Source organism: Podarcis melisellensis (assembly GCF_964234715.1).
Source record: "Podarcis melisellensis genome assembly, chromosome: 8".
NCBI lineage: Eukaryota > Metazoa > Chordata > Lepidosauria > Squamata > Lacertidae > Podarcis > Podarcis melisellensis.
This window is the reverse complement of record NC_138540.1, coordinates 59,178,672-59,321,172: the sequence shown is the minus strand read 5'-3', so window position 1 is coordinate 59,321,172 and position 142,501 is coordinate 59,178,672. Positions and strand designations below refer to the sequence as shown.

The window sequence follows — 142,501 nt, the reverse complement described above, 5'->3', positions numbered from 1 at the left end:
AGCAGCGATGTCACGCTGGCCACGTGACCCGGAAGTGTCTCCGGACAGCGCTGGCCCCTGGCCTCTTAAGTGAGATGGGCGCACAACCCCAGAGTCTGTCAAGACTGGCCCGTACGGGCAGGGGTACCTTTACCTTTACCTTTACCTAGGAAATATATATAATATTTCCAGAGCAGCTGCCCAGTTAAAAATCATAAAACAAGACACACCCGCACAGTTAAGAAGAAAAGAATACTTAAAACAATGCAAAAGTTTTAAAGCCTGAAAAAAAAAATTCCAAAGGTCTTGTGCAAGTGCCCAAAAGACATCAATGCACTTCCATGAGGAAAACATCCCCCAAGTGGCTGTCAGCATGCAGAGGGCCGGGAGGCCAGCTAGCTAGCTCCGGCTGGGACGTCTCCTTCCTGCCATCCCGCTGCGAAGAACATCACCTCTGCCCGACATAAATCAGCGACCCGGGCTTAGTTAGCCAGGGCACACTGTCAGCAGATCGAACTGCGCACACAGAATAGGTGTGAGGCTTGTGGAAGCATACTACAACTACAGATTCATTAAGCCTAAATCAGGACAAAGAAACATGTCATCTCTCTCTCATGTTGTCTCAGAGCGAACAGCAAAAGCAAAAGCTATGCACACAACGGAAGTTCCCAGCATACTGTGCTGGAACGTAAACAGACATGTGACATGCAACAATTCCACACGCCTGTTCCTTAAGGTGAAATGGAAATGTCAACAGTGGCATGCCACTCACTGCTGTGAAAGGCGTCTTCCCCCTCCACCCACCAGAGCCGGTCCAAGACATTTTACTACTTAAAGGGCAGGGTGCACTTAAGAAGCACATCTTTACCAGGCCTTTGACACCTGAGATATTTATTTTAGAACCCACACAATTCTTTTGATCATAAAGAATGATTTTAACTGAGTTCAGTATTGTAGTTTTACACCATTGTAGCCTGTCCTGGGACCATGGGCAGGTAGTAAGAATAATAACGGCAGGCCCCTTGCTGTTCCACCTACAGAATCCAACCGGACTGGTAGGTGGGTCTTAGTTCAGTGCTGGTGATGATGGGATGACAGTGTTGTCCACTGCCTCCAATGGCAGGATAGCTTAGGGGGCCCAGGGCTGGCCATCTAGCACAAACAGTGGTGTCCCCCAACCCTATGCCATTGCTCCCCCACCTCCCTGAGGCATGGACGTAGCCAAGATTTTTGTTGGGGGGCAGGACCAATGTGATTGATCAGTTAGTTAAGCATTTTTATTGTTTTACTTGATCTAGGGGGGGGCAGCTGCGCCCATGCCCTAAGGTGAATGCTTCTCTCTACCTAATGGAAGGGCTGACCCAACCACCTCCCAAGTTTCAGGCAGCCAGAAGTGGATCTGAGGCTAAACGTGTGGGCAGAGTCATGCTGTAGAAGGGTCACCTTCCCACAGTTCTCCCTGAAGGCGACGCCAGCATGTGAATTGTGCCCAGAAACAGAGCAGCAGCTGGCAATGGTGTTCTTCAAGCACTGCCAAGGTATCAGCTAGTCCCAGTTAGCCGCATGGCAGCTATGCGTTCTGAACTAACTGTACAAGGAATGGATCCTGCCATTTCGTGCGTTCTCATGCAGCTCTTAACAAGTAAGCCAAGCTGTGTGTTCCACAGGAAGGCAGACGTTGCAGGGGGTTGGGTCAGATGACCCTTGGGATCCCTTCCAACTCTTCATTCCTATGACTCTATATAATGTTTACTTGTAAGGATCTCACTGTTGGCGCAGCCTTTTACATTCCTCGGTTTCCTGTTGCTCCCATCCCTCCGTTAGCCTTTCAGCAGGATATGCCATTTCCCCTACAATTCGCTGCCCCCCTCCCACTGCCATCCACCTCCCTTCCAAGCAGTTGACGGCTGTGCTCTGCTGCAGATAATGATTTTGACATTTAAATTGTAAAGGGAGGAAGAGAAGCCGGGGTGCGCCTTCTGCTCAGGCAGCATTTGCTTCACATCTCCCTGATGAGACGTGACTGCCATTTGCTGCCTTCGGAAGAGCAAGGAGGTGGAGGGGATAACAAGGAGGCCCGACTCTTGTGGCCTGCCCTTAGGCCGCTTCCTCAGGCATGGTGGGGCTCAGGGCCAGAGTCCTGAGCCCTTGAGAGGCTGGAGGAGGGACAATAAGCTGGAGTTCAGTGCCAAGAAGACAGTAAGGAGGGAGTCGATGCTTCCATGGATCCAGCTTTGCCGCTCAGGGAGCCTTGTTGACAAGCTGGGGCTGCTCCGCCAGCTGCAGACACCTTGGGGCAGAGGTTGCTGCAACGTGGCAGGACTTTGGGCTGTAACACTTTTGGCTTCTCTCAATGTCTCATTTTCCCAGTCCTAAATTCAGTTCACTTCATTCCTGAATCAGTTTGCAATACATACATACATACATACATACATACATACATACATACATAGGTAAAAGGTAAAGGTAAAGGACCCTGGTTAAGTCCAGTCAAAGGTGACTCTGGGGTTGCAGCGCTCATCTCGCTTTCAGGCCAAGGGAGCTGGCGTTTGTCCACTGACAGCTTTCCAGGACATGTGGTCAGCATGACTAAACTGCTTCTGGTGCAATGGGACACCGTGATGAGTGCCAGAGCTCACAGAAACACTGTTTACCTTCCAGCCACAGTGGTACCTATTTATCTACTTGTACTGGCATGCTTTTGAACTGCTAAGTAGGCAGGAGCTGGGACAGAGCAATGGGAGCTCACCCGGTTGAGTGGATTCGAACCGCCAACCTTCTGATTGGCTAGCCCAAGAGGCTCAGTGGTTTAGACCACAACGCCACCAGAATTCCTTATACAGTGGTACCTCGGGTTAAGTACTTAATTCGTTCCGGAGGTCCGTTCTTAATCTGAAACTGTTCTTAACCTGAAGCACCACTTTAGCTAATGGGGCCTCCTGCTGCTGCCGCCGCGCCGCCGCAGCATGATTTCTGTTCTCATCCTGAAGCAAAGTTCTTAACCCAAGTTACTATTTCTGGGTTAGCGTAGTCTGTAACCTGAAGCGTATGTAACCTGAAGCGTCTGTAACCCGAGGTACCACTGTACATACATACATACATACATACATACATACATACATACATATATACATGTGTATGTGTATTTTGAAAACACTTCAGTGCTTATTTCTCCAATTATGCACATTTTGGGCATGCCATTTTGCCTAAGATGCATGCTAAGGTTGCCATATGTCCCCTTTTTCCAGGACACAATCCTCTTTTTCATGGGTAGAGTCGTCATAGTGATCCATAGTTAAAAGTAGAAGTTGGCAGGTGTGTCCTCTTTTCTGCTCTTCAAAATATGGCAACCCTAAATAATGCATTGCTGTATGTTGTTTTCACAAATATATGCATTTACATGCACACACTCCCCCCCCCCAGTGTACACATTTTGGCATGGGTTTTGGCTGAAGAACACCTGTTGCAAAATTCAAAGAAGTGTGAACGGCAAAGGGGTGACACGATGTGCTTTGTGTGTTCCTTCAGGAAGTGCAAACGAGGCCAGTTCACACACTGAAATGTGAACTGAGCGGCATCCCCCCCCCCCGCGCCCCCCAGCTCTGGCTGCTAGTGCCCTCGATCAGGGGAAACCAGGCCTTAGCAACTGTCAGAGCTGGGCGATTTAGAAGGGGTCTCCAACAGGCCTCGCTGTCAACCATGTGCTATTGATTTAATGGCAACTAAATTGATCTGATGTTTTCATTAGGCTAAACAAATTCTCGCCACACAGGTTCATTCAAGATGCGCTCACTGGAGAAAGCAGGGCAGTCAGATAGCCTTCCCTTTTCGCCGTCGAAAGATGATTTATCAGGAACAGCGCAAATGCTGACCGGAGGCTTAATAAGACCAGGTCTTTGAATCCATCCGGCAGCCTTCATGGGTGAGACAAGGGAGAAGTCCCTTCAAGAGAATACAGCAGTCTCACAGACGGATGAGTAAAGGAGCTTATATGGCAGGCAGGGCCAGCCCACTTGAGACAAAACACAAAATACCCCCTGCCTCTGATACCTCCTCTGTCCCCACACCCTCGCTGCCATCGCCTCCTCCTCCACTGCTACTGGAGGCAGCTTGGGGCACCGAAGAGAGTGGCGTAGGGGGAGAAGGAGGAGCAGGCATCGGGGGTGCAGAGGAGGAGTGTCAGGCGCAAGCCAGCAGTAAATCACACCGTGTGAGTGAAGATAACTCTTTATTAGAGAAAGCAGGATCTGCACAGGAGTGCACGGCCTGATGAGCACAGCATCTCATTTCCAGTAGGTCTTGCCCCTACGTTGCAGTTTTGGAGATTTCCACCTTCCCACTGTTCCCTAAGTCCCCTCCTCTTCAGAGTTTTCCCAAGCAATCTGAGACTGTGCCTACCTGCCTTTCCCCCTCCCACTTCATGCCTTTATGGGTACTGGGAGATCAGGCAGGAGGGGAGCTTGTCACAGTATGGTAGATTGCCACAAACCTGGTGAGTACAGGTATCTTTTTTTTTCTAGAAAAAAAGCACTGGAGCACACAATAGTCATCATGTTCCTTCCACCGGTCCGGTCCACAAATGAGGTGGAGTGAAGCAGCCACCTTGAGCAGGAGAATCCCATGATGTGGTGTACCCATGGATATTCCACACACCCCTGCTGTCATTGCTAGGATTGCATGGCTGTGGCTTCTGGAGAGATCTTGCAAGAATCCTGCAAGACCTCACACAATCTTGCTGGAAGCCGCAGCAACAGCAGCAGCAACAGCAGAACCCCAGTAAGTGAGGCTCTGGTGGAAGGCAGTAGCTGTGTCACATTCCCATTTTGCCTCCGGCACTGAAACAGGGCAGGCCACCCCTGGCCACAGAGCTCGTTCCCCAGCAAGGCTCTTCATATGTCCTTTTGCGGTTGCCTGTAATCAAACAGGCCCTTTCCAAAGAAAAAAAGCCTCCCAGGAAGGAAGGGAAAGCACTATCATCTATTCCCAGTAGAAGTGACTGACACTGCCCTTTTAATCAGTGCTCATTGCATCATGAAAAAACATCACCGTTCATCTGCCTTTAATAGGCTTATTCATTTGCCCACTTAGACCCATGTCCCCTGCTCATTAAAACGCCATTCATAGCAGGGTGCTATTTCATGAAGTTCATTTCCCTAAGAGCTTCCCCCACCACCACCACCAATCTGGCTCGATAAGGCTGTGTGGTGTGCCCAGCCAGATCGACATTCACTCATTCCTTCTCTCTCTCTCTTTCCCTCTCTCTCTCTCTCATTGCATAGACCTGCTTTTGCCATTTCCCTTCCTTGACATCACTCGCCCCACCTCTGTGCACTTGCAGCATGTGGATCAGCAGGGGTGCACACACACACACACACACCACTGGACCCCTTCCACAAGTGATCACAACAATCTGGGCTTGCAGCAAAACTAGCCCACGGGCCCAACTAGTGGGGGAGGGGGCATCAGCCAGCCATGAGAGACAGAGGGAGGGGAGTCAGCTCTCTGGAATCACAGAGTTTGTTTGAAACCAATATGGGGCTAGCATGCAGCAGCATTTGCCATCTCGGCCCCCTTCCACCAGGTGCACTATTTTAGATTTCAGGGAAGGGATGGTCAGACCAAGGTGCTCAGGGAAAACCTTCATGCAGCCAAGATAAAAATACCCCAGACCAAAAGTTGTCTATATTAAGGGCGGGATTCACAATAAAATGCTTCTGAAATTTCATGAAGACTTTAAAAAAAAGTTTGTGGAGATGCAAAGCACTGAGAGATGAGAAACAGAGAGAAACCAAAATGGAGAGATTCCCTCACCTCTGTTGCTCATACTGGGACTATTAATGACACATTATATACTATGGTGCTGGAGGAGACTTTTGAGAGTCCCATGGACTGCAAGAAGATCAAACCTATCCATTCTGAAGGAAATCAGCCCTGAGTGCTCACTGGAAGGACAGAACCTGAAGCTGAGGCTCCAATACTTTGGCCACCTCATGAGAAGAGAAGGCTCCCTGGAAAAGACCCTGATGCTGGGAAAGATGGAGGGCACAAGGAGAAGGGGACGACAGAGGATGAGATGGTTGGACAGTGTTCTCAAAGCTACCAGCATGAGTTTGACCAAACTGCAGGAGGCAGTGGAAGACAGGAGTGCCTGGCGTGCCCTGGTCCATGAAGAGTCGGACACGACTAAACAACAATATACTAGATGTTGAAGAAGCACCAGTTGAAGAAGCCCCTTCTCAAGGGATCCAGAGCCAGGATTATGCCCTGTGCATACACTTCGGCTTGCAGGGGTGGAGGGTGCGGGGGCAAATGTTTAACTGCTCTGCCATATCTAAAGCAACAGCAGCAGCAACAACCATCAGCCGATTCTCCCTGCCCATTCAGAACTACCCTATGAGGGAGAGTCTGATTCTCAGCAAGCCTCCTCTCCAACATGCTAGCTTTGCAAGTGTGAATACCCAATCCCCCCCCCACCTGAATCTGAAGCGATCCTGTCCAGAAATAGATACCTAAGCAAGAAGGGAACAAGAAGCAGCAGATGGAGATTAGCAAATGCAGGTGGGACAGTGGCTGGTTGGCCCAGGAGGAAATCTGGTTTGAGGTGGGGGGGTCCCCTGCCAGGGAAGCAGACCACAGAGAGCGGCTGCCTCTGCCTTGCCAACCCAAGCCTTTGGAGACCAGAGCCCCCTCCTTCTGCCTGAATGGTAAGGAGAGAAAATAAGTCATCCCCCTATTGACATCCAGCTAACCTGTTCTATTCTCCCCTAATTATCCCACTGGTCCCTCAGCCAGCCATTGATTGGAGTTCAATGACAATAACCGTCTACCACTGAGAAGCCGCCCAGGGTGCTAATTAAAGGTTGCTCTTGATCTTGTGCGTTCCTCTCATCAATGAGGACCAGGCTCTTGGGAGTTTGCCGCTCCTTAGCTCAAGGGGGGGGGGTTGACATCTTTGGCAAAGGCCTCAGGGGGTTCTGGAGGTCATGCTCTGATGTAGGGGAGTGTGTGGTGACCTGAGAAGAGGCAGTGGGGGGCAGGGAGTGGCTTGGCCTACCATCCAACTTTTTCAAGCCCCAAACCTGGACAAAAGTGAGTCACGTGACCCATGCCTCACGTATGCAATGAAAAAGTGTTGGTTTTTTTCAGCATGAGAGGACACAATTCAGAACCCAAAATGGCCATCACAATCTCATGCGGGGAAAACAGGAGGTCTGGGGGATTTCAGGGCATTTGGCAGGTATGGCTTTGGCTAAATGGCATAGGGCCTGTGTAGAGATGGGAAGGCCTTGGGGGAGAACAGAAAAATTGGGGGGGGCTTTTCCCTGTTTTTTTCCTGTCTCCCCCCCCCATTTTTTCCATTTTCTTCCAAAGCCATTTTCCCCCCAGAAAAATTGGAGAAAAAACAGTTTGATATAGTTTGAATATACCACACACTTTTTCTTTCGATTTTTCTGGGAAAAAGCAGCTTTGGGGAAAATCGGGGGGGGGGGGGGCGACTGGGTTGTTGTTTTTCAAATTTTCCGGGGGTTTTCCAGGCCTTCCCATCTCTAGGCCTGTGAAAGGCTTGCTAGGAGCCATTGCTGCCTTTGAGGCAAACAAAGGTTAGCCACACACACACACCCTAAAAAGTTCCTACTCTAGACTTGCATTTACTTTGCATGGGCCTGCCACAGCTCTGGGGCTCCACCCATGGGTGTGTAGCCACTGAACTTTGCTGCCCAACTAGAAGCCTGCTTATGGAAGCCACCTTTGCCTTTTTAATTTCCTGCCCTCCCCAGTCCCCAGCTGGGCTTCAAGTTCCTGCAAACATATCTGAGGTAAGGAAATGTGTTAAATAGCAAACGATGCAAAGCACAAAGCCAACTTATTTCCAGCAGTCACCTCCCCTGCTCACTTCTTGGGTGTCATGAACTGGCAGGGCCACAGGGAGGAGGAAGGGGGTCCTGGTGAGGGGTGTAGCAGGACTGGGACACACTGGGGCAAACTGGGGAAGGGGAAGGAGTGGGTGCTGTAGGAAATACTCACAGGGTGATGGAAGCTGGTGAGGGGATGGGGGTCCATGGGCGTAGTCAGGATTTATTCTATGGGGGCAGGTTTTACGTTGTGGGAGCAGAACCAAGTTATTTGTGATCAGTTAGTTAAGTGTTTTTCTTTATTTACTTGATTTGGGGGCACAGCTGCCCCCGTTGGCTATGCCCGTGTGGCGGTCAGTGCACAGGAACCAGAGCAGCAGGACCCATCACCAGAGCCAGAGGGGCCCCTGTCTCCATGAACACGGTGGGCTCTGAGCTGTAGGGAGGAGGAGGAGGAGGGGCGCTCTAGGAGGCTGAGGCAGGCAAGGACCCACAGCCCAGCTCCCTAGCTCCTGCTGGACTGTGTGGGACTTGCTGCCGGATACCTTGTGGTTAAGGACACGGGGTATGATGGCTTCCAGCATAGGGTGGTTTTTGTTGGTGTAATTTGGGAAAATGAGTGAAACTGCACTAAGTGCTTGGGCCATGTCTTGAACTGCCCACCCCCTCTGTCTGGATTCTGCTTAGCGCTAGCACCCCAGCTGCACTGGGTGGCTTAGAAACAGTCCAAGGCTAAATGCCTGGAACATGACTCATCCACCCTCCCTTCCTCTAAGGAATGTGTGTACAGGCAGAGGTGGCTATAAAGTCAAGGCTGCATTCAGAGTGTGAGGTATTCATTGAGAAAAGGTTTTTGTTCAGTGCAAGAGATCTATGGAGAAGCCCTCCAGGCCTCTCCACCTCACCCTCAGACCCCTCCCAGCCACGCCCCTTCTCCCTAGGCCACACCCCTCACCAGCCCTGCTTTGCGCCCTCCCTGAGTGTTCTTGCTTGGCTGGGAAGTGCCCTTGAACTTGATCATGCCCTTTGCTTTTATAGCATTTCACTTCCTGTTTATATTGTTCTCTGAAGTCCCTGTGCCCTCTTTAATTCCATTTTCCATTTCATCCTTCTCTGGTCTGCTTTCATTCACCATTACATCAATCTCTGCTCTAATAACTTTTATTTGCTCATCAAACAATTGCTAAAGCATGCCAACAGTGAATGGAATGTCCAGCAATGTATATTTGCCATACTAAACATTCTTCACCTTATTCACAAGTCCGTCTCCACCTTAAGATCTTCAATCTCCCATCTCCACCTTAGGATTTTTACAGTGTTCTCTCTTATCAAAACACATTCCTTTCCCACAGAGGAAATATGAAGTAGCAACATTTCAATTTGAAGGCAACGCTTTCGTCGGGAAAACAGAGAATTAAAAAAATTAAAATTCTTAGCACTCAGAACTCCCTTGATGATTTAAAACTTTCTTGGTTCAAACAATTAGAACATGCTTTTTGTTCTGCCTTCAACCCTTTAATGTTTATTCTTCTTAAAGTCCCTTGCTTTTATCAATGGAAGATGGAGAGTGGGGTGTGAGTGTATGGAGAAAGTAGCCTACTGCACAAAGGGAACATTTACATGTTGTTGCTCTGGTCCTGGCCACTGACAGAATAGAATGGGACCCTCAGGCAGCTCTAACAGCTGCAGAAATCATGATTCTCACTTTAAAGAGGAAAGATGGCTAGTCCTTTCTCCTCCCTTACTGGCCCTCCCCCTGTGCCTTTAACAGACCAACCCAGAGGAATTAAAGAAGAGGTTTTCCATGCCACTCTTCTCCAAGGAAAACCACCAGTGAAATAATACCTGTCAGGCTGCTATTGAAGGCACAACAAGGTGGCAACCAAACTGACAATTGTCCAGATAAAACCAGACACAGCTGTAAGGCCCAAACTCGCCTCTTGGCCAAGTCCAGTGATGCACTGCCTTGCCATCCAGAGTCCGGGAGAGATTTCAGGCTGAAAGGAATGAGTTTCTCTCTGGTGCAGTGAGTTGGTCCAAAGTGTTAGGATGGGGAGTGCCTGGAGCTGCCTTCATCAACCTGGTGCCTTTCTGATACATTGGAACTACAACTCCCATGAACCACAGCTGGCTGGGACTCCTGGAAGTTGTAGTCCAAAATTTATGGAGGGCACCAGGTTGGCAAAGGCTAGCCTTGAGGGAGGCAGGGAGATTCCATGGGAATCAGTCTCCAGCGGGGGGCAGGGGGGAATCCATCTCACCCAGGAGAAAGGGTGATTCCCTGGGAACTGGGCCAGCGAACAGCATTCCTGTTGAGTTTGGGGGCGCTCAGCATACACTTCTTGCCTGAGCAACGGGATTATTCTGATCACGTCTGCGCAGGCCGGGAGATTTATTGACTAGTCTCTTCTCCATCACAATCCCAGGAAGAATTTCCTCCAAGCTTTGCAGAGCAAAAGTGGCAGGGAAGGAGAGAAAGGAGGGTGGAAAAAGAGAAAGAGAGAAGGGGAGAGAGAGAGAGACGACTTCAATTGTCTGTTAATTAAGTGTTTCGAATTGGCCGTGGCTCTGCGTGGCCTAATAGGGCATTAGAGGGCAGGAATGGATTTTGTGCAGGCTTTTTCAGCAGCTGCAGGATGGATCAGGAGGAGAGTGCACAGCTCAGAGTTCCAGCAGCACTGTCCATGCATAGCCCTGCTTGGCAAGTAGCATTGCCATTTGGCAACTTGGAAGGCGGGTTGGAGGAATGGGATGTGGCAAAGGCAAAATCATCCCTCTGCTGACAAGACCCATTGCCACTGCACCAGCAACTTTTGCTGCCCCCCTCCTTGAGTTTTCCACCCCACTTGTAACTAAGAACTTGTACCTACCTGGGTTTGCTTGTTTCCTCCTCCCTCCTAATTTATTTTCCTTTAGTATCATGCCTTTTCAGTAAGTCTGGGGTACGATACTGCATTTTTATTTTTATTTTGTGAGAGATTTATAAGCTGCTCTAGCAGCCTTATATTTTAGTGTAAGAGCAGGGTTGGTTTTTTAATATACAAATCTTTAGACAAATAACAACAAGCACATGTTATTATAAGGTCACAAACCCAGAAAAACAAATTAAAACTCCAAAACCATGCCATTAGTAACATACGCTGAGTTAAAATATATGGTACTTATATAAATAAAGCACAGAAGCTAACCAAGATATAATTATATTAACAAAATCCTTTTACCAGTCCTTGCAGCAGAAAAAAAAAAGAAATCTAGCAACTGATTATGTTATTATTCTGTTCATGCCAGCCAGTAAATAGGCCAAATACCATTCAGAGGTCCTTCCCTGGGAATTTAAGTAGGCGGAGAGTAAATGATCTACTCTGTAATAGCTGCATACATAGAGAGCATGCAGTCATGTCTCCATTGCTCCATATAAATGACTGTCGCCGGCAGTTGTGGCTGGTGCCCATTGGGACTGGTGGGGGAAGTAGCAAGGAGCCCAACACTAGGTGGCGCCAGAGCAAACAGCAGGCAGATCCAGCTCATTCTAGTTTTGCTCCCCATCTGCACTATACATTTAAAGCAGTATCATGCCACTTTAAACAGTCATGGCTTCCCGCAAAGAATTCTGAAAACTGTAGGGTGATGAGAGTCGTTGTGAGATCTTTATTCCCCCCACAGAGCTACAGTTAGCAGAGTGGTTTAACAGCCAGTTCCTTTTCCCAGAAAACTCTGGAAATTGTATCTCCATGAGGGGAATAGGTAAAGGTAAAGGGACCCCTGACCATTAGGTCCAGTCACAAACGATTCTGGGGTTGTGGCGCTCATCTCGCTTTATTGGCCGAGGGAGCCAGCATACAGCTTCCGGGTCATGTGGCCAGCATGACTAAGCCGCTTCTGGCGAACCAGAGCAGCGCACGGAAACACCGTTTACCTTCCCACCGGAGCGGTACCTATCTATCTACTTGCACTTTGATGTGCTTTTGAACTGCTAGGTTGGCAGGAGCAGGGACCGAGCAATGGGAGCTCACCCCGTCGCAGGGATTCGAACCGCCGACCTTCTGATCGGCAAGCCCTAGGCTCTGTGATTTAACCCACAGCGCCACCGACATCCCTTATGAGGGCAATAGGGGTCTCCTAACAACTCTTATGCTCTGGAACACTTAACACTTATGCTCTGGAACACTAGAGTTAAGCTCTGGGAGAGCTGAAGTTGTCTCCCCCACCCCACAACTTGGAGGGGGGGCATGAGCTTCTAGGCAGACTTGCTTCTCCATCACTTCTCACTGTAATGATCTAAGCCAGCCATCCCAGCCTGGTCCCCTCCAGATGTTTGGGGCTGCACCTCCCATGTGCTGGCTGGGACTGGTGCGAGTTAATAGTAAGAAACATCTGGAGAGCACCCAGGTCAGAAAAGACTGGGCAAGGCTCTTTGATCGTTCTTTCAGCTCAAGTCACCAGGAATCGAGCAATTCCTTATGTCACACATCTCCAGCCTGGTACTGTTTGGGGTAGCGACCAATCCCACCAGCCCCAGCCAGTACATGGCTTATGTCCTCTTTGCAATCACATCTAAAGATGGAGGAAGCTTGTTCTGTGCTGCTCCAGAGGGTGTGACCCAAACCAATGGATGCAAATAAGAAAGGAGATTCTGACAAAACATTAGGAGGAACTTTCTGGTGGTAAAAGACCCCTATCAAAGGTGACTATGGCAGGGGTCAGCAGACTTTTTCAGCAGGGCCCGGTCCACTGTCCCTCATACCTTGTTTGGGGCCGGACTATATTTTGGGTGGGGGGGGGAGATAAAGAATGAATTCCTATGCCCCACAAATAACCCAGAGATGCATTTTAAATAAAAGGACACATTCTAGTCATGTAAAAACACGCTGATTCCCGGACCGTCCACGGGCTGGATTTAGAAGGCGATTGGGCCGCATCTGGCCCCCGGGCCTTAGTTTGCCTACCCATGGACTACGGGGTTGCGGCACTCATCTTGCTTTCAGGCCGATGGAGCTGGCGTTTGCCCATAGACAGCTTTCCAGACAGCGTTTGCCCATAGACAGTTTAGTCATGTGGCTAGCATGACTAAACCACTTCTGGTGCAGTGGGACACCGTGACAGAAACCAGAGCGCATGGAAACGCCTGTTACCTTCCCACCACAGCAGTACCTATCTATCTACTTGAACTGGTGTGCTTTCAAACTGCTAGGTTGGCAGGAGCTGGGACAGAGCAATGTGAGCTCTCCCCATTGCGTGGATTTGAACTGCTGACCTTCCGATCAGAAAGCCCAAGAGACTCAGTGGTTTAGACCACAGTACTACCTGCGTCCCTTTTCTGATAGTAAGTGCTGTTCAACAGTTGAATGGACTTCCTCAGAAGGTGGTGGACTCTCATTTCTTGAAGGTTTTTAAACAGAGGCTGGATGGCCATCTGTCAGGGATTCTTTAGCTGTGATTCCTGCATCGCAGGGAGTTGGACTAGATAGCCCTTGCGGTCCCTTCCATAGAACTCTACGGTTCTATTATTCTATGGCTGCCAGGCTGCAAATGTTTCACTCTTCTAAAAGACGGCCCCTCTGCGTTACATTCTGAGCTTTGGAGCAGGGAGAGTGGGGGGGGTGTTTGGGGGTGGTATCTTGGCTGATACACCTTAAAAGGTTTGTTTTCATGTTGTACTCTCACTACTTACACAATCAGCCTGCCCTCTCTGTGTGGCTGCCATGACATGATGCTGCTGCCAGAGGCTTCGCTGGAGCTTTGCTGCCCCCTGCTGCTCTGCACTAGGAATGTGAAGTAGTTTTCGAGAGTGGGGCTTCATTTCAGCCTAGCCAGAATGCTCCAGCAAGTTTCTACCCTTCCACATGCCAGTGTGGTGTAGTGTAGAGGTTAAGAGCGATAGACTCGTAATCTGGTGAACCGGGGTTCGCGTCTCTGCTCCTCTACATGCAGCTGCTGGGTGACCTTGGGCTAGTCACACGTCTGAAGTCTCTCAGCCCCTCTCACCTCACAGAGTGTTTGTTGTGGGGGAGGAAGGGAAAGGAGAATGTTAGCCACTTGGAGACTCCTTCGGGTAGTGATAAAGCGGGATATCAAATCCAAACTCTTGCTCTTCTTCTCTCATGCCACGTGCATGGCCATCTCCACTTGGTTGCTGATTATTTCTCCAGGATTTGGGAGTCTGGGTGGCGGAACGTCCAAACGGTCCCCTGTCCCCATTCCCATTATGAATCCACTTGCAGAGTGTTTCTGCACATGCAGCCCAGGAGTGGGATCTGGGCCTGCATTTGCTCCTAATGACACACACTAAATCCTGAGGATCCACGAAAGCTTAGGCTACAAGATAGCCTTCCCCAGGCTGCTGATGCCCTCCAGAACATAGAACAATAGAATTGTAGAGTTGGAAGGGATCACCAAGGGTTATCTAGTCTAGCCCCCTGCAATGCAGAGACTGATGGGAGCTGTCATCCAAAACATCCAGAGAGCACCACCAGCCTGGGGAAGAGTGCTGCTCTATGGAAATCTATTAGTCTTTAAGGTGCAACTAGACTCTTAAGGGGAAGGGCTACAGGTCAGCAGTAGGGCATCTGCTTTGCATGCAAATCCCAAGCTCAGTTCCTGGCACCTCCAGGCAGGGTGGGAAAAGCCCGAGGAGCTACTGCCAGTCAGTGCAGACAGTACTGAGCTAGATGGACCAGTGCAGCCAGACTCAGCATCAGGCAGCTTCCTACGTTCTTCCGGTTTTTGTTGTTTTCACCTGCCTCAAGGGAAGGTGTCCTCTGTTTCCCTGTCTGAGCAAAGGAGAAAAGACTCCTGGGAATGTCTCCTGCTCAAGCTCTGTTGATGGAGCAGGAGCTGCACCAGAGACAGGCCCTTCCAGTTAGCCCCCTACCCAGGAGCGATGGCTCCCTTCTGACACCCCATGCTCTGCTGGCAGCATTCGTCAGCAGCATATTTCCTTCCATGGCAGCTGCCACCTGCATTAACATAATTAATTATATTAGGGGCTGGTGGATTAGCCAATTATGAATGTGCCGATGTTCTAATTTTCCTTTAATTAATTTGTTTTGTTTACAATGCAGCAACATCTGTAGTGTCCCCACTGGACTGTACCAGGAATGAGGCAGGACGTTTCTCCTGGGAACTCTTCCGCATGACAGAACTGTCTTTGAAAATCCATCATTTATTTCTAGGTTGATGTTTAAATACAGTACACATTTGAAGGGGCCAAGCAACTCTTGGCTGGATCTGCCAGCAGCCATCCTCTCTTCTGCTCATCAACATCTATGAAATTTTCCTGCTTAATAAAACTTACCAAGCATCCTATAGCAAGAGTTGCTTTGAACTGCCATCCGCAAAATCCATTAACACAGCTGAGAGATTTAAGTGCTGTGTGGGTCATTTTCTCCCTATTATCATTTTCTCAGTATTTGCCCAGCCATGCCTACACTAAGCTTGAAGATATATATTAACATTTGTAGAGCTGGAGGCAGCTTAAAAGAGGAATCAAATTTCACTTTCATTGCTGGTCAAAAAGGTTTTTCAGGTTTTGTTATTGCATAAGAAACCTGCTGCACCTGTTTGGCCAAATAAGACCATAGGGTAAAATAAATGTTTGTGTATACTCCTGGGACAGGACTGATGCCTAAGAGAACATTTAGTTCTCTGGAAAACTATTATCTGACTCTAGCTTGGACACAGAGCTTTTAAGTGCAATCCATGTCATGGGACGCGGGTGGCGCTGTGGCCTAAACCACTGAGCCTAGGGCTCACTGATCAGAAGGTCAGCGGTTTGAATCCCCGCGACGGGGTGAGCTCCTGTTGCTCGGTCCCTGCTCCTGATGCCCACTTAGCAGTTCAAAAGCATGTCAAAGTGCAAGTAGGTACCACTCCGGCAGGAAGGTCTGCCCTGAAGTCTGCCCTATTGCTGCACCTTGGGCGAGACCAACTCATTCTTGCTGCACCCTATTGCCCCACTTGGGCGAGACCAACTCATTCTTGCTCACCCACCCATTCTTGCTCAGTGATACAGACCAGAGCAACCTCCTCATCCACAATCAGATCATAGATGAGGGAGGTCTTCAGAGCCAACCTAGCATTCAGCAACAGCAGCCACAGACCCAAGGGCCAGCGGTGGAGCTACCTGTTCCGGCACTGGGAGCAGTGTACATCCGGGGGCATGGCTGGCGCGCGTCCCAGGGGGCGTGACGTGCACCGCAATTCCCCAGGTGTGGGGCTGGAGCTGGCATGTGGCAGAGTCACTAACTGCCTCTGCTGTGTGCCCCTTACCTGGCCTGCCCCACTGCCCACACCATAGCTCCCCTTACGCTCAGTTGGTTTGAGCACGGTGCTGATAATGCCAAGACTACAGGCTTGACCCCCATAAGAGACAGCTGCATAGTCCCCTCTGTTGCACTGGATGAATCACAGGGTCTCTTCCAACTCTATGATTCTGTACAGAACCATTGTGATTGCGGTCACCCCACTCTCCCAGCTTCCCTCTGTTATAAGAATTTTAAGGTCTCGGATATAGAATAAATATTCATAAATGCACACATATCTAAATTCATGAACCATGTGTCTGAAATAGTACAGGAGAGCAATCCTGAAGCCATTTTGATTCTCCCAACGACTTCAAATATTCCTCAGCAGTAAGGGAGGCAAATGGGGAAAGGCTTCCCATTGTCTTTTCGCTTACAAATCCTGACAAGGGCATATTTGTGTATGAACAGGGTGAGCCTGTGACCTGGATTCGGGAACTAAAGTATTAACCATCACAAAAGAATGGCCAGTCTGCCCAGGTAATGCAATCAACAACCATTATCAGGTATCCTGGCAGACAGGATTTTTGCTGTAGACCACCTCCTATGATGTATGCATGATGACTGGGGGGGGGGGTGGTATTTGGCTAAGGGGGCTGGGCAATGTCAAAAGTCTTTAAAGGTTCCTGCACCCTTTTGTTCAGCGTCTTTCCCTCCTTGGGAGAGGAGAACTCTGTTGCAACAGAAAAATAAAGATCTGCCTTGCTTTCCACTGGATCCTGCCTCCATCCATTCTTCTCATGGACGTAGGGGACTCAGATTCCCATGGGGAGTTGTGCAGCAATAGCCAAACCCCAGTTTTTACATCACCTCCCTCCCACACAACAGCAACAATACAAATCAAAAATCAACCACAAAAATTAAACCCAAAATAGGTAAAAACACTTTAAAACAGGGCAAGGCCGTCACCCAAAAGGTGATGTTAAAAGGGTGGCTTGCTCTGGTGGTGAGCCTGATCCCACAGCAGCCCACTTGTATTCCACCAGTGCATTACTAGAGGAGGTCAAATATAGAATACATATTTATAACAGTATAATTAGCAAGAGAAGATATTGTCTTAAACGTAGAATATATTTTTGCTGTTGCTGCCAATGGTGGCTCATGAGCAGCCTTAGTTTGCTGGCCTGTGACTGGATCCCATCCGAAAACAGCAACTGTCTGAAAGTGCATCATAAAACATCTTACAGAGCAGAAGGGGACACTGAGGTGTCAATGGTGCGCTCTGCCCAACAGGGGGCAGCAGAGAGACCTCTTTCCAAAGCCCTGCGGGAACTGAAGGTGGAATAATAAAACGATGCACTTTAGCACCATTTCCCAGCCAGATCAGGCTTGAACCTCTCCACCACTTTCTTGCACAGAGCAGATAGAAGCTGTTCACAGGGAACCTCATTAGGAGGAATTAACTTTGACAGCCTGGCACCCTTGAGGTGTTGGCAAAGGCTGAACTAACTGAAGGAACATCGCCCCTGCACCCACCCCCTCCATTTTATCCTCACAACATCAACAGCCCTGTGAGGTAGATTAGTCCGAGAGACAGTGACAGACCCAAAGACACCCAGGGAGCTTCATGGCTGAGTGGGGATTTGAACCCTGGTGTCTTCCTGGCCTTAGTCCGGCATTCTAACCACTGCACCAAACTCTCTGGTTTTCACACGTCCTTCTGCAAAGCTAAAGTAGCTTTTCAACCAGCTGCAAACAGACCCAGTCCCACGGTTGTTTCCCTCTACTGGTTCATCTTTACAACAGGGATGAGGAGCCTGTGCCATAAGAACATAAGCAAAGACCTGCAGGATCAGGCCAATGTCCTATCAAGTCCAGCATGCCTGTGGGAAACCAGCAAGCAAGATTCTCCTTTGTGAATTGGGTGGCCATCACTGTGTCCTGAGGGAGTGAGTTCCATAGTTTAACGATGCATTGTGAAGTACGTTCCTTTAACCCCTCCTGAACCTTCCAGTATTCAGACCCCTGAGCCGCCTGAAAGAAAGCCTATATAGGGAAGTTTTTAAAAATGTTTTATTATGTTTTTATATATGTTGGAAGCTGCCCAGAGCAGCTGGGCAACCCAGTCAGATGTGTGGGGGTATAAATAGTAAAATTATCATTATGAAATGGGACGTCCCTATTTTCACTGCAGAAATGTTGGAGGGTATGGTATCTGTCCCTCCTTGGCACAATCCCTGCTGTGTCTGTGTCTTCCTCCTGGCCCTCCAGAAGCTTTTGCCCTACTAAGCAGACAGGAGCAACACCATCAGTTAAGGCTGCACTTAGCGCTGAAACAGAAAGTTTCCTGGTTATCAGCAGGACCCACCACAACTACCCCTTGCTTTGTTTGCTGTCCCAGAGCAGGAGACAGAAGCTAGCACATGCTGGGGCAAAGGAGACCCCTCCTCAGGTACTTGGAAGTTCTGCGGATGAGCCCCAGCCCTTTCTGACCATCACATATGCCACCCTGAAGCCAAAAAACACTTCTTGGGTTGCCTGTTTGAAAAGCAGCCAAGATCAGCGGCTGGTAATAAGACGGCAAGGGGGAAACAAACTCAGTTTGTGTTCAAACTGGGTAATAGGTCAGGGGGTGGGGGTCGAGAGAAAGAAGCAGGAAAAAGCAGCTCCTGTTCCAGAGAAGCTGCAAACAATGACATAGTTAGGGTAGGTTTAGACTCTGGACTTAATATCTTACCAGGGCTGGGAGGGGCAGTCTTTTCAGGCATCGGTTGTGTGTTATTTACCTTCGTTCCAAATGTAGTAAGTGAGCCCTGTTCATGCTCATTTTGCTGCTTGGGACCCTGAACTTCTGCCCCGATGATGGCATAACTGGCCTTAAAACAAGGCTGCAGGGCCAGCGCAATACCTGTTCTGTCTTCATAGAGCTGTCCTCTGGGCACAAAGTGTTGCATGGTCAAGGGATAGGCAACTGAGGTTGGATTGAACATTTGGGCTGGAGGGTGGTGAAGGGAGAGAGTCCCATATTCTTTAGAAGTAGTGTTCCTTTTCTGATTCCTCTCATGTGCCTTGAAGGGGTGTCCCAGGGAAGCATAATGGGGATGTCCCAGGGAACGTTGGCCAGAATGATAGAAGGCTTATTCCTTACAAAGGCTGCAGTGAACAAGTGTCTTGTGGTGAAGAGACCGTTTTAGTTGCCCAGAAATTTTAGATTCTAGATAATTGTTGGGAATGTGCTGTTTTGCATTTGTGTGTTGGTGTTGTTTAATTGTCTTGTGCTTTATTATGTTTATTTGTTGATTTCAAATCACACTTGTATGTTCTGCAAATTAATTTTGTTCACCCTTTTGTAGGCTGCCATGGAATCCTGTGAAGAGAAAGTTAGAGATATTTAAAATAAAGGCCGCATGCTCAGAGACATTAGTGAGCAGCATTGTGAGGGAGAAGGGGCAGCAGGGGCGGCAAAGAGAGTCCTGCTTATCCGTAGATGGGGACTCTGCTGAGACATGAAGGCTGCCAGCAACACCAACCCCTGAAGGCAGTCCAAAGGAGAGCCAACACAAGGCCACACTAAAGTGGGTCTGGAAGCAGTGGAGTTCACCTGACTTACCTGGGGTGCCAACAGGGTACCTGCAACATTTCAAAGAGCTGGCACTGCCTGTTCTGGGCCCTTTCATTGGAGCAACAGAGGTGAAGTGTGAGAAAGGACTTTTGCAGGTCGTATAGAAATCGCAGAATGCCCTCCTTGGAGAGACCAATTAGATTTTATTTTCATATCTGGAAGCACTTTTTAAATTGCTCATTTAAGCAGACCTTTAATATTTATAATGACAATTTTATTATTAGGCTTTAAAATAAAAATAAATAAAAATATGCTTTTTAATGTTTTCATCACCTTTTTATTATTCATGTTCTATAATGTGTTTTTAATGTTGCACACCGCCCTGGGATTTTTTTTGATAAAGGGCAGATTGTTTTTTTGTTTGTTTATCAAATGAATGAATGAATGTTAGTGCAGCTTTCACCAAGCTGAGGATTACACAGCCTGGATCTCACAAAGTGATCTCTAGTCTGTGAAAGTTTATGATGTAAGGCAGCCTTTGCAGAAGTGGTGTCCTCCAAAGGCTTCCAACTACAGCTTCCATCAGCCCGAGCCAGACAACCTTCCTTCCTCCCATTCATTCATTCATTCATTCATTTTGAATAGCGTTTGTGCCCTGCTCCTCAGGGTCAGAAATGCTTCCAGTGTGGATGATTTAAGGTAAAGGTAAAGGGACCCCTGACCATTAGGTCCAGTCATGACCGACTCTGGGGTTGCGGCGCTCATCTCACTTTATTGGCCGAGGGAGCTGGCGTACAGCTTCCGAGTCATGTGGCCAGCATGACTAAGCCGCTTCTGGCGAACCAGAGCAGCGCATAGAAACGCCGTTTACCTTCCCGCCGGAGCGGTACCTATTTATCTACTTGCACTTTTGAACTGCTAGGTTGGCAGGAGCTGGGACAGAGCAACGGGAGCTCACCCCGTTGCGGGGATTCGAACTGCCAACCTTCTGATCAGCAAGTCCTAGGTTTGGGGTTTAATCCACAGCGCCACCCGTGTCCCTGTGGATGATTTACAATAGATTAAAACAAACTGAAAGACTTGCAACTAAAAGCTGCAAGGAAAAGGGGGTGAAGGGTGAAGCAGGGGGAGAGAAAACCCAGGCACCAATTCTTAAAGTTAAATAGTTTTCATAATGACCAGCTGGAATTGAAAGATTGCATTCTCTTAGAATGGAGGATTCTCTCAGGCTACAATCCTTCCTTCCTAGGTACTATATGCAAAGTGGAATTGGTAGCATATGTTGGCTATGTTAATAAAGTTTTAATTTAGGCACACCTGTGCCTCACCATATAATGTGGAACTGATCATTACTCCCGCGAACAACAAATGCAGCCTATGGAAAGTAGAACGGTGGGTTTCAAGGCTAGTAACAAACAAGCATCATTTTTAAAGAGCAATTATCTCCCTCCATCAAATGGGGTAATAGAGGTACTCTAATTACCAGACGCGACTATTGGGCAACTGGGGATTGTAAAGTTCGCTTTTAGCAGCAGCCGTTAAAAGACACTCTCTCTCCCTCCCCCTCCCTTTATTAATTTATTTAAAGCACCTACCCCATGCATTTGCCCAAAAGGTTCTCGGGATGGCTTACAAATCAACAAGAAAAACTGCCATTAGACTATCTCTAGAATAATTACCATTTATACTAGTTAAACACCAGCAATCCATAAGCAGTAAAATGATATATAGTTCAGCTAAAAGCAGGCCCCTTCTTGCATTAAGAAGACGAGAATGAAAATGCATCCTCTGCTGCTTTTTGAAAGGCGAGGGTGGGCTTAGTCTGCCAGAGCTTCTTGGGAATTGATTACAAAGCGATGACCCTACCACTAAGAGAGAGACTTGTTTAATTCTGGGTGAGGAAGAAACCTCAAAAATCGCTGTATGCAGGCAAACACATCCCACATAAGTAACTAATCCTCACCCCTTAGGTGATCCAGACACTAACTAAAGGCCTTTGAGTTTAAAACACCACTTTGTAATGGTATTCAGAAACTAATCACAGGGTACTGGTCTACCAGATCAGAAAGTTGGTGGTTCGAATCCCTGTGACGGGGTGAGCTCCCATTGTTCGGTCCCAGCTTCTGCCCACCTAGCAGTTCGAAAGCACGTCAAAGTGCAAGTAGATAAATAGGTACCGCTCTGGTGGGAAGGTAAACAGTGTTTCCGTGTGTTGCTCTGGTTCGCCAGTAGCAGCTTAGTCATGCTGGCCACATGACCCAGAAGCTCTCTGTGGACAAACTTTGGCTCCCTCAGCCTATAGAGTGAGATGAGTGCCACAACCCGAGTCATCTGCAACTGGACCCAAAGGTCAGGGGTACCTTTACCTTTACTTTTACTGGTCTACACAGGGCACAGGCACTAAATCCAGGATGACTTGAAAAGAGCTTTGTTTGCCCTAATGCAGCCTTCTCTGTTATGGTATAGGGTGAGACTGATGGGAGTCCAAAATATCTAAAAGGGCATCAGGCTGAGGAAGGCTGCCCTAGTAGATGACCTGCCCGAGGAGGAGGAGGAGGAGGAGGAGGAGGATGGCTATGGAAGTGCAACTCTGTTGGTTCTCCTGAATCTGTCAGCAGCTTTTCATTACATTGGCCATGGTATCCTTCTGCACCAACTAGCAAAGATGGTTCTGGGAGGCAGTTTCATGGAGACTGCAGTCCTTTCTGCAGGGAAGGTCCCAGAAGGTACTACAGGGAAAGTGCATCAACCCAACAGAACAATGAAAGGCAGACCGCAAAGTTGCTCACGACCATCTCTAAAGAGGAGTTTTGAAGGATCTACAGGCAAAGGCTTAAATTCCACAGTGGAAGAAAACTCTTAGGTCACCTGCATGCATCACATCATGGACAAGATCCTCGGGGCATACCTCACACATGGATGCTACACTCGAACGCTGCTGTCCCAAGGGACCCTCTTCTTTACTTGCTTGTGCAGTTGTCCTGTTGCTGGTGGATGGATTTGTTACATATGATCAGGGATGCTGCAGACTGTTCCTGACATGTCTTAGAAGCACATCTAAATCTTGGATTCCTACAGCTTCTGCCTGCCATGTGAAGCTAGCTAGAGCAGCTACTCAACCAAACAATCTGTTCTAAGAAACTGAAACTCACAAAGTAATCCTTTAGCAGCTACTCTATTCTGCAACATCAAAGGTCCTTGATAGCTCACTTTTATCTATGTGTGGCTGATCTGTATGCCTCCAGAAAATGGCACCTTCACCTTAACCCACCAGGAAAAATGTGGGGGAGTGGGAGGCCCTGCACAATTTTGAAATAGATACCACATGCATTAAAAGTCAAATTACAGATTGCCATAATAATAAGCTATTATGGCGGTGGGGGGAGTGTTTAAAAATATAGTCATTGTTCCACGTGCCTTAAGTTAAAAATAACTCCATTAAATGACTTGCTTTTGCAATTAAGGCTACCCATCAAGCTTGAGGATTATAAGTCTGTTTTTTATTGCCATAAGAATAAATCCATGTTGTACAATACAGGGCCACTTAAAGGAAAGTTATGCAGCTATATTTAAAGATTGTTTCCAGCAAATCAAATAAATGCATTATGAAACAATGTTTGCAACTGGAAGATCTATTATTTTTGCTCACTTTTGCAATTTTGCCTCCCTACTTTCCTATTTGCACCAACAGCATCAGGAGGGTCTTGCTTTATTTCTTTATATACCATGTGTCAAGGGAAGCTCCACAGGTCCTGGAGCAATGACTGAATGCAGTGGTGGGTTGCATGAGGGCCAATAAGCTGAAGGTGAATCTCAGTAAAATGGACTAAGTGTGTGGCTTGGATAGCTTACCTGAAAAGGATGAGGATGAACTCCATCTGCAACAGGGGAACGGAACCGCCAGCCAACGGGTCAAACTTGAACCAGGACAGGTCCCAATATGGCATACTCTCACCAGCCTCGCACCTGATGTCCCATGTAGAACTCAAACATGCAGCTGATCCCTGCAGAAAACTGCTTTCTCTGCTCTATGCTTGGGACTTGGAAAGCACCGAGCAGGTCTAGCAAAGCCCCCTGAGCTGCAACTTCCAAACACCCAACAACCAGCTGGCTTTTGGGTGCTTGGGAAGTGCTGTGTAAGAATCTTTACAGGTGAGTTGCCCCACCCACCTGTCAAGGATCTGGGCTGTTAGACCCAAAAGGTTCCCCACCTGTGCTCTGAAGAGTGGTTTACCAGGGAAAGCGGAAGGGCAAACAGAAAGCTCAGACCCATGCTTTCTAGAAGTGGGACAAAAAACTGGACAAACCCATAGTCTGTAAGTTCTGCTCGATTTGCTGCTGCTGCTGGAGGCTGAGCTGGCTTCCACATCAAGGAGCATCATTTTCCAGATATGGCTCGTTTGCCAGCTACAGTGGTACCTCGGGTTAAGAACTTAATTCGTTCCAGAGGTCCGTTCTTAAGCTGAAACTGTTCTTAACCTGAAGCACCACTTTAGCTAATGGGGCCTCCTGCTGCTGCCGCCACGCCGCTGCTGCGCAATTTCTGTTCTCATCCTGAAGCAAAGTTCTTAACCCGAGGTACTATTTCTGGGTTAGCAGAGTCTGTAACCTAAAGCGTCTGTAACCCAAGGTACCACTGTATAGCCATCCCTTCACAGGGAGAACCTGGTGAAGTGACCCATGCACTGTTAACTTCAAGGTTGGGCTGGCGCAATCCACTCTGTATGGGGCTGCCCCTGAACTTGGTTGGGAAGCTGCAGCTAGGTTGTTAGCTGGAATGCCTTACACCACCAGCATGCAACAACTATTCTGAAAGAAATGCATTTGAGCTGAAGCATTTGGGACTATTGGTTTTGCAGGCGCCTTTCTGTAGTTAATGAAGAAACTTTTGCTTTCTGCTTTTGCATGCTACAAGCTGTTTTTGGAGGGGATGGAGAGACCTGATACTAGAAAGAAGACTCCGGATCAGATCTTCCTTCCCAATCTTGTGGTCCTATTGCATTTTACTAGCATAATGCTATCAACCAACTCTGCAGGATACAGCTTGTTGGAAAACTAAGTTTAGTAACTTTTTGCAACCTCAGTGAAGCTTTGGGTCTACCTTGAACCTCTTCATACACAATACGTCTAGACAATTCCTCTTATAACAATTAACAAAGCTTTTATTGCTATGAACAGCTTAACAGAAAAACAGAAAAATCTGTCATGCTAGCATTCTGTGTGCAGATAACACCAGTACCAACCCAACTTTCATCTTATAACATCAGTTTTTTTACCACTAGGGTCACTCTCTCTTACCCCACACAACCACATTTCAAAAAAACCCAGAAATAGTGGAACTTTATTCACTTGTATCTCTCACCATCAAACCCTTTTGTTCAGGAAGTTATTAAGCATGAATCTGCATGGTCATACTGGAGAATGCTTGTTTTCAGGCTATACTGAAAATGTGCTTGTGGTGTACCAATCAGCTTTGCCACAGACAGTTTGAGATTTTGCATGCCAAGGCTCACACCATTTACAGAACCAATCAAGATGAACCACAGTGGCAAATGCATTATTTTAAAACCCAGATCTGCTCTGATCATTTAGAAAAGAGGGAGTCCAATTTGAAGGGTAACGGAGGGTGATAAACCTTCCACCACTTGCAGCTTACACCATCTGTTCCCCAATGTGATTTCCCCCTACCTGAATGCTGTTGTTGTTGCCATTAGAATTCGCACCTGCTGTTTACAATATGGTTGGCAGAGATACAAGTCTCAATACATTGACCTGCGACTGTTGCATCAAATTTGGTAGCAAGAAAGCTTTCCAGGAAAATAGAGGTGGCCCTTTGACAAGTGGTGTGCAAACATTACTTGGCAAACCAGTCCATGTGGTATCTTCCTAACAAGAGGTGAAGATCCCATTATCTCTCCCACTGGTTCTCCAGTTTTCTGGCCAGGTACAGAAGCATGACAAGATTCTCCGTGGCAGGACAATACAGCTGGCTGACTGACCAAAATTGTTACGTGAATGCTTAGTAAAGTTGGTCATCAGTATTCACCTCTTAGTGGCTTGCAAAATCATCACCAATGGTCATAATGTTTTTTTCACCATGAGCACATTCTGAATATTGATCAAATCTTGCCAGAGGGCAAGGATTATGAGAGTCATGAACAACAACAACAAAAGCAAATATATATTTAAAAAGTTGGAAAAGCACAAATCAAATATTAGGTTTCCTCCCCCCTCCACTTTTCCCCGAGATAAATTCTTAATTGCATTAGAAGATGGCTGCTATGCCTCACCACAATCTTTAAAGCCACCTTTCCCTTTCTTTGCATTTTGTTTTTAAACAACTACAGTTTAGTCCTTGAGGGCCACAAGGCTCTTAGGGCATCTGTGCATTAGGCACCTGAGTCTGGAGATGGGACTCAACCTGCTGGATGAGGGATAAAGTTTCCTGCAACAATGAGTTGGGTTCTCCAGCAACATATGCAATGCAAGGAATCTGGGGCGAAGATAGAACCTGTGACACTTCGCAAGGTGGCAAAGCATCAGCACAAAGGATGCTCTGTAAGAATGAGGAATCTATTATGTTTGCTCCATCTGCTTCATGTTGATCTGGGCACACAGGCTCAGAAGACAAAAGAAGCTCAATAGTCTTCCAGATATGTGATTGATCAGAATCACCACAGAGCTGCAAATGATCCCTGTCCTGATGTGGCTGTGCTCCCAAGATTCCCAGACTCAAGTTGCTCCACTGTTCCACTGCCCAAGAAGAACTACTTAGTGACTGGAGAGTATCACCTACAGGAAAGTGGTTGGCTTCATTTCCTGCCTCTTCATGCCGCAAAGAGGAAGGATCTCTATGAAATGTCTCTCCACCAAGCTCTTCAGGGTGAACAAAGACAGCATCAGCTGATAAAGGCTCTTGTCTTGGAAGGACTAGCAAGGGCCCCTCATTTCCACAGAGAAGGCTATCTATGGACAATTGTGGTGGTGGCCATGTCTGGCAAGTGTCCAATTGTGGAAGAGAAAAGCTATCTGCTCCAGTGCTGTCCTTTAAAGTGATATTCTTTCTCCTGGCTTTTGGTAAAGGATTAGACATTGTTTCCAAACTGCCTGTACATGTTCTCTTGGGCAGAATTAGTCCCAGCAACAAAGAAGGGTGGCATGGCTCAAGCCCTATAAAAAGAAAGAAAGCAAATAAACGAAATGACATGTTTCTGTAACTCTAATGACAACCCAGGGACAAAAGCATGAGAATCTCAGCTGTTCTTAAAACAAGGTGCCTTAGCTCCTAGAAAACTACAATAATTTGACTGCAGCATGCACCCTGACCTTTTAAAAGCAAGCTGGGGGGAGGGGCAAATCATTCAATAATTTAAAAAAATCAAGTCCCACTAGCAATCATCTAACCTGTTTAGAAAAAAGCAGACGTGTACTGCTTTAGAAAATGTAAATTTTATGGTTTGTGTCTAAGGGTTTAACACCAGACACAGACCGAAGTGATGTAGTAGAATAATCCTTATTATGAAACTTCATTTACATGATGGAATCACTTCAATCAATTTGGTGCTTCCCACTGCCCTGCCTGCCTCTCTTCATCCCCTCACATCAGTCCTAGGAAATAGCATTCTTGATAAACGGACACATGATTCCCTAGCGCTTTGCAATGAGAAATAAAAGGATACCACCACTTCAAATGTCAACAAATACATTTTAATATCCTGCTCCAGCCAGATGATCAAATTCTGTGCTGTCTCAGAATAGACATGCAAAGGTCATATCAGATAACATGGTGAAAAAGGCCAACGGCAGAGGGATTCAGAAAAGTGGACTTTTTAAGATGACCAGCAATTGAAGGATTCTGCTCAGGGGGGCATACACATATCTGCCTCATACGCCAAACATTCAAGATTCGTTTTCAAACTCTGGGAAGCTCCATCACTCCAGAAGCTCCAATGTGCATGCAGCGGTTCCAATGAGTACAGGCAGCTCCAAAAAATCAGTAATGATCCAATTTGCCCCAGAATCCTTCAGTGTATTTCTTATTTTCTTTCCATGGCCTGTATTCTCTGGCAGATATTTTGCAATAATATATGCTAAACATCTGTTTCCTAGTTCCAAAATTTGGATTTGTTTTGGTAGCAAATATACAGAGCCTTGGCACTCTTGCCATTAGCACATATACAGAGCCTTGGCACTCTTGCCATTAGCACATGGCCTGGGTATTTTTCACTGAGTTACTCCAAGGGATATGTCATTCTTCACACCATCCAGTAAGTTATCTCTGGTGAATCAATGAAAATAATAAGTGAATGGAAAGAAAACCTACCCACGTGACTGAAAACATGAAAGTTTACTAGCCCCTTCTCTCTCCCCACCCCACTTTCTCCCCAACTCTCTTCTCCCCCAACTGATGTACTGTATACATCAAAGTTTCACATCGAATATAACTGATCTGTAGAAAGAACTTTATGATCTGAAAATAGAGATGATGTATGTACTTTTGTAACCCCAGAAAATCTTTAATAGAAAACATTTTTTTAAAAAGTCTTCTTGTTCGCTTTTACACCTTCTGCCTATCAGTGTCATTAGATTTCTACAAGCTTCTGTATGCTGAGAAGTAAAATTTCTCTTTTGTTTACCCTCTCTGTGCCACGGTACAAATAATCTTATAAACCTCTGTCATGTCCTTCCCTCCTCGGTCTTCCCCACCCCCAATCTAACAAAACTGCTTATACAAACAAAATTCATGCAGAAAAGAAATTGTAGTAGAATAGCCATATTAGTTTAGAGTGGAAAGGAAAATCTGAGTATTGACTTAATGTGGCACAAAGTGTGTTCTCCAGAAAGATATCTATGATAATTGTTCAACTCCACTTCCATGAACTTCAAGAAAAAGGAGAAAGATTTGTTCCCAGTTCCTACCTGGACCACCAAATGCATGCAGTTTAGAAGGCACAGGCTGGTAAGCTGCTAATGGCACCATGAATATCTCCATCTGGTTGCTGTCCACAATGCCATATCTCTGTTTATTGTTCAAGTAGGAATACAGAGTGTTATAAGGGTCGAAGCCTTTGGGTAAGCTGGGGTGGAATCTTATCACTCCCATCTCCTGCGCAAACATGGGAAGAAAAAGAAAGGAAGCTGTTATCAGGGAGTACTGAGCTCCTATGAAAAGGAACATTTTGCCTATTGAGCACCTGCTCTTCTTGTAAGTGTCAGGGCATTCAGGCCCACACAACACAGCTGCCAGATCAGGAGGGGCTCTGTGGCTGAAGAGCTTTTCACACTTCCTTTGGAAGAAAGCCTAACACCTCCCTTCTGCCATCTGACTTACTGCTGCTGGTACACCACTGTGGCCTCAAGCCACCCTGCAGATCAGGTCAGGTCGGGATGAAAATTTCTTCAGTCAAGAATAAGGGTGGCAGCAGGGAATGGCTCATCAAGTCCGGGGCCTGGAAATCACATCCACTCCTGTAATGTTAGGTCATGCTGGACTGTTTCTAGCTACAGTTTGACTCAAAGCCAGAAGGTAGGGCCTGAAGATAAGTGTTTTATCTGCCTCCCTGCTACCACTTTATAGTTGTTGGTAACTTCTAGGTTGCCACATCTGGCAGCAACTGGGGGTGGGTCATCAGATGCTGCATGAGATATCTGGGAGTTCCCAAGTGGTGTCCACTCCAGTTGCAGCCTCTCTGACAGAGAGGGAAGAAGAATGCATTTAGTTTCCAGTGGATGTGAGGCTTTCAGCCCTTCTATTCCCACATTAAGCTTCTGGTTTTTGCATTCTTTATCTCTTTCGTTCTATTTGTACTTTTGTTTGTTTTTTTGTATACATTGCTCACTTCTAGTCATTAAGAGGCTCCGAGAAAGAACCTTCCCTAATCAAGGCAGGAAGATGACAGGAGTTCAAGAAAGATCCTGCCTCCTCAGAAAGTGTTTGTTAGCCCTACCTATTCCGGCCCACAGTCTGGTCCTTTACTATCTGCAACTGCAACACTTCTGGAAACAGGAAAGCCTAACAGAAGAGAGTTCTGGATGGTGCTGACATAATTTTTTTTACTAGGAACTACCAACATAGTAAGATAAAATCCTTGTACTTTAATGATGATGATGATGATGATGATGATGATAATAATAATAATAATAATAATAATAATAATAATAATAATTTGTTTATACCCCACCCATCTGGCTGGGTTTCCCCAGCCACTCTGGGCAGCTTCCAACAGAACACTAAAATACAATAACTTATTAAACATTAAAAGCTTCCCTAAACAGGGCTGCCTTCAGATGTCTTCTATGGGTTTCTTTCCTTATAAATGCCCCACCACCATCTGTTTGATGAAACAGATTTGCATGTATAGGAAAGGCAAGAAGTAATTACTAAATTTGTTCTTTAGCTCAGAAATTACAGATGTAACTATCAGGAGGCCCTAGATTGCTAAGAGCAATGTTATTCACCTTCCAATCTAGCTACAAGGGCTCATACTGTTCTTTGATTTATGCTGCACATCTGGTGTTGCAGTATACTGGGTGTTACTTACTTACCTACTTATATTTATACACACACACACACACACACACACACACAAGGGCTGGGCAATATGATGATATTTCATCCAAAACCAGTTTGAAGTCTATAGCGTGATAGTTTCATAGTTTTTGACCAGACAATATGTCATGAATATGTCATGTGTGTTAGGGCTATGCAATATATCATTCAAAACCAGTTTCAATACCATATCATGATACTGGTTTTATCATTTTTGACCTGACAATATATTGTGAATCACAATGTGTGTGTGTCTGTGTGCTATGCAAAAATCACAATGTGGCGAAAACCGTAAAGCCAGCCAATGCCTCTACATAGCTCCATCGTTATTTCAGACATTATGATTTATCAGTACCCGTATTTTTCGCTCTATAACACGCACCCGACCATAACACGCACATAGTTTTTAGAGGAGGAAAACAAGGGGGAAAAATATTCTAAACGAAACAGCAGGTGTATGATTTTTGTGGTTCATGCTGTGGCCACAGACATGTGATCTGACGGTGAGTTTGGGGTAGCCCAATGCAAAAATCCTGAGGATCCATGTGGATCCGTGCTTTGCAACCACGTTTTAAGTGGGGAGGGAAGGAAAAGCACTCAAGGGACAAGGAGCACGCGTGGGGTGGGTGGGGAAGGATGCTGTTAATAATGCAGAAGAGGGGTATAAGAGGAGAAGGTTCCTCTCCTCTCCCGCTTTGCTCCTTTAAAGCAAGCAGGCTCTCTGTCCCTCTCTCCTCCCCACTCAGCAGCTCTTCCCCTGCTTTCCTCTTTCAAAGCAAGCCACGGAGTAGGGAAGGAAGGGGAACCATGGATCCTCTGATCACGACTGCAGCAGATCCCCCCACCATCTGTAGGCATTCACTCCATAACACGCACAGACATTTCCCCTTACTTTCTAGGAGGAAAAAAGTGAGTGTTATGGTGCAAAAAATACGGTATATTGCAATGTTTAGCTGGTGATATATCACAAAGTTGAAAAGCAGATACAGTGGTGCCCCGCAAGACGAATGCCTCGCAAGACGAAAAACCCGCAAGACGAAAGGGTTTTTCGGTTTTTGCGACGCTTCGCTAGACGATTTTCCCTATGGGCTTGCATCGCAAGACAAAAGCCCATAGGGAAATCTCGGGGACCTTTCTTTAAATGCTGGCGGTGGGGAGCAAAGCCTTTTCCCCCCCTCCGGACTTCAGAAGAGGTCCAGGAAGGCCGGCGGGGGCGAAAGGCTTTGCTCCCCACCGCCAGCATTTTAAAAGGGGTCCGGGATAGCAGGGAATCGCTTCCTGCTATCCCGGACGGCTTTTGAAGGCAGGCGGGGGGAGCAAAGACTTTTGCCCCCGCCCACCTTCGGAAGAGGTCCAGGACCTCTTCCCAAGGCGGGAGGGGGGCAAAAGTCTTTGTCCCCCCTGCCTGCCTTCCCGGGGGCTTTTAAATCGCCCCGGGACAGCTGAGAATTCCTCCGCTGTTCCGGGGCAATTTTAAAATGCTGGCGGGCAGCAGCGAAGGCTTCGCTGCCGCCCGCCAGCATTTTAAAAGCCCCCAGGACTGTCCCGGGAAGGCAGGCGGGGGGGAAGCAAAGACTTTCGCCCCCGCCAGCCTTCAGAAGAGGTCGGGGGACAGACTGTCCCCAGACCTGGTCTGAAGGCGGTTCGGTTTCCATAGGAACGCATTAATTGATTTTTAATGCATTCCTATGGGAAACCGTGCTTCGCAAGACGAAAAACTCGCAAGACGAAAAGACTTGCGGAACGAATTAATTTCGTCTTGCGAGGCACCACTGTATCACCCAGCCTTACTGTTCACCTCTACATAGTTTCAGTCTTATTTCAGACACCGTGATGTTGGTATATCACAACACTTAGGTGGTGATATCTCGCGGTGTTGAAAACCAGATATCTCCCAGCCCTAACACAAAAACCTTAAAACAATGTCATTAAGCTACAACCCTGAAACAGTTCAGAGCAAAACTATAATCCTTGAATGATATATCCCTGGACCCAAGGACTCAGTGGAAATATCAACCAGCAGAAAAGCAAAGTCTGGATGAGAGAACTTTTTTTCAGAGCTGCATCTGTGCTACCTTCCCTATACAGATGACACACACATGCACCTGCAGAATTACCTATGGTAATTACAGAAGCAAAAAATCTGCTACATAGCTGATGCTATGTAACATGTAATTTGGCTCCAAATCACACTCTTTACAAAGGAGGATCCTGAGGAGGCACAAATCTGCATTGGATGCTCCTGATGGGGCTGTGGGAACCTTCAAGGTCAACTGTGGTATCAAATAAGCAACAGAGCCTGATTAAAATAAGAACCTTTCAGCGAGATACCTTGCTGTTTGCTGGCCATATGCTGTCTAGATAGGACCAGACATCCTCTGGGAGAATACAGCCCCTTCCCTGTAGAAGATGTGGTAAGGCCTGGATGAATCACAAGAGCATAAAGGAAGATCACTATCATAAGAGAAATCCACATGTCTGTGATTGAATTTGGTTTTCCAACAATACACTGATCTAGTGGAAACAGATCTAGAATGAACATTGTCTTAGCAGCCGTTCTAGGGCTGTTTTAAGGGCAGCAGTTCTCTCCTTACTGAAGATGGGGAGTGAGGGGAGGCTTCCTAAAACTTTCATGGAAGGAATATGATTTGAAGCATGGATTTTTCATCTCATAATTTACTGTCTTAGTACACTACACCGGCTTTATGACTTATTGTCGCAATATCAGAATCCCTGGAACATCAGTTTCAACTTAACCAGGGAAGAGTAGAAAGATACCTTATTTTGTCCTCTCTTTTTACCCTGCTGCTCTAACAGAGACAGTAAGGCCTATTTAGCTGTTGCTTATCCCTCCTCCAGAGCTATTAGGACTTGGTCAGCAACATAAAAGGGATGCTCCGATAAGAGTAGTGGCAAACTTGCTGAAAGTTCTTAAATGGGTGGAGGGAATGTGGAGGTATTGCGCTGTACCTAATCTAGCCCTACTCATACCCAGTAGAGGCTCTTACACTTGGACTACTGGGGCACAACCCTCCCAAGGAGAATGGCAAACACATTTTTAAAGGACCCCCCCTCCCCAATTTCAAAGCCACCCATTCTTTCCTGTCCCTCTGGAGATATTTCCATCCATCTCCTTTTCTCTGGCCAATCTACTCTCTGTATCACTTAGCCACACTTAATCCAAAAGTATTGGATAGTAAAGAGGTCCCTCCCATGTTCCTCAAGGAGAACTGCCAGTTTTTGAGCCCTGCTAGAAAAATGCAACCTGTGCCGTTAATAAAGATAGTGCAACTCGTACAGCACGTAGGCGAAAAATATTCAGTTGTTCAAAAATAATTTTACACCATTTATCAAATATGTGAGAAAGAGACAATTACTTACAAAGTGCCATGAAAACTTACAAACTACCTAAAATAAAATGAACTTGCAATATCATATTTATGGGCTCTGGCTGAACAGTTTCCTCTCCTTCCTGTTTTGAAGGCAATCTACATTGACTAGAGAGGACCTAGTCTGTTCCAGCCTTATCAAATCATACAACTGTTCTGAGCAAACTCAGAGCCATTTCCCTGAAGGCCAGATCTCCTCATAGGTTTTAGCAGTACTTTTTTCTGGAAAAAATGTGGAGGAACTCAACACAAAGCTTGTCTGTCTGTCTGTCTGTCTGTTTAATGCGGGATCCAGTCACAGTGCCACACATATACAGGCAGTGGTTAAATGTAAGATGTGATTAATAAACTCAAGCAAACAATGATCTGGATTAGAAATGGCCACAATTAAAAAATTTTAATTAATTTTAAAAAGGGAAGGGAACCAAGTCCCTGCTCAAAAAAAACCCTTGGATTTTAGTAACCAGAGAATTAACATGTTTCCTTCCCCAAAAGAGCCTTTTTATTTTAGTATTTTGTTTTGTGACTTTGCTAGAGAGCAACCAAGCAAGCAATAGCGGGCACATTGTGAGTCGTTTTCCTTTAAAAATATCCATTTTTTTATTTGGTCACTTTGCATTTATTTTTGTGAATTTTCTGGGAGAATGGTGGATAGCTTGTGTATGTATTGCAACGAACTGTGCATTAACCATTTCCCTGTACACACTCATTAAAAGCTGCAGCAGGTGTTGGTAAGGATTCTTTTAATTTAGAAAAAAAATGTGTTTTGGATAATGAAAAGTTAAAATTGATTTGGGGTGAGGATAACTACATGCAACTGGAAGCAAGTGTTCCTCACATTTTAAAACTTTTTGCATGTTTCTTTAGTTCTTTGGAAATGGATATGTAGCTGTAATCAATACACAAATTCACAAACTTATGCTGTGAGGTCTGCCTTAATTTCTAAATAAGAGATATGCAGTCAATATTGTCTGAAAATGATACTTGAACCCTCTTGCTTTGGAGCTCTTCCCCTGTCCATAGATGTGCAAGGAGATGGTGGCAATCTGCACGTCTGTAATGGCACACTTTCTTAAATAAGTGTTGTATGGGTCCTATTGTGATGAAGCAAGGTTAAAAACTGCAACCTGTCATGGGCCAGGAGTCAGCTTCTCCTGCTGAACAGCAGCCTGAAGGGGGAGAAGGCAGAGTGACTCCACCTGCAGCTGATCAGCCTTCAAGGACACAAAGAAGGCACTGATGAGAACCAGCTGACTCCAGCTTTCTTAAACAGAGCTCTCAGCAGCAGCCAGAGTCTGGAAACAAACCCTGTGGTTCCTGGCCCTACGTTGCTGCTTCCTGCTCTCTGTTTGGACCCTTGGCTTCGTGATCATCTGATTCCCCAACCTATGGATTGTCTATGTGGATTGCTGTTTGCCCAACCCTTGGAACGGACTTGACTTTGTATGCTGACTCTGCCAGGTGCATCTCAAATACTCTTATTTCCTGTTTGTTTGGGCTCGCACTCCACCGAGCTCTGCACGCTGTTGCTTGGCAACGGGACTATGACACAGCACTACCAAGTCAAAGTGTTACCAGCCACCACTGCTCATACCTGTGACAGATTACAGCTGGATCCAGAAACAGGGTATGCTTTTGCCACAAATTGCTTCACACTGAACATGTGAATGACTCCTTCCCAGATGGCGGAGTTCCTGGGCTGCTTCTCCACTCGTCGATGTTTCTTTGGAATGTGAGGTGAGATGGGGCTAAAAGAGATGAGGAAATATGCAAATCCAGTTCCGTTCAGAATTGTAGAACTGGAAGAGACCTCGAAGACCATCTAGTCCAACCCCCGGGGCTCAATGTAGGATCTGCAATACAGGATCTTGCAGCTACAACATCCCGAACAGATGGCTATCCACTCTGCTTAAATACCTTCAGAAAAGAACTTGCCACTTCCGGATGCACGTTCCACCATCAAATAGCTCTTAGGAAATGTCTTCTAATGTTGGCATTCTGCCAGCTCTTGAAGACACACCTGTTTACGCAAGCATTCCCCTGAACTGAACTTCTGGTTTTATTGTTTTAAAAACTGTTTTTAAATGCCATTCTTTTCAACTGCTTGTTTTATTGGGTCCAATCCAAACAGACACAAAGGAATGTGGTAAATGGAGCCTGCTATTCCCCCTGCTAGCTATCCCAAAGAGTGCAGCTATTGGCTATTCAAAGCGGGATCGGCAAGGCTGGGGAAGAACATTTCAAGCTATTGGGACACTCTGTTGTGGACCTTAAGGCAGCTATCCCTGAACAAAGGAACTTCAAAGGGAAATCCCAACATGAAACGGCCGAGTTACAATTTATCAAGAAATTTGATTCTAGTTCATTTGGGCCTGAATAGAGACAATTGTTTCCTGTCCAACTACAGGTGTTATTTTACTCAGCAATGATAAGCAGATTCTGTTATCACCAATTGTTGTAATGTTTCATAGTGTTTGCATACAGTTAAGCTCTAATTAAATTGGCACAGGCTGTACTTTTGTACTTCCTTACCAATGAACTCCAGTTTTTATACTCCCTCACTGCCCGGCCCCCTTACACACATACAAACTGAGAGGTATTGCAATTCAACTGATGAAGTGGACTCTAATCCATGAAAACTAACACCATAATAAATTTATTAGTCCTTAAAGTGCTTTTTTTCTTTTCTTTTCAAGAGACTAAGAAAAGTACCCCTCTGGAAGTTGTTGCAATGGAAGCCATCTGTTTCTGTGGATCATTGTTTTTTAAACTTTTGTTAAGTCGGAACGTTCAGAACTATTCCTCAACAACTCAGCCAATAACAGAGGACATACTGATACCAAATATGACAGCCAACAACTAGAAAGGTTCCAAAAACACCAGACTAAGTCTCAGAATTTTTCTTCTATCTGTTGGATGGGTGGGAGAAGAGTAAGAATCACATTTCCCCTATAAATCTAGATGTGCTGTGCTTTATTATCTCATTTCTCTCTTGGACCTAAAAGGCTATCCAATGGAAATTTTCCTCTTACCCTTGTATGAAGGGGAAATGGCAATGCATGCCTGAGTTACTGCTACAGCTTAAAAGTAACTGTGTTGATATCCACCAAATGAACAAAGCTTCACACATCTCAGACTGACCTATTTCTTTTAAGGTTTAATGTATCGCTTTTTAAAAAGTGTTGCGTTATTTATAGGGTTTCTATCTTCAATATTAAAGTTCTGGGGGTTGAGAAGTATGAATTATACAGACCTGTCTACATGCAGAGGCCTTTCTCCTTCCTCTGAGAACATGGTGCTTGGGTGCCAAAGTTTGGTGGTATTTGCTTTCTGTTTTAAAGCGTGCTTGTACGTAGGTGGCTTAAATCCCTGCTCACCGCCGGCAGTAATTTGTCCTAGAAAGCAAGAAGGAACAGTGCTATTTTCCCCCCACATTAAAAGATTCTGAATCAATTTTCAAGAATCCTTTTACTCCCTTGTCAAATTTAATTGGCAGGCCCAAGATTTTTCTACTGCCGCTTGGATTTGAAGATTGACTTTGGAGTTTTGTATTTGAAGAAATAATAAATAAAAACTCACAAACTCAGAAGGTCAGTCTTATAAAGAATGGCTGGAATCTTTAATTTGGTGGTCCAAAAAAAGCAATCCCTCTTTTTGCTGCAGAATGTTAACAAGTTTGGTAACTTACCAAAACAACTAAGATAGTTAGGATCCTCAGAACGATTCAGCTGAACATCATCTGGGTCTCTCACAGATACTCTAGGAATCTCAGAACTATGGTTCACCTCTTTGGGTGACTGTGATCCCTAAAAATAATGCAAGGTGGCAAGTTACTGTGCCCTTAACTTTTGGTTTCACTGACTACAATTAGTCTCATTAGTTAAACAACTCAATAGTCAATTAATCTTGGGGGGGGCAATTAAAAGTTTGCAGCACTTGTAAGAGCTAATGTTGACTCCTTTACAGCATCTGGCAAATTATGCGGCTCTCTGATCCTATCCCGAACAGGCTCTGACCAAAGCACTACTGAAAGCATAATCAAACTCACTAACAAAAAGTCAAAGGGACTGTAGTGTGAGGTGCACCATTACTTTTCAGACCTGTACTCCCAGGGTCCCTACGCAGGTTCCGTAGTACAAGCAAGTGCAACCCATTGCTCTTCTTTTATAGTGATTACAGGAAATTTTAATGACGAGCAGGGAAAAGTCTAGGGCCACATTTAGGCTCTGTTTTTGCTGCACCTGCTTGGACTCAAGGCACTGGTACTGTTAAGTAGTTCTCTACTACCCAACAATCTGCACAGAAACCTGTGTCAGAAATTCATCACATGCAGCTCAAATGTCTGCTTCATGCAATCTGGTTGATCTCAGGCACCTATATATTTTTCCTTGAGCATGAAATGATTTGCACAATATATGCTCAGTTGGTTGTGCTTGTCTGAACATCGCTATCTACTCACAAATATTTCTTGGAACATCAAGTCCTCTTCTGCTTCTCTCTCTATCTCTACAATTCCTTTGTGGTTGAATTTTGCAGAGCAACACCTTGGTGCTTCTTGTTCCTCTCTCTCTATTATTTCCAGCGCCTGCAAACAGCACAGTGATGTAGGCATGGCTCTAAATATGTATTTTGGGGGTCCACTTCACATATAATGCTTTTGGGCTTACACTTGATATATAATGCACAAATGCAATAAACATGTGTTTACCAAGATAGTATCATACACATACACTTGTTATAGAACCAGGGTTGGCTATGACCTGAAGCATACACTCAGTGGCACAGGTTTGCCACCACGTATGTGTGAAAGAGTCCTAAGGCTAGGATACACATGGAAAAATAAAGCCAAACATGTCCCACCACTGGGCTTCTATTAGGACATATTTTTCTCTAGTAAGTAAATTGCCGTCAGATAAGCATAGAGCAAGCTGCTGACTCAGAAACAACTTTGGGGTCCAAGCTGGAAACTGATTCGCTCTGCTTTGCCTTTTCCTGGGCATAAAATGATTACTTACACGTTTGTTCTCTTTGGCTCTCCACTCTGCTAGCTCCGGGGGTGCCATCTCAAAGGAGCTCATCTGAACTAGTCTCTTGGGGGTAATCTCCCCAAATATTAATTTGCGGAAGAGGTACTGAAATAAAGTGAAACAAGCAATCCTCATGAGAAAGATTATTTATTAGAATAACAATAAATCAATCCATAGCAGCAACCTGAGAGAGTGAGCCATTTTGCATAGTCAATGATATCTTACTACCACAGCCAATTTAAAAAAGAACAGTGATGCCCAGACACATTTTTCAGCCCTAGAGAGGGAATAAAGATTACTGGATGACAAGTGTAAGACGAAGGGTACAAGTCAACAAAACATAGGGGGGGAAATGTCTATCTTTCACCGCGATTCACAATCTTTGCTTAATAAGGAGAATCACACTGCCCATTAAAAATATCATGAGGCAAATAAAGAGTTTTGTGTGCTTTTTCATTTTGTTTTTCTGACCTGGTTTTCTGCAGATTTTAAGTTGAAGAGCAGACTGCGGTACTTGTTCTTGTAGTTTTGTTCAACACAGCAAAACCGTTTGAAAATCTCCTGCTCCACTTTCTTTGCTATCTTCAAGATTGTTTTTTTCTGTACACACAGGTCAGGCAAATCATCCAACCTGAAACACAGAAGGCAAGGAATGTGTTGATTTACCTAGACAGGGCATCCACACAAGGGCTGATCTGCAAACATGTCTGCACTTTCACAAATAAACTGGTCAGTGGGCCAAGCCCAGAGTCCACAACATCTCAATGCAACAGATAAATGTGTAATGCCAGTGTGGTATAACTGCTAGTTATTGACTTGGGCCATTGTGAGAATATCATGGGATATCATGATATGTATCATGTCTTGTACTTTTTGAAGGAATGGTGGGATAAAATGAATAATGCTACAAATGTTTCAGATTAACTTTACCACCTTACAATCAAGACTCATACAGTGGTGCCTCGCAAGACGAAAAGAATCCGTTCCGCGATTCTCTTCGTCTACCGGTTTTTTCGTCTTGCGAAGCAAGCCCATTGACAGCTTAGCGGATTAGCACTACAGCGGTCTAGCGGCTTCTAGCGATCAGCTGTTAAGCGGCTTATCAGCGGATCAGCTGTTAAGCGGCTTAGCGGCTTAGGAAAAGGGGGGGAAAGCGGGGGGAAACCGCGGGGACTCGCAAGATTTTTTTGTCTTGCGAAGCAACCCCATAGGGAAATTTGTTTTGCGAAGTGCCTCCAAAACGGAAAACCCTTTCGTCTAGCGGGTTTTCCGTCTTGCAAGGCGTTCGTCTTGCGGGGCACCACTGTACGTAAGTTCCTTTCCTGTGTAGACTAAGATGTCTAGGCATTTTTACCTTTTCAAAAGAGCTTCCCTCAAGGCATCCACAACCTTACGACGACTTTGTTCCTGAGTCAGCTGAGAACTGTGAACTGGAGCTGGTGCCTTATTAGGTCCCTGGCGTCTCTTATTCTTCCTTGTCCTATTATCATCTTAGAACAAAAGAAAGAACTTTCAGATCTTCCAACATTCTCCCAAAGGAACTTACAGAACAGAAGACCCAGTACTGCCTGCTTTTAAGGCAGGGGTATGGAACCTCAGGCCTGGGGGTCAAATGTAGCCTTTCAGACCTCTCTGTACGACCCTTGGAACTCTCCAGACCACACCCATCACTGGCCTTACTTTAAAGCAAGGGAATTTTTGCCGCTTGAAATATGCAGCCCTTGTTTTTCTTGATGGAGGGCTGTGTGTGTGGAGAAAGTAGCCTACAGTACAAAGGTAAAATTTCTATTTGTTGCTCTACCCAGTTTTGCCTCCGGCTCCACCTACCACTGGCATGCGGCCTTCAGAACATTGCCTAGAATGGAACAAACATTGTTCCCCATCTGTTTAAGGAGTTAAGCTTTTCTGAAAAATCAATGGCTACATTCTCAGTTATAGAAGTGAGAAACACACATGCACTCAAAACAGCCAACCCTCATTTACTTCTCCCAGCTGAAGACTGCTCTCTAGTAATCAGCAGCCAAAAGCAAAATATATCATAGAACTATATAATTAGAACTTGTATAAACAATCCTTTTTGGGGAGTAATGGCCCCACAATTTTGTTTCAAGGTGCAAATATTATTTCCCCCCACTGCTGCCCCAGGCTGTGCTTGTTTTATACAACACCTTCGTATTGCTGGTTAAATGCAATTCACCCTCAAGCTAACACCTGTTGCCACTGAGACACTTCAAGATGACTGCATGATGGTCAGCTACATGAGCACTTCCCCATTTTTAACATCTGAACATTCATTGATATAACCTATAAAAAGGAGGGGGAAGTAGACAGCATGAGCAGACCCTGGAGTCTAGAGCTGTGAAGATGTTGTGAAATGCTGTTGCTTTCATTCCACAGTACTTGGAACCACCGAGGAATAAAAAGGAACATTTTGCTACCACAGCAAAAATGCAAATTCAGTGCACACTGTCTAATTTGCCTAATGTACTCCAGCTGCTGAACTGCGGCATTTTAAAATCAAAATTTGAGTTTATTTCCCCTCCTAAGTACTAGCCTCAGCCTAGAGTAAATTTTAAAATATCCACAGAATGAAAAAAAAGTGTGAGCCACAATGTGTCATAGCAGTTGTTGTTCTGGGCGTAGCAGGACTCTCAACAGTTTGGTACCCATGATGGGCTTGCTTTGGTTACTGCCAGTGCTGTGATAAACCGTTCAAGAAATAAAGAACTTGCCCTCTTCACAGTTCCTTCCCCAGGGAAGCCACACTGCCAACAGCTTTCTCTACACTTGGAAAAGCATCAGAGCTGAAACTATTTGAGCACACAATCCTTAACTGCTTCAGACAAGGTGTACTATAAGCATTTTTCAGTTGCTGCTTTTTAGAAAAAAGAAAAGAACATTCTGCCCTGAGAAAATCTTCTGACTCTAGGCCACCAACAGGTAGTTTTGTAACACCTCATGGACTCAACTAGCCCTTCATCAGTGTGAAAATATCCTGGGATTTATCAAATACCACTTCAATATTGAACTGGTTACTGAAATGTTTGAGCTATATAGAAGTAGAACACACAAATCTGTAGTTAGTGAGCTGTAAGTGAGCAGGGATAGGGACCCTTCTAGAAGTTATGATTGCAGGGCCCTATCCTCTTGGGCTGTCTATAAAGCATCTATTTAATGCACATTTAAAGGACATGAATTTCCCACCCCACCCCCCAAAAAATCTGGAGAACTGTAGTTTAAGGGTGCTGGGAACTGCAGCTCTCTGCTACAACTGCAGTACCCAGGATTCTTTGGGGAAGTTTTTTTTTTTTTTAATACATGTCGTGTACACAGCTTTACAGCACATAAGGCACTGTGAACAGTGATACCATGAGCCCCCTCCTGCCAACCAGGCAGTTTGAAAGCACACTAGTGCAAGTAGAAAAATAGGTACCGCTGCGGCAGGAAGGTAAACGGCATTTCCGAGCGCTCTGGTTTCCGTCACGGTGCTCCGTTGTGCCAGAAGTGGTTTAGTCATGCTGGCCAAATGACACGGAAAGCTGTCTGTAGACAAACGCCGGCTCCCTCAGCCTGAAAGCGAGATGGGCGCTGCACCCCATAGTCGCCTTTGACTGGATTTAACCGGCCAGGGGTCCTTTACCTTGCCTTTATTATCTATGAGCCCCAATGGATCAGACCAAAGTTTCTATGGGAAGTTACAGACCTGAGTGCAACTGCATTCACCTCATGCAATTTCCAACCAGTAGCATTCAGAGGCATACTGCCTCTGACAGGGGAGGGCAAACATAAGACATCCTGGCTACATAACTTTTATTCTCCATAGATTTGTGTCTTCCTCATTCATTCATTCATTCATTCATTATTTGTAACACTGGTGAGAGGGAAGACTTCAGCCTTGTGAGCTCTATTCTGCTATTCTGTATTTTTGCTATATCTCCATTGGATAACTCCAATATCCACCAACCAGAGTCAGGCGTAAAATTGTGGCTGAGTGTATGGAGTCAATTATCTATTGTGTCTCAAAAGCCATACACTAGAATAATCTGCGTATAGGAATATAGATCTGTATCTGTGCCGTGGCAAATCAGGTATATAAACAAGATCTCTTATATATATTGTTAACAAATCAATATTCAAATTTTACAAGAGGAACACAGAAACCGATATGCAACTAGCAAAAGCCCAGCCACGATACAGAATAATTTTTAATTAGAATTTACGGATCAACTGTAAAGATGTCTACCTGTCGATTTTACCTTTTGCCCATCCATGGAGACTGATGGCTAAAAGCCATACATGCTTAGTAAATAAGCAGCAACTTACCTAAATTCAAAGGCTTGTGTTGAATGACAGTTTCTGAATACAGCTTCCCTTCATTTTTACTATTTGGTAGCAGAAGAGCACAGTTGCCTCGGCTTTCCTTGTGCTGTGGGAATTGCAGTGAGGATGGTTGGAAGAAAAATGGAACTAAGTTACTGGTTTCTTTGAACCTTTAATCAGGAAAAATTGATAAAGTAAGAGACCTTTTGCTGAATAGCCATAAACGGATTCCTTCTATGAGCCCTTACCATGGCCAAGACTGGTATTGATGAACTGGAAAGAATAAAGATATGGTCCCCTTTAATTGATGGATTGAAGACATGACAGCGCTCACAACATATGAACGGATTGCTTATTGACACAGACTTCATTTGGAGAAATATATTGGCATTTGGATATAATTTATACAGGATATAGTAGGCTATCAACAATCATATATATATTATGACAATAACAGTACTTACATATCTATAGAAAAATGCAAGTGTAACTGATTATATTGTGGGGGCTCAATTAGTGCCAGCGCCTTCTGTAAAGAGCTTGGGTATAACCTTTGACGCCTCCCTTTCCATGAAGGTGCAGGTTGCAGCCACAGCAAAGGTGGCATTTTTCCATTTCCGCCATATTAAGCAGTTGGTCCCTTACCTTTCTCGCCCTGATCTGGCCACAGTGATCCATACAACGGTCACCTCCAGGCTTGATTATTGTAACTCGCTCTACACAGGGCTACCTAGAAACTCCAGCGGGTGCAGAATGCCGCGGCGAGGCTCCCTACAGGGTCCTTGCTGTGGGATCACATTCATCCAGTGCTTTACCCAGTGGAGTACAGGGTCAGGTTTAAGGTGGTTTTGACCTTTAAAGCCCTATGCAACCTAGGACCCACGTACCTACAGGACTGCCTCTCCTGGTATGCCCCGTGGACCTTAAGGTCCACAAATGACAACATTTTGGAGGTCCCAGGTCGCAAGGTGGTTAGATTGGTCACAACTAGTGCCAGGGCCTTTTCAGTACTGGCCCCGACTTGGTGGAACGCTCTGTCACAAGAGACTAGGGCCCTGCAGGATCTGACATCTTTCCGCAGGGCCTGTAAGACAGAGCTGTTCCGCCTGGCCTTTGGTTTGGTCTCAGTCTGACCCTTGTTTCCCTCCCTTTATGGTTTTTGATCTATGGGCTATGTTTAAAATGAGGCTGCATTTTAAATTGCATTTTAACCTGGATTTTAAATTAGTTTTTTCCTATTATGTTTTTACTGTAATTTTATTGGTGTTAGCCGGCTCTGGCCGAGGAGGGCGGGATATAAATAAACTATTATTATTTATTATTATTATTATTATTATTATTATTATTATTATTATTATCATCATCATCTAGTCTGCTATACCCTACTCTATATATCTACAGTGGGTGGGTGTGGGTGTAAATTTTTTATTCTTTTTATTTTTCTTTGCACTTTTTTCACTTTCTTCTGTGAAACTGAAATTCTCTTAATTAAAAATTAATTGAAAATAAATGGATTCTTGATCTGCTCATTATGTTAAATTTCTCTTTTCAGATAAAGCAGTGTGAGTGCTGCACAAATAAGTAATCAAACTGACAAAATATAAATGGTACAATACTTCATATTCTCTTTACCCATCTCACCAACAGGATACCTTCTGTCTATGATAGGAATTGACAACTTGGTGCTTTCTTGGCATTCCTAAGTCAATCTGTCAGTAATATTGCTGGTCTATAGCTTTCCACTCTGAGTGGTTTGTAAGTTTCTAAGGGGGAGAAGTGCAGAGATGGGTCTCTCTCCTTGTGATCCTTCCCATCCACTTAGCCTAAGTTTTGTTGTCTATGCTCTGATAACCTCTAGCCTGTATTACTGCAATGTGTGTGATACATGGGGCTGCTTCTGAAGACGATTCAGAATCTTCAGCTGGTGCAGAATCTGGCAACCAGGTTGCTCACTTGGGCAAGATGGTTTCAGCACTGGCTGCCAATTAGCTTCTGGGTCCAATTCAAAGTGCTGGTTTTGACCTATAAAGCCTTAAATGGCTCAGAACCGCAATATCCCAAGAACTACCTTTCTCCAGATGAACCTACCCAAACCGAGATCATCATCTGAGGACCTTCTTCCTGTGCCTCCTTCATGAGATCCAGAGGGTAGCAACATGAGAACAGGCCTTTTCTGTTGTGGCTCTCCATTTTGTGGAATGCTCTCCCCTGGGAGATATGGCTGGCCCCTTCATTATACACCTTTAGACGCCAGACAAAAACATTCCTCTTCGATCAAACCTTTGGTTGATTAACATCTGATACCCTTTTAAATCTGCTGGGAAGATACTTGGTTTGTTTTTGTTCTTATTTATATTACATCTTTTGTGGGTTTTATATTGTGTTTTTGTGTTGTGAACTTCCCCGAGATCTATGACTGAATGGCTGCATGCAGATTTCAATGAATAATAATAATATTTCAGCAGCAAGGATAGCAAGAAAGGAAGTTTAAAAAGGGGATATTTTTGTTACATGACATTTGCTTTGCTGGATTTTTCAACAAGGCAATCCACTTGACACCAGAGGCAAGATTTAAAAAACGCAACAATGAACAAAGGGATGGATGAACAAATACTCCCTTTAGCCAGCTCAGTGCTGAGAGGTATCAGTCACATTCTCCTTTCACACAGCCTCTGCAGCATGACTGGCACCAGAGACAAGTTCGGCTTCCAACAAATTAATAAGCTTTTGACATCACTACGAAGCAGAAAGAGGCCTCAAACTTATTGCAAACTCCTATCCAATCATCTTCATTAAAAAGGAGCTTCCTCAACTATCTTAACCTTTATTGCTGTCAGCTGCTAATCATTCTACTCAGTTATTTCATCATGCTGCAATGTAAGAGGGAAATGTATACTGAATGGGATCTAGTAATGTGCACCTCGTCATCTGATGAATCCTCCAGTTCTATGAGCTTCCCCAAAGTGAACATTTCATCACCGTGAGTCTGAGTTCCAAGGAGTTTGACTGTTGACCCAGACAATTCCTAAAAGAAGTAAATTATAGAACAAATAGAATCAAACAGAAAATGGTTTTAAATATAAGACTAGGAGAGTATGGGGGAGGAGTGGGAACTGTCGTAAATCCCACCATGGATCTATATTTGGCAGCTAAGCTTTCTGCTTTATTGGATCCAGGAACAGGAATTCATACATGAGGCTAAAAGGCATTAACTGACACATTTGGGTTTGTAATGTAGGTATAATAAACTGATCAAAGCGCTCGTTTCCATTACAAATGCCTTTTCTCTAATTTCTTTTTGGACATTAATAAAGCAGCAGGACAAGAGAGAGGCTCTTATAGTGTTTTTTGCCCTTTTCTGTATCTGTAATACAGATGCAAAATCTAAAGTGGACAGACTGTACACTCAATTTAACGTGACTCTACTTGCTACCTCACATTAATATTTACATGGTCACACAATTTTATTTTATTTTTAAAAAATTGTGGACAGCTCCTTATTTAAGTCACTTTGTCATTATAGTAAAAAGAAAGGTTGAGGAAAGTTTTAGTGTTATGTAGAAAAAAAAAACTTAGCAACAAAAGGCAGCTGTCAATCAATATGCAGCAGAATCCTATTCAGAAGCAAAACCTATTGTATTCAGTGGAGCTTACTCCCCCAGTGACTGCAACCTGAAAAAAATGTTGATCATATACATTTTTCTAGTTAATAAGCACATGTGCCCTTCACTAGCAGTCTCACAAATTATAAACTGAAACTCATTGATTAATCAACTAACACTGTAATCACAACCCCCTCTTGCATTGGGCTGGGGAGGAGCCGGTTTAAGAGGTGTCACTCCACAGGTAACAGAGCTCCCAATTTGCCTGTTGGGTGGAAGTGATGCAAGTGGGATCCCCTCCACCCCAAGTGGCAGCTTGCATAAAACCCTAAAACAGGGCATTATGGGAATGGGGAAGTGCTGACCTGACCTGACATGACCTGCTAGATCTCAAGTCAGCCTCACTATCATCATGTGATGACATCAGGCCCAACGGCTGCACAAGCAAATGGTGGCAAAGTTCCATTAAGACTTTTCAGAACTTTACACCTTAAATTTAAAAAATCTTCCTTGCATCTTCTGTTACCTCAGAGGAACAATATTAGAGTCGAGGGTCTAAGTGTCTAATTAATGTTGATGTGTACCTTTGCTAAACAGTACTCAACATTATAGGAAGATCTTGGTGTTAGGAATAGACATTGCTTGAGTTACATGAAGTACTGTGTAGAACTACCATTCTAATTCCACTTCCAGCCAATCATGGAAAAGCAAGGCTTCAACCAAAAAGCACTAGGATATGAGTGTTCAATTCATCCAGTCAGTGCCTGGCCATCCCACACTCAACCACTTCTGATTTCAGAAGTGCCAACTATCTAAAGCAGAGGTTTTCAACCTTTTGGGGACCGCAGCTCCCTTGACCAACTACATTCTTTCTGCGGCTTCCCTGTGGGGAAATGCGCTCCAAACCTCAGAAGCCCAATTATGTCACCCCTAGCCTGCAGAGTCCACAGCCCTTTACCCTTTGCCTCAAAGAGAGGTGCCTCTTCACTCCCCACTTGTCTATCCATTCCCCACAGCAAGGGCTAGTGGACTGGCTGGCTGGGCTCCCTCACCCATTTGCTAGCTTACTCCAAGGCCGTCTCAGTTCCTGCAACCAGCACCCCCTGGCCAGCCCCAGAGGCACCATTGGCTAGGGGAAGCTTATAGCCAGGCCTGCTGCAACCAACAGCCACGCAAGCCCTAGGGGGGCAGAGACGCAAGAGGGCAAAAATCCACATACAAAAAGATAAAATTAGAGAAAGAAGAGAGATGAAAAAGTGTGGTATCTCAACATCCCAGAGACAAATCTCAAGGGAAGAAGAGTCCACTAGAAGAATCTGATTCCTCTGTTCTGCAATACTGGTATTTGTCAACTCAATGTGATGATTAGGATCATTTTCACCCCTCATTTCACTTCATAATTACAAAACTGATCCTCTTGGAAAGTCTGTAGCTTCTTGCTTTCCTCTCCCTTCCATTTGGCTGTTGGTAGGACAAATCAAATAGGCCTACATATGAGCTGGCTCTAGCACAGACACATCTACAAGATAGTCACAAATATAGCTGCAGAGAGAGGCTGGGTTGCAAGTAATTACTCTGAGCTGGCGCAGATTAACCTGCGTGTGCGACAGCTGATTTACACCTGTCTATTCAGTACATCCACAAGATGAAGCAGCAGCAGACTGCTCCGCAGGCCATCACAAACACACACTGGGGTTCAAAAGTAGTGCTGTGCAAACTGCCCCATTATCAGATTTTAAGTGGCCATCGCAAGCTCAAAGTTAATCTGCATCAGTTTACAAATTCGTAGAGTTGTGTACATAACCAAATGCCTATGTAGTTCAGAACACTGAGACAGAACTACTTATTAACTTTCAGAGAACAGGCCCAGCTTTAGGCGTTGGTGTGATTCAGGGGAATATGACTCTTCACGTCAAGCCTGATAACCTCACAATCTTTTATCTGCTGTATTTCCAGAGAACACTGGAAGAAATGTCAATCTAGCTTAGTGCTGCCTATATGGTTGGCATAGGCTCTCATAGGGACATTCTCAGCCCTACTTGGCGATGCCACACATGAAACCACTTTGACCTTTTTTATAATCAAGTGGTAGATTTTATGAAATGAAATTAAACAAACATTGGACCTGCATGCTGAGCTACATCTCTTCTGATATTAACATGCCCAAAGGGCTAATAATTGAAGCTGCAGTCCTAGCCCTACTTACTCCCAATTTAATGGGACTTCTGAGAAGACTGCAACCTTAAATTACAATTAGCACCCTAAAGCTGACCAGTTTTAACCTGGAACAAGGCATCTACGGTAGGTAATTAATGGTTATTCAAGGGGATAATTAATCAGAGTCAGCTTATTTCCATCCCAGTGCTGAAGTTGTATATCCTACCTCTTTATTATTAAATTTAAAGGAGCTATGTTGCATAATCATACTGCAACTTGAGAAATAAGATGGTAAAGCCTAGAATTCAAATACTGCATTAAAATTAGATGTATTACTTAATCCTCACCAAACCATAAAGCAATGAGCACAGTAATAAGATGACATACGTAAAAGACCATTTTTACACCGTGAGATTGATGTGGTCGCAGGCTTTCTTCCTCCTTGGACAGAAAGAGAACACACCAATTATAAACCAACTTTTAAAAGCAATCTGTTTTTTAGTTGGCTGATTAAGAGAAATATCTAACAGATCACCCATCCCCCACATTCACTGTTCCCAAAGAACACCTTTCCAACCATCAGTGTTCAAAATCCAGATAATTTTTAAAGAGTATACAAGTGTTCTCTGAAGCTTGCCAAGTATGGCAGGATGAATTACATTTCTTACTCTGGCGGGATTGGCTGAGGCTTTTATCATGAAATTCTGTAGAGGTCTCATTTTAGGGCCAGTTTTCATAGATGATATTTTTATGTTATAAATAGTCCTGAAACTGTGATAGGATAAAATAACAAATCCCATTTTAAAAAAAATACAAATATTCAGGTTTTCTACTTCACCAAGATTCTCAACCCAGGTTTGAAACTAATTAGAATTTTTAAAATTCTTTTTTTATTTTTCCATTTTACAAATATTTTGACTAAGTTTACAGTCAATGTGCCAAATCTTTATGACCCCCTCCCCGCTTTCTGCAATTACTTATGGTGTATCATTTACCCCTGCATATCCAATTCAAACCTGTTTACTAAATTTTCCTTTTGTATCCCCTTTAAATTGTAACTGCACATTTTTATGTCAATCCTGCTAATGACTTAAGTTGTTTACAATAATTTTTAAAACAGTCCACAGATTTTCCCTATTCTATATTAGGTTTGAAGCTAATTGGAAATCATTGGTGAAGTGGGAAGGCAGGTTATTTGGGACCTACATTTTTAGACTATTTTAATTGATACATTTTACCAAGACTGCCAGCCTCTTTGAGGTTCCTGTCTGGGATGTAAAGGTAAGATACATATGACAAACATAGGTATTACTTAACGGCTGCTAAGGCCAGGTAGGAAGAATTTACAATAAAAAGCATATGGAATAGGGGAAGGGAATATGCTATCCTAATTGGCTTGCTCTTGGTCACTTAACTACAGTAGTGTTTGCACCAGCCTACAGTGAACATGCTACTACAACCACACCTGCACAGGACTGCTTTCTTCGGCTGGTTGAGTATTCACACTTTCTTCTACATTGTTGATCTCGCCATCCAAGTCCTCTTCGTGATCACTTGACATTCTTTTTTTCTCAATGAGCTTGGTAACTGCAGTGCCTTCTGTGAATGACTGATACCCTGACTTGCTCTCCAACTGTGGAAAGTCAAGACCATGATCTAAAATAACATCTCCACACTCCAGGTCTCTGAATTTGTTTTCTTCATCTGTGGCACACACAGAATCTTCCTGATCTATAACTTCATCAATTTTCAGAAGAAACCAGCAACTATCCATATTCATGTTCCCAGACAAGGTATTGTTTGGGTTTAGAGTCTCATGTTCTTCCACACCCACTTGTTCTCTGAGAAATTCTTCAGCCGATGCATCCATAGACTCTGAAACAATTCTTTCTCCTATGGACATCTCACTTTTCATTATGTCAGAAACTGTGTCCTTCAAGTCTAATTTAAGATTGGCCCCTGAAACAAAGTTAAGTTCGAATTCAGAGTTTGCTTGACATATGTCTGCTTTCTTAACAGTTGTATCAGGCAACAGAGAAGAAGCACCCATTCTTCGGGATATTTTGGAGACCTTAGTTTCACTAAATGAATTTTCAGATGAAAAAGAGGAATAAATTTTGTGAGTCTGTAAAGCTTCTGTATGAAAAGTAGCTATCAGATTTTGACTAGTATCACTGACTGATGTTTCTCCTAAAAAGCTAGGTGATGTGTCCAGATCTTGATATTCTTGATACTGCGTCTCATGAATTGGAGAAGTATCTAAACACTCTTTCTCTTTTTCAATTTCTTCTTCAAGACAATGATGGATAATGGAATTATCATGGCATGATTCCTTAGAAGAAAATCTTGCAAAAATACCTTCATCACATAGGGCAGATATATCTGTAGATTTTGCTCTTTCAGCTTTAATGCCAAAATCATTATTTGTTTCCCCAGGGTCTGATTCTCCAGAACTTAGCACTTGAACAGAAGTGTCAAGTTCCAAGCCACTTTCCACTTTGTTCACTTTTTCATATTCCAGTTGTCCCCCAGCATTCTTAATCTTGGGGGATGTCTTTAGCTTTTTAGTACAATTTTTATCCAACAAGTCGAACAGGGCAACCCTTAGTTTTTCATAAATACCGTCCTTCCTTTTGTTTTGCATTTTCTGTGGCAATTTCTTTGGATTCAGATGCATTAAACAATGTTTTTGTTTTTGTTTTCTTTGCTGGTTGGTATCTTTCAAAAGCACATAGCAAGGCTTTGTTAATTTTGTTGCTATACTTTTCATTCTGCTTGGCCAAGGTTCTGACAAAGTTTCAGAGGCCAACAGTCTGTGTGAGATTTTTTCAGATGGTACAGATTCCTTTCTGAGACCTTATCTGCAATGTCTTTCAGAGTAAGAGCCAACTGTTGCTTGTACTGTTCTTTTCCTGCAAGGTGCTCATTGACTCATGTTGTTTTCTCCACCTTGACTGCAACCTGCCTATTTCGGGAAATGCTGCCAACTGTGGTAGGAAAGAAAAGGTTTTAATTATGGTAGTGGTGTGGTGTAAGGCACAGCATCAGCTCTGCCTCCTAATCCCCCCCTCAATGTCTCTAAAGACTAATGTACCCTATGCACGCTCAAAATATATAGGCTGAACCAAAAGTAACATTTTTAAAAATCAGCTTTGCACATGCTCTGCAGAAGCCACACATGTGCAGAATGTACATGTTCACATTAACAGATAAGCCCAGCATATCTAGAGGTGTTCCCTCTTGCCAGGTGTTGTGATGCTATTATCCACATAGAATACATGTTCATATCAGCCTAACAACTAATATCACCATCGTACCCTCTTTGAAACTCCCTCCACAGGAATATAGGTACAGCCTCATCACTTAAAAAAACCACACTAATGAAAGCATTCTTACTCAAGCCTGTTTGGCAGAATTGTGTTGCATATATATATATATATATCATATATACATACATATATATATTACACATACACACACACACACACACACGCGCACAGTATGCGTGCATACAATATACACATACACACCTACGTTTTCCCCTATTTAAATAATTTCCATGTGTTGTGAGCTACTTTGAAAGGCCAGCATGCCCAGAAAGGCAGGTTTAAACTACTTTTGCTTTTAAAAGCTGCCCAGACTTCCACCGTCAGTAAAATAATATATATTGTTCTGGGAAGAGGATAAGCTGGCTTGGAACCTAAAGAGCTCTTCATAACTCCAATTTCCCTCCAGAGCTGACCACCGTCTCTCCTATCGATTCTAGAACACCCCTCTCCCTTCCTCACAAACGATTCAAAAAAACGAGACGGGTGTGCCAAACAGGCGCAGGATGGGGAAGAACAATTGGGGGGAGGGAAAATGCAGAGAGTCAACAAGCACGCGCTTCTCCCTTAACGATTGCCACACGAGCCTCTTTCCCGGGCGCTGGCTCCCTCCTACGCCTCCTCGCGCTCCACCTGCAGCGCCGCCCACGCCAGCACGACGCCAAGACGGGGCGGGGATAAATAGGAATCTGCGCCACGTGACCTTGGATCAAGCGGGAAACTTGCAGATTCTTTGCCTAGACGCACGTCACAAAGAGGAGGAGGCGGGGCTTGGGGTTTGAAAACGAAAGGTCGTTGGCCGTCTGTTAAGAGTTCTGTGGGCGGGGCCTGCCTGGGCAAAATTGACGGAAAAGCTGCAGGAGCGTTTAAAAATGGGGTCCCCCCCCCTTCGGAGCGGATTCATCCCTGCCTCCGAAAGTGGTTTACAAAAACGAGTAACACAAAATTATCAACGTGCGTGTTGCCACCCGCCCGTCTCCGCGACATAAGCGCAAATTATCAGTAAAAACAGTTTAAAACTATTAATAAATAATTCAGCATTTTAAAAAATCAACGCTTAAATGCTGCATTTTCACAGGTCACATCAGAGAAGGGGTGAAATTCACCTGACACGAGAACTTTTTCATTTACCACTTTCCCTAACAAGGGGGCTGCAGAGGGTGTTGACACAATGAGCTTTCTTGGGGGTGGCTTCCAACCTATGCAACATTCTCCCCTGGGAGACACGCCTGGCACCATTTCTGTCTTTTTGGCCCCAAGCAAAAATGTTCCTCGTCCACCAAGCCATTTGCTTTTAATTATCTGCAGCATCCTTCCGTGGGTGGGATGCCCTAGGTCTGTCTTTATAGATATGAACATGTTTTAGCTTTGACTCTGTTTTAGTTTTCAGTTGGTGTTAATGTATGTTGTTTTTATTTTGTAAGTTGCTTTAAGTTACTTTTCATTTAAAAAAACAACCCCTAGAACAACTACTAGAAAGTGCAGTTAAAAGGTATGTGCAGAATGCCTCCACCCCACAAGAACCAACATGTAAAAAAAGAGAGAACAGTACAAATAACAACAACAACAATAATAATAATAATAAATACGAAGACAAATTGGCTCTGGGGAAGAAACTTTCCTTGTCACCTTCCTTCAGATGCTGATCCCAAAAGTCCAAGGTTCATATGGGGGAAAGGCAGTTCTCTTCAGTAGTATAGGGGTTCTGAACTGTGTAGGGCTCTAAAGCACTTTAAATTACTCTAAAAACAAATTGGCAGCCAGACCAGAACCAGTTTTATGTTCATTTCTTCTTGTTCTAGCCATATTCTGCACTAGCTGTTGTTTCCAAACCATCTTCAAAGACAGTCCCAACATCCAGCACATTGCAATAGTCTAACCTGCAAGTTATCCAAGCATAGACAATTGAAGCCATTCCTTTCAATGAAAACTTGCATGCCAGGTACTATAAGCCAGTGCTGAAGCAATGACCCACCTTAAAAAAAATCAAACAATTTAAACTGCTGGGTGGAGAAGGCAGTTACTGTATTTTTCGCCCTATAGGACGCACTTTTCCCCCTCCAAAAATGAAGGGGAAATGTGTGTGCATCCTATGGGGCGAATGCAGGCTTCAGGAAGCTATCTGCAAGTCTTGCAAGCCTGGCTGGAGGTCCCGCGGGCTCGCAAGGCTTGCGGGCAGCAGCCTGCAGCCCAAAAGCCTGGGGGACAGCAGGGAGGCGCAGCGCCGCCTCCCCGCTATACCCCGACCTGATCTGGAGGCTGGCGGGGGGGGAGAAGCAAGCTTGCTTCTCCCCCCCCCCGCCAGCCCCACAAACTCGGGGGACAGCGGGGCAAGCCGCTGCCCCACGGAGGCTAGAGAGGCTGTCCCTGAAGGCAGAAGAGGGAGACGGAGCGCTCCGTCTCCCTCTTCTAGCTTGGGGATAGCTGCGCAAACCTGGGGGGGAAATAAAAAAATTTTTGATTCCCCCCCCAAAAAAAAACCTAGGTGCGTCCTATGGGCCGGTGCGTCCTATAGGGCGAAAAATACGGTAAGTACCACTATAAACCCTGATAGACCAGGGTCAGAAAAGATTTCTTGCAGGACACACCTGAGGAGGGTGAACTGCCACTATCCAGCTGGAACCTGTTCGGGATAGTCTGCTTCTTTTCATGTATTTTACAAATGTATTTAAATCCAGTTCATTATGATCTGCAGTCTCAGTCTCCAGAGTTAATCCACAATTATATTGGTAAGCAATAGGGTATCATGTGGAAAGAAATGATGGAATGTATAGCTACTATAACTTTCTTATGAAAGTTGGGTTATTGACATGTGTCAATATACCCTCATAAATGTATGAATTTAAAAAAATGATTATCTGGTAGACTGGGGGTATGATTGGAAACAACAGATTGCTGATACTTTGGAAAAGGAACTTCCACATCTCCCTTTAAGTTTTTTCTATTTAGATGAACACTACTAGTCTTGTAAGCTGATGAGGAATACACACATGCAAACTCCAGTACTGAATAAGCTTGCAAATACCTCCCCCTCCCAATTCCTGCAGGAGATCCGATCTCAAACTTCTTCAGTACTTCCTGCTTATTGATCGTATTCTAAGCAAAGATAAAGAGCAACTTCAGAGTTTCATTTACCTAAAAATAAGTTTCTATGAATCAGCCTTTACAGAGTCAGAATATGGAAGGCGCCACCTTCTCAAAACTCAGTTGTTTTCTGAAAGCAGCAGATATTGAGGTAATGATCTGTAACATCACAGTTAATGTTCACCTAGTGTAAAACCATGGTTTCCTGGACAAGTTGCAGAGACTTGGAGCTATGTATTCCCTTCATGATTTGTACGTGATGGGTTTAGAAGCATCTGCTTACATTTTTAAACAAGCTATAGTTCCGCATGACAGTTATACTGCAAAATTGCAGCAGGCTTAAACTCAAATCAGTGAGAACAAGCCAGGATCAAATCACAGAATCACAGTTGAAAGGGACCATGAGGGTCATCTTCTAGTCCAACCCCTTGCAATGCAGGAATCTTACACCCATTGTGGTACACAACCCTAACAGTCTCATGCTCTACGAACTGAGCTATGGTGACTTCAAATCCTGTTTTCTCTTTTAAAGCATATGCTTCAGATTTCCTCCTTTGGTGCACAAAACGGTTTTGGAGTGTACAAAATTCATCATAACTCATTCACATTGAAGGAAATCATGGTTTCCCATAATAACAGAGCTGGGCCCAAGTGTAATTAGTGCATTGCCAGGTTTTATATCGCATATGCAGTGAGATCCAGCCAAGGACTTTTGACAACTGTGTTCTACTGAGCACTATCTTACTAGCTGGTAACAGCCGTATTTTTAGCACAGTGATTGTCTTGTGGATGTCGATGCATGTGATGGCCACAGCTCACCACATCCAGGAAAAAGATGCTTCCACAGCCCAATATCACATTTGCACACTGCTCTTCATGCAAGGTGCCAAGGGCACTATTCATGTGACTGTCCTTTATCGCAACCATCATCTTAACATCGTATTACCAGAATCACTTAGCGATATGAATCAATCCTGGCCTCCCCAAACTCAGTCTACCACTACATCACACTGGCTCTGTCAGTTGGCTCTGTCAGTACAGGGGATCATTGGGCTCTTGCTCTTGACAAGCCAGCAGGAGGCCAAAGCTTGGACCTGAGAAAAATCTGATGTTGATCATGGTGCATTTCATTCCTAGCTTCCCAGATACCAAGAGGCACAGCAAAACATAAGTGCTCATTCCTGGATCAATTTTTGTTGGACTGCATATCTGACACACACAGCTATTTGTCTGAAGAAAGTATATTGTACCAGTTTGGCATGGTTATTCTACTAAAGTGATGCATACAAACCCCCTCTATCCAATTCACAGGACCACCACCCTCAGGTACTTGCCCTGACATATCACCAGAGCTAGTAGTTGTAAACAAAATTCACTGAGAACCAGGGAGGAGACTTTATACAGTAAGAACTTTATTGCACTGTGTTCCAAGTGCTGAACCAGAAATGTTTGTGCCTGTTGAGCCCGACTCACAATGAAGCTCTAGCATTTCTACTCTATGACAGAACGTGCATCCCTGTGCGCTTAACCGCCCCACCTTCTCAGTTCTGTTAAGGTTGCAATACAAGCTAATATACTGTAATACATCGATGTGAAATTAAAAGGGGAAGAAACAAAACTATACATAGGAAAAACAAAAGTAATCCACTTGTTCTACAAGTCTGGGGCTGTTTTATATTTGGCTACAACATCTTAAGTTGTAGCTTTTTTTAAAGCAAAAAACTCTTACACGTGTTGTAGAAGTGAGACTAGTTACAAGGACAATTTGTGCCTTTATGTGCACGAGGGCAAAATGGGACAGAAGATGAGGAGGAAAATTCAACAACCTGTTCTTTTCCACATTTCTCAACCTATAATCATTGTTCCAGATAAGCACTCTTTTTTTAACGCACAGCCCATGGTACTATGATCATTTGCATGGTTTAAATATAATGCCAACACCCACTCCAAATATATGCCATATTTTAGAGGAAAGATGGCATTTGTAGTCAACATTTTCAGACTTAAGTCTATTAAGCCACCCACAAATTAAACTGATTGGCATAGTACCATCACAATTAGATTGATTTAAGTCTGTATGGAGCTTTAAAGACTGTGATCCACTTTCTGCACTAAAAATGTTTAAAGGGAATGTTAAGTGATCAGATGCAATGCAGAAATAGTGCCCTGTTTATAAGGTCTGTAAGGCCTTGTCTATACCCACTGAAAGAGCTGCTAAGAGTGACTTACCAAAGCCTTTGACACTGTGCAAGAGACTAAATTGAAAGCTAATTCATAATTTTGAGTAGCCAAACAAATTTTAAAATAGAAGAAAGGGACATGGGTTCTGTTGGCACTGCAACTGTGGACCCAGCTTAGCCAAAGCAATTTCCTACAGAGGTCACCTAAAACTGGCTAAGCACAAGCAATGCTCTTCTGCCCTTCTGACCAAAATTCAGGACACATTCTCCGTATTTATTACACTCTGAATACAGCATATGCCAATGAGGCATTGATTGTGTGCAACCAGCAAGGCTCCCTTAAGAACCTGATTAAAAGTCAGAAACAAGGCAATCAGTGGTTACAGTAAACTATACATGAGCCCAGTCTGGAAAAATACAGGCATTGAGAACTCAAGATCAAGAGATGCCAATGGGCACCAAAGCCCTATTAGAACTAGACTTCATTCAAGTTTATTCCCTTCAGAGAGGCGAGGATCATTCAGACAAGCAGCACACAGCCTTCCCATCGAGATTTTAACCTTAATCAAACACACATGCCTATTCTCTTCCTATGCTGTGTCAGTTTTTCTGCCTAAATGGCAGGAAGCTAACTTCCAAATTATTTAGAGAAATCTATTTGCAGCCAAATGGTGGGCAACATTTCAGCACAGAGGATCCCATCTGAAACACCTGCCTTAATGTGTGTGATTTGGACATCCGCACATCACTCTTTTAGAGGGATCAGATCCTCAGCTACAGAGTCCCAAGCGTTACAAAGTAGGCCATCTTTCATTTCAAATGACTGTTTACATGTTAACTGAATGATAACTGAAAATGTTCAGTTAAGAAAGGACTTTCACCCATTGTGATAGGTTTACCAAAAGCAACTCTCCCCAAATGCCTGTCAGCTGCAAACACAATGTACAGAACTTCTTGGAACACCCACTTGGGATTAAGGCTGCCAACCACATACTAGCTATACAGGCGCTCCTTAAATTCTGTCTGCCATCTTTCACCAGTAAGAGGAATAACTAGTACAAAACTAAAAAATAAATTTGGGCTAGGACCTAAGTGAGGGATGCTGTCCTGCTCCAATGGTTTCTGCACAGTCTGATACTCTGGTTTTCCTTGAGACATAGAATTCATTTTATTAATTTATCTCTCTCCAAAAAGTTAAAAATACAGAAGGTTCAAATAATGCTCGTCTCTTGGCAGATGTTCAGACTGCAACATGAGAAGACAATCCTTCACTGAAATGTTTACTTTTAATTTTATTTTTTATCACAATCATCATCATTGGGACAAAGGCAGAGGAGCACCCACTCCACTACGGTAAATATATCGTTCAGCTCCAGAATTACATTTCCAGGTTCCACGAGTCCAAAAAGACAGCCATGATAGCGTCAAGACTTCATGGAGGGCCTCCCCCTTACTGCATAATGCAGTGGCCGTTGGCATCTCTGAAGCGTAATCGCATCTTCGGTCGGTATTTCTCAAGGTAGAGCAGTTGTTTAGAATTGAAAGCTCCCCTCCTCTTCCTGAAACAGAAGCACATCCAAGACATTAGATCTCAAGCACAAACACTAAATGCATTTCTCCAGTTGGAGGTAGCAATACCAGTTGCTCTGGTGCTTAAATTCTGCTTGCTGGTTTCCGACAGGCAACTGTTGAGCCACTGTGAGAGTAGGATCCTGGCATCATCCAGCACGTTTGTCTGACATTCTTAATAGACCTGCACAGTTCACACCTAACTTCCTATATGGTACCTCTGCTTCGTTTCAAGCTTGGCAGAAGCCAAGAGAAAGAAAACATGAGGTGCATATGCAGATGAAACTGGATCTATAAATTATCAGTAGGACTGCAAGCTTTGATCAGTTTAATAGGTTGATCAACAAAAGCTTTAGTTAATTAAGACAGAGTTATTACATTACTGTCACTCTTTCTTTTCTGCAATGTTAGCCTCAAACCACAAAGGAAAAGCTCACTGCAGCTCCTCCCCATGCTAGTGTCAGTCTTTGGAAAATGTGTTAAACACTGGCATGAAGGTCCACAGACTCGCTTGCCAAACACAGGTGTATTTTTCATTCTGATGAGATCCCCCCAGACCCTATATTGAGCCTTAAGGAACTCATATGGCCCCAGACTTATTGTGTTACCCAGTGGTGTTGGAAAGATATGGCTCCTACACCATCAAGGTAACCCAAGAACCCAGCCTAAATAGTGACGGCCAAATTCTAATCTGTGAGGAAAAATAATAATATATTATTCAGGTTCAAAATCCTACTCAGTTTATGGAACTCATTATGTGACTTTGGGTCATTCACCAGTGTCAGACATGATAAATCTATGGTTTGTTGAGATGAAAACACACTCCAGTGTACCTTAGGCTCATGCACTCCCCTTCTTCCTCCTTTCAGCACAAACAAATATTATTAAAATGTCCATTACAGTGGTACCTCTGCATGCGAACGGGAACCGTTCCAGAGCCCCGTTTGCATCCTGAGCAGAATGCAACCCGCGTCTGCAGGTCGCGATTCGCCGTTTCTGCGCATGACATCATTTTGCGCATCTGCGAGCGGCAAAACCCGGAAGTAACCCGTTCCGTTACTTCCGGGTCGCCACGGAGCGCAACCTGAAAACGCTCAACCTGAAGCGACTTTAACCCGAGGTATGATGGTATAAATATCCTGGTTTAATTTATTATGGTTTGCACAACTCAATTTGCCTTAACTGGACAAACCAGGGAACTGCAGTTTAAATACACCAGCTGAAGCTTTAACTTTAGCATGACTCCCGATATGACCTTTCAGCCCAGCCTGCCTCATACAGGATAAAATGGGGTTGGGAGATCATGTGCGCTGCTCTGATCTTGTTGGAGGAAAGGTAGGATACAATAATCAGTAAACACAGGCTGTATTGACATGCCTATCTCTGCTCTGAGGTGAACTCATTAGGCTACAGTTCATGTGGAACGAAGTGTCTCATTAAAATAAATAAAGAAAAGCATGATGTGCCTAAGAGCCATCTACCTTGTATTTTAAAAGCAGACGGAGGGGGCTCTATTACCAGCTAGCCCTCCCCCCACAACTCTGGATTCCTTTGGAATGACTGACTTCTACTAGCTGGGTTGTAGCAAAGCAATGCCTAAGATCAGCAGTGCCAGCCAAGACAGGCTACATTTATTCTGTATTCCAAGAGACTTGGTCAGTTTCCCAATAAAGAAAATGGGGGGGGCAGTTCTGTAGCTTGCTTGTTCTTAAGTGAATGTTATATCCAAGTGGCCCAAGTCACAAGCCTAGCTAATTCTGTCTAATCACCACCCAGGAGGAAGGACTGTGCCTAGGCCTCAAACATTTTTGTAGGTCACAAGCTCAGCAATGCTATGAGGAAGCAGCAGCTGCTAACCAACCTTGTGACAGAAGATTGCTCAATGCAAAGAATGCTATAGAAAGCGAGAAGAGGGGCAACACTTACTGTCTTATAAACTGCACAGCGTCCTCATACTTCATTCCACATTCAATGAGTGCTAGGGCAACCAGAACTGGGGCTCTGGAAGGAGAAGAGAAATCAATACAAATTTAAACTAGGTCCAGTAAACCTCTCAAAAATAGATCCAATTAGTGCAGCCATGGGCCCAAGACTGCTTCTCTCTCTCTCTCTCTCAGCTATAGAACAATATTGGCCTGCTTTGTTTAATGCTGCATGCAGTATGAAATCAATAGCTTTATGGGTGCCCAATATAGGACAGCAACACTGTTTGCACATTTCAGTTAAAAAATTTATCAACTATAATTGAGACTAGGTGGGCGATGCATCTTAAAGAAAAGTACCTGCCACCTGCAGTTTTTAAAAATAAATATTTTAAAGATTTTCCAATTAATCAAGGGAATATTTAAGGTCAAAATGTTTTGATAAACTGATCCATTGACCAAATGTTAACAGTCCTGCTGGCATGTGGCACAAAGTAGCTCAGGGCAGCAGTTCCTGGCACTCCAATTTTAGCAAGTGCATTGTTTCACAATATTGATCATGTTGAGGAATGCAATTGCAATTAAGAAGGGAGTGCCAGCAGCTATCATAAGCAACTAAAAAATGACTGGTCACTGGAGAGGTCAAATCATCAAGAGCCACAGCACGCACCAGCAGATTACAATTCTTACCCCGTGCATAAGCATGATTGCAAGGGAAGGAACTATCTACCCATTTATTACTTTGCAGCTGTCCTAGTTGTGGGCAGCTTGCTTCAAGAGTGCCTAAACCAAACTTAGTGATTTAAAAGGTCTCCTCTTAAAAACCCAAGGGCCTATTCTTCTTCATGGTGTAAAAAACTTAAAAGTTAATTGCAGTGCTTTACAATGGAGCATGGGGTTGGTGTTAGATGAGAACTATCCCTGTTGATTTAGGAGTCTTGAAAAAATGGCTGGGGAGGAAGACAGCAGTGTTTGAAACCAATGAGTCAGCATCCTAGCAGACAACCAAATGTTTCTCAATATACTGGTGGGTTTGTTGTGCTACAGACCTCAAATCACAGGTTCAGCTGCAAGAAACAGGAAATCCTGAAATCAACGTCTCCAATCAGAGAACAGGAAGTTTACCTTCCAAGCCCTGCAACACAGTGTACAGCAACGCAGCAGCCAGGTTCCTCACGAAATTTTGTTTTCAAAAGGTTAAGCCAGTCATCCACGATTTCACTTGGAGGTGGTGCTCCATCATCAAATGGCCAGTCCTTTGGAAGAAGGAGACAGAACATGTTACTTCCTCTCAGTATTCAAAGCATGGTGGAATGCCACCCCACGTCTTTTCAGAAGACCCGTGACCATCCCATTTCTCAGGCAGATGCAACTTAAGTCTGCCTGAATCATTGCACCTTCCTTTTCTCCCCTCCCACTCTGGGCACTGCTACCACTAAATTGTTGTACCTGCAACCTGTATTTATTGGATCTTAATTGACTATCCGTGTGTTGTGTCTGAATTTTTAAACGAAGGGTGATATAAATCTGTTTTACAATAAACAAAACAAATTTGGCAACTAATTATACCACTTTGGCAATAACAAGAGAAAAAAGCATACTCTCATTTTCATGTGTGTGACAGCAATACCTTGAATACTGAATATGATATCTGGGAGGGATATCAGCTGTAAGCTTTTATGGTCTGCATTTTATTGTGGGATCAATACACTGTTTTGATGCTAATTTGGTTCATATATTATATTTTTAAAATTATTTATAGCACCTTTAGTGTGTACAGCACTTTACAAAATACAGTGGACACTCGGGTTGCGAACGTGATCTGTGTGGGAGGCACGTTTGCAATCTGCGCACGCGCAGGTCGTGATTCAGTGCTTCTGCGCATGCGCGAGTGCTAAAACCCGGAAGTAACCCATTTCGGCACAACCCGAAAACATGCAACCTAAAGCGTCTGTAACACAAGGTATGACTGTACATGAAGAAAGATTCCTGCCTCAAGAAGCTTATAATCTTAAATTCAACACGGGGAAATCAAACACATGGAAGGGGAGGCAGGGATAAACAGGGAAGCAATATGCAGTTGTTTCAGTTGCACATGTTAAGGCTGGGTTACAGTACAATGTTGAAATTAAGGGCTGTGCCAAAAGCTTCAAGGAAAAGGTGAGCTTTTAGGAGTGATTTGATGATCATAAGGTAGTTCCAAACAGTACAGGGCAGTAAGGAGACAAGGCTGGTATCTTTTGAGGGACAGGAGACAATGTTCACATGGCTCAGGGTGAGGGAGTTTTATTGTTTTAGCCATAACAAAATATTTAATATGTTATCTGTTTAAGTGCAGTGTTAAGTTAAGGAAAATGATTGGCAGCCCCCCTCTTCTCATGGATTCCTATGAAAAAACATTATTGAATATTATGTTTATGAAGGACAATTGCCTGGAATTATAATGCTATTATTATTATAATTATTATATATTATTACTGCTCCTTCCTCTCTCTTCGTATCCCACTTTTCTTGCTTTGATTTCTTCTCTTATTTTTTTATAGTTGCCATTATTGCTTTTGCTTTATTAGAAAATAGAAACCAAAACTTCAAAAGCGTCTTTTCACGGTTTGGAGGGAAGGGGAAGACCACCACCCTACAAAGGTGTTCTGAGCAGAAGGGGCAGAGACAGAATGAGTAGAATCCTCTTAGAAATCAGGAAACTTAGAGGTGGCAGGCTTGGAGGAGCCAAGGCCATAGACAAAAGATATGACCCCAAATAGGGCAGAAAGATAAAACATGTCTTCCTTTGAGCACCCTGAGGAAAGATCCATTGAGAGCTGAAAGGAAAGAGCAAATCTTCATTGTATCTCTTCTGCTGAGATGCCTGCTCAACAGAACACCACGTTATCAGCATGAAACTGTCAGCCGCTGATCACAGTTCCCAGAATAGACCTCAAGCACCACAATAAGACTACCAATGCTGACTGCAAAGCCTGGGGTTTTTCACAGGTTAACAGCTAAACAAGGCTTCCACTGCAGCAGCTTATCAGGCCAGATGCCAGCACCAGGGGGACTTCCAATGGGCAGATGAAAGGAAGTACAAGAACTGACATTCAGTGGTGGAATCACTCAAATGAAAAGTTCCCCCTAGCAGACATTCAGTTAAATTTGATTAAGCATGGCCTGATCCAGGAAAGCACTGAGTGCTTTTTTTAACAAGCCAAGTGGCGCTGAGGAAATTCCACAGCTCAAAAGATCAACCCTTTAGATTAACAAGCCCTAAAAGAGTCTAGAAGCATAGACACTGCATTCATTGCTACTGGGAGTAATATTTATATTGTGCCACATTTGCTTCATGTTTATTTGCCTTCACAACAAGCCTGTGAAGCTGGCCCCAATTATCCTAATTTTACATATGAGGGAACTGATGGTGAGCCAGAAGGATTTGCCAAAGGCCACACAACGAATCTCCTAGATCGAACTTCAGCTTGTTCAACCAAATCATTCAGCTTATACTCTGCTCTCAGCTTGTTATCGCTCAGCACCTAATGACAGCAGACATGCATTTTGGGCCAATCCTGATCTCACAGCTGCCTCAGGAAAGTCTACTGTTTTTTCAAAAGTACACCTGCTTTTCTGCAGGCACTATATTGCAGAAACATTTTCAGAAGATAATTCAACCTTGTCTTTCCTAAGCCATGTCTGCTGTTTAGACAAGCTATTTTTAAAATCAGACACATGAACCTGTGAAGTGTCAGCAGCTGGCATGGAACAAAGCCAGCATTATCCACCCCACCTCCCTTGCCTTTTCCTGCATTAAATGTATTGAACACTACCAGTTCAATCAGCTTATGTCTAATTCTGATGACCTATTACCATGTGTTAGGGTAGAATAAGCAATTGCTTTGTGTGTCCCATCTCCTAAACATCTCTACAAGTAAAGTCTGGACAAACATTTTATCTTTACAACCATACTTTGAGGTAGTGTAGCTAGCCCTCAGCCAAACCTATCTCACAGGATGGTTCTGACACAATTGTTGGGAGACTAGAACATCTTGGTGGACAGCTTGATTTTTTATTTCCATTTTCTTCTAACAGTTTTTTCAGGTTTTGCTGGCAAATTAAGAGCCCAGAGGTAAGTCAAAACATTGGAAAGATAGGGGCAGAGTTCCTTATCCTGTGGAACTGGTTTAGAGATAGTCCGCTCAGAATGGACTGAACTACTGCTGCAGGCAGTGGAGACAAAGGTGGGGAATGAGGTATTCATAACAAGCTGCTTGTTGCAATTGCTCAGATCAAGGACACCATAAGTGGCCATTCTTCTGTCACGCTAGAGCAGGGGTCTGCAACCTTTAAGACAAAAAGAGCCACTTGGACCCGTTTCCAAAAAAACAACAACAACTGGGAGCCGCAAAAACATTGCAACATTTAAAACAAATATAACACTGCATATATTGTTTCTTGCCTTAATGCTATATATACAGGATCGTGCAGTCAGCTGTGAATCTCAAGAAAAAAGGACAAATTAATAGCTAATTAAAATATTTAATTTACAACCAGGTAAACAAGTTAATGGGACTTTTGCTCCTGAACCTCAGTGCTCAGTGTCTGCACATCAGGGCTGTAAGACGTCACCTTCATTTTCACACAGGCTTGCAAGCTGTCATCTGTGAGGCGTGATCGGTGTTTGTTTTTAATATAGTTCATGTTGGAGAAGACCTGCTCACATACATATGTGGAACCGAAGATTGACAGGACTCCAAATGCATACTTTTTCATGTTTATATAAGTGTTGGGGATGGCATTCCATGTTTCGAATACAAGTTTGTCCTGTTTGGGAAGGTTTTCAATATCACTCCATTTATGATTCTGAGCCAGAATGGCCTTCTGACGGGCAACATCCTCAAGAGTAGCGGTCAAGCATTTGAACTTGGACACCCATATATCTTTGTCGGCTATATCGGCCAGTTCCAGCTCAAGATCAGGTTGACTTACACCTGGAAATGCAATCATATTCAATAGGGATGGATCGATCGCCAGGGGAGTGACAGAGAAGGATAATGTGTTTTTTTCCTCTCTGAAACCACAGAATCGTTTCCCAAACGAGCTTTGCATTGCGGTGATTGCAGACTTGAAATATTCCAAATTTATCGTATCATGACTTTGTTTGAACTCTCTCAAAGAGGGAAAGTGAGACAGTGTACCTCTCTGGAAATCTTTGACAAACACTGTCAACTTGCGCTCGAATGCCAAAACCTCCTCCAGCATGTGCAGGGCTGTGCCTCCTTTCCCCTGAAGGGTTGTATTTAGCGTGTTTAGATGGGCTGTCATGTCTACCATAAAATGTAATTTTTCCAGCCACTCTGGCTGTTCCAGCTCAGCAAAGGTAAGCTCTTTGCTGGCCAGGAAGGTTTTTACTTCTTCCAAACATGTGACAAAGCGTTTTAGCACCTCGCCTCTGGACAACCACCGGACCTTGTTGTGGAGCAGCAGGTCCGAATATGTGCTTTCCACCTCATCCAATAGCAAACGAAACTGGCGGTGGTTTAAACCCTTTGCCATTATCTTATTAAGAATCTGAATGACCACATCCATCACTTTTGTGCATTCGGGGGGGAAATGTTTGAGCACACAATGCCTCTTGGTGCAGGATGCAATGAAATGACAGCAGCGTTCTACCCAGTGCCTTCTGCAGTAGAGCCACAAAGCCCTTCTGTGCTCCTTTCATGCTCGGTGCCCCATCAGTAGCCACTGAGACCAGGTGGTTGGTGTTTCTTTTTTTAGCACTTAAAAAGTCCAGGACAGCCTTACAGATATCCTCACCCCTTGTTTGGTCTTTTAGTGGTATCAGCTCAATCAGTTCTTCCTGTGACCCAAAAGAGTTCACATATCGACAGAACAGCGCTATTTGTTCAATATCACCTTTATCTTTGGACTCATCACAGGCGATGGAGTACGCCACAGCTGAATTAATGTCTTGAATTTGCTGTTTGCTAATGTTTTCTGCCATTTTTAGGGTTCTGTCTTTAATAGTCTTCGCAGACAGAGGCATGTCTTTGATTTTCTGCACAAGACCAGCAATAAGCTGTTGCATAGCGTTCCCCAAGGAAAGCGTTAGCTATTCATAGAACCATAGAATCATAGAGTTGGAAGAGACCACCAGGGCCATCGAGTCCAACCCCCTGCCAAGCAGGAAACACCATCAGAGCACTCCTGAGATATGGTTGTCAAGCCTCTGCTTAAAGACCTCCAAAGAAGGAGACTCCACCACACTCCTTGGCAGCAATTCACCAAACTTTCACCAAACTTTCCCCTGCTTAAGTTTAAAAAGGGGCTTCAGGCAACTAAAAAGGGGCTTCAGGCAACTAACTCCCACGTGGAATTGCCTATAGTAAGATGGCGGCCGCCTCAGAAGACCACATGGGCAGATAAGATGGCTGCTGGGGCGATCCGGTTGCCCAGCAACAGCACAGCTGCTTCCAACGCTTTTGAAAGCAGCCGGCAAAGCAAGCGTTGGAGCGCCGAAGCCACCTCACCCCCACAAGGAGAATGCTGCGCATGTGACCAAATAGCGAGGACTTACTTTGCTAGAGACAAGCCCCGACGCTACCACAAGCCTCCCTCTCTTCGCGCCACCCAGCCTCCCAAGAAAAAACCCCCACCTCAAACAGTCACAAAGCACAAATTCCACGCGACCGCGACTTGATCCGCCCACAACCTGATCCGCCAGGCGCGCAGAGTCCTCCCCAGGAAAGGTAAAATGTGGCGATGAGCTTGCGTAGCGCGCTGGGCTCCCAGCAGCGAATCGACTTGGATAGGCAGCAAGCAATCCAAACGGAGAGGTTTTCGGCGCGATCAAGGCGCCCCCAGTAGATAAGGGAGTGATCCAATCATAAGCGGCTTTTTGCGTGTTTCCGCCCAGAAAATGCGCCTCCTCCCCTCGCCTCCTCCCCTCGCCTCCGCCCCGGAGCCGCAGCAAAGGCTTTAAAGAGCCGCATGCGGCTCTGGAGCCGCAGGTTGCCGACCCCCGTGCTAGAGAAAACAAGGGCAAGAGGAAAGGCTGGCCTACAGTCACAAGATGATGCTGTTGACCTCTAGGAGAGAGTAGTCTGAGTATCACGCAACATAGATCTCTCTCATCACTACCTTTTCATGCTGCAGCAGAAATTATTTTCCAGGCATTGCTTGACACAAGAGATTATCTTGGCTGTGACTTCTGGAGAACCTGCTCTTTGCCACCTGGCCTGGGAGGGTAGGGCCCTGACCGACTCCAGCTACAAAAGCTGAGGCAGAGGAACAGAATCTTGGGTTTAGGGGGGTGGTTGTTGGTGGATTCTGCTGCTGTTATTATTGTCCTAATTGTTTTTAAAAAAATTAAAATGTTTTCAACCGCTTTTTAACATGTGTTTTTAAATTTGAGTTTGTTGATGACACAATTGTTCCTGAATGCCCCCTCCTGCTTTGTGGAGCCCACTTGGCTCCCTGTTATACTCCATAGCTTAAGTCAAGGAAACAAGCTGGGAGGCAGCTCAAATGTGAGTGGAAGAAAACTCTGGTCAAATGCAATCAAATACTGGTGAGGGCTCATCATCAAGCCTACCTAGTGACAGTGAAGGCAGCAAAGAAGGCTTACTTTGCTGCCTCTGTAGTTCCCCCGGCCCTGAACTACTGCAATTTACACACACACAAACACACACACACCTTCTCCCAGGACAAAATCATTTTCCAGCCAAGAAAACATAGTACTGTGCCGTGTCACTCACTTTCTCATGCACACACACACACTTGTTCCTAGCTTTAAAGCTGAAGGCGGATGGGTATCCCCACTGGCAAGGTTTATCTAGTTAATACTCACAAAAGTCTATCTTTAGAGAAACACAGAGACATTGGAACTCAATCCCCCAAACTGATTAGCCAAATACTTGAATGCACCTGATATGGCAGGACTGTAGATTGCTCAGTGACCCAGAATCCATGCCCAAGTGTTGCACAGTTCCACAGCTGCAGGCTAGCCCAGACAGTGCCATCTCACTAAGAAGCAAGACCACTAGGCAGTTCAAAAAACCCCACCATTTTCTGCTGAATCATAATTCCCTTTCAGAACTTTATACTCACCAGAACTTGAATTCCTTCTTTTTCAACTGGTGCTTTATCATAGGTAGCATCACAGACACGCACCAAGGTTGTCACTCCATACTTCTTCAGCTCCTTTTAGAAAAAAAACAAAGTCAAATCAACTTTTCATACCAAGTGAAAAAATACCTTTGCTTCCAGAGGCATGCAAAGCTGTATGAATAACTGATGACAGGTGACAGCCTGGGGCAGCCTTCCAAGGAAAACTATCTCTTCCTTGAATTACTGCTGCACATACTTCAACTGTCCAGAAACAGCAGGGTGTAAAGGAGGATAAGCAGAAAGGATGACCTGCCAATGGAAGGATCCACAAAGAAGCAATGGGTGTGACAGACAGAGAAGTCAACGAGCGTCTTCTCTTAAAACAGCTGGAACTACAGAGCTCTTAAAAGCTTTGTTAGCTGCATAAAGCCTGTTCCTTTCTCCTTCATTATTTAATTTGCAACTGGTTAAATTTAAGTGTGCAAATTTTGGATAGACTCTTTAGGTTAATGTAATTGACTTTACATTGCACACTATTGCAACAGTGTTTATTGTTAATATTTGTTACCATGGTTGTTATCTGTATATTTTGAAAATCTTTGAATAATAGTATTTATTTCAAAAAGTTTAAATCTGCAGCACAAAATCATCTAAAACATAATCTAAAGCCTAGTAGGTGATATCCAACATTAATCATACTAGGTTGTATCCACTAAAGTTCTGCTCAGAGTAATTCCACAGAAATTAATGGACCCAAGTTAGTCATGACCATTGGTTTAAGTGTGCTCACCCCAAGTAAGACTTAGCTGGATACCATCCCATTTGTTTAAGAAGCACCCTTGTCCTTAAATTGGAAGCGAGTTATTCAAAACAAGAGAGAGAACATATGGTAGCATAAAAGAAAACACATTTAACATTTTACAAGCTAGAAGAGAGGTAAGTACTGAGAAGTATTACTTGTAAAGTGGCCTAAACAAGAAAAAGGAACACAAAGGCAAAGTGGAACAGCAAAGTTAGCACCCCAATCTTCTTTAAATGGAAGCATGTGGTTGTCTGGGTTATGTAGCCTCAGACATTTCTGGTCTAAAGGACAGCCTTGTTTTCTGGCTTCCTGGAAATGCATTACAAGTATAAATTCTAAGGCACACAAACACAACTCTGGTTTAGTTGCAAAACGTGGAAAAAAACAAGCTGAACTTCAAAATCCCTTAATTTACTTTTAACATACATTCTACCCACAATACACAATAAGAGCAAAATTCCCCAGTTGTGATATCACCCTGAAGAACTCTCAGGTGATTAGCCACCCCGAATTTATTAGTGTCTGAATGATTCCTCAATTAAGTCTCACTGATTAATTCCAGTATCTGATGTAGAGGCTAACACAGGATGAGAGAGAGGAGGACGCTTTGTAGGTCAATTTAGTAATTGCAGCCTTGTGCCTTCTAGGGCTGGATGGTGTATCAATACATTTTCCAAAATCAGTTTGAAGTCCACATTATGGTAACAGTTTCATAATATTCAACATGGTGATATTCTGGAAATCACAATGTTTGTGTGTGTGCTATGTAAACAATCATGAAAGACCATGAAGCCGGTCATCGCTTCTCTCATGATTCCTGCTAACCCTGTGACTCTGTTGACTGAGGTAACAAGGTTACAGACATGGCGTATCAATGGCCGGACTATCCCTGGACTAGGTGTGAACACTGTATTTATATTCTGGCCTTTCCTGCTTTCATATTTCATATGTTAACTTGTTTCAACCCACATACTGTTGTGGGCTCCAGGCAAGGGGGTCTGCTTGAAGAGTGCCTTTTCTTGGGGGTAACCCTACAGGAAGAGAGGTGAAGGGGGAGAAAGACTAGCAAGCAGCCCTAGTGCATGGGGATTCCAGAAATAAATAGGCCATGCAAGATATGAGTCACTGCAGCTTTATACTCCAGAAATCCTGGGACTGCGGGTTTTGGTTTTGGATAAGAGTTCTAGAGAATTTCTCTACTAGGCCCTACTTTAGTCCCACATTAATCAAGAACTTATTTTAGAACTCACCCAGCAATTTCTATGTCTGTGTATTGCCAGGGGGAAGTTTGGAAATATTGGGCAAGTTACCTTTTAGCTATCATCTGTTGGAATCTGGTCTCAATAACTGCAGGGTACAGTCTGCCATTACTGGTCTTTCCACTGAATAGTCCTTGATAAGCTTCCCACCTCCACTAGGCTTCCCGGAAGAAAATTTGAAAACCACTCATCTAGGTAGACTACTACATTGGCCTGCATCTTTTGTGCACTCTTTGGCTGCCTGTTCAAACATACAATACAGATAGCCTCCTTACCTCTGTGAATTTGTTGAGGGTTGCATTGGTTGGGTTGTGGGTAATTAGGAAGCGCATACTCTCATAAGTAATCTCCACTGGAGCGGGACGGTTCATAGTGGCAGGAGGAGTGATGGGGCCCAAAAAAAATCAAACCTTGCAACGTTTCACAGCAGAAAACATTTAAAAAATCACTAAAGGGTCTGGGGATAGATCAGAGCTTTCCTTGTTAAGTTCTTTAAGATGATTCTTCACTTCAAGAAAAGCAGGTTTGCTTAAAACGTGCTGCACTTCAACTTCAGCCTCAATTACTACAGGCGGTTCTCCTCAAGACTCTGCCCTACTACATGCACAAAATAGGCAGCCTTTATTACATTTAGGCACTGGTGAGGCACAAAGAAAATTTAAGGGCAGATCTTCTTTCCACTTGTGTTTGGCCAAGCTTTGCTTCTCTAGTGTCACCAAGAGGAAAAGGTGTCCAATGTGCAGAAAATATCCCCATATATTTGAGGCTTATGTCTTGGTGTCTGGAGTCTTCAAGGCAAAGTTTCGTTATGGCACGTAGGACCCTGGCCCCCAGCTCACTTGTCAGCCAGGGTGCTGTGCTGGGCCCGGCAGAAATCTGCCCTCACGCTCAGAATCGCCATAAATGTGTGACGTGGATTCGAATGGAAAACCTAAGAGAGGGGGAAATATTCATGTTTAGAGACAGCTGTGCACAGATTATATGTACAGAAGCATCAAAACACCTACAGCATTAATATTTCAAATGGCAAACAAGTATCTGAAATTGCTTTAGTCATAGAGTGAACAATATATATTAACGAAGTGAAACAACATTTCTGTGATCTGTATGCTCATTCCGATTAATCAAGGCCAGTGCTCATATTACTATCTGATCCTTATGCCTTGTCTGTGATTGCAATCCTAGGGTTTCCAAATCTCACACAGCACTATTTCCCCTGCATGCAGATTCAAGCAATTATCACAACTTAGCTTGAACTAGTCCTTAGTATAGCTAATATGACCCTTAAAACATATCAAGAAACATATGCTATCCATAAAAATCTTTTACCTTTCATAAACTGCTTGTGGAAGATTTGGTTTCAACTCAAACATGTGAGCTGAGTTTCATTAAGTGCTCTGTTTGCCTCAACCACATGCACACAAGTTGTGCCAAAAGGAACTTGAAAGCCAAGAGCAGTCCAGTTCACATTTTCACAAGGCAAATTGTTCCGTGACGCACAGTATAAAACAAATACCAGGAAATTCTAACCTGCTCACTTCAGTGTTGATCCTTACCAAGGTTATGACGTATATCATCTAAGACAATGCACCAAGGAAAGGATTTTATGTAGCCTGGTTACATATTCCAGTTAAACATTCAAACAGTATCCTCCTCCACACTATTCTGCATGGTTAATACAGATGAGTTTTGTCCTGGAAAGTGCTACCAAACATCCACATCAAATTACAAAACTTATTACATGTGAAAATTACTGTATGTTAGCCCTCACAACATGGGAATTCCAAATATAAATTTCAGAAAGGCTGAAAGCAGCCCAATCTCATGTTCACCTGTTGCAGAAACAGAACTGTGTGGGTCTTTCCCTTCTAACCTTAAAGAATGACTGGTTTTCAATGCTGAAAGGAAGATTTCCAACAAGCAGCTCCAGTACAAGAAACCCATGCTGTATGATGGAGGCTGCATATGCATATGCATCTTTCTGTCTCAAAGCCTACTTCCAAGGCAGGGAGTGAGGCAGAGCCCCACACTCAAGAGTCCGTATTTTATAGAAGCTGCTTAGTAGTTTAAAAATCTCTTAAGTGGTGTACAACCTAAAACAATACACATAATTAAAACAAAAATATAGCATAAAACCAGTAAATCATTAGTGCAAAAGCATATAAAAACAGAGTTCAATCTTTTAAGCCGGGGAACAATCACAGACAAAAAAACACAGTCCATCACCCTACAAAGTCTCAATGCTACCAGGTCCTGAAGTTGTACAGAGACATATAGCCTGCACTGTAGTAGGAAAACTTTCTAATTTAAAGAGTATTGAATGCAAAGCATCTATTAGTCAATTTAGCACTGGGGATTCAATTATGTAAACTAGATGCAAGAGGGAAGGAATTAGTATAACTGCTGCTGTTCACAGAAGACACTGAAGCCTGCATATAAACATGCTTGCTGTGGTTCTCTTCTGTAGTCTCCATGGGGATGAAATTTCTCATGGGTAGCAACCAAGCCTAGACTATGCACCTACTCTTCAGTTTCCTCAGCTGTGCCTTTCCAACATATGACAGCAAAAAATTCACCTGTGGAATGCTGAGCAAGATGTTCAGCAAAAATGAATGCAAATCCACCTGCAACTGTGTCAACAACTATCAGAAAAACTTAAATTTCGTTAGTTGTAATACTTTTTTAATTTTTACATGAGACTTTATCAGGTATCATGGTCCAACTACTATAGAACCTTACAAGCTAGGTAAGGAAAATAACACAAAGGTAGAAACATTTTAAGAAATTGAGTGTGGGCTATCTAGAGGCACAAATTTAACATGAAAAAATGTATTGTTCAAACCAGGCTTTTAGAGGAATTCACAAAGGTTACTATATTTTAGTAAACTGTCTACTAACACATAAAAAACCCCACTTTTTTGTGTGGGGAGTGAGGAATCTCAAACTTTAGAAAATGGAATTTGAAAAAAGCAAATGTTCCAGAATTACAGGTTGTTGGTTGTTTTTTTTTTTAAAGAAGAAGAAGAAGAAGAGGAGTTTGGATTTGATATCCCGCCTTTCACTCCCTTTAAGGAGTCTCAAAGCGGCTAACATTCTCCTTTCCCTTCCTCCCCCACAACAAACACTCTGTGAGGTGAGTGGGGCTGACTGAGAGACTTCACAGAAGTGTGACTGGCCCAAGGTCACCCAACAGCTGCATGTGGAGGAGCGGAGACGCGAACCCGGTTCCCCAGATTAGAGTCTACCACTCTTAACCACTACACCACACTGGTGTAGTATACATAGACGGATGTTCACAGGAGTATACAAAAAGGTCAGTGGCACAAACACAGTAACTTCATTACTGGCTCCCTTTCACAGATCCTATCTGATCAAAACCTTTTCTGGCTCAAATTGTCACCAATTTACTCTTCACAGTTTTGTCTAATGAACATTCAGTTCTCAACTCTTCCCTTCCGCTTTCAAACTAAGCTTGTGTTTGCTAGAACTGAGGCCAGAATGTGTTTTCACTGGCAGAGCTCAGTCCACAAACTTGTGAAGTAAAGGTGTTTCTAAGAAGTAATCAATTGTCTTTTTATTCCTTGGCTTGACAGATGGTCATTCATGGTTTATGAGGCTGAGTGTGTGGCATTTATTTGAAGGCTTCTTATTACATTGTAACTAGGTAACTCTGATTTAGTATCTGATAACAAACTAGAAAAATAAGCCAGGATTCCTGATTTGTTAACATATATTAAGCCAGAGCGGCACATTTCAAACACAACAGGGTACTCTGGCTCAATACAAGCTAGCATCTTTGCACCAAAGCCAGCGTGAGGAGTGCTCAGCCCTGACCTTTGTTCCATCAACCATGGTTTATGAAGCCTTAAATAACAGCCCAAACCAGGCCATTGAGTAACTATGAGCTAGCCCTCAAATAGATTTCACATGGCAGAAGCAAAAATAACAGCCAGCTAGAGTTATTTCACACCTTACCGTCTGACGGCCTTAAGGAAAGGAAAATGTACACAGAAAGAGGTAGAATCTCCTTCCAAAAACAAAGACTATAGTCACACAATACAGACAAATCTACTGACTGAGGTTCTGCCTTCATTTACTGGATCTTGATCAATGTTAAGATGATAAAAACAGGAGAGCTTTGCAAAACAAAGGTGGCTTCTGGTCCAGATGTACTAGGTCTAAGAACTGACCAAAATCCAATCAATACAGAATGAAGCATGTCCAAAAGTTTGTTTGCAAATCTGGGGCTCTGAGTTAACAACCGGTCTCCAGGGGAGGGGGCAGTTTCTAGTCGCCAGTGGTGACTAGGCAACATGTTACCAAGTAGAAGAATTCTACATTATGTACTCAAAAGCAGGAGGGCAAATCACAGAAAAGATTCTCCCAGTTGTCATGTGTGCCTTTATTCACTGTCCACAGAATTTTAATAAAATACAATTTAAAAAATTAACTCAGATAACAGTGAGCCACTGGCATGCCCTTAGTCACTCCTTTGCAGGTTCTTAATTGCCTCCATTAAGTGATGCTCCAAAACAAGACAACATTTTAGTTAAGTTGTCGGGGGGGGGGGCAAGGTCAGAGGTGTGCTCAATCACCTAACTGAGGTCTAGCCTTCCCCGCACCACCACCACCTTAAACGTGCGAGTGGAGCTCTGGAATATTAACTGGATTCAACTGTGAAATCTTCTCCTACAGAATGCTACACTTGAATCTTAGCATTATCACTACATCAAAACCATCACTTGCCCTGCAGCTACAGAATATGAAAACAAAAAACAGTCTGGTGTGCTCATTAAGCAGAAGAACAAAAGCTGTTGGGAGCTTGGCCCCTCTTCTCTTCCAGCTAGAATAAACAGGTACCAAAGAACTTTGGATGTTTTGTGTAATACTTAGTGGAAGAGATCCATTTTTATTTCCTTTTTAACAATGAAAAAAACAGTAGTTTTGTGTGAAGTCATACAAAACTGAATGGAGAGGATACTGGTAAGTCACTTACATCAAGGGAAAGTTACCAGATCTTCTTCCTTATTTCTGTACTCCAGGCAAAGCTCTCCCAAATAAATGGGAATTTACTCCCAAGGTCTAGCTATTAAGCAAGCAATTGCACAACTGAAAATCTGTATGTGGGCATCAACTCCCTGGCAATGAAGGTTTTAAGAGTAACATAGTTCCTGCTGACAAAGTGTTCCTTGACTACCATCCTGGATTATCAAGCCAACTTTAAAGCAAGAGGTCTTACAAAGGTATTCATCCAGAAAAAAATAATATTTGCTGCTGCTTAAGAGCATCTCAAGTTAATTCCCTTTCCTGCCAAAACCACAGAACATCTTAAAGTAACATAAAATAATCCACATATGCTTGTCAAGTCAAATTGTTAATTCTACCCACTTATTAAAAATCAAAACCTCTTGATACTCAAGTGTAAGGTAACAACTACTTAACATCCAGCTATTATATACATGCCCAAACCTTACTTCAGGAATGTATCAGAAAAGTCTCAAAATTAACTCAACATCTTAATTTGTCCATCAATTAAAACTGACCACGATAAATTAACTAATGTTTTAACTTATTGTCCTACTGATGAAACTGAGGGGAACTAGCAACCCTACCACAGACTCCCAAGGATAAAGAGAGATTTATTTTGCTTTATTATCCCAAAGACCCCAAGGCAAGTTACAAATCTGGGTTCAGCCCTACTACTGAATTCTAGGACTAAGCGAGAGAATAAAAAGTTTGTTTGATGGTGGGTGAGAATATATTTAGAAAGAGGCTATAAAAGGATGATTGAACAGAACCAGAAGTGAATTTTGTGGGAAAGGACCAGGTTGCACATTATATGGCGTGGGGTGATTAATTTTTAAGGAGAAAATGGTGCTAGATCTCTGACCTATGCAACAGTCATGCCATATGCTCTCCAAGTGTGGGAAGAGAGCAAATAACCTGTAGTTCAGAGTCGGGAAAAGGTGTTATCAACATGCACATAGGCACCTTCTGCGGAGTCCAGTATTCAGTCTAGGAACACAAAGCAGATTCCAGGTTTCATCCCTATTGTGCCCTAGAACAAATGAAGCCTAAAACAGGGCTTTACTCTTTGTAGACTGGTTTGTACACAATAAATTTATGTGCACATGAGAGCCTTTTGCTGCCTGAGAAGTAGCAATTAAAGAACAGCATGTAGTGAAGCTATACATAAATGGCAAATGATAATATAGGCCCAAAAGAAGATATCACACAGAACAACTAGAAGTTTTGTAAACTGTGATTTAGGGAACCCAGAGAAGCTTGGGAAGGGACCTGAATAATTTTTACACACTGACTGAAACTTTATATAAACGTGGCCTGGCAGGCCATTAGTCTCATCTCATGAATCACTGATAGCAGAGTCTGAGATAAAGCAACCTGCCAACAGCCTGGCACTGGGCTTACAGCTGTCCAGGAGAGATTAACCAGGATCACTACAATGACATCTAGCTGACCCATAAACTTTTAAAAGTAACAAATTCATCTGTACTAGATGCCTACATTTCTGATTTACCCAACTTTTAGTTCAGTTTCCTACTGCAAACAGAACTAGTCCAAAAATACTCCCTGCCTTTGAAGACCCCCTTGCAGCTTGCATTTCAGCTTGTTGCCTTCAGGACTGAGGCCATAAGACGGACTGCACCAGCTGTACCTTTCCAGGACTGCAAGAGACATACTTTAGAAAAGGTTATTTGGATCACCTTTCAACATAGCATAGCACAACAACATAGTACAAAGCAAAACCTGCTAATTTGTCAGACATTCATCAGAGATTACCCTCCAGTATCGGCAAGCAACCTCTTGTAAGATTAGCTTATCTGAACTCATTTTACTTCTAGCTGAATTCCACACTTGATTATTTTTCATATGCTTAGAATGAACTGCCATGAAGAGTAGTGTAAAAATTGCTTTCTCAAAGCAGCAAAAATTATTCAAGGGACAAATCTCCAAAAGTTCCTTGTTTCTTAAAACTAAACTTGTAATAGCACAGAAATAAGAGAACAGGTTTTGGAATGTTGTTAGATATAATTTTACCATGATCAAATACTGTCACATCTCAGCAAGCCAATAATAAATACACGCCAGAGTCTGCCAAGATTCTGAACAGCAGCCAGCTTTTCAACAGTTCCATGGTGCTGGTTAACATGGACAGAAGTGCCTGCTCTTTGTCCATTCATGCAACCATGCACTTCCTCCTCCGAAGTTCTTTTATATGCCTTATACTGTATAATGCAGTTTGCTCACATTTGGGAACAAATTTATCTTTTCTCTGTTCTTCTCTCCAGAGGTCCAACAACTTCCTGCACCTTGTGTGGACATGGGTTGCAAAGCTGCAGGCCTATGCCCTTGAGAAACTCAACTAGCACTGCCTATTAATTTCAATGTAATTTTGTGGTTTGATGTAATCCTGAACAACTTCCATTTCTACTTTTCTAACAGTGCACTCTCTAGAAATCTGCTACCCAAATACTACCCGAATCTTAACAAAGAAGCCCTTTTGCAATAACTTAACAAAAGCTACTGTTAGTTGCTTGGTCATCTTTAACATTATTGTTCAGTGCTTTTCCTCTAGAAAAAAGGGTGCTGGTACTCACCATGAAGTTGTTACAGTAAGTGCCACACTTAAAGAGGGCTTTTATTCTAAGGGAAAAGGTGCCAGCAGTGAGTACCATTGGGTACCCCCAGAAAAGTACCATTCTTGTTCATTCCCTTTCACAACCTCGGAACCAAAGCAGCCTAAAACATACATATATGCTCATTTTGGTGCCAGTGATTAAAATGGTTCTACACAAAATATATTTATATTTTTTTCATAGAACTGCAAGCTTTAATCTGGTCAATCCAAGATGCAAAAACCTAATCCTGGTGCTGCACAGAGGGTTTAAGGATTAACAGCCTGAAAGCAATTACAAAAAAATATATAATTGAAGTGCTGAAAATGGAAAGCAATGTTGTCACAAATGACCAGATACAAATAAATGTTTTCCAGCTGTGGTTAGATCTGCCTGAAGTTTCCAGGCAGTGCTATCAAATTTCTAGAGGTTTTGATAACCAAGTGCCCTGAATTTTTCAAGTTTCCAGGCAGAGAGAGAGAGAGAGAGAGAGAGAGAGAGAGAGAGAGAGAGAGATGCCTGTATACAAAACACATACACATTAAGCACAGCCTTGTCTTTAACCATTCGCTTGGCCAACATTGGTGCTTTCCTTCAACAGATTTGACTGGCAAAGCTGAGCAGTCTTTCTGCTTTACCACCATGATTGGTTCCCATACTGACTACAGAAGAAGTGAAGCTGACCAGGCTAGCAAAGAGCAACACTCTTCCATGCTTCACCTGCCTAGAAGGAATGTCAGTTACTTTTTCATTCCCAACTGCTACCAAGTTCATCAATGGAACTAAGTAGATATCCACAGTAGATGGAGAAGAGGAGGATGTGCACAAGAACATTTTCTACTGCAAACTCACCATCTCACCTTAAATTTCCTATCCCTCACTCACAGTGCCCACTTCCTTCCCATTACAGTCAAACCTTGGCTCCCGAACGCCCACGTTTTGGAACGTTTCGGCTCCCGAATGCCAAGAATAACCCTGGAAGTAAATGCTCTGGCTTTTGGATGTCGGGCATCCAATGCGGCTTCCACTTGAGTACAGGAAGCTCCTGTAACCAATCAGAAGCCGCACCTCGGTTGATGAACATTTAGGAAGCTGAACGGGTTTCCAGAACGTATTACATTCAACAACCGAGGTTTGACTGTATCACAAACTCCTCATTCACCTTTACAAGCCGTATTCTGTGCAAACTCCACAATATTTCCAACAGTCTCAGGTTACTGTCCACTTCAGTCTACCCCTTAAATACTTTTAACGTGAGTAATCTAGAGTGACAAAGAAACATTATTTATACCGCATAGACATGCTCTTTCTACATCAGAGTTCACCCCTTTTGGAATCATGGGTACATTTACAAACCTTAGAAACTATAATGGGCACTATGCACACACCGCAGCTTAATCAACTGGCTACAGTAAAATGCTTCTTTCACATTTCAATGGTCCTTTCAGGCACCAGAAAAAGCATCAGTGTCACCTACGTGTGTCCACAGGTGTCATGCTGACAAGCACTATTTTTCTCAGATTCCCTAAAAAGGCCAATTCTGAAGTGGCCTGAGATTCAAATTCTGTTAGTATTTATGAAGTGCCACGCTCTCTCTCTGATTCAATGTACTATGTAAATAGCATGCCTTTTGGAGCACTCCAGTATTTATACCAAAGTGACGACATACAAAATAATTTAGTTACACTTTTTAGGTTAATTGACAAAACTCTCTTACAGACAGGGGCAAAGAGTTGGGAAAATTGGGAAGCACTTGCTGCATTTTTATTTCATAAAGTGATTCTGAAATGTGCAGTATTTTCCAGAATTTAAAAATAAGAGACCACAAATAATTCTCAAAAGTAAATTAAATTTAAAATGATTAGAAGATAGCTGATGGATTCCCAATTTTAAGCTTCCAATTATGTGAATGTGTTTCCAGTTACATTTCCAATTGGAGGGTAGAACATGTAGGTGGATGGAAAGTGTTGTTTTTATAAATAGCCAATCTTTCTATAGTCAACATTCAAAGCCAGATGTCAGCTTCTAGCAACTTGATGACCCACCCACAAGCTTCTATGACCTATGTCAACAGCAGTTTTGTTTACCCAAATGACTAATTATTTGATGTCCTCCAGGTCACACAGAAAATTAAGTTAGTGCAATTTATTTTCAGAAAGCAAGTTTACTATAAGGAACTTATAGCAGGGAGATCAAACCCAAAATATTATTTTAGGGGATAATATTTTTATAGAATGGTGTTATTTAACATAGTATGATGTTAGACCAGACTGCATCCACTAATTAGACTAAGTCCATTTATCCTCTGCATTCTGATTATCAGAAATGGCCAGCCAGATACCATGGCACAATCAATATCCACTCTATTAGCCTACAACATCTGGTAGTTAGAGATACTTTAAAGAAAACACACACAGACAGACACACAATTTGCACTTCTGGCTATCACTATTGGTAGTCCCATAAAATTATCTACATGTGGACACACTATACACTTCTACAGAGCAATTATGTGGATTTAGAAAGAATAAAAGTTTTTTTCTTAAGAATGCAACCCTGTCACTTGTTAAAAAAATAAATTTTCTCTTCACTTTAGAAACATAGGAAGCTGTTTTATAGCAAGAAAAACAACTCTTTCATCTAGCTCTATACTGCATTCTGGTTGGCAATAGCTCTCCAGAGTTTCAGGCAAGGTCTTTTCCAGCCCCACCTGGAGATGCCAGAGACTGAACCTGTTACATCTACAGGCCAAACATGTGTTCTAAAACTGAATTATAGTCTGTCCCCTGTCTGTTTAGATTTGTGCTGCTGCCTGATCCCATGTTACTTTAGTTCTGTTGTTAAATCCCACAATTTCAGAGGAGCTTCTTACTCCCAAGAAAGCAGAGAGGATTGCAGTCATCTCCTCGCAATATAAAAATATAAGGAAATGAACAGTAGTGTTGTATGATAACTGAGTATGTTTTCTCCACCATTCTCTTTTTACAAAGAAAAGCAGCTTCTTATAAGTGAGTCAAAAATCCATTTTTAATAAATATTTTTGCAATTTAAATTCAGATTTAATTTTAGACCAGTGTATAAGTAAAATAAAACATTGCAGCTAAAACTAAATTTGGTAAAATCAGATTTGTTTCACCTAAATTGGTCGATCATTTTTGTCCACCCTGTTATAAAGCATTTATCAGTAAAGTGTCTCTGTCAGAGACACCACTTTTTTTTTAGTAAAACTATACCACAATATCAGAAAAGAGGCAAAAAGAATCAGTACATTATATTTTATTGCTATGGCTAGTGGCTGATGCAAATAAAGATTCTTCTGATTCTGATGCTAAAAGAAGCAGGAGCCTGAAGAGGTTATTTTTAATTTTAAAAAATTACAAGCAACACTACAATCACATCAGCTCTATTCCTTAATAAGGCCCCTCAACAGTTAACTAGTGCAGTGTTCTATGGAAGGACAAAGTTCAAAATGTGGACAGTAAACTGAAAATTATTCACAAAGTGTTAGTGAAAACTGTTTCAATTTAGTCGTATCTAGACGTTCTATAGCTAAACCACGGCATGCTCAAAAGATTCCTCCTCACTACCACAAATAAAATCATCTATTAGTTTGAGACCTCAACTCCCACCTCTTGTAGACTTTCCAACCCCACAGAAGTCTAAGTGAAGATAACATTTCTGCACTTTGAGTCACATAGGGAGGTGCCTTTTTTTCCTTACTACTGCAGTTCTGAGTCACAACCTTCCCTGTTCATTCAACAAGCCGAGAGAATGTTCATACTACAACTTGCGAAAAGTGCTAGTCTGTTCATAGGTACCCAAAATCACACACACAGTTATTTCACATGGGGAAAGTGGTTTGTAACAAACCATAGCCAACGAAACCCCAGGGGATGCCAGCAGATTTCAAATGTCAAAGGCTGTCCTGTGCTTTTATCTCATACACCCCCCCAAGAAACTTATTTCCAGCACAAAGACTCCCCTTTTAATGATTTAACTAGACTATGCTTCCTTACACCATCTTGGTCTTTTATCACCTAACATCTTTGAAGCTCCAGCCTTGATGCTCACTTGCATAATCTCTCCTCCTTTCTAGAGACTTGTAGGTCCCCCTGGGAGACATTCTTCAGTACACACCCACTTCCTCCATTCTTCCACAGGTCTGATCCTAAGGCTCAGTTTTATGCTGTTACTCTCTTACTGCTCCTAGCTAACCTGAAATTTTCCTTGTAGCATTTCCCCATCATAACATTTACTGATTCCTTGTGGTCTAGCAGCCCCTCCCTTTTCCCCCTCCAAATTACGAATCCTTCCTTAAGCCTCCACTTTTTTGTCTAAGTATCCCCCACAACACCATGACCCTCCTCTACCAAGTTTGTACGTATGTTTTTCTGGGCAACTCAAACAAAAAATTATCCCATAAGAACAAGAGACAAAAAGCAAATCATTCTAAAGATAGAATACCTATTATTTACAAATGTTTATCATCTATTGGGGTATAATATTTATCACGGGGTGATCTCCCGTTGCTCGGTCCCTGCTCCTGCCAACCTAGCAATTTGAAAGCACATCAAAGTGCAAGTAGATAAATAGGTACCTCTCCGGCGGAAGGGTAAACGGCGTTTCTGTGCGCTGCTCTGGTTCGCCAGAAGCGGCTTAGTCATGCTGGCCACATGACCCGGAAGCTGTACGCTGGCTCCCTCAGCCAATAAAGCAAGATGACCGCCGCAACCCCAGAGTCGTTCGCAACTGGACGTAATGGTCAGGGTCCCTTTACCTTTACCTTCCAGTTCCTTGGAGGACTTGTATTACTTCTAAATCCAAAGTTTTTCTCCTTCAGGTCTCCTCCCTTCACATGTTGCTAAAGCTCAACACTGTTCCAGTACATTTCCTTTCCATGATGACCACTCTTTTAAAAGTAATCTTTTAAAACAAAGTACTGCCCCTAGGCCAGGTCAAGCCAGCTTCACCCTCCTCCACAGATCAACAACTTTGTCCATCCTCCTTCACAACGGAGCAATGAAGCTCACTGGGTGTTCTTGGGCCAGTCACTTCGGCCTAACCTACTTCACAGGCTTGTTGTGAGGATGAATTAAGGAAGAGAACCATGCATGCCACTCTGAGCTTCATGGAGAAAAGGTGGGATATAAATGTAAAAATAAATATATAAGAGTAACCAAGAGGTCTGAAAAGACTATTCTTCCCTCCACCAAATCAGGCCTTCTCTTCCCTTTGGCCTACCCCATTTCTGCAAACCTTCCTGTGGTATTCCCATTTTTTCCTCCATGCATCCCCTTAGCAATCCTCCCTTTAACCATACAATCAATCTTCCATCCCATGTTATAAGCAACCACTCAAAAAAAGAAGGAAAAAAAGGCTTACAAACGTCAAGAAGAAATATATGGCTACGTTGGACATCTCTCTCCCCACACTCGAACAGGCCAGGCCCCTCCTCTAGTTCAGCTTCTCAGACCCAGTCCCAGACATCCCCCCTCTGCCAGCACCCCAGCCTGCCGGCTCCCAGTAGTCTGCCTTAGGCTTAGCCACTCTCTCCTTCAGACGCCGCTTCCTCCTACTCCAAATTTCAAGCGTGGCCCCATTCACTGCAAGTCGCACAACCACCAGAGGAAGTAGCGTATGAAAATGGCCCTTTCCCAATCCCCATGCCCTTTTAAATTCCGCATCCTCCCCATCTCCTTTCCCTACCAGCCTGCCTCCCATTCTTCCCCTTAAACCCACTCACCACCACGGAAACCTCCTAACTCGAAAGTCCCAAGGGTGGCTCTCCCTCTCTCACCCACTCTTCACTCAGGAAAATTCACAGCGCCATCAAAAGAAAACTGAAGGGCCTGAAAAGGGCCCTGTGCAGATCCACTGTTGACCCTCAACGCTCACCCCCATAATGTCTTGACCTCCCTCCCACCCTTTCTCCCCCACCCCACCGAGCAGCTCCCCAATTCGCCACCCCGCCCCCTCCCACTTCCTTCCCCAGGCAGCCCACAAATACCGGGACACCCCCCCCCGAAGTAAAGGGTCTCAAAGCGGCGTTCGCTCCCCGCCCTACGCCCCCCGCCTGTGCGGCCCTCCCCCCCGTGCTTCAGCCTCCCCCCATTCTCCCGCCACCGCGCCTACATCCACCCCTCCCGCAAAGGCCCCGGCCACCGCCGCCTCCTCGCCGTCGTCCTCTCACCCACCGAGAGCATTGAACGTCCAGGCGCGGAGCAGACCGGGCGCCTCCCACACGGCCCGGGCAGGGAGGGCCCCTCTACCTGCGTCAACGCGCGGAAGCGGGCCAGAGCCGCGGAGGGGGAAGAGGAAGAAGGGAGCGCCGCCGCGTCGTCGTCGTCGCCACCGCCGCGTAATCGAAGCCTCCCAAACCGGACCTGACCGGCAGCCGACGCGACGCGCGATTCCCCCTCAGCCAGCCACACAAGACAGACAGGCGGCCACCCGCCAACCACAAGGCCCGCCGGGAGAAAGGCCCCGCCCGCCGCCCTCGCGCAAGCGCACGAGGCACCTCCCGTCCCCGTCGCGCGCCTTGCCACAATGGTACCGTCCGGCTCACCTCACGCCACCCTCCCCCCTGCACCGCGGCGGGTGATGGTACAGGCTTAGGCGGCGGCGGCGCCGTTCTTCTCCGGCTCCTCTCCCTCCATTTGCGATGGTCTGACGCACAAATGGAGTTGCCCCTCTCTTTGAGAATGGTCCACGCCGCCCCTTTTCAGGAGAATGGAAGCGGCGCGCTCAGTTCCCGCCCCGGCTTGACCCAGAGTGGTACGGCCTGCTCGGAAAAGAAAGCGCGCAAGCACTACTCACATCTGCAAGTGTGGCAGTTGGTGTGCTAGACAGTTGCCTTCGCTCGATAATGGACTGGACAAGAGCCAACATACTGAAGCTCAATCCAGATAAGGCTGAGGCCCTGTTAGTGGGTGGATCCCTAGACCGGATGGCTGAGTGGCTGCCTGCTTTTGATGGCAACTATGTTGCAATTGAAGAAGCTACATAGCTTGGGGGTACTTTTGGATCCATCACTGTCCAATAGTATTTTATTTAATGTTGCTTTAAATATAATAAAGCCTAAAGACAGGAAAGCCATTTACAACCAGAAAAGATAAAAACAAAAATACAAAATACATAAAATAAAATGCTAAGATATCACAATTAATTTAATAAAGAGAAATGCCAGTGTTTAAAGCTGCACGCCAACTGCAAGCAAAAGTGGTCTGCTATTCAGTTTAAACTAGGTGCATATGTACCTAGATTGAGCCTGGGAAACTGCTTTATAGGAAGTCAAACCATTGATCCATCTAGTGGTTTTGCCTATATCACAGGCAGCAGCACTTCAGTTTCAGGCAGGACATCTCCACTCCTACCTGGAAATGCTGGGGCTTCAGCCTAGGACCTTTTGCATCCAAAGCAGATGCTCTGCCACTAAGCTCTGATCCTTCTCTGCTTGCCTTTCCAGTAGTGTACTGTTCAAAGAATTCCCCAATGAGAATGAGCGGGTGGTTCTCCCTGCATGCATATAATCTCATTTAAATTTGATGGATTACAACTACAGAAGATTAATTTAATAACTGAGTTTTAAAGTGAAAGTCATTCAAGTAGTTTGGCAGAAATATACTACAGAGTAAAAAAAGGCAGCTTGCCAAAAAGATGATGACTAGAATACTCTTCCTTAATGCATTGATGCATACAGATTTTAATCCACCGTGGTTATCAAACTGTTTAAAAACCAAACCAAATTGCTTCCAACCTAGTTGCAGAAAGCCAATGTGTTAGTGCTTCTATACTATAGATTAGTGTTTCCCAAGTGGGCGATACCGCCCCCTCAGGGGCACTGGAATGATCCAGGGGGGCAGTAGTAGCATCGGGTGCAATTGGGAGGGCCTTGAATAAAAATAAGGGACTGGTGGAAGCATGAGGAAAGATGAGAATAAAGCTTTGAAAAACCATTAGTACATGTCTCATCTGTTGTGTAATCATGCTTACTGCCAGGTCAGGTGCCATTGTGCGATGGCAACACCACCTCCCCTGAATCCAGTGGTCCTGCTGAAGACGAGGGGTTTTCGTGGGCTTGAGTGAGCTGTTTTCAGCTTCACCCAGGCCTGGGAAGTGGATTGCAGCTTGCCTGCCTATTTGGCCAATGGCAGGCAGGTTGCAGCACTGGCCCCACCCCTGGGGCAGATTGTACTGAGCTTACCCAAGCTAGTACACTCCATATGTTTTGAACTACAATTCCCAGGACTGGGCCTGATGGGAATTGCACACCAAAACATCTTGAGGTTGGTGAAGGTGTCTCTAACTATACAACCTTGTGCAAGTTTACTCAGAAGTAAGTCCCACTGCCAGGGCTGGTATCAGCATGTGGCACTCTTGGGCAGCTGTTGAGGCCCCAGCACCACAGTAGAGCCCACTCCTGCTCCCTCCAGTCTGGGGAGCTGATATTTTAATTTCCTATAATGACTCCAATGTAACCTTGGTCCAGGGCTTTGTAGGACATTAAAATGACAGACCTCAGACTGCCCTGGAGGCCTGCCATTGACATTTCTCATTGTGGAAAATTAAAATGGTGGCTTGCCATCTGACCTTTGTTTGAAACTGCTGCCACTTCCTAACACTGGCAGGGAGCAGAGACATTTTGTTGAGACACCCCTCTTCCCTGTATTCACTGTGGCTTTCTCTCAGATAAGTGCACAGTATTGCTGCTAATATCAGTGACCATTGCACTTGGAATGTAAGATGAGGCCAGAGTAGTTAACAAAAGGCTTTGTTGAAGGAAGAGGACAGGGAGCAATATTTATCTTTCTATTGCTTTCTATCCCATACTTCCTCATGTATACACACACACACACACACACACTATAGAGCTGGCCTCACAACAATCCTGCAAGGTCTGCTTAATTTTGTTTTTTAGACTTGAGGGGGAAACTGCTTTTCCATTTCAAATGCAACATTTCAGTTTTTGCCACTAGAGAGCAGCAGGAATCAACATTCCACTTGCAGAGAAAGCCTGCTCTCCCATGCTGGGAAGGAATGATTGAGTAGTAATATACTGTACATTGTTAGATGGTCATCATGTTTTGTCTTTGGGAATATTAGCACAGGGCTCTGTGAACACCTGTTACCTTTGAACTTATTGAACTAGGTGGGGCTTTTTATAATCCTACCGCCATGACCATCCAATTGCTGTGTTAATGGAGGAGCCATTTAAACAGCGAAGGGAAATCTGGTCCTCTTTATGTTGTAGGCTTATAACTGATTTATTATTGTTTCATTGCATTTATATCCCACCTTTTTCTCCAAGGAGCTGAAGGTGGTGTTCACAGTTCTACCCCTCCTTATTTAATCCTCTCAACAACCTTGTGGGGTAGGTTAGGCTGAGAGGCAGTGACTAGCCCAAGGTCACCCAGTGTGCCTCATGGCCGAGTAGGGATTTGAACCCTGGTCTCCCAGGTCCTAGTCCAACACACTAACCACTACACCACACTGGCTCTGTTTCATCAGCCCCGGCCAGCATGGCCAGGGGTGATGGGAGATACAGTCTATCAAAACATCTAGAGGGCCATCTGTTCCCCCACCATTGTATTAACACAAGAGATATGCTTGCAGGGGAGTAGTGTTCTAATCTAATGGGGGGCAACATCTATGAGGGGTGTTAAAAAAGAACTAAGAATCTCTGGGGTCACACCATCTCCAGCTACTTAGCACAGGCCCTACAGACCAATGTCTTCTGGAAAAGTAGGCTCTTGCCTATGAAACAACAAGCGGCCATGTCTTTTAAAGGCACCACAGGATGAGTTGGAGTTGTTGCTGCAACAAACATGGCTACCCACCTGCAATTTATCTAGAAAATGCTCTAGCCAACCACTTCTATACTGAGGCATATTTTTCTGCATTCTATGTCCCCATCCCATGGAGAGTTTACCATGGGGAGGTAAATGGTAACATCTGAGATGTCTGTGCATCTATGATAATTCCCTCCTCACCAGAGGTATTCTGTGTCTGAATGTGCTTTCTTGGGTTAGGCTGCAGGCATCTGACCTGGTCCTAGTTATGCTACTGTTATGCTGGTTATGCAAGAGGACCTGGGGCAGTGGAATGTGCTTCTTTTCTCCGTTAATATCTACTTCCACAAAGTTATCACCTTTCCAGACACTGTTCTGGCAGGGCCAGTGTGCCTTTAACAGCAGGCAGAAATAATGTAAGGAAAAAAGGTTTTTCTGTCCTGGAGAAAGAAACCAGCACCTGTGGAAAGCCTGTCATTTACCCAACTGTTTAAAGTACAGGGTCCTGGCTGTAGCTCCCGCAGCACACGCAAAATAAATTTGTGGTAACAGGAGTGGGGGAATGCCACTCCAAGAAGCACAAAATGGCTCAACAATGCCAGCTGCATCATCAGCATCCATGGCAACACCACTGATGCCATCATCAGTCACAGATTGCATGGCAATGGCGCTGCTGTGAAAAACTGCTACAGAACAAGCCAGTCTACAGATGGTGATACACCCACACAATATCTCCCAGCACAGCCATGCCTGCCTCAAAGAAGAGAAAGAATGCTAGGCCCCAACCTCTGCTAAGAAGTAAGATTTCACCCTCCATTAAATGTTGCTTGGCAGCAGCTACTGCATCAGGCTGTAAGAGAGAGAAAAGCAAGGATGCAGGCACACTCTTTGGCCACTGTGAGAATAGGATGCTAGTCTAAATGGGCCATTGGGTTAATCCAGCTGGCTTATGTTCTCATGCTGAGAGAAAGCAATATTTGGTGTCTCCTCTCCTTGAACTTTTCTATCCCATCTGGTCTTCAGAACAACCTTTACCTATGAATATGAATGCAAGTTTGCTTATTTTTTCCTCTATCTAATCCATTTCCTGCTTGTGTTATGTCTGTGGAAATTGTAAGTCTGAGGGCATGGACTGTATTTTTTGTTATATGTAAACAACTCAATCTGTGGCTGAAGAGTGGGATAAAAGCATTCTCCAAATAAATACTAAATAAAAGTGAGTCTTGCACATGGGGGTTCCAGTCCCATTATCTACACACACACACACACACACACACACACACACACACACACACAATTGTTCATAAGTACCCTTTTGACTGCACAACAGAGAACACACGGGGAGAACAGTTTTAAAGACCACTGGTGTCATGACCTTGGGATCAGATTCCCCTTTTTCAGGGGATAAGATAGAGAACTCTGAGCCAGAGGAGGAAATTGCATGCAGGGCCAGTCCCAGAAGCACATCTGCAACATGAGCCTGTAGTGCCAGTCTCCTCCCCTGCACCAGTGAGGATGCCCCATTGTCATCCTGGAACTCAAAGAACACCATCACAAAAACCCCAGTATACCCAGAACCACCCTTGCTCCATTGGAATAAAAGATCATTGGAGCAGGATGGGTTTCTTTAACTGAAGTGGCAACTTCCCAGCATAGGGCACAAGGCTGAGAACCACGGTGGGAATTTATGCTCCACTACATTGGAAGTGTTGGGGTACCACTCAGCTTGCACTGTAGGCAGACATACCTGCATGGGAAGAATAGAAAGAGAGGAACCTCCCAATCTTTCAGTATCAAAATGCAGTTTTACAAATTATGCTGCGACTGCATTTGGAATACTGTGTACAGTTCTGGTTGAGTTGGGGGGGGGGAGAGAAGCTGTATGAGAGAGTCATGTCTGATTTCTGCTGGAATCCAAAGCTGTAGCTACAGGAGAAGCAAGACCCTCTTGGGGTGTCAATGCTGTGGGTCCCTCTATTGTACGCTCAGGTTGTAAATAAATCATATACAGTGGTATCTCGGGTTACATATGCTTCAGGTTACAGACTCCGCTAACCCAGAAATAGTGCTTCAGGTTAAGAACTTTGCTTCAGGGTGAGAACAGAAATCGTGCTCTGGCGGCGCGGCAGCAGCAGGAGGCCCCATTAGCTAAAGTGGTGCTTCAGGTTAAGAAAAGTTTCAGGTTAAGTACAGACCTCTGGAACGAATTAAGTACTTCGTTCTTAAGGTACCACTGTACCATAAAGATACCACTATCTCCGCAGTTCTTCACTCCAAGGGAACTGAACCTTGGTCAAGCATCCAGAACTCCTGGAATCTCACACCACTTGGAGTTTGGGGCACTTGGAGATTAGGGCAGTGTGCAATAATATTATAGAGTTGGTAAAGGTTCAGGAAAAGGCAATCAACATGATCAAGATGGAGAAACTTAAGAAAGGTGGTAGCATTTGCCATCTTTTGGTTCAGAGAAAAGATAAGTCAGAGGTTACATGACAGAAGTTTATAAAAGCAGGCATGGCATGGAGGAAGCGGACAGAGAAAAGTTTTTCTCCGCTTATCATAACTCTGGAACTTGTGGACTGTTGGAAGACTCAGGGCAAATAAAAGAAAATACTTCTTCACACAGTACATAGTTAAACTATGGCCACCAACTAGGATGGATTCAAAAGATGAAGGAGGCAGCTATCAATGGCTACTAGCCACAATGCCCATGCACTGCCACCGCCAGAAGAAGCAATCCCCCTCAGTATCAGTTGCTGGAAACCATAGGAGGGCAGAGTGCTCCTGTGCTCAAATCCTGCTTGCAGGTTTCCACAGTTATCTGGTGGGCCACTGTGAGAAGAGGATGCGGGGCTGGAAGGACCATTGGATCAATGATGGCCTAATCCAGCTGAATTCTTCTTACGTTCTTATTTGAATGCCCCGGATTTTTGCTTCTTCTTAAACTGTGCGCTCATTAGGGTCTGGCACATGCGAGATTAAACACTGCTATTATGCAACTCGGCATTTAACAACGCACATGGTTATCGTACGGTAACTGTTGGAAATCATTTGCACTTTGTCTTTCTGTAAACTTCTAAGAAAATTATTCACTGAGGCGGCGGTGGGGAGACCCATGCGGGGGCGCGCTCCCGCGCCCTCCATGATTCCTGCGCACGCGGCTGTGCATTGTCCTCCTCGCTTCGCCATGAGGGCGCGCGCGCTCCCGCGCTCGGCCTCTCGCTATCAGCTTTGTCCTCGGCGAAGAAGGAGCTTGTCACGAGAATTAGACTTACGAATGTAGACTCGCCCACAGAGCACAGATTCCGGGTTCACCTAGACAGCCACAAGTGCGGAGGCGTTCCCTTGCTTGAAACGAGGAAAGTTGCCCAGGGAGGACAAGAGAGTTTGGCACGCTTTTTAGCATCCATTGGGCGACAGGAGCAAGTTCCCTTCGCGAACAAAAGCTAGCAAGAAAGGCAGCTGCTCTTTCTTATGGCGCGGGGATTGATCTTATTTCGTGGAAAGGAACATGACTGGAGTTCTTAAACAGCTTAAGGCTGCGCTCTTGCACACACTGCTGCAGCGTCGGTACTCCTGGCTCAAGTTTTGAAGAAGTTTCCCAAATCATATTTTCACACGGAATAAAGCTGAATTAGAAAGAGCATTAACTTCTCTTTTTACTGCTGTTTCCATTTTGTTTCGAGGAGGCCACGCTGCTTTCCGAATCCAGCTAAAAACTACTTCCTATTGTTCTCCATGAGCAGCGCTCACTTTTCTCTTATGGAAAGAAAAAAAAGGAGAGAGAGTAGCAGGAGGGAATTTGTACAGTAAACCTTTACTTCCAATGTATTTTCTCTCTATATATGTAGTCTACGAACCACGCATGAGCCCTGAATTACATCTAAGACGCATGCGCAGGGTGTGTGCGCACGGCGAGCCGATAGGAAAGAGGGCCGTCTCGTCAATGGAATGCTGCGCCTGCGCGGCTCATCCCGGCGCTTCATTTTTTTTGTTCGTGGCGAAGAGGCCTTAGGCTGGCGCGTGCGCAGTGGGCGCCCTCGCGAGGTCTGCGCACGCGCATTCCTGGATTGAGTCGAGAAGAACGGTTGGAGGCGGCCGTACTTTGGGCGCGAGGCAGAGGAAGAAAGAAAGAGGCGAAGAAGCAGAAGCAGTTCCCGCGCGCACGAGGCGTTTCCGCTCCGGCCCTCCCTCCGCTTCCTGTCTCGGCGGCCCCGGCGCTCAGTCGGCGTGGCAACCCTGTTCCCTCGCGCGCCTTTGCCGCTCCTTCGGCCGCGGATGCAGCGCCGCGAGGACCTCGCCGCCCCCGGCCGCCTGGGCAGGGCCCCGGGCCCGGCGGCTCCCCCGGGCCGCCTCCAGTCGCCTCAGGCCGCCGCTTCCCCGAGGAGGCCTCCGCGGGGCGGAGGTGGCGGGGTGCGCGGGCCCCAGCCTCCGCCGCTGCTGCCGCCCTCGGCCACCGGCTCGGCTCCGCCGGCCCCCAGCGTCGTCCCTACCCCGCTGATTCCCGGAGCCGGCTCCGCGGCCAAGGCCGAGCCCGAGAACAAGTACCTGCCCGAGCTCATGGCCGAGAAGGACAGCCTGGACCCTTCCTTCACCCACGCCATGCAGCTGCTGCAAGCCGGTAAACGCCCCTGCCGCGGGGGAGGGGAGGGGAGAGGAGAGGGGCCGCCGACACTGTGGCGACTACTCGGCTGATTTGGAGGTGGGGTGGGGTGGGGTGGGGAGATGAGTCCCAGCGTCCTGTAGAATAATAGTAATAGAAAAGGCGGAGTGCCTGATTCCATCCACTGGAACACTATAGTTCAAATTAGTAAGCCCCCCTACCAATCTTTGTTAGTCTGACATCCTTTACTTTTCCAGGCATATACTTAAAAATGTAATCAAGTATAAAGGTGTATGAAGAAGGCCATATGTGCCTTAACTTTCCCCGTAAGTAGAAGTTTTGGTAGGCTAGAACCCATTTGATCTGGTGCTGATCCTATTTGTTGATCAGAGTTAACAGTATGGGAGAACTCAGACAGTTTATACCCCAGTTAGTTGAGCAAATTCGTTGTCTCTTAATCTTCCCCGCCACCAAACCCCCATCCTGTATTCTTGTCAAGGTCATAAAACTGGGCTCCTTTGCCATTTTAAATAAACTCCCACCCCCATGTAACCCATCTGCTTACATATATTTTCAAATGGCAGGTGTGGCATGTTGACCGTATGAGTAAAGGAATACTGAACAGAAACTGCTCTTCTAGTTTAGAGAATCCTTCTTGCCTAGTTTATGGTGGTAATTCCTATTTTCCCTAGGCAAGTGACTTTTATACCCTTGGAGCAGGGTTCGAAATTGGCAGGGTGCCAGGCGCATTTCGCTCCTAAAGATTCTCCATTTGCAAGCACCTCAAAAAGTCTGGGTGTCATTTTTTGCACCTGGCTGACACTCACGGATTAGTGAAATGTATGCACTTTGAAGCCTTGAAGTGTATGTTAAGGATTGAAAATATGTTATGAAGTTTAACAATAAAGAGTAGAGTGTTTTGAAAACTGAAGTATGGTACCAATATTTTTCTTGTAAACATTAAATCAAATATGTATTAACAATTTAATTCAAAAATGTGATACCAAAATAACAAAAAGTTTTGCCAACCTCCCCAAATGGTGACTAGACATTCTGTTTTGGTGCCCACAACCCAGGTCCTAGGAGCCATTTGACTCCTAGCTTTTCTATCCCAGTTTCTAACACTGCCTTGGAGAGCATGAGTGGCAGAGTGTAGTAAAGCAGGAAATTGGAAGTTTCTTAACATGGAGTCTGAGGCATGTAATCTTTCATGTAGTGATGGAAAGGTGGGCCTTACCTCCAGAATCTTGTTTATCTTGTTTCTGAGAAAGGGAAGACAGATGTTTTCAAATGGAGGTGTGAAAGTACATAGGAATGACAGAAATGGTGATGAGGACTATAACAGTGATCACCAAGGTAGAAGTAGAGTTCAGGGCTCCTGTTATTCTAATAGTGATGCAGAGGTGCAGCTTTTCTGGACACAACAAGTTCAAGCTGTACCTGCTGAAAGTATCCTACACTACTTTACATCTGTTGGGAAAGGCTTGTTTAGGTAGTTGGCAGGCTGTGTCAATTCTCTGCCATCCCCTCTTGGATCTGAAAGTTGTGGACGAGGAAGGGGAACTTGAGAAGCTGCCTCACGTGTTAGATCTTTGGCCCCTCTCGTTCAGTATTGCCTACACTGACTGGCAGCAGCTCTCCAGGGCTTCAGATGAAACTTTCCCAGCCCTGGAAATGGTGGGCATCCAGTCTGAGTATGTGCTCTACCACTGAGCTCCAGCACTTCTGCTTAGTGTCTGTGTCTTACTAGTCAGGCGGTAATGGTTTTTAAAAAAACCCAGTTAATTTGCATGTAGTGTTGGTCACCTCTTACCCTGGTCAAGCTGGAGAAATTACAGTGGTTTTCTGCTCAGTGAAGTCTGTAGTGGCTCTAGTGTATGTTATGATGATCGGTACTAGTGGCACTATTAGCCTTTATAATGTGATAGTGGGTACAGAAATGTCATCTAAGTTGGTGGTCAGAGGTAGACTTAGAGAATTGGACCCTAGAATTTCCACCCAAGTATTGGGATTTTTCTTTTTTTATTCCAGGCCAGGAGATTTCAAGCAGAGCATTCTGTGTATCTCCCCCCTTCCCCTCTTGCCGAGACAGAGGGCTTTGTAATCTCATTGCTATGCATATCTGTATTTGTCCTTGTTTCCAGTGAAACTATTAAATAGAGTGGAAATGGCAGTCTTTGTCTTGCTAGCACCCTCCTTCCCCATCTTGACAGTGTCTAATCGCCTGCTGTAGCCGTATCACCACAGTGCAGCTGCTGTGCTTTCAGGCTTTCACTATATCAAGAGAACAACAACTGTTTGGAAATAACCAGTCAGAATTTAGAACAAAGGGGAATGCTAGATTTTTGACTTGTGAGTAAGGTGAGGAACATTCTTGATCTAAGAACTAATTAACTTTTTAAAGCAGAGTTCATGTGATTAAGGCAGATTTCTTTGCTTTTTGAAACAGTTCAGAGGTGCTTTGATTTAATCTTGCTGGATGACAGGCCTGTTTCATTGCTTTATTTCTCTGCGAATGAGAAGCTTCATGTTGTATTGCTATGCAAGTAGCAGTGCTTTTCTGTGGGTACTCAGTACTGGCACCCCAAATGTTAAAAGTGTTGCACTTACTGTAACAACTTTATGGTGAATACCAACATTTCCCCCCTTTTTTCTTTTTTAAAGCACTGGCAAGAACAATGAAAGTAAAGAAATTGTATCAGTAAAGAATTTTAATTTGAGATTGAAGTCAAACACCCCAAACAGTAAATTCTACTGTTGCAAAAATATTTATACAGTAACCACAGGCAGAAGAGCTTTCTAGACTCCTTTATTCCACAAATAACTTCTAAGTACATAACTAATTTATTAATTGCAAGAGTCATTGTTCTAGTTGTCCTATATTTTTATGTTCCAAATATTTTAGAAAATCCTAGACAAATTATATGTGAGCCAGCAGAAGCCTCACAGCTGGAGAATTCAAATCAATATGTGAAAGTTGCTTTGCAACCACCTGCTGTTTCTTGGCCCTTGCTGTCCCCTTGGGTCACCTGGCCACAGTGCCCAATTATGGCAGAAAGTGATGTCAGGGTCTCAAGTTTAGACCATAACCTGCAATCCTAGAGATGTGTGAGACACCTCAGCCTCATTTTTTGCTTCCATCTCTTCTGAGTTCCTTCCTGTTCGTTTTTTTAAAAGTGCTCCCTCCCCCCTTTCTACGTAGTTTCCAAAAAACTGGAAAGGGCAGTTCTTGATTAGAATTAATTGATTGGGCTTTTTTTCTTTTTACTGGTTGTCTGATGGGAGAAAAAGTTATTTTCCTCAACTATTTGAGAACAGATTGGTAGACTTATGTGTGTAGCCATAACACACTGAAGAATTTGGTAAAATAAAAATAATCTGTACTAGAGAATAGCCCTATCACACATATTATGGCTTCCTTATGAATAGATCTGATAAGGTTGGAATTTCTAAACTGAGGGGAACATGGTGAAAGTTTATGCAAGGCGCTTTTTATTCCAGATTAATTAAACCAGGATACTTATTTGTTTCCTTCTGCCCATCATTGGCTTTAGCTCCATCCACTCCCAACCAGCATGTTGCCCACTCCTGCTTTAGACCATAAGTCTCTATGTGGCAGCCACAGGTGCAATACCAATGGAGGGACCTCCAAAGAACCTATGAAATCCCTGCAGTCCCTTCCTCCTCTTACACCAGGCTTCCTCAACCTCGGCCCTCCAGATATTTTTTTGGCCTACAACTCCCATGATCCCTAGCTAGCTGTACCAGTGGTCAGGGATGATGGGAATTGTAGTCTCAAAACTTCTGGAGGGCCGAGGTTGAGGAAGCCTGTCTTACACCAGTCTCAGCCTTTACAGCAAAGCTCTGCCCATTTCTTCCTTTGCCTGTATGTACTTTTTAAGGCTGAGATTGAAGCCAGGCTCCCAGGCACAAGAAACAGCTTTCATGGGCATGACCCAGCCAACAGATCCAGGGCCCTGGGATGGGAGGCAGGGAAGAGAGCAGAGTGACCGGAGGGGGGGGGCAGGTCTTAAAATGCTCTTACAGTAGCACAATGAGTAGGACAAATGCTACCCTAGCTTAAATAAATTGGTGCATTGTTTGCATCCATTGTAACTCCATGAGGACCCATGACTTGCATAAGTGTTCTTGTGCCATGGTAATACTGGAAAACACCAGACTGGTTTTTATAGAACTGTTCAGTAACAACACCTATGTAAAATTTTATTTTATTGTGGTTGAGTGGGCCAGTTCCCATGTAAGAAACATGTAGTTTCAGTATTCATTTTTTTTATTTACTAGATTTGACTCTATGCCTTTGTGGCAGCCATTTTATGATTTGATGACACCCCCCATGGCAGCCATTTTGTGGTGGTCCCCACCACACACTTTTAAAGTTCCCAGTGTGTCAGTGGAGTTGAAAAGATCAGGGATTAGAGAAGTTGGGAAGACCTGCTTTAGACTTGTACTTCCTAGCCTCTTTTTACCAACATGCTTTCTTCCTGTTAGTAGTGTACCTCTGGTGAGTAATTTGCATCAGAAAACTGTTGCCCTAAAGGTGATCTAATTAAGCATGTTTAGTTTACTTGTATTTAGTAAACACAGTTAAAAACTTTAAAACAGCCAGGGTTGCCTAATAATATTATATTTGCAGTTGGCTTCCATTCACTCTTACTAATGAACTTATAAAGCCAACAATTTCTGGGTGGGGGGGAATAAAGCAGTAAAAAATCCCATCCCTACCACCTGCTCTGTCCTACTTTTTGCCATCCTGCCTCTTAGCCAAACTCCTCTTCTTTCCCTTTCCCAATGATATACAACCCCTTCTGTATACAATGTGAAGTTTCTTTGCAGCCCTCTCGTGTCTTTCACTTGTTTTTCTATTGGATTCTTTCCAAATAGACTGCTCTTTCTTTTATCAGCAACTTGCTTCTGATTTCCTTGTCTCTTAGTTCCCCTATATCCAAGGGAATATGCTTACTCCTTATTCTCCCTAAATGAAGTTCTGATTCTAGCTTTTACTTTCTGTGCATAAGTTATACTGTAATTCAGTTATTTTAAGTTCATTGAGAGACTGGACAATATAAATTTAAAATTTTCTATAAAACAATAAAAAAGGCCATAGATCAATAGGTCTACAGTATTTCTGGTTAAATTATGGTACTGATATATATTTACCTAAACCGTTTGTGCTTCCTTGAAACTATGCAAGACTAGTTCTTAGAATTTGTCCAGTCTAGCATATACTGTAGCTTTTAATTCTTTCATCAGCACTGCCCTCTGGCAGTCCCTTATTCCGGGCCTTTTTAGAATCCTCTTGATGGAGCCATATGATTGAAGTATAACCTTGCTAATTCATGCACAGAGAATGGTGTTCTGACCTTGTTTAGCAGACTGCTGGGTATATGAGTGGGAGTTGAAATAAAATATTACACCTGCCAAATAGCCTTCTGGCTAGATATTTGCTTTTTTTTTAAAGGTAGGAGTAAAAATCCATTTGTCCGGGTGGCAAAGTATCTGCAATGTGTTGATTGTTTTGTGCATTAAAGACTAGACTAGGCCTTGTATTTAGTTACATGAAACAAATGGAGGTGCCATATTTTCCTTTACATTTGGACTTTGCCTAAAAGGTAGGTTTTCACACACTGCTGCACTGCAGTTGGCCACGGCTTTCAGTACTGGTGAACATTTATGCCAGGTTTGGGAACCTTTCGACTTCCAGATGTTGCTAAACTACAACTCCCACCATCCCTGACTGTTTGCTGTGCTTGCTAAGGCTGATGTAGTTCAGCAACATATGAAGGGGGAAAAGTTTCCCACTCCTGTTAAATGCAGAAGAATAGGAGTGTATGAGGATCCTAAGAGTATGTAAACACTTTCATATACAAAAGCCTTGTTAACATAAGAAATGTATCATGTTTGGGGTGGCTGCAAACTGCAGTTTCAGGTACCAGTATAATATTTTGAGCATGTGGAGCTAGTTACCCTGGTTTCATGGGCTTGTGAACCCCTGAGAAGTTCTGGGTGGTTTCCTGGCAGGATCAGCAGTGCCATCGTAGGGCAGCTTTGGCTTGGATAGCTTTTGCAGCAGCAGCAGCCAGAAATCTAAAAGTGTCGCTTTTTGCGTTAGAAAAGTAATAGCATTAGAGAATGTCCATCTATACCTTTCTGGAAGCTGCTTTTTGAGTTACTCCAGAACAGGTTATTTCCAAGCAAGTTTGTTGAGAAACAAAAGGAACTTGTTTCTGTTGGTGAGACACTTGTCCACATCTGCACATGTATGTCTATGGGGGGGGGGGTAAGATGGTGGCTGCAGTCTTCTGCTGTCCCCAACCAGGCTTTTGGCAAATCAATTATCAGCCTTTTGGTAAACAACCTAACTCACCCGTAGTTCATTATGGAGTTTGAGGTCAAAATGTTACAGCAAGGCTAGTTATTCTTTAAAATAGAATTTATATTGTTCGTGCACATTGATGCATAAAACTCTGTTTCTCCTGGTGAAGGCAATCTTTTTCTAAAATGTAGTTCTTAACAGAATAAATTGGTTTCTGTGCTTGAGTAATTCTCTTAGCAACGTTGAACAGCTTGTGGTTTAAAACCTTTATTCTTCATGCAAAAAAATCAAGAAATTTTAGCATGCTTCGGTGACTTCTATGAAAATCAATTTAATATTCAAAGAGCCCGAAATATGGGTTAGAAGGGCTCTTCAAGGTCATTTAAATGAAAGGGGAAAAAGTAAAACCTACTGATCAATTTCTGTCTTTTTATCTTGAAAGTTTTTTGGGGGGTTTTACTTTGGATGGGCATCTTCAATTCAACCTGAAGATACCTATTGGTCCTAGTATTTTTACTGTTGGACTGACTTTTGTTCCATAGTTGCTGAGTAAACTCTTAGAGCAGGGGTCAGCAAACTTTTTCAGCAGGGGGCCAGTCCACTGTCCCTCAGACCTTGTGGGGGGGCAGACTATATTTTGAAAAAAAGAATGAACAAATTCCTGTGCCCCACAAATAAAAGGACACATTCTACTCATATAAAAACACGCTGATTCCTGGACCATCCGCAGGCTGGATTTAGACGGTGATTGGGCCGGATCCAGCCCCTGGGCCTTAGTTTGCCTACCCATGTCTTAGAGCTTCTGTGACTTAGGTGTTTTCCTTCTTTCATCCTTGGAAAACTTTGGGCTTTGTTTAGAGAAGGCCTACCCAAAAAGTAGTATTATCTTCTTGATACTCCTATATTTCCTTCAGCCTGTCGTAGGGAAGGCCTTGGAACTTGGCAAGCAGCCCAGTCGTGTCACTTGCAAATTGAGAGCTTGCCAGTTACATTCTTGGACTTCCTTTTAGTGCAAATACACACATCTTCAAGTATTTGATGTCACAACCAGAGCAGAAACGGCTCGTCCTGTTAAAAAATTGCCTGGTTAAGACAGTCAGGCAAGAAAGGGAACAGGCGAGAAAGAACACCAGAATGTTTTCCATTACAGCAGACGTGGTTGGCTCAGAATTGGGGGTGTTCTGGTGTGGCATGGGTCTGTAGAGTTTTCTTAGAAATGTTTGGGGGAGAACTTGGTAATAACTGGCTCCCGCATGGCTGCCTTAATAAAATGCAATAGGTAAGATGTTGCTGGGAGCAAATGAGAAAAGCTACAAAGTAGCAAAACTGTATAAAAGCAGCTCTCTCCTTTTCACTTCGGTTTAGAAACAGTTAGCTAACATAAGTGCATATAGGACAATGATGTTTGTTTGTTTGTTTGGTGGGCCTATTGGCTAGGTTGCGGAAAAAATGAGTTTGGGGCTCACTTGCACAGTCATGTACCCTGAATTGGGGGGGGGGGCGTGATTCTAGACAAGCTGCCTCTTGTACCTGCTTTTACATGTGCATCCTGTTGGGTTTTTCTTTTTTTAAAAAAAGGTTGAAGTGCTGTCTCAATTGTATGCTTTGTCTTGTTTAGAAATCGACAAAATTCAGAAAGGTGAATCAAAGAAAGATGAGGAAGAGACCTATCTGGACCTATTTTCTCATAAGAACATGAAGCTGAAAGAACGAGTTCTCATCCCAGTCAAGCAATACCCTAAGGTGAAGGCCAGCAAATGCCTCATTAATGTCCTGTAAAGGGATGCTTATGACAGATTTCCACTCACAGCAGCTGTTTGCTTTGAGCTGTCCTGATTTATGCCAATGCATTTATTGCTGTTGTTAAATATTTCCAAGGCGTTTCTGCTGTATTTTCTTTGTGTGTTTGTAGCAGGCCAGAGCATAGGCGTATGAAGGATATTTCTTGTACTTGAAAATGTTTATTATTGGCAAAAATATATATATTTCATTCCTTGTGCAATATGGCACGTCACAAAACATAAGAGGACAGGTCCCTGCCCTGAGGACATTACAGTCTAAATTTGCCATAGCAAGAAAAAAGAGAGGAGGGGAGACAGTGATATACATGGGGGAAAGGGGCCATATTTCAGTTACAGTTAGGTAGTAAGATGAGAACTAGAGTTGTGCCACAGAAGTGGCATTGCATAGCTCAGGGCTTTTTGTGCACCCCTAAAGTCTGTCATTTTCTTTAAAAATAGACAGGGAAACCATCTTGACTGATCCTGCTGTAATGTCAAAAGGCTTTTGTTAGGGTTACCAACTTTTTAAAAATAACAATTTCTAGATATTTTTTTACTAGCAGTTTCTCTAGGTTCCCCATTGTGGTGTCAAAATAATTTGGGGGGGTGTCCCTAATGCCCCGTAATTAGTCCAACTTTTTAAACAACATATCTCATACATGTAAGTTTACCGAGCATTCCCACAAGCCCCCAGATGTGAATCTGTGATACCAAAAGTCTTTTGCCTCCAAGCCCCCTTTCCTCCAGTGTGTTCTTTTAAAATGCAAACACTTTCACTATGCACACTTTGCTATGCTTGATTGCTAACTTACCAGAATTTGGATCATTCACCCTTTGGTTTTTTTCTAGAAGGCCAAAATGAGTACAGTTTAAAATTTCGGGAAACTTATAATTGCTGATCCTAGTTATTGCAGTATAAATTTTAAAGTAACTTAATTCAGTTTTTGAAACTAAGAAAAAATCTGTTTCTCTCCTTTTAGTTTAACTTTGTTGGGAAGATCCTGGGACCCCAAGGCAACACCATCAAGCGACTGCAGGAAGAAACTGGAGCAAAGATATCTGTACTGGGGAAGGGGTCAATGAGAGACAAGGCAAAGGTAGGGGTACTGGGCTCAAAGTACAAGTACTTTTGTGTGTTTTAGAACTCTGGATTTTTTTCATAGATGGTTGGGTTGGCCAACCGTTTGTTGACAGCACATTGCCTTTAAGTAAATGTGTTGTGTTACCTACCTTTGAAAAATGCATTGATGACTTAGAACTGCAAAATCCCCAGGAGTGAGTACTTGTTGCTTTGCCATTAATCACAGAATGAGCAGGCAGCTGATTAACAGAATGCAATAGTCTTTTCTAATACAACCAATGCCAAGTGTTTGTTGTATCTAGGCTATGTAAAGAAAAGAGATTCATAGAGCATCACTTCAAAGTTGAGCTCTTCTCACGTTTCCATGTGACTTTGAAGAGGGCATCTAACTGAAATCTTTTCATGCTAGTCAGGATTTTTCATTGCCAAGTAAGTGAGAAGAGAAATAAATGAATCTTATTGGAAGCCCATTTTTCATATTTCTTTGGAATATCAGTTGGCAAAATTCTTTGGAGTCGATATATGCAAGCACAAGTTTAGGGCCTGGACCATCTGGGGATAACTAGTTTAGGGTTGGCACAGGTAAATAATTTTTTAAGTAAAACTAATGTTAGACTTTGTTTTGATTCCTGTTCTTAGAATTATGTACTAGGAGGCAAAAATGAAAGACTTGTCGGGGTATGAGATTTCTACCAAAATGTCTAGTCCTGTACTTGTGTTTTATCCTGCCACCTTTATTTGCAAATAGGTGAGCAGTTGCTGTTGCAGTCATTGGGTGTGAGGAATCCACTTGTGTGTCCGTGTCCAAGCACAGAGCAGTCTCAGCTTAAAAAAAGTTTCCAGATTAAAAGTATGGGTGGGTAGTTAATTGTGCACCAAAAGATTAGCCCCACTGGCCAGTAAAGCAAGTGCTGCCACAATTACATGGGCCTCTCCAAATGGCAGTAAAATTCACCTAGGTCAAACAGTCATGAAAGTCATTACTAGCCCAGTAAAATAACTCATGGATTGAAGGGTCCAGAGCTGCAGCAACAGCCTCCTAAGTCTTAGTAGTTAGTTCTGTCATGAACATATGGAGCCCTTCAATAAGGTGTTGAATCCAGTATCACACATGCAAACCGGAAGCAATAGTAAAATTACCTTACAGCAGGCTTCCTCAACCTCAGCCCTCCAGATGTTTTTGAGACTACAATTCCCATCGTCCCTGACCACTGGGTCCTGCTAGCAAGGGATCATGGGAGTTGTAGGCCAAAAACATCTGGAGGAAGCCTGCCTTACAGCGAGCAGGTAAGGATAATATTTTTTTTTCTTTGAGAACTAGGGAAAGATGTGAGACATAATCCCAACACTTCATTCCTTTAAGCATCATAGAATTTGTCTCTGCTTCCAGGGGGAAAATTCTGAGAGGTTGGTGGCATCTATTTGCAGATGTGGAAAAGCAACACTTGTCTCTATGTGAGCAACAGGAAGGCTTGTGTTCTCTTTTAAAACCTATAGCCATCTACTGAAACAGTTGTTTGTTTTTCAGGAGGAAGAACTGCGCAAGGGGGGTGACCCAAAGTATGCTCATTTAAATATGGACCTGCATGTCTTCATTGAAGTTTTCGGGCCACCCTGTGAGGCTTATGCTCTTATGGCCCATGCCATGGAAGAAGTCAAAAAGTTCCTTGTTCCGGTACATACCACCTTCTTTTTCTAAAATGTTCTGCATAATGACATGTTTGGTCTTGGCAAGGTGTGTTCAAGTAGAACAGATTGTGGCAAAGCATATTCCATAGAATAAGCTCAGTCAGAGAGAAAAAGGAGATAATGTTTTGAGTAAGGCAGTACTAAGTATTGACAATTCAATCACCGGAGCTGAACAAATGCTTCGTTCCAAAACTTAATTGCAGCCAACCCACCTATGCAGTTGGATGTCTTTCTGCAAAAATGACTCCCAACCAGTCATAGATACGAAATACCTTGTCCTATTTTGAAAAAAGTGTTGGGTTGACATTTAAAAATTATAATCTTAGAGATTTTGCAACAGTTACTTAAGAACTTAAAGGCTATTAAAGGGTCAAAAGATTGGACTCTAGGGAAGATGCCATCAAGAGATTGGCTGCTCCAAAAGTTGTCAGGAACTGAATTTTATTTGCTAACACCTGCAAATGTTCTTTTTGCGGGGCGGGGGGGGGGAACCACCTGATCTTTTATTCATTTTAGAGAACCAAGGATTCTAACATCTGGATTGCTGGTTTGGTTTTGCCTTCTGAAATTTGTTACATGAATTGTAGGTGCAGTTGAGCTTTCTGAAACGGAAACTCCTGAGGTTTCAACTCAACTAGAGAAGGGAACTTTAGCGCTAATGCACCATTTTAAGACTAGCGGGGGTGGTGGTTTCCACCTCGGGTTTAATATCTGTCTTGAAAAGCAGAAAGACCTTTCTAGAAATATTCAGAAATGACTAGCTTTCATTATTCATCAGCAGAGGAAATTGTTGGATCTCATGTTCTAAAGGTGTGAGGTGTGTATGTGCACACATTGTGAAGAGTACACAGGAATTTGGGGGTGGGGGTTGTCTTAGTTACCCCTGTTGAGCTGAGCTTCTAGGTAGGGAATTATAGAAGCCTCTTGGACAGGCATTGCTGTGCAGCTAAAGCAGAACAAGAGTTCCATGTCTGCCCTTCTGTGGATAACAATGGACTTCTGATACATTTGTTTTTGTTCTAATGCACACAACACAAAATGGCTGTGACTGTCTCAGTTTTGAATATGGTGCACAAAGGGGTGGAGCTACATAGACACTGCATGTAAGGTTTGTGAAGCTTTGAAGGCTTCCACGTATCCAAAAGGATACAAAAGTGATCGCTCTTCTTTGAAGCCATCTGTTCCTTTTGGTTTGCCAAAACCACCTCCTATCTTTTAACACTTTACTGTGTTACTGTTGCACCCCTCCAACAGATTGGCATCAGTGACTGGATTCCCTACTGGATTTAGGGAGTGAAATGCTTTTGCTCTGCTGCTAATCCCTCCACAGATTGCCTGAAATTGTACCCCCTGGAGAGTGCAGAATGCACAGAGCAGGGACAGAAGTGGAAAGAGGCAGCTTAGAGTTACTGGTGAGCATTTGCTCTTTGGACTGAAACCATTTCCTGCCTCCTCTGAATGGGAACAAGAAATTTAGGTTGCTAAGGGAGCCCACTTCTCAGAGCATTTGACAGGCAGGAAGGCCAGCTGTTCTACAAAGGTGCAGAGGATGTTTTGTGGCAGCTGTTGTGACTTAGGCAACTCCTGCCCATAGTACTCACCTATGCCTTTCCAAACCGAGCTGTTGTTAGCAGCACAAAAACCCATTTCAAATAAAATGAATGAGATTTATTTTATTTTATTTTATTTGCATGGCCTAGAAATTAATTCCCTCTGTTTTTGCTTAGGATATGATGGATGACATCTGCCAGGAGCAGTTTCTGGAGCTGTCTTATCTCAATGGTGTGCCAGAGCCAACACGAGGTCGAGGGATTCCTGTACGAGGAAGGGGAGCTGTGCCCCCACCTCCACCTGTTCCTAGGTAAGAAATGGAAATGTTGCTGGAAATGAGCTCTTGCTGATTGCAGTTGCATCTTTAAGCAGTAAGATTGTGCTTCTGATGGTTTGGGGAGGTGGGGAAGCGATATGGGCTTAATGGCTGTTTCAATTTTTTTTTTAGTGTGTGGAGTGGGGCAGCCTTGCTGAACAGGTGAGAGGCAATAGAAAAGGCGCTCAGTCATATTTCCCATAGGTGGTGGGTTTTGAGTCTTAGTTTACTCTCGCAATTGCAAGCTTTTTCTTGTTCAGCATGTTGACAATACCAGATCTTTGAGAGGGTTCATGAATTGTCCAATAGGGTGGTGGCCCATTAATTGTAGACCATCTTTAATTATTCCTAAACTTTACGGTCCTGCCAATGCATTCTGCACTAAGCAAGGATAACATGAGACTTTTGAAACTTTGGTTTTCATTTAAGAAACTTTGGTTTTCATTTCCAACCCTTGTTTCAGAGAGACAGTTGAATGTTTTCTATGTCTCAGGCCAGGTGGATATAGCTTTAAGTGCCCTTCACAGCTGCCTTTGCTCTGCTCTTTGCTACTTTATCTTAACCCTTCTTGACCTAGACATCACTGCTCCATAAAATTGCTAATCTGCTTACCTACATCTGTGCATCTGCCCCTTACTTCATGTCTTTCCTTTATTATGTTTCCCTTTGGCAACACCTGTCCTTAACATTTAAAAAACCCCACAAATTATTCAACTTGTTTTTATTACTGGTTGTTAGCCGCCCTTAGCCTGGTCTTGGCTGGGGAGGGCGGGGTATAAATAAAAAATTATCATCATCATCATCATTCAAAATCCAAATATCAGAAGCAGCCTCAGTTGTGTAGGTTTTTCCATACACATCTTTATATACAGTGGTGCCCCGCAAGACAAATGCCTCGCTAAACGAAAAACCCGCAAGACAAAAGGGTTTTCCGATTTTTAGCGGCTTCGCAAGACGAATTTCCCTATGGGCTTGCTTTGCAAGACGAAAGCCCATAGGGAAATCTCCGGGGACAGCGGGGAAGCCCAGCGCACCTTCTCCTCTGTTCCCGGACCTGTCCTGAAGGCTTGCGGTGGGAGGTCCGGGAACAGAAGAGAAGGCACGCAGCGCTTCTCCTCTGTTCCCGGGGCTTGCGGTGGGAGGAGGGTTTTTCCTCCCCACCGCCAACATTCAAAACAGCATTCTGAATGTTGGCGGTGGGGAGGAAAGCCCTCCTCCCACCGCAAGCCTTCAGGACAGGTCCGGGAACAGAGGGGAAGGCGCGCAGACTGTCCCCGGACCTGGTCTGAAGGCGGTCTCCATAGGAACGCATTAATTGATTTTCAATGCATTCCTATGGGAAACCGTGCTTCGTAAGACGAAAAACTCGCAAGAAGAAAAAACTTGCGGAACGAATTAATTTCGTCTTGCGAGGCACCACTGTATATAGAAACTGGGCTGTATGAATATCAAGTGATAATGCTTCCTCTCTCCTTTGCTTCCAAAAACTACTTTGTGCTAAACTTAGAAGACTGTAAAGGCCCATTTCTTTTTTGAGATCTCTTGGGCCTTTTGCATTGACAGCTGATGCTGCTAGTTTGGCTTATCTTTGAAGTGATTCTGGTAGGTACTTAAATCTTTGCTACTTGCTCAATCCAAGTTTCACATTTGGACATTTTTAGCTCTGTCTCTGTACATCACACAGTAAATTTTACTAGATTTAATTTTGTCATTCATCTCTGCTGCTAGGCCTCTGCAAATTGAGCTTCTGTATAGACAACAGATTAGATTTAGTGGGTGTCCAGAGCATGGTTGTGTGCAGATTGTGTGTGCCTCCTAACTCTTCTGTCCCCTTTTTATAGGGGACGTGGCGTGGGACCTCCGCCACCACCTCCACGTGGAGCTCTTGTGCGGGGGGCCCCAGTGAGAGGTGCCATTGCAAGAGGAGCAGCTGTGGCCCGGGGTGTTCCCCCTCTTCCAGCAGTGAGAGGTGCCCCTGCACCAAGAGCTCGGGCAGCCGGCATTCAAAGAATACCTCTTCCTCCCCCTCCTGCACCAGAGACCTATGAAGATTATGTAAGCAGTTTTTAACTTTCTGAGAGGGAGAAAGTCTGATAACAGATTACTTGTGCCTAAAAACTTTGGTTTATCTGCACCACCCAAGATTATACATACGTAAGAACATAGAGAGCATCCTTTGTCAGAATCAGATGACTGGTCTGTCTTAGCACAGTATTGTCAGCAGTGATTGACTAAAGATGCTGGGGATTGAACGTGCAAGCAAATAGCCTGCTCCTACCCCAGAGTTAGACCTTTTTTGACCACATTAACACCTTACATTTCAAGCACTATGAGATCACTTTAACAATCATGCCTTCTCCCAAAGGATTATGGGAGCTACTGTTTGTTAAGGGTGCTGAGAGGTGTTAAGAGCCCCCACCCATTCGCCTCACAGAGCTGCAATCTTCAGAGGGTTTAACAGTCAGTCAGTCCCTCTTCCCAGAGAATTCTGAGAATTGTAGCTTCCTGAATATGGGTCTCCTAACAGCTCTCAGCACTCTTAACAGACTACATCTCCCAGAAGCCTGAGAAAAGCTATGACTATTTAAAGTAAAATCATACTGTTTTAAATACAGTGGTACCTCGGGTTAAGAACTTAATTCGTTCTGGAGGTCCGTTCTTAACCTGAAACTGTTCTTAACCTGAGGTACCACTTAAGCTAATGGGGCCTCCCGCTTCTGCTGCCACGCCGTCGCCACGTGATTTCTGTTCTCATCCTGAAGCAAAGTTCTTAATCTGAGGTACTATTTCTGGGTTAGCGGAGTCTGTAACCTGAAGCGTATGTAACCTGAGATACCACTGTATATGGTGGGGTCTTCCTCTCTTGCGCGCACACACAACTTTGAAAGAATATAACAGATGTCATTTGATAAGTACAGGGGAAAGGCATGCTTGCTTGGTACTGTACAGGAGAGTTTGATAATAGCATGGGCCTTTGGACCTGGCTACTTTAAAAAGTAATGGCCCTTAAGAATGAATAAGCCTTGTCTTCAGTAGAGAAAATAGCACCAAGCAGAGACAGAAATTGTGTCTGCTTGGCAGTTGTTTTCTTGAGGTTTTCCTCCCTGCTAGCCTCATCCTCCTTACACTGCATCTTTAATGCTTTCTGATTCACAGAAATAAGACTTGATCACAGATCCCGATGAAGTACTGCTTGGCAAAGAACCATAGTCTAGGGGACCTTGGTTGCTCGGAAGTATGGAGGGAGGATGATTGTACCAGTTCCTAAAGAAATTTCACAAACTTTGTAGTAGCAAACCAGCTTTTGCCATGCTGACTGGGGTGATGTAGTCCAAAATATCTGGAAAACAACAGGTTTGGGAAGTCTGGTCTATTCCATTTATTAGACCAAGATTGTTATATCTACACTGGGCAATTGTATTTTTTTAGGGCGTGAAATATTTCCAAGGACATTGTTTGGATAACTGCAAAGTAAAGTAATGTGTGTTTGAAGGGGGTACCTGTGTGTCACTTTTGTGATTTGGACTTTTATAGATGGTACTTTGCTTGGTATTTTATTTATTTATTTATTTTTACAATATCTGACTCCTCCCTTGCCTCTTTGTCTATTCCAGGGCTATGACGATGCTTATGCAGAGCAAAGTTACGAAGGATATGAAGGCTACTACAGCCAGGGTCAACAGTAAGTGCTTCCTTTTGATTACTTAGAATCAAGTTGGAAGGGGACTTGTCGGGTAATGTTGTCCAACCCCCTACAATGCAGAAATATGCAGTTGGCTCATACAGGGATCCAATCCACAACCTTTAGTAGCATCACGTTCTAACCAACTGAGCCACATTAGTTCTTAATTGCCCTGTATCTTCAGCAGAACACAAGGATATTGTGCTTGTGTGTGCTTCTGCATCTATACCATGAGTATCTGTGTTACAAGGATCAGCACTGTCCAGCATTCCCTGGGCCTTGAGTGATTGGGTAACTACAGCCTTAGCAAAGCACTGTGTTCCCCAAAAGTCAGCTAAAGGGCCCCATCGCATCCACTAAGCCTTGGCCTCATTGGCATGGACTTTTCCTTTACTGTTTGTGAAGATAGCTGGGCCTGGGCTCCTTCTTCCCTTACAACTTTAGCTAATGGACAGTATTGCAAGGAAGCATAGTATCTGGTCTAGGGAGTCCCTAACTATTGCAAGAAGCACGTCCACATTACCCTCTCTGTGAGATAGATAGATGGTCATTTGGACCATCCTAAATAATAAAAGCATGATGATTAGAAAGATACACCACCTCAAGGGATAATAATAATAATAATAATAATAATAATAATAATAATAATAATCCGTCTTGTTATTGCAGGGAAACAGAATATTATGACTATGGACATGGTGAAGCACAGGAATCTTATGAAGCGTATGGTACGTCTGCATGCTCTGTTGCCATGGCAGAAGCAGAACTCTGTGTTCGATGTATTTTAGTCAGTTATTTTTTGCCTTGAATGCAAAAGATAAAAAGGTTATCATGATCTAAGTTTTTTGAGAGGCAGTATGTAGGATATAACGAGTCTTTTCAGCTGAGAACAAATCTGGAGATCGTGCCTTTAGCTGATGTTACTCTGAAAATGTCCAATAATCTTAAGAATATACTGGCTATCTTAGTGCAATGAAAATGTTTACTAGAAAGTCTAATTACCAGTGAGTTTTATCCCAAGTTTTCATTCTGCACCAAAAAGCAGAGCTGTTATTGTTCTGCTAACCACTAGAAAGTGCAAGACACTCAGCAGGGAATAATAAAGCGCTGTGGTCTTCTCTCTTTCATTTTTAACTTGCAAGATTTCAGCTGACATTTTGGCACACATTCTAGACCATTTTTAAATGCTTAAAGCTAAGGACTGTATGTGTGTATCTTTGTAAAGGAAAGGTTGGATTTCTCAGGATGCTGAATTCTTTGCCAATAATTCCATTCCACATTGGCACAGTACAGTCATGAAATCCATGAAGCTTTAAATATCACCAGCGTGAGACAAGAAGTATTTAGCTGCCAAAGAATTCTCGGATGAGTATGAGGAAGATAAAAATGAGAGCTCCTTGCAACTCCTTGCAAGGTTTGTCCCCTTCTACACTGAGATACTGGCAGCTATGGAAACAGCTTTCTGGTCATGACAAAATTTGTGAAAGATTGCCAGTGTTTCCATTTATCTGTCCTCTTCCTTTGGGTTGACTCTAAGCATTATTTCTCTGCCTCTTCAGTATTACTGTTGCATCCTCTGATTTTCCTGACTGAAGGGACCAAACTTCCTCTGGGCCACTGGGCACGACAATGCTTCTCTTAATTAGTTCAGTTGTAACTAATTTTAGTGTATGTGCCTGCTTTCCTGTGGACAAAATGAGAAAAATAACTTGTGTGAGCCAGCCATGTTGAATTAGAAGTGTGAAGTTTTAGCTAGTCAGAAGACTATGGATTTCAACAAAACTAATTTTGTCTTGTTTTTGAAAGGAACCTTGTGTTTTTCTGATGTTTCATTTCCCCCAAAACTGTTAATATTCCTCCTTATTATGCCTTCTATGTTTGGTGAAAATAATAGTTTCCTACTGCACCTGAGGACTGTATTGTCTCCTGTTGGGCATGTGCAAGGAGGGTATGTTCTGATGGCACATGATGCAGCTTGCTGAAGTCTGGTCTGGTCAGTCCTTTGGATAGGAAGACATCTTGGAAACACCAATGCCACCTTGAGCTCTGTGATGAAAGAGAGGCGAGATAGAACTTGTACTAAATTTTAAAAGTATTTTCTCAGGGCAACAAAGGCTATGGTGGTAACACATTAGGGCAGACAACTAAACCCCTCAGTTGAAGCTGTCCACTTGTAGAGAAGCATGCATCCTTTAAAAATATATGTTCCATTAATAAACTACTAGGAGTGGAGTTGTGTGCATCAAAACTTTGGCCAATTCTGTGTTTTGATTACCTGCAATGAGCCATTTTGACTCATGATGATTTGTGCAAGGCTTCTGTGTCTTGCCAGCTCTGAATAGTACTTCACATACACTCCAGTTCCTTCCAAAGCACCTTTTGGGTAGCACACTGAAATCTATGCCTAGGTCTCTTTTCAGGGTTATTTGCTAACACCACGATTCATGAAAAGCAAAACAGCTGTCCTTTTTCTGCTGCCTACATGCGCTATTTTCTTTCCTGCAGGTCAAGATGATTGGAATGGAACAAGGCCCTCGCTCAAGGCCCCTCCGACTAGGCCAGTGAAGGGAGCGTACAGAGAGCACCCATACGGACGCTATTAAAGCATACATGAGGGGGAAATATCACTTTTGAGCAAACAGTTGTTTCTGATTCTTGTATCTCCCAGGATTCCTGTTGCTTTACCCACAACAGACAAGTAATTGTCTCCCTGATTTTTCTCTGGCTCCCTTTTTCTCCCACCTCCATCCTCCCCCACCACTGACCTTGCATTCTGGCTTCTGTATGTAGTATTTTAAAATAATTTAGATTTAGAAGACTGAATTCAATTTTTAAGTGTGTAGATGGCTTTTTTTCCTCTGTTTAGATATATAAACACAACTGTACCTTTAAAAAGAAAAAGTTGAGGTAAAAAATGTTAGTTTCCAAAGTGACATGCTTGCTTAACAGTTATGAAATTAAAGTTTGTTAATCTTTAAGTATTTTTTGTTTTTTAGGCAACCCATAAAAGTTGTAGTTGCAGAATCCCAAAAGTAGGCTACATTTCAAAATTCAGGGTTGGCTTTTAATGACTTAAAATCATAATGTAATGGTAGCAACTGCCGCAGTTTAAAAAGTAAGCTCAAATGTCAACACTTTGCCCTTAAAAGCAGATTGCTTGATTAATCTTAAGTTTAAATGTTAATAGAAAGAATTCTCCTTAACAGATAAAACAGTAATTTTTTTTCTCAATCAGTTTAACTTAAAAAAAAATTAGGTTTGCAACATTGACCATGTGGGTTTTGAAATCTAGCCCCAGTGTTGAGATGCTAGTGACGGACGTTCTCCAGCAAAAGGTGTTCTTGGCTTAATTCTGCATGAAGAATTTTTAAGAGAAGTGGACATCTAGCTGCTCTGTAATTTTTATATTGCTCTAACTGCCCAGTGTTTTGATATTAGGAAGTATTAAATGAATAGCTGTGCATTGTGTCTCTCTCTTTTTTCTTTTCTTTTTTCTTAAAGGAAAAGCTGAACACTTGAGTGTTTGCAGTACATAATACAGCTCAGGCTTAAAATTGGCAAAACTGTAAAGCTTTTAGCCATTCCAATGACATGTTCAAGTGCGTCTCAACACTAGCTTTATGTTAAAAAGGGACATTGCAGCTGAAAAAAGCAAGGAGCTTCATTTTGTACATAGATTTGTACACTGTTCTCCCATTTTGTTCTTGGAAGATTAAATGCTACTACTTGTGTAAGCCTGCCTAAATAGGTAGCTAAAATTTGTCAAGATGTCTGCAGCAGTTTGTCAATAAAGTTTAGTCCTTTTTTAATCAAAGTAAATGTGATGAATTGTCATTTTTTTTAATTTTGGTCAAGCAGTAAAATAGATTGTCCTCTTTCAATTAATTTAAATTAATGCTAAAGTACTTGGTCTGTTTTTTAAAAAGAAGTTCTCTTAAAATCCGAAGACGTTTTTAAAATGGTATATTTTGAAAGTTTTAAAACTTTACCAAGCTGAGTAAGCTTAATTTTAAAACAAAATTGTTTTTCACCCCCTGGAAGTTGAGCAGTTGTGCCAGAAACGGGGCTTCAAGTGGCAGCATCAGTGTTCTGTTTCACTGAAGGGTTGAGACATCTGCTGGCTTTTTATCTTGAGTCTGCGGACAGCTGCTTCTGCACCAGCCCCTTTGTAGCTGCTATTGATTTCAAAAGGGCAGAGTGGCCTTGCGCAAGCCCCATTCATTTTGGTGACACCTGCGCAAGGAATGTCCCCAGGGGATTGTGCCCTCTGCAGAGAGGCGGAAATTGTTGATCCAAAAGTAACTTTCATCAAAACAGTGTGACTCCAAAAGCCTTTTTCACAGATAGAAAAGAAGACTTCTTCCTTTTGCTGCATCCACAGATTTCCCTCTCCTCAGACTGCCTGCTTTTCAGGGCGGCATTCCTTGGGTTCCAAAGCAATTACAAAGTGGTGGCTTATGTAGGGAGCAGGCAGATTGTTCTCAATAGCCCGTTAGGAAAGGCACATAATGCAGCTTTGCTAACTGCCCACCTGTCCACACATCCCCATGTTAGTGATTTGCTGCCTTCAAAGAAAATCAGCTTCCCTGCCTGGTTGTCTGGAGGAAAGTCTCACTCACTGCAGATGACCAGGTTAAACAGCTGTTGACAAGCCTGGCATGATAGCAGAACTGACTGCTGTGAAGAGCTGGTGGCTTGTACTTACTCTCCTTTCTTGGCAAAATTTAAAATCGAGTATTCACTGGGAAAGAACTGCTTGGGGGTGAAAAAAAAGTCCACTGTTACTGTCAAATTGCTCATAGCAGTGTATGATTGAGGGAAGCTACTTTTAAAAGCCAAAAAGAGTTGTATTTGTAGATTGTTATTTTAAAAAAATGTAAATAACTGAATTTTCCACAATGGTTTGGAGTCAGCTTTCAGGGCTTAATGTCTTGCTTGATGAAAAGAACACCCAAAACCCCCCTTTTAAAGGAAAATTATCGCAGGAGAATTCAGGATGTCTTAAAGCTAACATGCACCGAAAAACTCAAAAGGTAACCTAAATGTCTGATTTTAATGGCACATTTCTTTTACATAAAATGTGACGGCAACTTGCTTAAACTTTTATTACTGAAGAAGTTCTTCAAATGTTAATTTTAAATGTAAAATCTTGTTTAAAAAAGATGGTTTAAAAATAGATACTTAAAATACATCCACTTGCTTATGCATAAATTAGCAATAATGTTTTAATACTTGTGCCCTTTGTCATCTGCAATGGACCGTAACCTTGGGCAAAAAAAAAAAGCAAAAAAAAAGCAAACAGAATCGAACCTTAAATATCAAAAATGGATGTAGCTAGTCCTCTGTGTTTACCAACAAAATCTACTCAGTTATTCAAGTAAAACTCTGGCCCTTATTGACCCAGTATTGCTGTTCACTATATTAAAACATTTAGTACTTAGGTATTAAGTTGCATGTGTTGGTTTTTTCCCCCTAGAGCAGTGGGTCCTAATTGGTGGTCTGTGGACCCCGGGTTCTGCGTAACCCACCCAGGGGGTCCGTGGCACCGTTCACATAACAAAACTACCCTGGAGATAACAAAAAATTCAAAAGTAAGGGATCCATGGCTTAGCTTTTGAAAAACGGGGGATCCGCAGTACTTAGCTAATTGGGAACCACTGCCCTAGAGTTTTTAAATTGCATGCCAAGAATGTATCAACATTTGTTTTGATTTGTGAGTCGTTATGAAGATGCTTACTACTCTTCTCTGTTTGCAGGAGGTGCTCTGAAAACGACTTTTGCTGAGGACGAGTTGGGTATGCTATTCGGCTGTTTCTACTTGTCTGGTTTTGGAACAAAGAACTTTTGTATCTCATATAAGCTACATTTGCATGACCAGTCACTTCGGTTCAATAAGGCTATGCTGGCGCTTAACTCGTCATTTAGCCAAAACAGGCCAAAAATCAAGACAGAAGGATGGGCAAGGCTGTGTACGCAATGGTTTAAAAACATAAATTCAGTTTTGACACTATGGGAAGTGTCAAAATGCATAAACATTGCATATTTTGCATAGTTCACTCTGGGGAGGGTCAGTCACAGAAGCCCCAGCCCCAAATATCGGACATATTATTCACCTCTCTGGCTTCTGAAACTGTAGCAGGCACTTCAAGCATACTTTGAAATCTTCAGGAAGCTAAAATATTTGCACCTTCTGCTTGTTTCTAAGTGCCTGTGGGATTATGCCACACAGAATACGAATACAGCCTGCCCTTGAGGAACTATTTTGGAGCTGTTTGTTCATGTGAATGTAGCCAACCCCAGTTGACTCTTGATTCCTTCTCCCTTTGCCTTTAAAACAATTGGCAGGTTCTCCTAAGGCAGGTGTGGGGAATTTGTTGACTCACCAGGTGCTGCTGGACTTGTGTCAGCCCCAGCTTCCATGCCTAACAATCAAGAGTGATGTTTGTAATCCTGCAGTGCTTGGAGGGGTGGCACCAGTGGGTCTCCCTTGTCTGGAAAAATTGTGGCAGTTAGGAAATGAAGCCTTTGCTGGCCAAAGGAAAGTGCTGGAAAAGAAAATAGGAGAGAAATTGCCACAGTATACAGCTGTGAGGTCACCAATTACCTACTGCCGAACCTCTGCATCTTCTCAGCTGATTAATTAGCATCTTGAACTTGGCAGAGAGCCCACACTTCCCAGCTAAGCTAGATGATCTTATGAATAAGTCATTCAACTACAGTGGCCCCTCACTCACCAATAATGACCTAGCAGAGAACTTAAGCTAGTAAAGCATTTTACATGCTACAAAAATTATATAAATTACTGTTTTCATAGAGTTGTAGAGTTGAAAGCACATATGTGTGGTTCAGTATGTTAGGGTGTGAACCATTGACTAATGGAAGAGCTCCCTCTAGTGGCTTCAGAATGATCACTTAACTATCTAGCTTGTTTCTTCCCGCTCAGATCCAAAGAAAACAACACTGCAAGCTGGGAAGAAACTATTGATAAAACTACTAAGTGAAACTGTTTAACAGGCAGGACCACAGTGAGTCGCTTCTGGACCTTTCTGAGCAATGTGACCAAAAGACGAGCTCCCCAAACCTAGGATGCTGACCCCAAATCAGGCCAGGGTTTATCATGGGAAGGGGGAGAAAACCTAGCTTTTCCATTACAATAAACTGGGCAAACAGAATGCTTGAATCTGCCTTCTCCAACCTGGTGCCCCTCAGATGTTTTGGATCACAACTCTCATCATCCCAAGCCAGCATGGCCATGGGGACGATCAAAGATGTAGTCCATGGCCCCAGGTTTGGGAAGACTTTGCACTGTGGGATACTGTGTGACCCCAAATCACCCATTGCTGAGCATACATTTGAAGCTCTGAGTCTCCGCAGTTGGAACCTCTAACCATTATATCACATTGATTGGATACTTTTTTTGAGACACAGCATGATTCTTGAAAGGTTTCCAAATTAACTCTGTTGCAGTTCTTCTCTTGAGGTTGCAATCCAGCAAGACTATATGTGTGCATGGGAAGAATATGTAGCTAGAAGAGTTGTCTCTTCACCATGTAGGTGTATTACAAACCTATACGTCTTCAGCACTGCCCTCCATATTTGCTGTGAATTTAGGGGCCCTGGAAACCCTGACCTAAAGGAACTACAATATGAGAACCATTGACATAACTTTTGCAGCATAATTTACTGATTACATCCTGAGTTTCAGTAATTCTCTCCTATTTTTCTCTAATAGATGGAATCATCTAATACAAGAAGAAGAGGCAACATAATTATGAGGCACATTTTTACCAAGAAGTGCTCTTTGTCGAATTTCTAATCTCTGTAAACTATATGTGTACTGGGGCTTCAAAGACCTGTTTTCAGTTGGATCAGTTTTCAGTCTGGGATCCTTTAAGTTCAGTTTAAATAATCCTCACACTAATCCTAAAATTTGGAAGTGCTTGTGAAAGAATATGTAGAATACAGGGTACATTTTGTGCTGGCACAAGTTCACTACAACATTCATTGCAGGCAAACAAGGCAGATCAAGGCAGTGTACATCTGTTTATTGCTGGACCATGAAGTAGATGAGCCCCAGATACATTATTTGAGTGTGCTGTGGTATTGAGTACATTTTAATAAAGGTACTCCATTTTTAAAAAAAACGATTTCATGTTAAATCATTTTAGTAAATTTGTATTATTTCTAAATCTCCCAACACTAGAATGGCTTCCTGCCTCTTTTGATCCATACCAAGGTTGAATTGTAATTGTACAGGTAATTCAGTTGAAGTTTTTGATAAGCTCAAACACTGAAGTTTTGGGGTTTGGGAAAATGACTGTATATATGGTGTGTTACAGAAATGTGTGGTCTTTAATTTTCTTGTCTGAAATTAATTTTTGCATGGAAGCCTTCTGGCACTGATTAGCTGGATAAATCCCTGCTTTTCTCTGCAACCTTCAGGGCTAGAAATGAGCTTCTTATTTTCTCCTGTTTTTCTTCCCCACACTACCACAACTGGGTGTTACAATAGTTGCCAGACTATAAACATCTGGTTCTAATGTAAGTGTATTCTTGATTCTATGACTCTTTTTACGTATGTTTTTTTTTACAAAAAAAACACTTGATAATTTAAAAATCCCTGTCTTAATCTTGAAAGTGATGTTTACACCCCTGGGGGGTAATCTACTCTTTAAAAAAGGAGCTTCTTTAAAAATACAAAAGGTGAGAAGCGTATTTTTGGGGAAACAGCAGTCACATCATAACTGGTTACCACCTAAACCCTAGATTAATCTCAACTTTGATTTAACCTTACCTTGAAATTATTTACCAAACAATATGTCAAGGGAGGAGTCTTTCAAAGAGAGGGTTAACATACAGCAGCCTTCTCCAGCCTGGAGTCCTCCAGATTGATTGATTTTTTTTATTTACTTATTTATTTATTTACTGGACTACAACTCTATAATTAGTTTTAGCCAGCATTGCCAGTAGTCGGGGGTTATTGGTGTTACGGTACAAAACATCTGGAAGGTGAAGGGTAACGAGAGAAGGCAAAGCAGGATTTATTTTGTTCTAGTCAGCAACCATAAGGTATAGGTGTGCTCAGCTCTGCAGCATGCAATACAGTGCTTCTGACTACACACAGAATGCATTTCCTGGTGTATATATCTAAATCAGGAGTGTGCTTTGGTGTGGAAGGCATGGTGACAGGATCTGGAGCTTCAGCATCTCAGTTTAGAAATTGAGGAAAGAGTATGCCCTTTGGTGGACATTGTACACAAGTTATATGTGTTGTGGGTAGAAACATTGCTTTGGTACCATTTTGTGTCTGCTGCAGCAGTGTGACCGATCTACAAATGCCTACTTCATCAGATGTGTTAAGTGAAACATTGGAAGGGTGCAAAGTAAGGTAGCAGATTCTGCAAGTGGTAAAATTTGAGGTGAATACAAAAGGCCCTCAGACCAAACTGTTGATGGCACTGACAGCTCTTTAGTTGAATAAAGGTATAAGAAAAGTGAAGGACCCCTGGATGGTTAAATCTAGTCAAAGGCAACTGGGGGGTTGCAGCACTCAACTCACTTCTGGCCGAGGGCATTTGTCCACAGACAGCTTTCCGGGTCATGTGGCCAGCATGAATAAACTGCTGGTACAACAGAACACCATGACAGAAGCCAGAGCACACGGAAACACCGTTTACCTGCCCACTGCAGCGGTACCTGTTTATCTACTTGCACTGGTGTGCTTTCAAACTGCTAGGTTGGCAGGAGCTGGGACAGAGCAACAGGAGCTCACTTCGTCTTGGGGATTCAAACTGGTGACCTTCCGATCAACAAGCCTAAGAGGTTTGGTGGTTTAGACCATAGTGCCACCCGTGTCTACAAAAAGGTGTAAGAGCTCAGTGGTGTGTGTGAAGAAGAAGAAGGAGTTTGGATTTGATATCCCGCTTTATCACTACCCGAAGGAGTCTCAAAGCGGCTAACATTCTCCTTTCCCTTCCTCCCCCACAACAAACACTCTGTGAGGTGAGTGGGGCTGAGAGACTTCAGAGAAGTGTGACTGGCCCAAGGTCACCCAGCAGCTGCATGTGGAGGAGCAGGGAATCAAACCCGGTTCCCCAGATTATGAGTCTATCGCTCTTAACCACTACACCACACTGGCTCTCGTGTGTTAATTGCCTTGCAGGCTGTTCTCATTTTAGAAGAACATAGCTCATTAAGGCAGTTACCCTTCCAAGTTCTGGAGTGGTGGAGCCTATGAAGTCTACTAGAATGGCCCTCAGCCAAAAGAAACCTGTTTCTTAGGCATGCTTTATCAAATGACTGCCTTCTCTCTCTAGCTGACCCTTCCCCTCCAGCAGTACTATGCTGGCCTCTCGTGTATCTACGTATTGTCATGCTGCAGTTGGTGGTTGTGGTAAGCAAGCAAAGGCCCCTCCATAAATTGTCGTGCAACAGCACTGTATTGCAATGTCGTGATTGGGCAGCAAAAGGGGACATTGTTTTGTAAACCGCCCCCCCCAAAACCCACTGTGTGTGTGCTTATATGACATGAGGGGAAGAGTTGAGTCAGTGGAGTGCACAATCTTAATTGTCAGCACTAGGGTGGGGGTTTTTAAAGGCCTTAGAAAAACACAAGTGTGAAGTACTCTTTAGACCAGGGGTAATCAACCTTTTTATATGTACCACCCACTAATGCATCTTACTTGAGGGTAAAATTTCCTTACCGCCCACCAGTGCTGCAGTAACTTGTCGTAGAACCCCCTACCGCCCACATGGAATCCTGAAACACCCACTAGTGGGCAGTAGGGACCAGGTTGGCTGTTGCATCAGTATTCCACAAAGGAGATCATGGTGGTGTCCGTTATTCTCCCTCTCCACAGTTAAGCCCCACAATAGCTCTGGAATGTAGGTTCGGCTGAGGAGACCCCGCAGTCGGTGGCAGTAAGCCAGGACCGGTGGCTCTCGATACTGGGCTTCAACTCCCATCCTAAGAAGCTTTTGTCCATGTTGGCCGGTGGCAGCTAGAGGTCCACATGCGCATCCTTTCCTCTCACGTAGCATGTGGCGAGTGCACAACAGCCGCGAGGGAAAGCGGGGTGCGCGCATGCGTGTGGTTGGTACTGTACTTGAGGGCTTCCAGCAGTCGCCCGTTAGGAGCCCCGCAGGGGCGAAGAGGTCTCCGAGCTTCATCAGAAGTTGTTCAACAGCGATGAGGCATGATGGGAGTTGTAGTCCAGTAACTGCCTGAAGGTCCCACGTGGCTGGCGCCGGGTCCTAGAGACGGACATTTCACTATCCCCTGAACTGACAGCGGCTCTTCGCGCGCTTAAAGGGCCGCCTCCCTCCATCAACCCGCGCGCTACCCGCCGCCCAAGGAAGAGGCGGCCTGAGGCCCCCGCCGCTCTTCCCGCCCAACGAGCCACGTGACTGACTCCGCCCCCTCCGCCAATGCTTTTTTCCCCACCGCCCCTTTTGTCCTTCGTCGGATGCCGTCGTCTTCCCTAGCAGAGAACGCGAGGCTCCGCCCGCCATCTTCTTCCTCGCTGCTTGTGGTGCTACTGCCGCCGCCTCCACCACCCGGTTCCGACCGAGCTCCGCCTGCGGGAGATGGGTAAGGCGGCGGGGAGAAGGAGGGGGATGTCCGCAGGCTTCCCTCCGCCGTCGCTGGCCCCTCCCGCCGCGTGCGGCCCCTTTTCTCCCCCTTGACGCCCGGCCCATCCGCGCCCCCTAGGTGCCCACCCCCCACATGGCCTGAACTTCCCCGCCCCACCCACAGAATCTGTGTTTCTTAGTTTTTTACGCTCGCTGTTTAGCTGGGTGGGGAAACGGGGGCGGTTCCCACTTGTGACTTACAAGTGTTCCAGATAAGACCTGTCAGATAAGACCCTGTCCTCGGTCTTTGAAGAATTAAATGGCCTGGCACAAAAGGAAAAAGGGAGAAGGAGGAAAAAGGAAAAAGACACACTCAAGCATTTCCCCTGCTTTCTCTCTCCTTTACAGTGGTTGCTCGAAGTTTTGGTCTTGTGTGTTTATAGGGACCAGGAGGTCTGTCCCTTTATGGCAGGGGCTCCCATTGCTCCCCCCCCCCTGCAACATTTTACTCTTTCTTTGTATACTCCTCTGATTCTTTATCATTTTGGACCTGCTGCTCTTTGCCATTTGTCCCGTGTTGCCAGCACGAGCCAGGTGCTGTTCAGAGTAACTGCCAAACTATCCCTGCTTGTCAGCAGCAGCTGTTAGTTTATTGCTATTGTCACAAGAAGATGCCTTAGGCAGAGCCAGAAGCTGGTCCGCCTAACTCAGTGTTGTCTGCACTAACTGACAGGCCTGCACACAAGCTTTGGCCCACCAAGCCAAACCCAGCTCCTTAACTGTGTGCAGCTGCCAAATAAGGGGTGTGATAAAACCTTGAGGGTTTGATGCCTGTCTGGGGTGCATGTGGGGACTCCTGGTGACTGTGATCTCCTGGCAGGCCACAATACATGGCTTGTGGGCTGTGTTTGGCTTGGAGAATTGCTGGTTGCACAAACCTGGTGTATAATGTTAGGAACACACTGTGGCTACCTAGTTCTGAGTCTCAAACTACAGTACTGTTAAATGGGCAACCTCAGAGGATGGTGGACTCTCCAGGTTGGATAGCCATCTGTCAGGGATTCTTTCATTGTGATTTCTGCATTGCAGGGGGCTAGATGACCTTTGGGGTACCATCCAGTTCTACGTCTTTGATTCTGTTGGTCCATCCAGCTCTGTTATATTGACACCAATAGTTCTCAACCTCTTCAGTCCCTGTGTTTGAGAACCCACATTTTCATTTTATGCTACCAGTATGTACAGGGATAGTGTTGCTGCTGCTGCTGCCATTCACCATGTTACAGAGGCCCAATTGGCCTCCATTAGAAGTCAGGCATTTTGCATTGCTGGTCCCATGCTGCAGAACATTCTTCCAGCAGAGATTCAGCAAGCATCCTTTCTTTTGATTTTTAGGTGTCTCTTTAAGACTATTTAGTCTTAATGCAGCTATTGGAAGCTTTTTTTGACTCACCAGTCATTTTAATGATTGTTTTGCCATGGCTCTAATGAAGTATTATTGCTGTACCCCACCCTGATGTTTCAGCATATAAAAGATAGAATATAAATACATCTATAAATAGAATAAGTATGCCTTAGGCCAGGCCATAAGCCACCAGTGGGTCCTTAAGCACCAGTTGAAGCCCAGTGGTGTACACCAGTGTTTCTCAACCTTTTCCCAACAATGGCCCCGTTCTGACCTTGTCTCCTTCCTATGGCCCCTCATGGGCATAGCCAAGAGTGGGCAGGGGGGCAGTTGCCCCCCATAAGTAAAAATCAATGCAAATCTGAAGTTCTGCCCCCCCCCAACAAAAGCCCATGCCCTAACAAAAATCCTGGCTAACCCCTTCCTCTCCCACGCTACTGGTAGAAAGGTAGCTATTTAAATGTTTTGTTTATAAATAGAACATGTTTTGTTTGTAGTTTTTATAATTTATACAAAATACAATTACATAAAATGATAGGAACATAATGAAATATTGTTGAAGCAGAAAAACATAGAATCATGGAGCTGGAAGTGACCCCAAGGATCATCTTTCTAGTGCAACCTCCTGCAATGTAGGAAAGGTGCACAGGGAGTTCTGTATATATGGGAGAATTTTAAAAAGCAAGTGGTCCTCACTGACCTGGTGCAAAAGTACCTTATCATCTGAAGGAGCTCTGGCTGCCTAGATAAAACACTATAGCCCCCCACACCCTTACCTGGGAGTAAGGCCAACTGAACTCAGTAGACACTTAGTTATTTACAAGATGCAAGTCAGCAGCGCCAGACGACCCCGCTCAGCTAGGTGCTCAGGCTGCCACTGGGCACAGCACTGATGGCATCAACAAGCAGCTCCAGCTCTCCCAGCCCTACCCATTGCCACCCCACCATCACATTTACCTGACCTGGGGATTTTGGATCGCAGACTCTACTGGTCAAAACAGGAGCCTCAGCAATCACCCTCTTCCGCTGGAAACAAACCAGAACTGCTTCAGGAAAGCATACATGGCAAAAAGGAGCTCTAGGCCCTGGTGGGTCTCCCTCTTACCCACTTGTGATTGTCCAAGCGGATAGCCAGCCAATCAGGATTTTTTCCTTTTGATTCTCACATCCCTCTGTGGCCTCCTAGCCTCATGCTGTGGCCCCCAATTTATGCGATTTTCACCTGTGCCCCCCCTTGGGAAATCCTGGGGGCCCTCAGGGGGCTTTGTGGCCCCCGGTTGGGAAACACTGGTGTACACTGACAGGCAGATGCTCTCTAGGACTTCAGGCAGGGACTGTTCCAAGCTCTCTCTGGAGATGCCAGAGGTTGAAGCTGGGACTTCTGCACGCAAAGCACATTTCCACCAAAAACTGTGACCCCCCCCCCTTTTATTCCTTCCATAAATAGAAACCAGTGCCTACTGCATTTCCATACTCTTGATGTCACCGAAGAGTGGAGTTCAGGGTGGGGCTACATAGGTAGGAGAGGGCTTGGTTCTTAATGGCTACTAGAAAGTAGAGTTAGGCCCTCTCCCAGTGTGTCCCTGGATGCTTTTCTGTAACTTTCTCCCAAAGAATGGAATGACAACATTGGGTGCTAGCTTGTAGTAGGGGCGAAATCTGCCCAGATGCCAAGTGGATTTGGGGAGGAGGGCTTCTAGAGCGCCCTCGGAAAACAATGATGAGTATTTTGCTGAGGTCTCCTTCTGTCACTAAGAGTATGGCCACTCCTCTGTCACTAAGACTGGGTCGATGACACAAGAGTATCAAATGCTCTCTTAAAGGAGGTTTGGTTGGCTCCATCTGTGCCTACCTTTTGGCAAGCTGCAAAAATATGTTTCATCTTATTGTGCTTCTAGAAAGCTTTTTTCATGGACATTTTGTTTCATTGTATCGCTGCTGAGCATTAAAATTACTGTAATTGTTGTAAATGTTTATCGCCATGGACATTTTTATACTGCACAAATTATTTTAAAATTCTAAGCTGTTTTGGTGATTTTTCTTACAAATGGGAAATGGGAAGGTACTTGGAAATGGATCATATTTATTGCCACTTTGATATCTCATTCCCCCACTCAAGGAACTCAAGGCAGCATGCATACATCTTTTTCCTCCTCCACCATCACCACCCTTTCTCCTGTTGTATTCTCACAACCATTCTGTGAAATAGGTTACCCAATAGGGTCTGGTTCAAGATCACTGTTTGTTTCATGGCTGAGCGAGGATTTGAGCCCAGGATCAAGAAACATCCTCCATTACACCACTGCCGCTTTTGCTGAACCTCTTCCCTTCCTTAATAACTAGGGCTAGGAAGAGAAAGTGATATTCTTAGGAGGCAACATTGAATTTTTAGACACAGGTCTGATGTCTAGACACCAGCTTCTCATTCCTAGGGAGTGCATTGTACACACTAAAAATATTTGTGTTCTAGTAGACAGGCAGGCAGACACGTCTGTGAGAAGGGGACACACTACAGTGGAGCACCTGTTTGGCCGCTGTGGATCCCCATGGCATGCGCTATTTTACGTGAAGACATCCTAATATTTGTAAAGGGTTTATTTATACTAGAACTAGCTATTGAAACGATTATACGTGAAGAGTGTTGGTGTAACATAAAGCTCAAGCTCCTCATTCCAGTCTTTCATCTATTATGAAGACACTAAGCAATTTTGGGTGTGCCTCTGACTCTCAGCCCTGAATCCGCAATATATGAGTAATGTTACTGATCCACCTTTCAGGGCTGTTGTAATGATTACTAAGAGAATATCTGTGAAGCCTAATGGTTCACACACTAAGGGTTGGTGTCAGTGTGTGTACCAAATTCCTCTGGAAATTTTAGAACTGTATGATGTTTTGCAGATACCTAAGGAATTGCTATGACTACCCAGACCTAACATTTCCAGTTCTTCAAAGCAAAGTAATCGTTTGATGAGAGAGCTCAACCCTCTTTGACTATCGGTGGTTATGGCAGGGGGAAGAAGGGGCCCTAACCGGACGTCCTACTGCCGCAATCCTCTCTGTGAAACTGGAGCCACTGGGGGCGCTGGCCATTCCACCAGTTCTTCAGTCACCAGCGTGCGCTCCCGTACCAGGTGGGCATGAACCCCCAGAGACTGTTGGATCATTCTGTCTGATACAGAGTGCTGTCCTATCTGAATTCTCTCTTGCTCCTTCAGCACCCAAAGTTGACCCAGTACAGCTCATCAAGCTTAGCTACTTCTTTTCTCCTGTATACAGTGGCTTAGAAAAGTTGATGGAAACTGCCATACACCAAGTAAGAGCATTGGTCCAAGCAGCTCAGTGGTGTCTCCAGAATTTCAGGCAGGTCTCTCCCAGTGCTACTTGGAGATGCCAGGGATCAAACCCTGGGACCTTCTGTACAACAAAGCAGATGCTCTAGCGCTGAGCTATGACCCTTTCTCTAAAAGGGAAATGCTGATTCAAATTTCACCCCAGCCACAAACACACTAGCTGTATCCATCAACCACTGCCTCCACCTGCAGTATGGTGGTAGCAATACTGACCTAACTTGCAGGACTGTTAGGGTTTTTCAAGCATGAAACACTCTCAGCTTTGAAAAAGCACTGCAAATGCTTGGGATTTCATAGAGACTGCAGTTCCCAATGAGAGCACTTTCACTGTGTCCCATTTAGGTCAGGCCCTACTCTAAATCCCTTTGCTGTGCAATATGAGAACTTTTGCCACATGAAACTGGAGGTCTACATGGCACTCACTAGCCTGACTGACCTTAATGGGAGGCTAGAGTGTGAGGAGGCTGATGCCTTTTTATGAGCCTGGTCATGCTTATATAGCTGTAGGGCAGCCTTCTAATGCTGTGCATCTAAGCCAGGGCTGAGGCATCTTTCTGTGGTGCTTGAGATGTTGTTAGACTTCCAACTCCTATCAACCCCAGCCTCTGTGTGTGTGGCCAGTGCTCAGGGATGGTGGTAGTTACAGTCCAGCAATTTACGGAGGATCACAGGTTCTCCATCCCTGCCCTAAACCATTTAGGTCTTTAGCGGCTACTGATGCTCTAAATTCAGTGTTGAATGTGTAACTACTACAGACACCACCTAGGCCCACAAGCAATCTGGTGGCCGAATTTCTGGAAGTTTCAGGCTCCCTTTAGAAGTATTCCTTTGCAGAAAGCATTACAGTAGTCCAGTCTGGGATACTGTATGCTGCCATGACTGATTCTGTTGTTTTTAATTATTTTTGTCTTGAGCTGCCATGACACAGAGGAGGGGAAATTGGGAGAACGCAATACATTGGTACAAAAATTAGCATATTCATGTTAGCAATTTCAGGCCTAATTATTAGGTGGGTGGATGCATTCAGAAGTTTTTCTGAGCTGTCTTTTTTTCCTTCTGCCCCTCTTCCCCTATAGGAGTGGCTCAGGAACGGGCCTTTCCAGCCCTCCTCTGGCAACCCAGACAGTGGTTCCCCTCCAGCACTGCAAGATCCCAGAGCTTCCCATTGAGAGGAGCATCTTGTTTGAACTCCAGCTCTTCTTCTGCCACCTTATCGCCCTCTTTGTCCACTACATCAACATCTACAAAACAGTGTGGTGGTACCCACCATCACACCCTCCATCCCATACCTCGTTGGTGAGTATCTAGATATCTTGCTGCAAGATTACATAATCACATTGATAAGGTCAAGAAAAGTATAGACATATACACACAAAATAACACTGAAGCTTTTTTTATTATTCTCTAAAAGCTTTCTTAAAGAGGAAGACCTTGCACTGCTTCCTTGAACAGGGCTCCACAGTGACACCTATTGACAGAACATGTTATAACAGGACAAGTTTTGCTGCATAAGATGTGCATTACATAATCAGAAAGTGAAAACAGCTGCTTCATTTCATATTTATGACTAGTAGCAAAGCTGGCTTCAGAGATCTGATCAGGCATTTGCCAGTGCCCAGAAACATAATGGTGCACACTTTGCATGGAATAGCCAAGAAGGTCAGGTTCATTCTGTGAATTCTAGGATTGCACTCTCAACCTCTTTCAGATTAGGCAGGTCCACAAAGGTTCCTTGCCTGCGGGTGGTGGCGGGCAGTATCCTAATGCTGTAGGTATGGTGAGGCAAACCTCTCCAGTTCTGTGGTCATAGAACATTCATCCATATGAGTTAGAATTAAGGCAAAAAAAAAAAAAAAAAAACAGGTGGGATTCAGCTCAAAAAAGCAGTAAGTCTTGGAGTGAGTGAACCTTCCCTTAGTCTTCATCAAGTTGGATCTTTGGTGGGTTCTTTTTTTCTGCTATAACTTCTCATATGTTTCCCAGTGGCCCATGGAAGCCTCTTCATTTTCATTTTTCTATAAGCTTGTGGAGCAATCAAGTCCTCTTTTTCTGTTTCTGCTTCTTTCTACAGAATTTTCATCTCATCGACTTCAACGTCCTGGCTGTGACAACCATTGTTCTGGCAAGGAGGTTGATTGGTGCTATCGTGAAGGAGGTGAAGGAGGTAGAGGCCTGGAGCCCCCCACCGTGTCTGGGGGGTTACTCGCTTCCTGTATTTAAGCCTGTACTTGTTTCAGCTTTTCTTTATTATGTAAAGAGCAGCTGTGCTCTATGGCAGCCTCCATTCATTCCAGTGGATATGTCTATTACTGGCTTCCCATAAGCAAGCAGGGATTAGCACTGGTGAGCTTCTGTAGGGAGGGAGTTCCAAAAAACATGACCCTTTGTCCTTTCATCCCAGCTTGTAAAGCATGGCCTTCCTCACCTGTCTTAATGGGTGCAGAGAGACCACAGATGGAGTAAAGCAGCCCTTAGTAGATGTTTGGCTTAAGGCACATAACAGTGCAATACCAAGCATGTTTATTCAGAACTAAGTCCCTTTGAATTCATTGGGACTTAGTGAATATGCTTAGAGTCTGCAACCCTAGAACTAGGAATTCTGACGCACTGCTGATTTTTCCCCAAAGGGAGAGGGAATATATGATTTATGGGCTACTATTAAAATGAGAGCGGGACGCAGGTGGCGCTGTGGGTTAAAGCCTCAGTGCCTAGGACTTGCCGATCGAAAGGTCGGCGGTTCGAATCCCTGCGGCGGGGTGCGCTCCCGCTGCTCGGTCCCAGCGCCTGCCAACCTAGCAGTTCGAAAGCACCTCCGGGTACAAGTAGATAAATAGGGACCGCTTACCAGCGGGAAGGTAAATGGCGTTTCCGTGTGCGGCTCTGGCTCGGCAGATGCAGCTTTGTCACGCTGGCCACGTGACCCGGAAGTGTCTCCGGACAGCGCTGGCCCCTGGCCTCTTAAGTGAGATGGGCGCACAACCCCAGAGTCTGTCAAGACTGGCCTGTACGGGCAGGGGTACCTTTACCTTTAGCTTTACCTTTATTAAAATGAGGCTGCATTTTAAATTGTATTTTAACCGGTATTTTAATAAACTGGGTTTCCCCCCACATTATGTTTTATTATAATTTTATTGGTGTTAGTCGCCCTGAGCCCAGCTCTAGCCGGGGAGGGCGGGGTATAAATAAAAATTTATTATTATTATTAGCCCACAAGATGGGGTGATGTTTGCCACTTTGGGAGACTTTAAAAAAGAATTGGACTATCTGAGAATAAGGCTATCTGTGGCTGCTAGTCATGACAATGGCCTTCATGTATTGGAGATGGGATGCCTTGGAATTCCAACAACTGGGGAACATGAGAGTGCTGCTGATCTTGTGTCCTGCTTGTGGGCTTCTCACAGGCATCTGGCTGGCCACTGTTGAAACATAATGCTGGACTACATGGGTCTTTGGCCTGATCCAGCAAGCCAGACTCGTCTTATCTTCCTCTTCCTCCTCCCAGGCTTCTCATACTGGCAAAGTCTCTCTTCCGCGCTCTGTTTTCCTGGTGATCACTCGTTTTGCTGTCCTTACTGGGGCAGGTTGGAGTTTGTGCCGGTCCATAATCCACCTCTTCAGGACATACTCACTCCTCAACCTCTTGTTCTTGTGCTATCCGTAAGTACCAGCAAACCCTTCTCATGTGATTATAAGTTGCTTTGGGTTGCCTTGGGCAGATAAATAATAACAGTGAGAAATTTCAGAGCTCCTCTCTTTCTGTTCTTCCCAGGTTTGGCATGTACGTCCCCTTCCTGCAGCTGAACTGTGACTTCCGCAAGACTGGCCTTTTCTCCCAAGTGGCCAACATTGGCCCCCGTGACACAGGTGAGGTCAGCTCAAGAGGCAAGGACTACCTATCTGTTCTGAAGGAGACCTGGAAGCAGCACACTCGGCAGTTGTACGGCATGGAAGCCATGCCCACCCATGCCTGCTGTCTCTCCCCGGACCTGATCCGCAACGAGGTGGAGTACTTGAAGATGGACTTCAACTGGCGCATGAAGGAGGTGCTGGTGAGCTCCATGCTCAGCGCATACTACGTGGCCTTTGTGCCCGTCTGGTTTGTGAAGGTATGTGAACAATGGGTGAGTTAACTCTGCAGCACAAAATCTAATTGAGGGGGGACTTTTTTGACCCAGGGACCGCACTTCCTTCTGAGGAACCTTTCAGAGGCTTCATGCCAGTGGTGGACGGGGCCAGAGGCAAAAGTGGGCGAGCAATAAATGCAAATTTTACCTTTGTACAGCAAGCTAGTTTCTACACACAATGAAGTACTGACAAAACAGATAATGTAAGAAACAAACACATAAACTGAAACATAAATTAACACAAACTTTCTTTTGTGGGTGGCAACCTGGAAGGAAACAAAAGTGGATATTGTTGCCTTTGAATTTCCCATTATTTACTTGCTCTTTAAAGCAGGTAGTCAGGCTTGGCAGCTTTTCAGAATTTGGGGTTTTTGTTTTTGTACATGTGTGGTCTTCGTTCCTGTTGGGCCACAGATGATTTGCATGAGTGTGTTTTGTTTAGGCAAAGGCAGCAAATGGTGTCAGTAGCTAGCAACTCTTTGAAATTTGTACATTCTGGCCTCCTCTGCCACCACCCATGAAATAGAGTGGCCCATCCCTGCTGTAGAACGTTCTCACAATCTCACTGCCTTGCACCTACAAAAGCAATTCTCTTGATAGATGCAGATTGGATTGGTTTACTTTGTGGAGGTGAAAGGCCAGCTCTAAAGATGCCATGCCTGTCTAACATCTGTGCATGCTCTCCCGCCTTCTTTCCTACAGAATACCCAGTATTACGACAAGCGATGGTCGTGTGAGCTGTTCCTCTTGGTTTCCATAAGCACCTCTGTCATCCTCATGCAGCATTTGCTTCCTGCCCGCTACTGTGACCTCCTCCACAAGGCTGCAGCCCACCTGGGCTGCTGGCAGAAGGTTGACCCAGCACTCTGCTCCAACGTGCTACAGCATCAGTAAGCAGATCTCTGATCGTGGCTCCCATACTCTTTCTAAAAACATGTCTGGGGCTGGTAGGTAGCTACCTGCATCCTGGGGCAGGATGCAGGTAGCTTATGTGCAAGCTCAACATTGGTCTGAGTAAACTGAGAGGGTGTCCTGGGACACACAGGGTGTGATGAGCAAGTTGCCTCTTGTGTAAGTTCCTGCTCTCACTGAGCCTTAATCGATTTCTAAAGAACACCACTTGAAAAGCACCGGTTGACACCATTGGGTATCCTTGGACAACTACCCCTTTGCTCTTCCATCCATGCCTTCTTTAAGGTGTGTATCAGAAGCCAAATCAGATCAAAAGTGAGATACATACACACACCAGTAAAAATGAGTCTTTCCCTTTTCACCCTGGCATACCTGGTCACATAAAGCAATAGCAGAAGCAGGTAGGGTGAAAATATTGGGTTGCCAACATTTGATGTGGCCCAAATCCTGTGCATATGGGTCCTTTTTTCCTATTTTTGTCAAGCTACCAGATATTGCTTTGAGCCCAACCAGCAGTGCATGAAGGCAGCAGATCTCCACTGTTCATTGACCCCCCGCTCTGGTACTCAAAGCCTGCCATTCCTTAGCCTGGGGAGCTTCTATGGCAGGCATAGCCCTTGTTGGATTCTGGCATCAAAGGCTTTAAAAGGGAGGGTGATGATAAGAGATTTCAACACCTTTTGCATAAAAGTAAATAGCTGGCAGCCCTAGGAAGATTTTCTCCACACACAACCTGCACACCCACACCTGAAATAGCACTATCAGGAGTAGCTCATGTCTGCAATTTCATGTCTGGGTAGATGGGTTAGAACAGCCTTCTCTAAGCTGGTGCCCTTGTTTATTGACTAGTGGGAATTATAGTCCAAAATATCAGTGACTTGCTCTGTAGTTCTCTGAGTGCTTCCTTGGGACTATTCACCATTACACACAGTGGTACTGAGTCTATGAAGTTTTCCCATCTCTCTCCTCCCATCTCGGGTCCCTCTTTATTTATTTTTCAGGTGGACCGAGGAATGCATGTGGCCCCAGGGGGTGCTCGTGAAACACAGCAAAAATGTGTACAAAGCCGTCAGCCACTACAACGTGGCTGTGCCTTCAGATGTCTCCCACTTCCGGTTTCATGTAAGCTTTTGCTCTTTTCCAATACAGAATGATGAATGCATGACTGAATGAGCTGACATCCTTCTAAGGAGCCCAGTGGTGTGAGGTTCAAGGTAGAACCTCTTCCCATTTATCCTCACAGCAACTCCTATGTGAGGTAGGCTAATCTGAGACAGAGAGAGAGAGATTAGGTCAAAGAGTTTTGAGCATAAACACACTAAGCGCTATGCTGTGTTGGCACTCTTATGCATTCTGTCTAGTGGGCTACCTAAAGGAGCCACATTCTGAAGCCAGAACTCTACAGATCTTTAGAGAGCAGGCACAAATGCATAAATTTGCCTGGTTGCCAGATCGGTACTTTTCAGAAAAAATTAAAGACCTTGCTGCTAGATCAGACCAAACGCCAACCAGATGCCTGTGAGAAACCCACCAGCAGAACTTGAGCACAACAGCACTTTTCCTCGCCTGTGATTCCCAGCAACTGGTATTCAGAGTCATGCCACCTCCAACATAGAACATAGCCACCATGGCTCTTCAGGCATTCCTTTCCGGCCTAAGTAAACATGTGAAGGGGTCTGCAGGGATAAGGATGCTAAGCTGTGCTCTCATGGCCATTCCTGCCACCCTCTGTGAATCAGCAGGTCCCCAGTGCACATGGAGGCTCCCTTTGCTTTCAAAACCTTTTGTTTTTCCAGAGTTCTGAAATACCCAAGAAGCCTCTCTGAGTACAGTTTGCTGTCCAGCCTCATGGCGAGAGCACAGATACTGGGGTGGTGGAGGAACTGGCACATTTCCCTCTTTTTCCCCTGCCCCAACCTTCTCACATAACATGGAAAGAAGAATGTCTGAAGAGGAGTCAGTAGGTAGGTAGGTAGGTAGGTAGGTAGAAAGAAAGAGAATAAAATGTTACAATACCCAGGTGAAATCATAGCAGTGCAACAGCTAGCATAGAAGACCTGATGCCCTGAAAATAAACTGATGCCTGTTTAATTAAAAGAGCAGAAAATTCAGCACGGAGAATTCAAGATGGAGAGAGAGAGGAGGAGTTTGTCTTAACCTCAACCAAGGAAGGCTGTGTCTGTAGCCCCTGCCAGTTGCCCAGGCACCAAAGAAGGGAGACAGAAGGGCCTCGGAGGCCAGTATTAATGCTCAGGCAAGCTCATAAGGTGAAGACAACCTGTTCACATCCCCTTTAGGGCTTCAAAAGTTAATACCAGCACAATTGGTCTCCCGTGGATAGAGGGTGCACCCTAGAAAACACCCAACACTCTTCTATGGCTGCAGGTTGCAGGGAATGATCAGTAGTGGCTGGAGTTCAAGGACATTTTTCCGCCGTTGCTGAACCTCTGATGAACTGTTTGAGAATCACTGCAATAAAGGTTGGAAGGTAGTCTCCAGATTCAAATGGCACACCTGCATTTACTTTAGAATGCACCTAAGTAGATTTAATTTGTTTTAACAAAAGAGCAAGGTTCCAGTCCTCTTGCAGACAAAAGTCTAGGCCAGCCTTCATCAACTTGGTGCCCTCCAGATATTTTGGACTACAGCTCCCATCAGGCCCAGTCAGCGCAGCCAGTGGTCAAGATTATGGGAGCTTGAAGTCCAAAAGGATTATGGGAACTTGGGAGTCTGGAAGGGCACCAGGTTGGGGAAGGCTGGCTTGGGCAGTTCCCAGGAAATCGCCGATGCCTCACCCATCTCTGGGCTGTCCAGTTCTTTTTCAGCAAACCCCTGCGGATCTTAAACATCCTGATTCTCCTCGAAGGAGCCGTCATCTTCTATCAGCTCTACTCGCTGATCGTGTCAGAGAAGTGGCACCAGACCATCTCGCTGGCCCTGATCCTCTTCAGCAACTACTATGCCTTCTTCAAGCTCCTGCGGGACCGGCTGGTGCTGGGCAAAGCTTACTCGTACTCCGCCACCAGAGACACTGACCAGAAGCTCAACTGAAAGCCTCGCTAAAGCAGGCAAACCAACTCTGCCACTTTGTTGGGGGCAGCCGGAGATGCTTCTGCCTCCCCAGGCAGCTGCTCCTCCCTGCTTGAGAAGGAGGCTGCCACCCCAAGGGTGCAGGAGGGCGGTGCTTGGACGGCAGTGTGCAGCAGTCAGGCCGGCCCTGAGCTTTGTATGTTCGTTTTTTTACACTGCTTTTTGTCTTTGTTTTGTTTTTCTTTGATAACTGATACAATGAGGTAAATATCTTATTTTTATACTCCCAGCTGTTGTCAGCCTGGTTTGTCCAGTAGCAAGAGCAAAGCAGCAGGTCCTTGGTTTAAATCTCAGAGCTGGTTTAGAGAAGTGGCAAAGAGTCCTGACCTGTTATCCAAGCAAAAGTCCCCTATTCAAATCTTGCCTCTGTTACAAACTCGGTAGGTGAACTTAGGCCACTCTTATTTCCTCAGCTCCCCACCCTCCATGGGCCGCAGTCTGCAGTATGAAGTCCTGCTGGCCCACCTTGCAAGGCAGTTGTGAGGATTACTGAATCAATGGAAGTTGAAGCAGTTTGAAATTGTTGAGATATCCTCTCTTAAAGCTTGGGAGTTTTTCCTCCCTGATCTAGCACTTTGTGGCACTTTGTGGAGTAATATTAGCAAGCATGACAGATGCCTGCCCAAACGTAATGAAACTCGAGTAGCTAGAGAAAAGGACCACTAAACTGATTCAGGATTTTGTGGGGGTGGGGGCATTAAGATGATCTTTAGGAAGAAAGAGAGCAATTAGAAAGGGCAGGGCATGTGGAGCTAATAAAAGATTAATGTGGTGAGAACTGAAGCAGGTTTGTAGGATTACAACTCAAATCATAGAATTGTAGAGTTGGAAGGGACCCCCAGGGATCATCTAGTCCAACCCCCTGCAATTGGTGCAAAGCAAATGAATGGAGAAAAATGGTGTGTGCACATTCTCAGCGGTAAGTTCCTGAATGTGTAGGCAACACGTGGAAATGAACCCTCCAGCTGTTTGGGGCTGGCTAGCACTGATGGGAAGCCTGCTCTTAACAACCGCTGGGCACAAACAAGCTGAACAGCTCAAGGGGGCCCCATCAGTCGGCATACTGTGCCTCTCCATCCTCAGAGCTACAGCCTCTGCCCCCCACCGTTATGCCAGCGCCTTTCTCTGCTACCCACAAACTCCCTCTCATTGTTTTTGTTTGCGGTGGCACACTTTTTGCAGTTCTAGAGGGAGCTGCGTCTGCCAGCAGCAGGTGCACAGCGCAAGTGAAGGCTGCCATGACCCTCCCATCTGATTGGATTGGCGCTTTCCATACAGAGCGTGGCTTGCACAGCAGAAGCAAATGGCCACCAGGTGGCAGTCGCTGCAATGTCTCGTTCCAGATCTCTCTCTGGTGACTTGTTGCTAGGGCTCTCACCATTTTCTATCCCAGAAGCAAGGGGCCTGTTGTTTTCGCTGCATATTTTGCCAACTGAAGTGGCAAGCAGCCCTTCTTTAAACAGCAGTTACACCTCCACTCCCTGTGGCTACTGTCTGATGCTTACTTTCTAAAAAGCAGGGGAGGGGGGTGTTGCATGGCCTTCATACATAATTACCTTCATCCTTGAGGCACAGCATTCAAGAGCAATGCAGGGACTAGAAAGCAGTTGTGGTTAGTCATTGTGCAGGAATGGAGAGGTAGATCTTTCCTGAGTGGGCCATCTCCCCACCTCCTGGATGTGAGAACTTGGGACACGTAACACCTCTGTCTTTCCAGGATTCAGCTTTATTGTATTGGCCCAAATCCAGCTCCTCGCCACCTCCAAGCATTGTTATAACACCTCAATCAGCTCTCCTGATTTAGAGAGAACAGAGAGAGAGAGATGGGTGTCATCTGCATGTTGATGGTATTTCAGATCTCCTGATGAGAGCTCCCAAAGGCTTCATATAGATGTCAAAGGACATGAGGGGCAAGAAGGAACCCTGTGGGATACCCCAGGTCAACTCCCAGAAGCCTCCTTTAACTTCTTTCTGAAAGTGGCTCTGTAGGTAGGAATGGAGTTACCATACTGCGGTCAGTATCAAAAGCCACCAAGAGATCAAGGAGAACCAGCAGGGCTGTATTCCCCCATCTCTCTCCCAACAAATTAATTAAATGTCATCAGTTAGGGTGACCAAGGCAATTTCAATGCTATGGCCAGGCTTGAAGCCAAACTGGAATAGTTCCAAGTCATCCGTTCCCCCCGGCATGTCTGAAGCTGAACTGCCTTCACCTTATGAGCACCTTCCCCAAAAGAGGGATATTCACCACTGGACAATAGTTGGTTAACAACTTGCTTGTTAAGCCAAGGACTGGGGATAACTGACCAATGCTGTGAAGAGCTGGTGAGGGAACATCCTCCCCCCCCCTTTCCTCTTTGTGTCCCCACCACCATTTTGTGTCCTTTGATGCTTCCCATCCAGCTGTCTTTGGCCTGGAGGCTGCTGCTTGGCTGGTGCCCTCTTGACTTCACCCACTGTCGATGCGAAAAGTTATCAGGCCAGCAGGTAGTGGGTGATGCTTTCAGCTGGTGCAAGTAGAACTGGAGCCTCTTCTGTGCTGTGCCTGGATCTTCAACCTGGTTTTGCGTCTAGATCCAGCTGCTTGGCCATTGTCCCATCCGTTCCTGTCGTCGCCTGCTCCTGCTTCGTCGAAAATCTCACCAGACAAGAGTTCTTTTCAGCCCCACCTCAGGCTTGCACGAGTCCCCGCCTTGTCCCAAGGGATGGGAGGAGGAGGAGGAGGAAGAGGTGCTGCTGCTGCTTCACAAAGCCCCTTTCCCACTGCAGCTCAGAGGACTCCCGCTGGCTATCTAGGCCACCAGGGCACCATCTGTCCCTAGCAAGATTATTGCAAATGAAATAAGGAAAGTCTTAGCCCAGAGATTAAAATATTTAATAGACATGTTTGTTCCACAGAGAAGACTGCCCTTACAAGAAGGGAGCTGGCTGGTTGCCCTCAGCACTTTCCTTGAGCTGGCCTTTCACACTTGCCCCAGAAGGGCAAGCAGGAGGCTGGAGAAAGAGCCAGAGCTCAATGACAGAGCATCTGCTGGTTCAGTCCCCAGCATCTCCAGAGCTGGTTGAAATTCGCTGCCTGAAATCCTGGAGCAAGAGCTGCTGTCTTTCTGTGTACATAATACCAAGCTAGATGGACCCAACGGTCTGAGCTTCCTGTATTCTAGAGGTCAGCAATTTTTTTCAGCAGGGGGTCAGTCCAATGTCCCTCAGACCTTGTGGGGGGCTGGACTATATTTTGGGGGGGGGGAATTAATGAATTCCTATGCCCCACAAATAATGCAGAGATGCATTTTAAATAAAAGGACGCATTCTACTCATGTAAAAACACGCTGATTCCTGGACTGTCCACGGGCCACATTTAGAAGGTGATCGGGCCGGATCCGGCCCCTGGGCCTTAGTTTGCCTACCCATGCTGTATTCACTTAGGAGTGGGTGCCATTGAACCCAGTGAAGCTTGCTTCTGTGTAAATGTGCATAGGATTAGACTTTGTTACCCTCCCCGCAACATCAGCTGTCTGAGGTGATGGTGTGATGTATATAAATCTACAGGCAGAATTAATTTTCGGGAGTTCCTTGGAGAGCAGCTGCCAGTCAGTATAAACAGTACTGAGGTAGATGGACTTCTTGGTAGCTTCTTATTGCAGCTTTTAAGCTTTGCTGCTATGCCAGACCAGGAAGGAAATGCCTGTAAAGCAGAGGGATTGGGCTCTCAAACGTTGGGCACGCTGTTTTTCCATAATGATGCCAGCCTAGTTCCTCTGCTCTGCCATCGCAAATGGTTCACTTCTATCATAAGAGCTGCTGGGCTCAAGCCTGTGGGGAAATGCTGTCCAGGTGTGAATGGGCGGGCGCAGCTGGTTAGCCTCTTTGGCAAGGGAATCGGACTCCATGCATGCTCAGAAGCAATTGAATTGCCACACTCATTGCTCAGCTTGCAGCCTGCTGCTGACGGCGTTTTTGAGACTGAACCTCGCCACCTGTTAATGAGGATGAAGGCAAGCCTGGTCCACTGAAAATTTGCAGGTGAAAAGTCTACCCAACTTTGCTGGGAAGATTGGCAGTTTAAAGGTGCAGGCACTTCCCAAAAGTGTCCTGAACATTTAGCAGTGTCCTGTTTTTGCTTTTAAAACAAACAGCTTGTGGCAGACACACTTGAGATCCAACATTGTGTCCTTTCATCAGTTTCAGCTGCTTGATTGAAGTTCTTCATGCCCTCCGCCAGCCGGGACCAAAATAAACGTTACTACCTAGAAACTGCCAGCTCTGTGTGGAAGACCTTCTCTCGCATCCAGATGGTTTGTGAGGCATGCTTGGGTTTCTTAGTGATGACTGAGATGCCATGCGCCCAGAGCCACACTCATCTCTGTTCTTACTTCAAAACACTTGAGGACTGGATCCTGAAACGGAAAGCCAATTCCTGAACTAGCAGCAATCCTTCACCAAGAGAAAAAGCTAACGCCTGTGTACAGGGTGGTGGTTTTTTGAGGACAGTGTTATTTTGGAAAGAAGTTTCTCATGGGTGGGCTTGATTTGCACACCTGGGTCCATCTCTTGACCAAGCACAGACTCACACACATGGATAGTCAGTCCCAGATTTAGTACCTCAAGAGAGAATTATTTCCATCATGGACATTTTGCTTGTAGTTGGGTTCAATGTGGCGCAGCATAACACAAAGTGTAGAGAACTCGTGTACTATCCATGTACGTGTGAATCAGATCTCGCCCACCCTGCCCTGTTTGGCTCCTTTTATCATTCCAGAAATTTATTCTGAACAACTCACTCTTCTTCAGTTCCGGTTTAACTGAAAGAGTTCATAGAATGAATTCTGGATTTGGAGCACATGGAGTTTCCCCTTGCTCTCAGGTCATAGGCATCTCCCCCTTTGCTCACATGATCATGAATAAACCTCTGCCAGAAAAAGAAAAAGAAAAGCAACTTTGATGTTGTTATATATAGGATTGTTTCAATATTCTTTTTGTGCACTATTTTTGAGGCAGCCGGGTCAAGACATGAAGGCAAAAGCTAGCGATTTTTCTGTACGGGTGTATGTGTTTTCAGGGAAAAACCAGGCAGTGTGTATGTGTGGAACCACAGCAATATCTAGTCCAGGCTTCCCAAAACTCTGGCTGATGGGGATTGTAGTATGAAATATCAGGTGGAAGGGGGGCACCAGCTTCAGGAAGCTTGATCTGTTTGAAAACCTGATATGAGCATTTAAAAATGACATACCCCTACTTAACAAAAGGAAAAGGGATCTTTGTCACTGGAACCTTGGGGGTGTTGTCCCACAATTCTGACTCAGGGTCCCAATCCCCTGGGATGTTCTCCTTGCATACAGGCAAATGGTGGGGAAGAGTTATGGGCAGACAGAGGTGCCCAGACTGGCCCAGCTATTCCTGCCAGTCGGAAGTTGCTCCTGGATGCAGGCACTAGTGGGCACCAGAGCACTGCTCCTGCCTCTGCTAGGAGAGGGAGTCACGAAGGTGGCATCATTCTGTCAAACCTGCAACAACGCAGAGAAATGGGGTGTGTTCCCCAAAGGCAATGAAGAGCAGAGCAGGAATAGTTGGGCAGTGCGGGGAGAATGGCAGTGGGAAAAGGTGGGGTTGGAGGAAGGAGATACGGGCAATACTACACCATGTGAGAAGCCACAACCACCTCTGCTATTAGACAGCTGATTGATCGTTATTGATCGTATTATTGTTGTTTTCTTACTACCAGTAAGGGGTGCTTGTGGAATTTTCTGCCTCAAATGCCAAAACAACTTACCTTTGGTACGGTGCACATTGACTTTGCAGTGGGGAAGGAGAAGGGTGGGGAGCCGGCATCACTTGCTATGCTGCCTCTGGCATCAAAATGACTTTGGCTGACCCTGGAGGAAAGCCCCCTCTGCACACAGAGCCCAGGGAAATGCAGTGAGCGCAGGGGGAATTCCTGGGATCCTAGTTCCATCCATCCTGCATTATTCTCTTCTCCCTATTGAGCCAACAGAACCTGCGCTGCATGTCCACATGCTACTGCTGACGGTTTGCTACAGAGCAGTTAAATATTTGTGAATGTATCATTCCAGACCAGCCGAGGGCTAAGGTTGGGTTTAAAAGTGACAGGTGGCAGGCAGGCGAAAGGTGTCATCACTTCCTTTCCCTCATCATCAAGCAATCCAGCAGGGAAGGCAAAGCAGTTGGCTTCCACTGGTGCTCAGCTCATCAGAACTGAGCTCCCCTTATTTGTTTTCAATGCTCAGAACTGAGCAGATGGATATGTGGGGAAGAGGGTGTCTATGAGTATATACAGTGTGCTGGACAAAAGACTAATTTACACACACACACCTACCTCTATTGATTATGTATTTATACAACTATTTCCATGCTGCTATGTCATAAAAATTCAGGGCAGCCTACAAATAGCTCCATTGGTAGAGCATGAGACTCTTAACACCAGAGTCATGGGTTCAAGTCCCACATTGGACAAAATATTCCTGCAATGCAGGGGTTGGACTAGATGACCCTTGTGGTCCCTCTCAATGCTACAAAATTCTATAAAATGTCACTAAAAGCAATGCAAATATTTATTAAAGTGATTGGCTAAATAAAATAAACAACTGCATAGACCTGTTGGCATAAAATGGAATTCGAGAGACACCTTGAAGTCAAAAGCGAGGCTGCCTGGGACCAGCAGAACTGCCTCGCTTCAAGAGGAGGTGAGTCAGGCCTCTGTAAAATGCAGGGGTTTGAGGACACTTTCAAGCCAGGCCTGTGAAGCAGGAGTAGTTAGGGGTGCGACCTGGAAAGATTGAGATTGGAACAGATTGAAAGGCCTGGAGGGCTGCATCCAGCTCCTGAAGTTCCCCACCCAGCAACACTAAGGGGCTGAGCCTCCGGGTAACAAGATGTGGATTCAGTGCTGAATTCACTGCCCACTGCTGGGAGGGCTGTGCCCTCTGGTTGCCCACTCACCCTCTGGACTTGCGATGCCACCTGTGTCTGGATGGGAGCAGCCTCTCTCGGTGGCTGCTTGCTGTGCCTCATTTCCAGAGGGACTTGTCAGCCCACCTTGCGCTTGATCTGGCATGTCGGCCTCATGATGGCGGCAAACCCCACAGGCACTCACAGGAGCTGGCTGCCAGTTTCTGTCCAAGGATTTCCCCTCTTGCTGCGGGCATCTTTTCCCAGACAAGAGAGAGAGAGAGAGAGAGAGCTTCTGAATTTGTAATTAAAGCTTTTATCAGGATCCCTGGTGCTGGGCCAAGCTTTGGGGGAGAAAAGTTCCTTGTCTCCTCTCCATTCAAGTGAGCAGACTCGTTCTTCAACTCCGTGCTCGTCACATCTGGGATTTTTTTCTTTTTTCCTGAACGTGGCCCCACATGCTTGGATTTGCAGCGTAGGGACAGGCTGTGGGAAAACCCAGAGGGGAGAGTTATTTTATAGTCTCTGCTTGGGGGAAGAAGGTTTAATATCAGCTGTATTGAACTGTGAGCTGGAAATTAATTGCAAGCCTTAGACACACAATCACAACTTGCAAAAAAAAACCCCAAAACATTCCGTATCTTTATAGGATGATCCAATATAATTTTGACGAGACCAGTCGAAGGTGCTAAAAACCAAGGTGATGTAGCCCCATCTGCTACATAACTGCCTGCCTGCCTGCCTGACCTGATGCATCAAAACCATCCAACTTGTGCACTGATGGCATTAGAAGGGGTTGATGGGAGTTGTCGTCCAAAACATCTGGAGGGTACTCGGTTGTGGGGTGGGGGCTGCTGTAAGGAGAGGCTTTTGAGGAGGGCAGCCTGTGCTCCTCAAACGCTGGTGCTGCACCAATTCTGTGCTTGCACTATAGCTTGTGCTAGTTCACCAATCCATCCATTCATAAAACACCTACGCCAAAGGGGCCCTCCCAAGGCAGAATTCATTTCTGTTCCAAGACTATCACCAACTGGCTCTTTGCTGACAGAGCTTTGTTTCCATCAAGAGATTGGGGCAGGGGAACACTTGTTTTGGGATCCACATCTACTCCTGGAATCATAGAATTGTAGAGTTGGAAGGGGCCACGCGGGTCAGGGGTCACCTAGTCCAACCTGCTGCAATCCTGAATCTTTCCCCCAATGTTGGGGCTCAAACCCACAACCCTGAGATTATGTCCTACCAACTGAGCTATCCCAGCTGAAAAGCCCTAGCTCCATACCCAGAGGCCAGGGACAGGCTCTCCATCTAGCCACCATGCCCCCTGCCCCCAGCTAAAGGCCAGGGGATGGGAGATTTGGATTCTAGGGTTGATGTGGACAGAACCTTTGACTCCACTCCTCCCTGGGCTTTCTGGGCCATGACCTTCCAGCCTTTCTTGCCAGTTCCCTACTTTCTTGCCAACACGCATTCCTGTTCCCATCCCTCCTGATTCTCCATCCCTACCACCCCGGTTTTCTTCTCTCAGAGAACTGCACTGCTTATTAAAGTGATTAGAATATTTGTGAATATCCTGTGCCATCACTGCAGATTAAGCTAACCACTAAGGTTGTTGTCGTTTAGTTGTGTCCGACTCTTCGTGACCCCATGGACCAGAACACGCAAGGCACTTCTGTCTTCCACTGCCTCCCACAGTTTGGTCAAACTCATGCTGGTAGCTTCGAGAACACTGTCCAGCCATCTTGTCCTCTGTCGTCCCCTTCTCCTTGT

At 44.4% G+C, this 142,501-nt stretch overlaps 4 protein-coding genes and 4 long non-coding RNA genes across 18 annotated transcripts; 5 read left to right on the top strand and 3 right to left on the bottom strand.

The window, feature by feature from the left end:
• Window positions 1-13,387: 13,387 nt before the first annotated feature.
• On the top strand, window positions 13,388-15,137 carry LOC309376502. The gene is made up of 2 exons (XR_014171222.1): window positions 13,388-13,471; window positions 14,894-15,137. It is a non-coding gene; the product is annotated as an uncharacterized lncRNA (long non-coding RNA).
• Window positions 15,138-24,775: 9,638 nt separating this feature from the next.
• On the bottom strand, window positions 24,776-52,692 carry SPOCD1 (SPOC domain containing 1). Of its 7 annotated transcripts, none has more exons than XM_081922853.1 (16): window positions 52,577-52,692; window positions 50,144-51,665; window positions 49,066-49,119; window positions 45,840-45,944; window positions 45,008-45,160; window positions 42,923-43,025; window positions 39,954-40,089; window positions 39,071-39,230; window positions 38,588-38,704; window positions 38,032-38,157; window positions 37,261-37,378; window positions 36,826-36,967; window positions 35,167-35,320; window positions 32,515-32,604; window positions 28,554-28,740; window positions 24,776-26,804 (listed from the first exon to the last, which is right to left on the bottom strand). In XM_081922853.1, the coding sequence occupies exons 2-16, from the start codon at window positions 51,446-51,448 to the stop codon at window positions 26,008-26,010; spliced, it is 3,747 nt and encodes a 1,248-aa protein (XP_081778979.1). In that variant the 5' UTR covers window positions 51,449-51,665; window positions 52,577-52,692; the 3' UTR covers window positions 24,776-26,007. The 7 variants fall into 7 exon arrangements, with proteins under 7 accessions (XP_081778979.1, XP_081778981.1, XP_081778980.1 ...); XM_081922855.1 differs by having other exon boundaries at window positions 52,588-52,624; XM_081922854.1 differs by lacking the exon at window positions 52,577-52,692 and having other exon boundaries at window positions 50,144-52,077.
• A 129-nt stretch (window positions 52,693-52,821) lies between these two features.
• Window positions 52,822-58,006, top strand: LOC309376496. The gene is made up of 2 exons (XR_014171214.1): window positions 52,822-54,029; window positions 54,538-58,006. It is a non-coding gene; the product is annotated as an uncharacterized lncRNA (long non-coding RNA).
• On the bottom strand, window positions 56,481-84,985 carry PTP4A2 (protein tyrosine phosphatase 4A2). The gene is made up of 6 exons (XM_081922905.1): window positions 84,749-84,985; window positions 71,193-71,848; window positions 68,857-68,949; window positions 61,885-62,015; window positions 60,764-60,838; window positions 56,481-58,827 (listed from the first exon to the last, which is right to left on the bottom strand). The coding sequence occupies exons 2-6, from the start codon at window positions 71,286-71,288 to the stop codon at window positions 58,719-58,721; spliced, it is 504 nt and encodes a 167-aa protein (XP_081779031.1). The 5' UTR covers window positions 71,289-71,848; window positions 84,749-84,985; the 3' UTR covers window positions 56,481-58,718.
• Window positions 62,686-67,447, top strand: LOC309376498. Its single transcript, XR_014171216.1, has 2 exons — window positions 62,686-65,476; window positions 66,888-67,447. It is a non-coding gene; the product is annotated as an uncharacterized lncRNA (long non-coding RNA).
• A 7,399-nt stretch (window positions 84,986-92,384) lies between the features above and the next one.
• Window positions 92,385-113,198, top strand: KHDRBS1 (KH RNA binding domain containing, signal transduction associated 1). 2 transcript variants are annotated; one of them, XM_081922879.1, is made up of 10 exons: window positions 92,385-92,963; window positions 100,898-101,022; window positions 102,041-102,157; window positions 103,670-103,816; window positions 105,558-105,691; window positions 105,830-105,859; window positions 107,539-107,752; window positions 109,312-109,379; window positions 110,049-110,107; window positions 111,885-113,198. In XM_081922879.1, exons 1-10 carry the CDS (start codon window positions 92,621-92,623, stop codon window positions 111,980-111,982), a joined length of 1,335 nt encoding a protein of 444 aa, XP_081779005.1. In that variant the 5' UTR covers window positions 92,385-92,620; the 3' UTR covers window positions 111,983-113,198. The 2 variants fall into 2 exon arrangements, with proteins under 2 accessions (XP_081779005.1, XP_081779006.1); XM_081922880.1 differs by lacking the exon at window positions 105,830-105,859 and having other exon boundaries at window positions 92,388-92,963.
• On the bottom strand, window positions 112,625-119,841 carry LOC309376505. The gene is made up of 2 exons (XR_014171225.1): window positions 119,509-119,841; window positions 112,625-119,253 (listed from the first exon to the last, which is right to left on the bottom strand). It is a non-coding gene; the product is annotated as an uncharacterized lncRNA (long non-coding RNA).
• Window positions 119,842-120,198: 357 nt separating this feature from the next.
• TMEM39B (transmembrane protein 39B) lies at window positions 120,199-134,057 on the top strand. Of its 4 annotated transcripts, none has more exons than XM_081922877.1 (9): window positions 120,199-120,969; window positions 125,251-125,483; window positions 126,779-126,998; window positions 127,774-127,857; window positions 129,205-129,359; window positions 129,472-129,808; window positions 130,529-130,716; window positions 131,740-131,860; window positions 133,553-134,057. In XM_081922877.1, exons 2-9 carry the CDS (start codon window positions 125,356-125,358, stop codon window positions 133,787-133,789), a joined length of 1,470 nt encoding a protein of 489 aa, XP_081779003.1. In that variant the 5' UTR covers window positions 120,199-120,969; window positions 125,251-125,355; the 3' UTR covers window positions 133,790-134,057. The 4 variants fall into 4 exon arrangements, with proteins under 4 accessions (XP_081779003.1, XP_081779000.1, XP_081779002.1 ...); XM_081922874.1 differs by having other exon boundaries at window positions 120,200-120,969; window positions 127,774-127,866; XM_081922875.1 differs by having other exon boundaries at window positions 120,849-120,969; window positions 125,363-125,483; window positions 127,774-127,866.
• The last annotated feature ends 8,444 nt before the right edge of the window (window positions 134,058-142,501 follow it).

Bases quoted from the DNA above. Each gene is read 5' to 3' on its own strand.
- PTP4A2 (XM_081922905.1), bottom strand. From the start codon at position 71,288: ATGAACCGTCCCGCTCCAGTGGAGATTACTTATGAGAGTATGCGCTTC. The intron at 60,839-61,884 runs GTAAACTTCCTG...TTCTCCTTCCAG, and splicing joins TGTGTTGCAGGGCTTGGAAG to AGCCCCAGTTCTGGTTGCCC. The intron at 58,828-60,763 runs GTAAGTGTTGCC...CTTCTGTTTCAG, and splicing joins GCTGTGCAGTTTATAAGACA to GAAGAGGAGGGGAGCTTTCA.
- SPOCD1 (XM_081922853.1), bottom strand. From the start codon at position 51,448: ATGAAAAGTATAGCAACAAAATTAACAAAGCCTTGCTATGTGCTTTTG. The intron at 40,090-42,922 runs GTAAGTTGCTGC...TTTTGTTCTAAG, and splicing joins ACACAAGCCTTTGAATTTAG to ATGATAATAGGACAAGGAAG. The intron at 38,158-38,587 runs GTAAGTAATCAT...TGCTGTTTGCAG, and splicing joins GAGCCAAAGAGAACAAACGT to GCGCTGGAAATAATAGAGAG.
- TMEM39B (XM_081922874.1), top strand. From the start codon at position 125,356: ATGGCAGGGGGAAGAAGGGGCCCTAACCGGACGTCCTACTGCCGCAAT. The intron at 126,999-127,773 runs GTGAGTATCTAG...TTCTTTCTACAG, and splicing joins CTCCATCCCATACCTCGTTG to AATTTTCATCTCATCGACTT. The intron at 127,867-129,204 runs GTAGAGGCCTGG...TCCTCCTCCCAG, and splicing joins TCGTGAAGGAGGTGAAGGAG to GCTTCTCATACTGGCAAAGT.
- KHDRBS1 (XM_081922879.1), top strand. From the start codon at position 92,621: ATGCAGCGCCGCGAGGACCTCGCCGCCCCCGGCCGCCTGGGCAGGGCC. The intron at 105,692-105,829 runs GTAAGAAATGGA...TTTTTTTTTTAG, and splicing joins CCACCTCCACCTGTTCCTAG to TGTGTGGAGTGGGGCAGCCT. The intron at 107,753-109,311 runs GTAAGCAGTTTT...TGTCTATTCCAG, and splicing joins CAGAGACCTATGAAGATTAT to GGCTATGACGATGCTTATGC.